The 144179-nt window shown below is 45.4% G+C and overlaps 2 protein-coding genes across 5 annotated transcripts; one reads left to right on the top strand and one right to left on the bottom strand.

Moving 5' to 3' along the window:
• The first annotated feature begins 35365 nt into the window (after positions 1-35365).
• CHD2 (chromodomain helicase DNA binding protein 2) lies at positions 35366-102396 on the top strand. Of its 4 annotated transcripts, XM_082198237.1 has the most exons (40): positions 35366-36107; positions 36458-36596; positions 52522-52741; positions 53898-53984; positions 54647-54712; positions 60374-60435; positions 63130-63255; positions 64239-64388; positions 65806-65939; positions 66644-66869; positions 68309-68409; positions 68665-68709; positions 68846-69021; positions 69641-69765; positions 71179-71395; positions 72397-72486; positions 73717-73907; positions 74763-74951; positions 76073-76235; positions 77325-77477; positions 79373-79444; positions 80214-80363; positions 81326-81474; positions 81621-81717; positions 85175-85267; positions 85790-85963; positions 87046-87221; positions 87620-87661; positions 89503-89642; positions 89779-89917; positions 90761-90911; positions 91793-91915; positions 92408-92536; positions 93402-93542; positions 93763-93897; positions 94404-94582; positions 96116-96215; positions 97676-97889; positions 98919-99168; positions 100688-102396. In XM_082198237.1, the coding sequence occupies exons 2-40, from the start codon at positions 36535-36537 to the stop codon at positions 101019-101021; spliced, it is 5571 nt and encodes a 1856-aa protein (XP_082054363.1). In that variant the 5' UTR covers positions 35366-36107; positions 36458-36534; the 3' UTR covers positions 101022-102396. The 4 variants fall into 4 exon arrangements, with proteins under 4 accessions (XP_082054363.1, XP_082054364.1, XP_082054365.1 ...); XM_082198238.1 differs by lacking the exon at positions 54647-54712 and having other exon boundaries at positions 35367-36107; XM_082198239.1 differs by lacking the exons at positions 53898-53984; positions 54647-54712 and having other exon boundaries at positions 35367-36107.
• A 3480-nt stretch (positions 102397-105876) lies between these two features.
• On the bottom strand, positions 105877-140667 carry RGMA (repulsive guidance molecule BMP co-receptor a). The gene is made up of 4 exons (XM_082198665.1): positions 140468-140667; positions 130800-130915; positions 112220-112731; positions 105877-110919 (listed from the first exon to the last, which is right to left on the bottom strand). Exons 1-4 carry the CDS (start codon positions 140479-140481, stop codon positions 110209-110211), a joined length of 1353 nt encoding a protein of 450 aa, XP_082054791.1. The 5' UTR covers positions 140482-140667; the 3' UTR covers positions 105877-110208.
• Between the last annotated feature and the right edge of the window lie 3512 nt (positions 140668-144179).

Genomic DNA, 144179 nt, shown 5'->3' with positions numbered 1-144179 from the left:
GAGACAAGGGGGTAGAAACCTATGACAACTGTCCAATGAGGAAAGGTTGCAGTATTGGGGAGGGGGTTAATTTAGGGGAAATGTGCGTAAGAGGAGACATGACAGAAGTTTGTAAAATTATGCATGGCATGGAGAGAGTGGGGAGAGAGATTTTTTCCCCCTCTCTCATAATGCTAGAATTTGGGAACATCCAGTGAAACTGATTGTTGGAAGATTCAGGACAGAGAAAAGAACGTTCTTCCTGCAGAGTATCGTTATACTGTGGAACTCACTCCCACATGAGGTGCTGATGACCACCAACTTGAATGGCTTTAAAAGAGGATATTGATGAAACGGATGTCCTGCTTGACCACTTCAGTACGGTAACCTCATTAGCTTCTTTAGAGAAATCAAAGTTGTTTAGGGCAGATGCCGAAAAGCCAAGGAGCTGATGTGCCGCCCAGAAACTCCACTGCCACCCAGAATCCCAACTTCCGATGCTCAGCAGCCACCGTGATGCACTAAAGACTCCTGTGCCGCCCTACAGACCCCATGGCACACAAATGAACTTGCTTCATGCAGTACATAATCTCTGGAACTTGCTCCCACAGGAGCTTCTGAATACAGTGGTACCTCGGGTTACAGACGCTTCAGGTTACAGACTCCGCTAACCCAGAAATAGTACCTCAGGTTAAGAACTTTGCTTCAGGATGAGAACAGAAATCGTGCTCCAGCGGCGCAGCAGCAGCAGGAGGCCCCATTAGCTAAAGTGGTGCCTCAGGTTAAGAACAGTTTCAGGTTAAGAACAGACCTCCGGAACGAAATAAGTACTTAACCCGAGGTACCACTGTACCAGTTGCTGGAATGGGAGAATGCTCTTGTGCTCAGGTCCCGCTTGCAAGTTTCCAGCAGGCATCTGGTTGGCCACTGTGAGAACAGGATACTGGACTAAAGGAGTCATTGGCCTGATCCAGCAAGCTCTTATGTTCTTAATAAAGGTCCATCTGGATGGGTTCTAAATGTTTGGGGGTGGGCGGATTGTTGCATTAGCAGCAGTAACATGGTAGCATGGCAGAGCACAGGAAAGTAGAATAAATCCACCACTATTGCACTATTCTTGCATCAAGAACATGCAGCAGAATACATCTGCAATAATGCACTATTCTGGAGGGCCTCCTGTTTATTAAGCCCTTTGCTGATCTTGCAGTTGTGTTTCACATTTTTATTGTAGCAAAAGAAACAGCCGAAATGTATTGTGGGGATCATCAAGGAAGCATCTGTTCAGCTACGCAAAGTTTGCCATGCACTGAAAGGAAAAGATGCATGGGTTTTCTTGCAGAACAGTGTTTGCAAAATGTTTTTCGCGTTAGGAAACTTGAATAAGGGTGATGCTGGCCCTTTAAGGAAAAAGTGTGTAGTAAATTTCCACTCTCTTGCCTACGTGGCAGGAATCATTTGCAAGGCATGCTGCAGTGCATGATGGGAGGGGCCCAGGCCCAGATCCCCTTTCGCCAGTTGCCTAGCAACGCCTTTTGGTATGCAGGCTGCGTGCCAGGTTCCTCCTGGGAGGTGCTCCTGGCGTCTGGTGTGGGCAAGGAAAACAGCAAAAAAGAAATCCATGATAGAGAGCTCTTTCCAGATAACATTCTTAAGCTTGGAAAAAGGGAAGGCTGCCATGAAACCTGTGTGAACTCCTTAGCTGCAGCAACTGAGTGTCTTTATTAGGACCCCCTAAAATGTCACAAAGTCGAGGAAATCTATGCTTGGGAAAGAAAGAAAGAAAGAAAGAAAGAAAGAAAGAAAGAAAGAAAGAAAGAAAGAAAGAAAGATTGTGACTGTGTGCACACCATACATTTAAAGCACATGACTCCCCCCCCCCGAAGGATTCTGGGAACTCATTAACCATCCACAATGCTACAATTCCCATCATCCTTGGCAAACTACAGTTCCCTTCTTGCAAACTCTAGGCTTTGGGGACTGAGGCACTGCATTTATTAATTAAATAGCTGCACCCCTTCTTGTAAAGAAGGCTGCGGAAGTATACACACTTTCCCCCTTCCGCTATATCTCCAAAACAACCCTGCAAGGTATATTAAAATGTCCACTGTTTATTGACAATTCTTTCTTTACAGGGAGGTTGTAGGACATTGCAATCAGGAAATTATCCCACTCTTCCTAGTTACTTTCCTTCCAGCAAACCACCTAGGGGTTTTGTAACTAGATTCGTTGCGCAAGATTGCCCAATTCGCTGTAGTTTTGCAACCTGAAGTAAGACAACCTAGCCACTGAACCACAACGGAGTTCACACTATTCCACCCCCCACCCTGATTTGTTTTAACATTCAACATGGGGGAGACTTTGGGAGAACTCAAAAAGCTTGTTCTCTACTTTGGTTTTTTAATGGGTCCTAATGCTTAGAGACGCAGGTGGTGCTGTAGTCTAACCCAATGAGCCTAGGGCTTGCTGATTGGAAGGTCAGTGGTTCGAATCCCCGTGACTGGGTGAGCTCCCGTCGCTCAGTCCCAGCTCCTGCCAACCTAGTAGTTTGAAAGCATGCCAAAAAGTGCAAGTAGATAAATAGGTACTGCTCTGATGGGAAGGTAAATGGCGTTTCCATGGTTTCGCCAGAAGCGGCTTAGTCATGCTGGCCACATGACCCAGGGAGATGAGCGCCGCAACCCCAGAGTCGTTCATGACTGCACTTAACTGCAAGGGGTCCTTTCCCTTTACCTTTTTAATGCTTACTTATTTATTGAAATATTTATAAATAACACTTCCATTAAAAAAAACAACCACCAAAAACCCACCACAGAAATATACTGTTGTGCATCACACACAATTACAGTAAGAACAGTAAAAACATGAATAAATGCTAGCTGGCACAAATGTTTGTCTGAGTAACACAGTTTTTAGGAGACTTCTAAAAGAAGGCGGAGACGGTTCATGCTGAGCCTCTTCTGGCAAGGAGTTGCACAAGGCAGGGCCTGCCACACTCTCCAAGCAGAGGCCAACTGAACCTCAGGGGTGTGGAGAGAAGCACAAGAAATGACCTAACAAAGCACCTTGGGGATCAAGTTGGTGCGCAATAAATCAGATGGTCCTTAGCCAGGCTTTCTTCAAAAACTCTGATCTACTGCAAATTTCCCGGAGGTCCTGATCTGCCTGCCCCTAAGTGTGTATTGTGCTTTATAAAGAACAAGTTTGACAGGTCTCTCCCTCCAAGGCACTAGAAATCTAAAAATTAGACGTAAGGGGGGAAATGAGGAAGGGCAAGGAGCCGACATGTAAGTTTGCTTAGTTACAAAGTTACAAAGGTAGCTCCACGTAGAGCACATTGCAGTAGTCCAAGCGGGAGATAACTAGAGCATGCACCACTCTGGCAAGACAGTCCGCAGGTAGGTAGGGTCTCAGCCTGCGTACCAGGTGGAGCTGGCAGACAGCCGCCCTGGACACAGAATTAACCTTCGCCTCCATGGACAGCTGTGAGTCCAAAATGATATATAGAGTCCTGTATAGAGTCCTTAAGTGGGTTCCCTATCGGTAGGGGAAAATAACAGAGGCCAGCCAGAGAATACTGAGAGTAGCTAGTAAGCCTGAACATGAACTGTTGCAACAGGGTCCTCACTCACCATATGCAGGAGAGAGGAGGAACCCAGAACAATGGTGCACAAGCCCTTACAGTGGTGCCCCACAAGACGAATGCCTCGCAAGACGGAAAACCCGCTAGACGAAAGGGTTTTCCGGTTTGGAGGTGCTTCGCAAAACAAATTTCCTATGGGCTTGCTTCGCAAGACGAAAATGTCTTGCGAGTTCCTGCGGGGTTTTTTTTCCTTTCCCCCCCTTTTTCCCAAGCCGCTAAGCCGCTTATCAGCTGTTCCTAAGACGCTAAGACGCTTAACAGCTGATCCGCTAAGCCGCTTATCAGCTGATCCGCTAAGCCGCTTAACAGCTGATCCGCTAAGCCGCTTATCAGCTGATCCGCTAAGCCGCTAAGCCGCTTATCAGCTGATCCGCTAAGCCTGCTAAGACGCTAATAGCGCTAATCTGCTAAGCCGCTAATGGGTTTGCTTCGCAAGACGAAAAAACCGCAAGACGAAGAGACTCGCGGAACGGATTCTTTTCGTCTTGCGAGGCACCACTGTATATAGACTTCATACATATATCACAGAAGGAGGCAGTCTACAGCAGAAATCCTGTCTGCCAGGACACATAATAATGGTCACTGATTGTTTTACCTGTGCAGCCTGGCCATTCTTTTGTGATGGTAAATACTTTAATTCCTGAATCCAGGTCACAGGCTCACCCTATTCATACACAAGTACGCCCTTAAGACAGGTAAGCAAAAGACAATGGAGAGGCAGAGGCGGATGAAGGGGTGTGTGGTGGGGGCGGTTCACCCCGGGTTTCACTACGGAGAGGGGTGACAAAATGTTGGGCGGCATTCACCACGGGGCCTGCAGTGCGCCTGAGCCATGCTTCTCTCCTGGGAGTGACGCGGTGGCTTGGGCGCCTGCAGGCTCCGTCATGCTGCCCCAAACGGTCCGCCCACCGCCTCCCCCTCAGCTGTTTATATACTTATGTATGTGTTTGCCTTGTACATTTATGAACACTTATTTTATATTTGGGGCCTTAGACTTCTTATAACATTATATAGAGGGGGTTCTGAGGAGGGAGGGAGCAAGGATGGAGAAGCAGTAACAGAAAAAGAAAAGAGTAAAGAGCTTAGGCTAAGACAGTAGTGTAGTGGCAAATTCAGATGTCCCTTCATGGGTGTGACAGCCATGCCCCTTCTGAGTTTATAAATGATCTTATAATTATGCAATAATAATAAATAGGGATATCTTGCAAAATGCAGATCTCCATGTGTTGCCTTTTAGCCAAGCTACTGTTTTCTGTGCACGCACATGGGCAAATGATTTGGAGTGCTCCGGCATCCTTTTTCAGATTGATTTAAATGAAGTTCCTTTGCACATAGCAGAACTTGCACACTGTTCTCTTTAAACTGAAGCCCCTTGTGTTTTCAGTTCTCCTAGATGCTTTACTTCAGGGCATAATGTGGCTAAAAAGCTGCCTTTTCAGGTGGCTGTAGGACACTGGAGACAGGGACCCTGCTGCAGAAATAGTTCCTGGTCTTTGGCACCCTGCAACTCCACACTACTACACACCAATCCTTTCCACCGTGTTTTAGAATTCAATGTAGGAGGAAGGAAAAGGCAGCCCTCCTGAGGCTAGCTACCCCAGTGGTAAGCAGGGAGAGAAAGGATTAACTAGAGGAAGGGAGCGATTTATGGGATGATGGAGGGATTAATGGGGGAGCAAGGCTGTTTAAGTAAACACATCTCAGAAGGGTGGAGGCCCACGAGGTAGTTTCTGAAGGCAAGAGAGCCCCTGTGGCTCTGAAACCTGTGGGCTCTATAATGGGGAGGGTAAAAGCTCTCACAGCCTGCATGGGAGCATGTCTGGAGCCCACCATACTTTTCACTACCAGGGGGACATGCAAATGTATTTTTCCTCAATCAAGATTCCCCCCCCCAAAGCTAATATTTGTCCTGTTTGCAAAATGCATGAATACAAGATGTTGTTGTTTAGTCATTTAGTCGTGTCCGACTCTTCGTGACCCCATGGACCAGAGCACGCCAGTCACTTCTGTCTTCCACTGCCTCCCGCAGTTTGGTCAAACTCATGCTGGTAGCTTCGAGAACACTGTCAAACCATCTCGTCCTCTGTCGTCCCCTTCTCCTTGTGCCCTCCATCTTTCCCAACATCAGGTCTTTTCCAGGGAGTCTTCTCTTCTCATGAGGTGGCCAAAGTATTGGAGACTCAGCTTCAGGATCTGTCCTTCCAGTGAGCACTCAGGGCTGATTTCCTTAAGAATGGAGAGATTTGATCTTCTTGCAGTCCATGGGACTCTCAAGAGTCTCCTCCAGCACCATAATTCAAAAGCATCAATTCTTTGGTGATCAGCCTTCTTGATGGTCCAGATCTCACTTCCATACATCACTACTGGGAAAACCATAGCTTTAACTATACGGACCTTTGTTGGCAAGGTGATCTCTGCTTTTTAAGATGCTGTCTAGGTTTGTCAACAGTATATATAATCTCTACTTGACAGAGCAGATTTGTGTGATTCGGATTAGGGAATACGTTCTGAGATGAATTTTGTGGAATTTGACTCTTAGCTGGATTACTTCAGATATGCTTTAGTGCATGGATAATTCCCTGCACACAGAAAATTAGTTATCAGGGCAGTCTTCCCCCTGAAACACTCGATTTCTAATTGGAACGTTTTTATTTTGGTGTGAAGCATTAGCATTAACCTCTCCTGCAGCCCAGAAACAAGTTTATCAGTCTTTATTGCAGGGAAGCTGTATTTTCTTAGTGCTCAGCTGGCTGTATTTTTTCAACAAGGAAAAAAAGCAGCTCTTTTCCTGCCCAGCTAGGCCAGCCATTGATTGCTGCACATTTCTCCTCTGCAGATCATGCAAGTTTCATGATAGCACTTCCATGCTCCCAGTTAAGGAAGCATTGAATAGGGCTGCGTAGAACATATGAGCACACTTTATTTAGTTCAACAGTAACAGCTGCAGTCAAATGCAGGACATAGTAGTCTTGAAGATCATTTTGCTATGCAGCAGCCAAACCTGTTCATTGAGTGAAGCAGACAGAAGGACAAGATCCAAGTAGAGCTTTCGTTCTGGCTTTCGGGAGGAACAGAAGATCAACAGCCTTCCTTCCAAAAGGAAGGAAAACCAACCTGAATTAAGTTGTTCTTCTTTATTACTCTTTTATGGTGTCTTAGGATTGCTACAGCCCTTCCCTATTACATCAAAATCAGGTGCCCATGTGACAGACAATCCAAGTGTCCCTATTTTCCAAAGACAGTCCCAGATTTACAAAAGCCATCCCATCTGATTTAATCCCGGAATGTCCCGCTTTTCCTTAGGACATGGGTAGGCAAACTAAGGCCCGGGGGCCGGATCCAGCCCAATCACCTTCTAAATCTGGCCTGTGGACGGTCCAGGAATCAGCATGTTTTTACATGAGTAGAATGTGTGCTTTTATTTAAAATGCATCTGGGTTATTTGTGGGGCATAGGAATTTGTTCACCCCCCAAAAAAATATAGTCCAGCCCCCCACAAGGTCTGAGGGACAGTGGACCGGCCTCCTGCTGAAAAGTTTTGCTGACCCCTACCTTAGGATCTTTCTATTTTCATCAGGCTTCCTCAACCTCAGCCCTCCAGATGTTTTGAAACTACAATTCCCATCATCCCTGACCACTGGTCCTGCTAGCTAGGGATCATGGGAGTTGTAGGCCAAAAACATATGGAGGGCTGAGGTTGAGGAAGCCTGAGATAAATGATGGAGGGTATGGAGTTATGCCACCCCCCCCCCGAGCCAAGAAGAGTAACTATACAACCTCCACCCCTGTTATTTAAAAATGCCTTGTCATATAGCTCTACAGCTGGTAGCTAGTGGTGAGACCCAGACTGTTCTGACTTCTCAAATCGCTGAAATCACATCCCTTAGAATCAAGAGAACCTCTTCAGATTAAGATTCAGGTCAGATAAAAACAAGTACTTCTTTACACAGTGCGTACTATGTACTATGGAGCTCAGTGTCACAAGAAACAGCGATGGCAACCAACTTGGATGTCTTTGAAATATGATTCCAGGGGCAGATTCATGGGGAAGGCTGTCAATAGCTACTAACACTGATAGCTATGTTCTTCCTCCCCTCTTAGAGACAGTAATGCTTCTGAATACCAGTGGCTGGAAGCAACAGGAGGGGAGAGGGCTCTTGTGGTCATGTCCTGCTTGTGGGCTTTCCACTGGCATCTGGTTGGCCACTGTGAGAACAGGATGCTGGACTAAATGGGTCATTGGCCTGTTCCAGCAGGCTCGTCTTGTGTTCTTAAAGCCTTACGTGGCTCAGAATCCCAAGACTTGATGGAATGCTTCTTCTAACATGAAGCTACCTAGAGTTTGAGGTCTTCATCCAAGGTCCTCCTGCAAGAGATGTTTGGATGGTGGCAAAAGGAGATTTTTTTGGGGGTCATTCCCAATGGGTCCAGCTTGTCACCACCAACCTATGCTATCTATTTAGCTCCAGCTTTTAAGTGTTTCCTTTATGCTAAGGCATTCCTTTGTATCTGGTGAGCTGTGAACTATTGATCACCTTCTATTTATTGACATCTGTGCTGGTAATAATTTAGGCCAGTGGTTCTCAATTAGCTAGTTATTGAGGACCCCCTATTTGTCAAAAGCCAAGCCACGTACCCCCTAGTTTTGACAGTTTTGATAACTCTACGTTGGTTACCTCTGCAAAGCAATTTTTTGAACAAAATGTGGGGTAGCCCCTAATAAGCAAAGGATTTTAGGTATACTAAAAAACCAGACACGGGCTGAGCGATAACTGGTTTTCAATATCATGCTATATCAGGAGCTAAACACTGCAATATTCCGATATATCACAATGTCTGAAATTGGAGATCAGGTGTGGGGATGAGGGAAGAAACAGTCATGGAGATCTCACGGGTGGGGTGAAGCAGCAGTATTGGCTGAGATCACCGTGCGATATAGGGGGTGCCTTGAAATCATTCGCTCTGTTCTCCCTCTCGTGAGGAGCAATATATTGCTGCTTATTGTCAGGTCAAAATCATTACCGCAGTGTGATTTCAAAACTGATTTTGGCCAATATATTTTACAGAGTGCTAAAAAAGACCATAAAATTTGAGGTAATATCATGCAAAAATGACAAAAAAATAGTTGGGGGTGAGGCTGTGAACCCCCATGGGAACCGCGGACCTGTAACTGGGAACCACTGATTTATGCTGTAATCCTAACCCCATTTACCTAGCTCCATTGAATTCTATAAGGCTTCCTTCTGAGTAGCCATGGTTAGACTTGTGCTGTTTGGTATTTTAATGGGATGGTGTGCTTTTTTTGTATGCTTAAAATTGTTGTTTGTTTTTGTTACGTTTTTAGATTCTCTGTTTTTTATCACTTGTACAATGCCTTGAAACCACTTTGTAGTCTCAGCCAAGACTACGCCTGGCAATCCCAAGATTGTTGGGTGGATGGATGTTTTTAACTGTAGCTGCTTTTAAATGTTTTGAATTGTAATTGTTTCTAGAATGCTGTGACCTGGTTTATACTGCTCTTGCTTTTAAATTGTGTATCTGTTTGCCACCCTGGGTTCCTCAGGGAGGAAGGGCAGTATAAAATTTCAATAATTATTCATAATAATTACTTGTAGAAGCTGTTCAACAAATTGTATTGTGCTACTTGTACCAGTCTTCGAGACACTGGTAATTGAGCATAGATAAATTCTCAAAATAAAATAAAAAGGCAATAAATAACAATTAATAACCACGTCCCAATTTCTGCTGCTGCTGAATGTGTGACACAAGGGAGCATTCCCCCCTTGTGCTGTGCATGGAATCTATGCAGAATACATTTTCACTTGATTCTGATGGATCCATGTTTCTTAAGAGGAGGCTGTTTGCTTTTCGCCTCTGTAACTAGGGCACGGTAGTAGTTCTCTCCTTAGAGAGTGGGTGGAGGGAGGACGCTGTTTGCAAAGACTTTATTGGCTAGGGAAAAGGGCAGAGAGAAACCCGTGGCTCTTTTACACAGGCTATATTTAGTGAAGGCAGCAGCAGCGGAAACAAGAAGGTGCTTGTTATTTGGTCTGTAGAGCTTTCTATTGCTCCTAAATGGGAGTGGTTCAGTTTCTTCCTGTAATGCTGGGTTGTCTGCCCTAGCACACCCTCCCCCGTTTTTTGGGTGCGTGGAGGTGGGTGAATTTAAAGTTGCAGCTTGATACTAGTGGAACTTCTGATGGATCTCAGAAATTTATTGTTAGGAGGTCCTCACGTCCTTAAGCGAGGCATTCCAGGGGCAGTACTCTCTTGAAGATTTGTGGTGGTCTTGTATTTTTTTATATTTAAGAAAGATACAAGCAGTGATTTTTTTCTTAAACTGTTTAGGAGTACTCAGGGCTGGATTTAGATTTGATGAGGCCCTAAACTACTGAAGGTAATGGGGCCCTTTATATGTCCATCTGTCCTTGTCAACAACAAATTGTCACTGTTTTTTGTGTTGAATATATGCTATATGGTAATTTATGGACCTAATAGGTATCTAAAGCCATTTATACATGCAGAATGTAGGCACCCTATATATAGAAATGAGCAAACCAGTGATATTTTAGGGAGCAGGCTAGCAGGCGGGGCCCATTGCTTACATCATAGAAGTAATGCCTACACAACACAAAACACTGTTGCTGTACGTAGGTTTTTATTTTATTTGTTTTTTATCTCATATTTTGGAAATGTACATCCACGGGGGGGGGGGGGTTCTTTAATTTTTTGTGGGGCCCTAAGCTATAGCTTGTTTAGCTTAATGTAAATCCGGCACAGGGGTATTCTCATTTTGACATCAGAAAATCACCATTTTATAGTTCAAATCTGGAAAAATAAATACAGTAAATGGACAAAAGTACAAAGATGCACAAAATGTTTATGTGTACCCCTGCATCCCCCCAGGAAAAAAGCACTGAATACAAGTAAAATGCACATGGTGCCAAACAGTGTTGCATTCCTTGAAGGTGTTAGATTCACTGTCCTACATTAGGTTTATAGAGATACCGGCAGCCCAGGATGCCTCCTCCTCAAAGCTCAGACTTTTTTCTCTTTCTTGGAGCAGGTCCCTAGCAAAGTAGGAGAGCATCCCCTTTGCATGCAGAAGGTCCCAGATTCAATCCCCAGCTCTGCAGAACTGCTGCCAGTCAATGCAGATAATACTGAACTAAACAGTCTGACTTGGTTTAAGGCAGCTTCCTATGATTTCTGGATCAAGAAACCATTTTCTGAAAGATCCCATAGAGAGACATCGCTTGCCCATTAAGGAATATTAACCAGTCACTCTATCCCATTAACTCTCTTTAAACTAGGAATGGGGAACCTTCCAGATATTGTTCTACTCCCAACTCACAGCAGCCACAGCCAAGATAATGGAAGCTGGAGTCCAGCAACATCTGGAGAGGCAGAAGGAGAGAGAGCATGTGCACCCACAATCCCCCCTTTTTTACAGATTTCGCTGGGTAAAAGTCAGTTGCAGTAAAGTTAAAGAGAGCCTTGAAAAGCCCATCATGAAGAGATGGGAAAGAGTTCTACACTTCCAACTTCTTCCTCCATCTCTATAATTTTCAAGGAAGAAAACAGTAGCTACCATTTCATGGCCAATGGGGCAGTGAGGTGAAGGGGGCCTTCAGAAGCTTTGTGGGCACCGGGAGAACCAAAGGGCACAATTATGCCCACAGACACCACATTGGTGCCCCTGCTGCAGGGAACTAAAAACTTGTATGGATGCATGTTTGCAGTAAAGATGCTCCAGCAGTGATCCTAAATAGGCATGGATGGGGTGCACAGATGCAATAGTGCAAGGTGATTAATTGGGCCCAACCAAGGCATTTATTTGGGGGCAGTGGTGGTGAGGGGCTACAGATGGGTATGGAGTAGGAGGCCACAGAGGAGGCGGATGTGGCAGTGGCAAGGAAGCAGGTACAAAGGAGGCAGGGTGGCATTTTCTGCATGAAGCAGCAAAACATCCTGGGCTTAAGAGGCAACCAAAGATGCTCTTAAAGATGATTGTTGCAGATGGCTAGTCTAGCTGCTAACCTAAGCTTTGCCAAAGGAGCCAGCTATGACTTGGTTTTTTCCCATTCTGGGTGTGACGTCCCGGTTTGACTGGTTTATGGCAATTGGGTAAGAGTGTGGAGTAATGCAGAGAAACTAGCTTCTGTATTTGGTTTCATAATATCAGCATGGTTTGTTCACTCAGTTTTTACAGGGCATCTTCATGATGTGGGGTGCTTCCACACGAGGGGTGCTTTCTGACAGTTGTGTGATGGGTGCTACTCTTTGCCCACCCCCACATTTAATCCAGATTTATCGTTTACAAGGTTGAAATCCAATAAGTTAAAGAACAACACCCTGTTGTCAACAACCCATTTATGATACCTCAATGACCCACTTTACAATATTAAGCCCTTGTCTGGAAGCATTCTAGGGATGCTTCCAGGCTGTTGCTATCACATACTTGCTAATTAAGTTTTCACATTTAGTTGATTGGGACATCTTGCACGATGAACCTGCTTCCCCATAAATATCAGACTTTTCGCAATAGGGAAAATGGGACTAGAAAGTGTAGATCAACATGTGCTTTGATGCAACATAATATAACCTCTCTACAAGCAAATCAGAATGAATCCTCAATAATGAGGTTGGCTGGTAGCACCCTACTTGTTTATTGTGCGATAGCCATGCTTTGTTAATTCACTTTATATGAGGATATACATTACATCTTTATCAAGTTGTTCTCTTCCTTTGGTTTTCCAGTGCTTCATTCATCTTATTTCAGATGTCTGTAAGTGTTTTTATTGTGTCTTTATTTATTACTGTTTTCTTTGATTCCATGTTCAAAATCCAAGCTTTCCAGAAGCTGAATAGTTAAATCAAATACGAACTTGTCCCTGCAGAGCTCCAGTCTTCTGAGACAGATTATTGACACAAGAGCCACTTCCTTTCCCATCCCCCATCCTTGCAAATACATATCCTCTGTTGAGAAACTGAATACTTTGTGACGCAGTGCAGCTAGAACATTTCAGTAGCATCATGGCACAATATTTAGCACACATGCAGGTCCTTTTATATCTCAGAACTAGAGGATAAGATTATTTTTTTTAACATCCCTATGCATTGCACAACAGCCCCATGCATGCCCTTCATTAAATTATGTGAAAAACTAGTGGGTGTGGAAGTCTGCAGTTGACAGCTGACACACTGTACGGTATGAGTGATGTGGGAAAGGCCAGGCGGCTAATAATGTAGACAGCACTCAGCAGCACATAATTTTTTCAGTTCTCTGTTCAGGGGCTTCCTGTTTCAATTTCAATATGAAAATAAGGACAGTGAAGTCAGTGCAAATAAGAATACAGTGGTACTTCAGGTTACATACGCTTCAGGTTACATACGCTACAGGTTACAGACTCCGCTAACCCAGAAATAGTACCTCGGGTTAAGAACTTTGCTTCAGGATGAGAACAGAAATCGTGCTTCAGCGGTGCGGCGGCAGCAGGAGGCCCCATTAGCTAAAGTGGTGCTTCAGGTTAAGAACAGTTTCAGGTTAAGAACGGACCTCCATAATGAATTAAGTACTTAACCCGAGGTACCACTGTACTACTTTTGTTGTGCTTTTAAGACTGAAAGCTGCAGAAACACCACATTGACCATGCAAATGAACAATAATCTGGAGAGGTTTTGAAGGGCAGTATGGGTAATGCATGTGCAAATTTATATGTGAGAGGTGAGGTATGAGGAATTGGTCCATCTAGCTCAGTATTTTCCACAACAGGGATGGGAAAGCTCAGGCCTGGGTGCTAAATGTGCCCCTTCAGGTCTGTTTGTCTAGGGCTTGGGACTATCCTCAGACCACACGCCTTTCCCAGACTGCATCCCTGCCCTGCTTTGCACTCTCCTTTACTGTTTTTGCCGGGCTGGACTGCACCCTTGAATGCTGATAATGCCTCTTGCTTGCCTGGATGGAGGATAAAGAGGACAGAGGATCTTTCTCCACCTCATGTCTAAAACTACTGGCAGTGGCTTTCCAGAGATTCAGGCAAGGAACTTTCCTAGGCCCATCTATAAATGCTGGGGATTTAAGCTGGGAGCTTCTGCATGCAAAGCAAATGCTCTACCACTGATCTATGGTCTTTCCTAATAGGTTTTCCATTACGTGCTTGGTTCAGTACATTCTATGGGTGTGAGACCTCATAGGCAGATGATCCTGGTTTGAGGTTATTATCAGAGTTGCTGTCAGAAGAGTATCAGAGCCAAGTCAGAATAACAAGGGAGAATCAGTGTAAATTGTGCATAATTACACTTTGGGTAATTGTAGCATATAGAGAAAACAGAAGCAAAACAGTTACACCTGCAAGGATCAGGGGACTAGAATGACAAGGGAAAAACTCCAGAGAAACAATGTGAATGTAAAAACTCCATAGATTCGTCTATCAATACATTACAAAGAAAATATTGAGGAGAGAGTATAATAGCCAACTACCAGTTTTCTACAGTACTATGGGTGCCTCCAGACCATCAGCATCTTGTGAGAGGGATTCAAGTGCATACCCAAACTTTGGGATTGCACTCTGTGATCCTAGCACAACAAATCCTCTTTTTAAAATAACAGACTTTTTTTAGTTTGGAAAGTAAATGTAAAATGCATTGAAAAGTGTGGGGTGAATGAATGATTACGAGGAAGACATGTAAACACTTCACAAGAAAATCAAATGAATGCTCATTGTCATATAACCTCACCATAAATAAATGCTCAATAAAGACCAGACATAGCCTAACTATGTTGTAAGCTTTATGTATGCAAATCAGGATGAATAAACAGGTTATCTAGAGGAGTCCTATGTGACCATCCTTCTTTGTCTAAAAGGTAGTCAGCCTTTTTATACCTACTGCCCACTAATGCTTCTTTCTTGATGGTAAAATTTTCTTACCACCCACCAGTGCTCGATGGAAGGAGGATTCAATAACTCTGATATAATGAGTGCCTTAGGTTCTTTGGTTGAGGCAGTTACCACAGACCAGGTCATTTTCTTGAAGCTTTTTCTATGTGTCTAAACTTGCAGATACTGTATTTATCAAAGTCCAAATTCAGAAAGCACCCAGTCTGTGGGCTTCTAAGTGATCTACTGTCAGGTATTGGTTCAATGGACAAACTAATCAAAATTTTACTGGCAAACTAATATTTAGAATCAGAGAAGCTGAACTTTCACATTTGGTTTCCTCATTATCCTCTGGTGTTTGTTCTTAACATCCTCCTTGGGTCACAGGGCAGCCCCACTATTAGAGTGAATAAACTTTTTCAGCTGGCTGGGCGTGAAACGTCAACAAGATGATCGTGCTGCTGTCTACTGTTAGTTCACCATCTTTGTTGCAAAGGCTTAAGGCAAGATCATCAGGAGCTCATGAGGCTTTGCAGCAGCTAAGTTAAAGTGCTGAAGAAACCTTGGTTAAGTAGCGATTTTCTGTGAAGAATAGTAATGATTTATAAAATCACAGTCTCTGGTTCTCCCTTGCTCCCTCCCCAATTGTGCAATGACCTCACTGGCAAGTTGGCATTGTCATTTGACATCTATATCCCCAGGCATTTGGACATCATCATTTAAGAAACCATGATCATATATGTGAAATTAAGGTGGAGGGGGGAGGTTTGGGCGAAGATGCATCACTTTACACTTGTTTACACTGAATCGTATTTGCCATTTTACTGCCCATTCACTCTGTTTGGAGAGGTTATTTTTGGAGCTCTTCACGATCCAGTTTTGTTTTTAACTACTTTATTGAATTTATATACCGCCTTGTACCCAGAGGTCTCAGGGAGGTTCACAGAAAAGAATCAAAATATAAAACCACAAAATATATAATCAAAATACCCCCCCCCAAAAAAAACCCCACATAGGATGTTGATCAAAGTATCATAAGCAAAGTTGGCCACCTGGTCACTGGCTCCCAACTAACTCTAGCTTATTTGTCAACAAGTAAAATAGCACAGACACCAATACTGTAGTTTCACTTTGCACCTCATCTTGCCCTGAGGGGTCTGAAGGAAGGAGCTTGAGGGACTGTTACCATCCAGTGCCCATAGTGGGCCTCCCCTCAGCTGCCACCATTGGGACGACCTTGCCCAGAGGGGGAGTGCTTTTCTAAACAACTTGTCTTTTCCATTCTGTTCTCACTTTTTAAAATTATAAATCTATGTTCATTGTAACAATCTCAGGTAAACCGCTTTATGAGGTCCCCCTGAAAAGAGGCATATAAATACTACAGATAAATAAAACACTCCATTCGGAATACTTTTCATGGATTCCTACTTTCTGATATTAACTTTGATTGTACAGGGATTTTATCGGCCCACCAAACACACACAAAAATTCATGTGAAGCAATGCATAAATTGTTTATTTAGTCGAATTTACATTGTGATGCGGCATCTGTGGGAGCGACATACACCGCGCTTGACAGATGGAGGGAGCGTGGGGGAAGGGCGAGTGATGACCCTGCGCGCACGCGCAATAACCGCGCCAACCCCCTCCCCCCACCCCATCAGCAGCTTCGGCAGCTTTCCCTCCCTTCGCGTATTTTCTGTAGCTCTGCAAGAAGCGTGAGAGGGTGGGGGGGGGACGGTGAGGTGTTTCGCCATCGAAGGGGCCGGGCGAAGGGTACAGAGAAAACCGTTGCAAAGATGCAAGGAGAGAGCGAGGGGCAGGGGGGCGGCGCGGGAGCAACCCTATACCCGCCAATCAAGAAGAAGAGGCAGCTGAGGGACTCGCGTCTCAGCCAGTTATAGTTCGTGGAGGGTGGTGAGGAGGAGGCGGGAGCAGCAGCTGTCGGAGAGAAGATGACAACAAGGCGGTGGCGAAAAAACGAAGCAATAGGAATCCCACAGCCCCGTGACAGGCGAATGCCAAAGCAGAGCGACCAATGGGCGTGAGGAGGAAGGAAGGCCAATAGAAAAGTGGCTTGCCCGCATGCGCAGCTGGATGGAGGGGAGGCGGGTGGAGAGCTGCGTCGTGCGCGGGCCCCGCCTCCCTCCCTTCTCCCCCCTCCCCCTGCCGCAGAGCCGTTGCTGAGGGAGCGGAGGGCGGCCATTTTGTGATGCTGGGTAGGGGCGCGGGTGGGGGAGGGGGAGGAGAGGAAGGCTTCGCTGAGAGGCAATGAAGACGGGTACAGACTTCACTTCCCTCGCTCCCTCACACACACGCACATACGGCACAAGATGGCCGGGGAGACAGGAGCCTCCGCTGGTCGCTGCTGCCGTTTCCCTCCCTGTCCCGGGCGCCTGTTCCTCCGGCCACCCCCCTGGCCCGAGGCGGCCGCTCGCTTGAGGAGTGGGGAGGCTCTCCGGCTGGGCCCAGGCTCCTGAAATGGGGGGTGGCCTGTCCGACCCCCAACCCCTCAGAAAAAACAACCGCAAAGAGAGGCGCCTATGCGGCAGGGCTGGCTCGGCTTGTCCTCGGGGCGGCGGCGAGAGCGGCGGCGGCTGCGCCCGGCGAGCCCCTTTCGGTTTGCCCGCCTCGTCTCTCCCGCTTTGGGAGGTAAGTATCGTCCGCCCTTTCAGCCCTCCATATCCTCTTTCTCCGCCATTGTCTCTTTGTCCTTGAGAAAGGAGAGCCGCCTGGGAGAGGCAGGTGGTGGTTTGTCGGGAAAGAACCGCCGGCCATCACTTTTAGCCGTCCCTCGACGCCTTTTTTCACTCGGGGCAAAGGCGGATTTAGGGTCCTCTCCTTCCAGTTGGGGGTCCTGTCTCCCCACCTCCCAATTAAAATCGGTGGTGGGGGGGGAAGGTGCTGAGGGTTAAGGCTTCCTGGGACAGGACATGAGAACCGAGGCAAGAAAGACACAATTCACTCCTTCGCCTGGGATTTTTTATGATTATGGGAAGGGAAAGGGAAAGACCTAACCCCCCCCTTCCTAATTTTCCCCATTTCGGGGCATCTTGGCAGCTGGAGTTGGGCGAGGGGGGTGCCACGTAAAAAGAGCGGCAGAGGAAGGAAAAAGACCCGGTTCCTCGGACTTTACCTGTCAAGTCTTGGGTATGTATTAAAACTCACACTTTGATGTGTGGTTTCTTAATTGGAATTAGGGGTGCCCAGGAGGGGCTTCTGGGGGCAAGGGCAAAACCTGATAATCAAGGCTGGGGTGGAAAGAAGCCAACACCCTGGCTTCTTTCTCGCTTTATTTACTGAGCATGTTCTTGTTTGTAATTTAAAGGGGTGTTAAAGTACCCCTTCTCCATTTTGAAGGAGTTCTTAAATTGAATTAGGGGTTCTGTCTCTATAGACTCCCGATCTAGGTGCAGAATCTGATCTTCAAGGATGTTGGTGTCAAACCAGAGCCGCCATTTGAGCCAGAGTTTTTCTTCTCTCTTCTCTGTTGCCTCCCCCCATCTTATGCACCATTTCTTTTTTTTGCCGGGGGGGGGGCTAATTAATCCTCAACATTAAGGACTTGATGCACTTTCCCCTTAATATTGATTGAAAAAGGTCTGTGTGGGTTTTTTTTTGCAAACTATTTTCTTGCTATAATTAATCCTGAAGGGCAGATATTTTGTAATGCAGCTTGTTGTTGCCCCAATGCAGCATTTGTGTAGGGCATCATAGGGTGGGGGTCTGCAGCAAATGTAGACTGCACCCCTTTACAGTATTTGGAGGAGGGAAATCAAAGGTGCCTTATATGTCTTCTGCAAACTCCTAAGTACTTTGAAAGGGAGCTGTTGTTCACCATTGCTTCTGAAAAGGGGAAACAATCCATTTCTATTTTGGTAAGAACAAAAGACGCCATGTCTGTTCTTTCTCTCAAATATAAAACTTGTTTTTCTGTATGTAGGGTGTTGGCTTTTAACTCTTTCTAAACTACCAGTAGAAAAACCGGCTGTGGAAAAAACTTTACTTTGAAATGATATGTTGAAAATATATATACACAGACAATTTATTTGTGTGTGTGTTTTAACCTGAAAGTGCCAGTGATGCCTTTTTATGCTTTGGGCTTAAGATGAAATATTTAGTGAGCTTATTTAAATGCATAAGGATTTTTGGTATGTGCCAATTGTACAGTTGAGTGAACTTCTAAATTAGAACTGGAAAACATAAGTGGAAAGTGCAGCTTAGTAAAATGGGATGCAGTAGGATAAAAATAAGAAATTAGGAGTTTAAAAGTCATAGAGAGGGGTTTTTATTTTAAGTATGTCAATATGTCTCAGAAGCATCAAATTTTCTGTTGTTCTTAATGGAGTAAATTTAATTTTAAAATCCATTTCCTTTTACCTGAATTAATAGTAAATGCTTAAAATGGAATATTGAGCAATTGCTTTTCCTTAGCTTCCTGGAGTCTTTTAATACTTGGATGCTATGCCTTAACATTTGGGGTTTCTGTTTGTAGAAGAACTGCAATTATATTTTGTTCAGGTGTTGTGTTAACTACTTTGTCCTTGTTCTAGAATCTTCCTGTTAAGGCTTACCATTTAGGTGGCTTGGACACTGTGTGACATAAGAAATTTATCAGAGAATAAAGTTCTACCAATGAAACGAGTAGTTGGTATATCTTTAGCATGTTAGCAAATTTATTTTATATTTTTGAGGCTTATTAGTTTAAACTGATGATAGAACCACTGTTTGCCATGCAGATAACTCATTTTATTTTTTAGGTATGTATATATATTAAAGAATCAATATCAGTGGTTAATTTAATGTATCTTCTGAAATTGTGATCTTCTAAAAAAGAGGAAATTTATAGTGTGCTCTTATGAATAAAGTTAAGTGTGACCAAGTTACATAAAGACTTCTACATCAATGCAAGAAAACAGATGAATTCAAGTGCAAACATGAAGGTTGTAGAATTTAGATACTTCACGGGACTAATAAAGATGAAAACTTCACAGAGACTCAAAAACAACACTTAGAAGATTATCAGTTTAGGTTGTCTACTTTGGAGTTTCAAAGTGGTAAAATATTAAGTGTGTTGCTGTTTGATGTAACTACTCAGAATTTTGAGATTAAATACTGTATAAAGGGCAAACATTTTTGAGAGTAAATGCAAAGGGTAAGCACTTTTGACTAATACTTTTACCTTCAGATATACTCACACTAGCTTGAACAGTCGTTTAGGGATAAACATCCATAACGATGCTGTTACTATTTTGTATATGAAAGTGCAAATTGAACAAAAAGCCTGCTATGCCTTTATTAGTTATGTTATGCTAAGTTAGAAAATTGCTTAGCTTTAGAAATGCACCTAGCACAGAAAACCCTTCCAATACATAATATGCCGCTACGACAAATACGAAACACTTTTAGATAAACCTAAACATGCTTTTCCTTGTTTAGGTATTCGTGAATGTTTACTACTTCTGTAACAACTGTGTTTCAGATGACCTGTACAGACTTACTGTTTGTTAAGGTAAGAATGGTTTTGAACTTCATTTTTTGTTCTGTACACTGTTTTCAGTATACTGATTAGTTGTATATAATTTCCCCTAATAAGAATGAAATAATGAATTCTGTTAAAATTGAATGCAGTGTGGTTGTTTCTATTTATCTTCTTAATTTTTAATTGAATAAAGAATAAATCTAAGATTTCTGACTAATAAAACGAATAGTGAGAATACCTAATTGGAAATATTTTCAATTGAAAAATCAACAGGACTTTTTCTAAGTAAGTGGCTTATGGTCGCCATCGAAGGTAGCAATAGGATATGCTTCAGGAAGCCAGTGATAAATAAGTGGCATTTACTTCTAAATTTAGACATATTTAGAATTAGATTGCAACTTTAGGAAGTGAATATGCAGTGGGCAAGAAAATGAATCTCAACATTGAGAAGAAAAGGATGGGCGACCTTGAATACCCAATGTAACTTTAGAGAAGACAACATATATTTACTTAAAGTATATTCCAATAAACACCTCAGTAGAATGTTATTGGAATGTAGGACCTATCTGTAACTGTTTAAAAAGTTTTTAAATTTTGTTATTCTTTGGAACAAAACACTCATTCTCAACAGCGCAGTTGGCTGTGTTGTGTGTTCCTATTTTAACACAAATTTGTATGTTTCCTTAAAGATCGCATCAGGATTCTGGTAACTGGGAAGATTCAGATGGCATCAGAAGAAAACATGTTATGCCCTTCAGGTATGTTAGTTTACCCAACTTCTAATAATAGCTATTTTGTATCTCCTGCGGTTTGCAGCTTGCAAGTTTTTTTTTACAGAGTTCTTGCTTCTGTTTAAATTAAATACTTATAACTTCAAAGGCCCTGGGTAGTATTGCCCATGTCATCTTCTAAACAAGGCATCAACCATACATACGTCTTTTTAAACAACTGGGGTACTAGAAAATACGAATATTGTTTTAGCATTACAAATGAAAGTAGCTTGGAATAAATGCGTAGCTTTATATAGCACTTAAGTTCTCAAAATGACTTGCATATATTAGTTCAATCATTCAACAAGTCATAGGGCAGATTATGGGGCCTAATGCCACCCGTAACGTGTTAAGGTTGAGCAGAGATTTTAACCAGACACCCCAGCCTATACTTTAAGCCATGACATGATCCCATTTTCTGATGCTGATTTCCAGTAATCCCATTTCTTAATGCATTGCGTCATATACAAAACTGAAGACCACCACAGTAAAGTACATCCTGTTACTGTACTTTTGGATATCTGCACTTTGGTAATCTCAACTATGTTCTGTCTTGCTCAGTCACTGATTTTTGAATGCGTTGTTTTAAGGTAGTTAATATATTAAGTAAATGTACATATTTGTAAGCTACTGTGGAGCCTTTTCAACTGAAGAGCACAGTAAAACGCTACAAATCAAATGCAAGACAAATTTGGAATCCCAAGTCTGATGGTTGACACAATTTTCAAACTAAATTTATTTCTTTAAAGGCTTTTCATGTTTTGACTGAACAATAGCAAAAAGCAGTGCTGCTTTGTTTAGAAATAATTATTTAATATTCAAAAATATTTCTTATTAAAATGCACCAACATCCTTAGTGCAATTTAAACCTGTAATGCAGTCTTCCCCAACGTGGTGCCTTACAGATGTTGCTGGAGTAGAGTTCTCATCTCTTACTTAGCATTGCCTGTGTTGCCAGAGACTGATGGGAGTAAGGGTCAAAACATCTGAAGGTCACCAAATTGGATTAAGTAAACATATAATGCTAATGTAAAACACACAATGGAATTGGATGCATGTTTGCACGTAAGTAATTTCTACTGAGTTCAGTCGTGACTTGGACTCTTGAATGTGCATTGGATTGCAATCGTAATTAAATAAAATGGACTTAAATTGGGAACCCTTAGCTGAAAACTGTCACATCTTTTGTAGAAGAGTTCTTCCTGGTACGTATGTGACTTTACATTCAACTGAACAGCTTGATCATAAATATTATTTACTTTATAGAAGTCCCATATTTTTTCTTCTAATTTCCCCCGCAGAGCTCAATTTGGTGTCAGTATCCACATCTCATCCTCATAGTTGCCCTGTAAAGCAAAATGGTAACTGGCCCAAGGTGACCTAGTAAGCTTTGTGACCCAGGTCTCCAAGGTTTTTAAGTCAGTACTGTATTATGTCCAGTACACCTGACTGGAATGATATACTGTAAACTAAATAGTAGTTTTAATAGTAATACAGGAATTCCACCTTTTAAAAACAACAATAATAATTTTATTATTTATACCCTGCCCATCTGACTGGGTTTCCTCAGCCACTCTGGGCGGCTTACAGAATACCTAAAAACATTCATTGATTTAAAACTCACTCACAAATCTGGTTTTAATTAAAAGATAAATTTATACTTCCTGTGCCACTCTGGTGAATATCATAGAACACAGACCATGATATTTTAGTGTTGAAAGTTCAGAGGGAAATGCACAAAGTTTATTTGATTCAGTCTGTGCTCTGGATTCAACTGCAAAAACCTTACATAAATCCCTTTAGTATTCTAGATTAATTCCCATGGCATGTGACAGGACATTGAAAAACACCTGTGCTCTCTTGAGCTGTGGTGCAACTGGAAGATAAGTGCTTGTATATGTAATTCAGAGATTGAGTTGAGGAGCTATTTGGATATTTAAATACCTGGCCCAAAGCAGGGGCTCCCCCCATTTCTAAGTTTTATAGTTTTTCTTGTTGGAAATTACCTGGCTGTGGTAATTAAATAGTTCTGAACGAAGTAGCAAGTTATTAACATCTGAAAATTTTAAAATTATGTTACCTTAAGTTATCTTGTCCTTTGAATGTATTTAGTGTCATGTGTTTTATACCACACTTTATTCCTGAATTTGTGAATGAAATAATCTAAGTAGCTTGTTTGGTCTGAATACAATAACTTCTCCAGAAATTAAAAATCCCCAGCACAGCCAAACCTCGAATGTATATTTTTGGAAATGTTCTACTTTTATATATTGAAATTAAGGTTTGCCAGGGGATCTCATTGTGGTCTGCTACATGGTGAGATCATACTATTAATTTTTTATGATGTCTTGAACTTCTTGCTCATTCATCTTATTCCTGTTCCAGTCTCTAAAACTAAAGCCTTTTCAACAATGGCAGATAAGAGAAAAACCTAAATCGTCAAGTGATTTAATAATGTATATGCCAAAATTGTTTTTTAAGCACAGCTGTCTGAAAATGAGTTCTGTGAATTTGTGGGACTTGTGTTGAAAAAGTACTCTGGGACAGGACACTCATACTTGAGGTTGATTTCTAACTGAACTCAACTCGCTAAGAAGCCTGGTGTTTTCTTTGGCGCACAGCAAAACAAATGGATTCTGCTGTATTATATTTTAGCTACAAATTGGCAACATACTTACAAAACCTGTGCTAATTCCCATACTGTTTTTAGATTTACATTTGGGTAAAGATGTTTTAACAGTATTGTATGTTGGAAACAGTTTATCTGGCCCAAATCTTGGCTAAATGTGTTTGTGTGTGTGTGAGAGAGAGAGAGAGAGTGTGTGTGTGTGTGTGTGTGTGTGTATAATATAGCCAGAATAGATTGTGGAATGAGATCCCATGAAGGAAGAACGTGAGTCAAGTGTTGAATATTTTAATTACCAACAACTTTGACTGTTTAGAAAACAGATGACAAACAATAGTTTATTTCACCTTTGAAATGAGGTTTTAAGCGTGGTAGGGAACCTCTTGGCCCTCCAAATATTGTTGGCTTCCAAATCCCCTCAGCTCAAGCTAGCATGGTCAATGGTCAGGAGTGATAGACGCTGGAGTCCCAGCAACTTCTGGAGGGCAAATTTGCAACTTGAAATTGCTTCACCTCTTCCTCCTAAAAAAAAAAAAAAAGGGGGGGGGGAGACTGGCTGTAAAGGCAATGCAATCACAAGGTCACTTTGTATCTTAAGCAGTTCTGCACACAGGGCAAATTCTGGTAATGTTGTACCCTGAGCGAGGGCAAAATGTGCTGCCCCACAAAATATTTCTTATTTTTACAACAATTCCTTTTCGTACAGCTGTTTTTAATGGAGATTGTATTATTATTATTATTATTATTATTATTATTATTATTATTATTATTATGCCCTTTGGCTCAGTGTCCTGTGCAAGGGAACTGTCCGTATCACCCTAACTCCAGTGCTGCTGCACGTCATAATAGTACAGTGGTGGTTCCTCTGTTTTGCTTCCAGAAATTCTTCAGCTTCATTCTGTTGTATTATGCTTCAGGTTTGGCTATGGAACAATAGGACAGGGAAATAAGCTTGCAGGATAAATTCTATATTGTGGTGGTGTCAATTTGATGATAATTTTTGACAGAGGAAGCTTATTATGATGTGAAAATTGTGGGCTGCTATTCAAAACCTGATACATACTGGGGTGTACAATTTTGGGGATCAGATGATGGGATTTAGCTTGGGGTGCAGTTTTGAACTTCATTTAAAGGGAAAGAATACTCACTAAACAAATAGCTTGACTTCTTTGTAGATGTTGACAGAATCATGTTGCTGATGTATTTAAAATCCATTCAATGAATCTAGTGTGTTAAAACATGTCTTTCCAGGTATGTTGAAGATCTGGATGTGTAAAATATCTGATACTGATTGAAGCACTGGTAAGTCGCTTTCTTGTGATTTAAAAAGTTTGTTTAATCATATATGTTGGATATTTTTATGGAAATGTCTTAAATTATGGATCTCTGGATCTATAATTTTAATCTTGATTAAAATAGCCATTCAACAATGATAATTAGTAGAATCAACTGGTAAAACTTATATAGCTACAGCAACCAACACGGTGCTCTTCAGATGTTCACAGAATGATAAAATTGTAGAGTTGGAAGGGACCCAGATGGTCATTTGTTCAACAGCCTTCAATGCAGGAATCTCAACTAAAGCATCCATGACAGATGGCCATCCAATGTCTGCTTAAAAACCTCCAAGGAAGGAAATTCAACCACCTGAGGGAGTCAGTTCCACTGTTGGACAGCTCTTAATGTCAGAAAGTTCTTCCTGTTGTTTCGCCGGAATCTCCTTTTTTCTTGTAACTTGAATCCATTGGTTCAGGTCCTATCCTCCAAAGCAGGAGAAAATGAGGTTGCTCAATCTTCCGTGTAACAGCCCTTTAGATATTTGAAGATGGCTGTCATTTCTTCTCAAGTCTTCTCTCTATCAGGCTAAACATCATACCCAACTTCCTCAACCGTTTCTCATAAAGCTTAGTTTCCAGACTCTTGATCATCTTGTTTGCCCTCCTCTGCACATGTTGCAGCCTGCCAACATCGTTTTTAAACAGTGGCACCCAGAATTGGAGACAGGATAGAGTGGTATTATTGCTTCCTTTGATCTGGACACTGTACTTCTGTTAATGCAGCCTAGAAGAGCATTAGCTTTTTTTTGGTGCTGCATCACATTTTAACTCATGATATCCTTGTGGTTTCATGCTAAGCTAGGACCCCTCAATCCTTTTCATATGTGCTACTGGTAAGCCTGGTGTTGCCCATCTTATATTTGTGTAGCTGGTTATTACTGCTTAAGTGTAGAACCTTACATTTGTTCCTATTGAAATTTATTTCACTAGTTTTGGCCCCGTTCTCCCAATTCTATATTCTATGGCACTAGCTATCTTTCCTAATTGATTTTATATGCAAACTTGATGAGCATCCCTTCAATTCCTTCATTCAAGTCGTTTATAAAGATGTTGAACAGCAGGCCCAGGACAGAACTCTGTGGCACCCCACTCGTTACTTTTTTCCAGGATGAAGAGGAATCATTAGTTAGCACTCTGGGTTTGTCAGTCAACCAGCTACGATTCTACCTAAGTTTCCTCATTCAACCCACATTTTACCAGCTTCCTCACAAGAATATCGTGGGGGACTTTGTCAAAAGCCTTACTAAAATCAAGATTCAGTACATCCACAGCATTCTCCTGATCCACCAAGCTTGTAACTCCTATCAAAAAAAGATTCATCTGGCATAACTAGTTTTTGAGATACCCGTGCTGGGTCTTGGTAATCACAGCATCTTTTTCCAAGAGCTCGCAGACCAAATGTTGAATTATCTGTTCTAGGATCTTTCCTGGTATCTACGTCAAGCTGACTGGTCAGTAGTTATCTGGGTCTTCTTTTTTCCTCTTTTTGAAGATGGGGACAACATTTGTCTGCCTCCAATCTGAAGGGACCTTACCTGTTCTCCAAGGATTCTCAAATAGTATAGACAGAGGCTCTGAGATTACATCTACAAGATCCTTTAGTACCCTTGGATGCAGTTTATCAGGCCCTGGAGATTTTAATTCATTAAAGTAGCTAGGTGTTCCCTTACTACCTATTCCTATCTTGGGCTGCAACTCCCTCTTACATCTGTTATCACCAGGTTGAGCACTGCTTTCCTTTTTGATGAAAACTGAGGCTAAATAGTTGCTGAGTGGTTCCGCCTTCTTTCTGTTACCTAATAGCATTTCCCTGTCTTTTCCACACAAAGGACCTACCACCTGTTTTTCCTCTTCAAACATAGCCAAAGAAAACTTAGTTATTATTTTTAACCTCTCTTGCAAGCCTGAGCTTTAGTCCACCTGACCTTCTCCTTGCAAGTGTTGGCTATTCATTTATACTCTTCCTTTGATATTTATCCTTCCATTTATTATACATGTCCTCCTTAAATCTCAGCTCATCTGTTAGCTCCTTATGCAGCCACACTGGCTTCTTTTGATACCTCCCATTTTTGTTTCTTGTTGGAATTGTCTGCACTTGTGCCCTCAGTATTTCACCTTTAAGAAACTCAAGCCCATCTTGGACTTCTCGTTGAGTAGTTGACTATATCTCATCCAGTAGTTCCTTAAGCTTTTTGAAATAAGCCTTCTTAGAAGCCCGCAGTACATGTTGGACTACACTCAACTTTCCCTTGTCTCTTCATCATGAAACCCACAAGGACATGGTCACTCCCCCCCCCCCAAGGTTTCCACTATTTCCACCTCATCGAGCAGTTCTTGAGGATCAGGTCCAAGATAGATGAGCCCCTTGTTGCTGCTTCCACCGTCTGGGAAGGGAATTTGTCAGTGAGACCTTAAATTCTTGGTAGAGTTCGAGTTCCAACATATTAGGGTAGTTGAAGTCTCCCATGACTACTATATAGCTCTCCTTTTTGAATGTTTGGTAATCCATTGGACATCCAAGTCTTCAGGCTACCTTGGAGGTGGCAGACACCCACAGTAAGGTCACTATTGTTTCCCCTCCTACAGTCTTTGCCCATTTACTCTCAATCTGTCTTCCATGCTCCAGGTTGTGGATTTCTTCACTGGTGTACACATTATTTATATATAATGCTATTCACCATTCCTTCCTGTTTAATCTATTCCTTTTAAACTAGTTACACCCCTCAATTTCTACATTCCAGTCATGAGTCTCATCCACTGGGTTTCAGTAATGCCTATTGAATCATATTTGCCATTCTGTATAGAGCTCAAAGTCGTCTTCCTTGTTTCCCATCCTCTGCATTAGTATACAGACAACTGAAACCGTTCCCTCCAGCTGCTTCCTTCTTGTTGTTTCATTCCCTTTAGCAGGTTTCTGTAGTACCACCTCAGGTTCCTGTGCATCAATGACACTATTATCCCCAGTACCAGGTGTTCCCCTGACATATGTAATATTGTTTCCCACCCCTTCAGGATTTAGTTTAAAGCTCTCCTGATGAGGTTTGTGAGATTCTTAGCAAACACAGTCTTATCAACCACTGTGAGGTGCAATTTATCTCTTGCCAGAGGTCCTTCCTCAAGGAAGCAGAAACCATGGTCCTAGAGCCAAACCTTTCCTGATGACACCACCCACGCAGCCATTGGTTTACTTCCAGTATTTTCCTCTCTTCAAATGGAAGGAGTGATGAAAAAACCACCTTTGCTCACCTTTCAGTTACTGCCCAGAGTCTCATAGTCCCTTGTTATACATCAAAGGCTGTGTTTGGCAGTAATGTTTGTACCCACATGAATCAGAAGGAAGGGGTTGTGGTCAGTGGGCTTTATAAGACTCAGCAACTTTTCTGTCACATTGTGAATCTTTGTACCTGGAAGACAGCACACCTCCCATCTGTTGAACTGTTCTTGAACTAAAACTTCCATCATCCCTTCCCATCAGCTATGCTGGCTGGGACTGACAGATTCTGTAGTCCAGCAACATCTGGAGGGTACTACATAGGCTATTCCTGTTCTGGAGTGAACCACTGTAGGCTGCAGGGAGAGAAATTACACATTTGTATACTTATATAGAAATTACTAAGGACAACCTAGCACTCTGGGCTAGTCTGTAATATGTGCTGGTGTTTTTTACATGGGAGATGTTCAAATGCAAGATTCCCCTACTTGCAGCCCAAATTAGTTTACTCCAGGAAAAGCTTTACGCTTCTTAATTCTGTCAGTGTTCAGTTTTGTGGGCTGGTTTATATGATTAACATGTGTGTTGATATGCAAGTTCAAATCCGTTGAGCATGTAGAGTACTAAAATTGTTGCCTGTTCCAGACTACTCTGGATTGTGTGGTTAAATCAGTTAGCCGCTCTACCTTATGGGACTGAAAGTGAGTCTTAATGAGAGATATAGTACATAAATTTCTTAATTTTCAAGTATGCTATGGTATTTGCAGTCCTGTAAGCATTCTAGAATACTTTCTGTCACTTTATGTCTGTTAAATTGAACCTTTTGAATGTGCATACTGGCTTGTGTACGTCTTAAGATTTTTTTCAGTCATCTTTTTGTTCAGTAAGCAGAAACAAGGGTATGCTAGACACTCCTTTAAGTTTAGGAAGTCCAGGCTTTATTTCCCTTATTGTTCCTCTAGTCACAAAGGTTGGTGATCAAAAATGTATGCTACTGTCCCAGGGTACCAACTTGTTAAATTAATTTGAGAGTGGTGGGAAACCTTTCAGTCTTTGGAGAAGAAAAAATGATTTTGCTTAAAAGAAAAAAATGCTCTCATACTGAACACAAGTAGCACTTGTGTGGGAGAGCCACTTTAAATAGCATGCAGTGGATGTTGCCTTCATATGGATAGCCATTCTTCTAAAGTGACCCACTATATATAGAGAAGGCTAGTGTTAGATCAGTATATGGTAGCTCCGCCATGGAGTGGGTTGCTTCACAGATGCCACTTATGTGGTGTGATTTAAAATAGTTGCTAATGTGTGAGGTGTTGTGTGGCTTTGCTCAGAGCAGAGATTGGGAACCTGTGACCCTCCAGATGTTGTCGGACTTCAACTCTTATCACTATGCCAATGGTCAGGAACTATGGGAGCTGTATTCCAACAGCATTTGGAGGGTTGCAGATTAGCCACCCCACCAGAACTTAAGTTTCATTTGCTCAACAACCTCATGCCACTTTTTAGGACATTCAAGTTTGTTTGGTACTTCCTTGTGTTGACTCTTGCATCTATTAGGTTCCTAATTCCTAAGCATGACTCTCTTAGCATATTGCCATATTCTTAAGCATACTGCAGTATTCTTCAAACAGGTATATTTGAAATTCCACTTTAGCAGTAGATTTTAGATTCATAATTGGAAACTATATGTCATTGGGTGAAAGTTGCTTCCTGTATTAAAGTGCTATTATTCAGCATTTTTTATGCTACCAAGCTATTCTTAACTCCAAAACTATGACATTTATCCAGAATTGGTTTCTTTGAATTGAGTGCCGTATTTCAGTAACCTTCTGTCAAGACCAGTGCCTTCAAACCTTCTGTCTTCAGGGAAGGCTTTCCACATCATGTCTGCTGAGCAACCAATAAGTTGCATGGGATTCTGAGCATGTTCTAGGGTAGACAAACACCAAACATGGTCAATGATGAAGCCTGTTAACACACATTAACTGAATGACACAGAGATCTATGTATTAGAACCTGCCCAACATTCCTTTATGCCTGTTGCATTGGAGAGAGTTTGGTATTGGCATCCAAAGTGAGGCAGTCCAAGACATTTTGGTGTTTTAGAAAATCCAGAGCCCCTCCCCCCCCGTAAAAATATTCGTAGTTTTCTGCCATATGATATCAATAATTTGCTATCTTTCTTCACCTACCAGTCCTCCTTTCAATTAGCTTGCCCACCATTTTGGATCTTGTTGTGCTTCTGAGGAAACACAGGATTCCTTGGAACATTGCTCTAAGTCAGCCTTTAATTTGTGGTCTCCTGCTGACTGTTCTTTACATTATTCACCCCACGAGTCTTTCTGTTGCTAACAAGTTCAAAAGTGTTTCTTAGAGATTTCTGTTCACCATCGGTCTCTACTCTTCTCCTTTTCCATGTTCTGTATCTACCATGGATTTCCAGTAGCAATTAGTAATAACCCAAATGTGTGTTTATCTTGGCACTTTGCAAAGTATCAACATGCGAGTCAAACCTGAAGCTTAACATTATATTTAGACAAAAATGTAAATGTTTGTTAAACACTGCTAATTAGTTCTCTTGACCTCTACATGCTACTTTCAACTGTCAGTCTTCTTATAGGAAGCAAAGTATTGAATATTCTGCATAGCTTCCTAAAATATCTGTGCACACACTTAAAATGCTGCTGAGCTTATTTTGCATCCTTCAGTTTACAATGTTGCTGATTTTAAGAGCACCTTTGTAGAGGTATATCCTTCTGAAAGTACTAAATAATAAAATGTGGAAGAAGGTCAATACTTCAATATTAGTGTACCTTGATCCAAAACACTTTTTTTTAGTTTTCTCTTAAGACAGGGAACCTATGGCCTTGCTCTTGTTGGGACTTGCAGCTCGCATCATCCCTGACCATTGGCCATGCTGTTTAGAGCTGATAGGAGTTGGTAGTCCACAACATCTGGAAGGCCATAGGTTCTTCATCTCTGCTCTCCTAGTGCAGGTCAGTAATTACTAAATACTTGGTTATGACTTGGCTGAATTTATATTTGACCAGTTTTTTGTTGCAATGACCCAATGAAAAATGGATACAAAGGATTGGTAAGCTGCTCTGTATGCCATAATTGTAGAGTATATTGGAGGATAGGATCACTAAATGAAGAAAGCAGATAGTAGTGTCTAGAAATAGCTTTCCTATAACCTATTTTGAGACAAGTGATGCCCTGAGTTTTTGTGGATGTACCATAAGTCTGGCTATGGTCTTCTACTATGCTGATGCATCTACAGAACATTGTGGTAATGGTAGATCAAAATAATTTTTCTGGGGCTGAAAAACACTTGAAATGTTTTTATATCTGGGCAAACCAGTCAAGTGTTCCATGAGTCCTAGCTTCACTACTCACTTTTATTATTAGACTTTTTCCTCGTTAAATTTTGAATAGTTCCATGTTTCAGGTTTGGCTGCAGCAGGGTTTCTATGCTATAACCTGAAGTAAGGAAATCTCTGGTCTTGATAATTTTACCGTTTGTACATTAATAATATTTGGACAATGATTTTGTGAGAAGTGCCAACATGATTTCATGAATTAGCTTAAATTTGAAGTTTTCTTCAAAACTGAATTTGTAATTTCAAGAAAATGTGTTGCCTGAGAGCCAAAATATTATTACAACATTCTGTTGTATTGACAAATCTGCTGCAAGTTTAAAATCATCCTTTTTTATTTTATTTCATAAAATTTATACACTGCTTGATGGTAAAAACACCACATACTTCAAAGCGGTTTAAACCCTGAAGATCTCTCCACCATAATTGGTGCTGTCTCATTCATTAAAGGCTATTCCTTGAGACTACAGTCACACCCAGTGTAACAGATGGGTACAGTTAAGAACTACACAGGAAGGAGGTGGCAAATGTGAAAGGGCTACAAAACCAGACCATCCAGAACACCCGGTTGCCCTTGGGTGTCAATATAGAATTGAACCTAGTGAATAATCATTCTTAAATCAGGAGAATTAATTTGAAGGGAATACTTACTCCTCTTGGAATTTGTAGCAGGATTATAAATTTTTGCTGTTCTGTTTATTCTATGTTAATAGGGATCAAAATGAAACAAATCCATTTTTCATTTGGATCTTGGGGCCAGTCATATAACCAAAGACCAAGCTGAGATAAATTAGTATTTAGCCAGTCCTACCTTCTAGTCATGTTCTCTGCCCCCACCTTCCCATGACTTCTTCAGTCCTTATTAAATCTGTAAGGACAGCAGAACTTGTTTAGTCCCCTAGTAGTACTGTATTGCTTATGTTTTAAGCTATTTGAAATCTTCATTTTGTTGCATCTATTACAGCCTATATAACACCCAGGTGTAGTGCCCATTGGTGTGGGAGTTCACTAAACTGAACTACATATAACCAGGCCTTTGGCTGATTAACATTTTATGGCCTTTAAATGTGTTCGTGGGAGAATATTATGTATTTTGTGTTCTAAATTTGTATTTCTATGTTGTGAACTGCTCTTCAGATGAAGGGCAGCACACAAATTCAACAAATTAAATAATATTTAGGGCTGTGTCCCATGCTAGTTCTACTCAGAGCAGGCACATTGAAATGGATAAAAATAAGATAGCCATAGGTCTACTCAGTTTTTCCCCCGACTGGCATGTAGCCTAACACATAGTCTTAAAAGTTTGGGAAGTGATGTATTCACCAGCTGTGCACCTTATGAATTAAATGTGTAACCACACAGAATTGTACGAAATTGAACAAAACTTTATGAATTCAGAACAAAATGTTTCTTCTTTCATAGATTTTTTTTTAAAAAATAATATATTCCCTATAGTATGTTTGTTGTGAATCTCATGATCATAAAGACTGTGTCTAGAACCAGTACATTTCCTTTCTTGTTTTAGTGGTTTAAAGTAAAAAATTCTGCCTACGTCCTTCTCTATAGCAATCTTGAAAAATGGCCGGTATTTTCTCAATACCTTTTAAATGCTCCTCTGACATCACATTCATTCATTGACATCACTAATTTTCACATTTTTTGTTATTTGAAAATACATTAAAATGTGTTCAGATATGATAATTCAATGTTGGTTGTTTAGTTTAAGGATAAAATTACCTGTATTCCAACAGAATTTTTCTTTTAATTTTTTTATAAAGAGTCCAGACAAAGGAAGAATCTCAAAGGGAGACAACGAGTTCCAAATCAAGATGGCAGTTCCACAGATTGAGAGGTTGAGGAATGAACTATTGCATGATTGCTGATTATGTCCAACCAAGAGGGGCACTTTAGGATGAACTTCAGTGTAATCTAAACCAGAGAAGATTTGGGCTAATGATCATCTGATAAATGGATTTTTAAAAAAATCAAATGATTTCTGACCCTTCCAATATAACTTATTTGGCATTGGGGATGGAATGGGCTGACTGAATTTTCAAACCAGGAATGTATGCATACTTTTCTCCCCTGTTGGCAGAAGTGCTGTGCTACTTTAAATGGCTTAAATAAAAGTGGTTTTTTTACATTTTTATCTTGTTTGTCGTCTTTCAGGCTTAAAGGTTCTTAATGTATTGATCTTTCCTGTCACTGGTTGCGTTGACAAGAACTGTTTGATTACAGAAAGAATTTAATATTTTGTGAAATGATATTTCAAATACTTGCTAACTTTTCAGATTGCTGTCTGTTTTTAGTAGGATCTTATTCTTGGTTGGGGCTTTATATTCTGTGTTTTCTGGCTAGGTGGAAAAGGTTGTATCCTCCTATGGGTTTTATGTCTGCCTGATCTAGGATAAATGATGGTAGATGTCAGCAAGACATTTTCGGAACAGTGCGACTATCTTAGAATGGTACAAATATGTGTAGTCACCTCACCATCACACTATGACCTAGAGTTTCCTATGACAGCTCTAGAGTTGGATAATATACACATATTGAAAAACCAACACTTTTTCTTAACATTTAATTATAGTTTTATTTCCTTATGGTGTGGTATGTGGGTCTGATTTTCTTGATCATACTTAACAGTATTTTAAATGAATTGCTGTTTGTACAAATCTGTAATGTTTTGATTCTACCATGTTGGTTAATCAACCCTAGCTAGATAAAGAAGTTAGGTTGAATAATTGCCTAAGCACACCATTACAGTTAACCGTATGCATTTTATTGTATTACTGAATACCTATTGCCACTTCATGTCTACCAAGTAACTCAGATCTGGTAGCTTAGTAACTTGATACATAATTTTGGGGTTAGAAGGTACATTTTCTTTCTGACATACTGCTGTGAATAATTATTAAGGGGAAACTGGATCTAAACTGCCAGATTGCTGTTCAAGATTTTTATTGATGGGTATGATGTTCATGTTTCTGATATTAATGTTGTAAAGATGGGAGTTGCGCAATTACCCATTCTTAATGTGTATTCTGTATGGCTTGCCTAGTGATGGTTTGGGTTTAGGCAAGACACCTGAGATTCTGACTAGTGTGATTCCTTGGATATTTAATTCTGCTTGAGGTACTAGTAAGAATCTCAGGTGGCCACTAACTTTGACCCAAAGGTGTTCATCAGTTTGAAGACTTGGAACCTACCTTCAAGAATAGCCTTCTTCCATTGTAGAGAATTCTCAACTAAATTCTTCAAATTGCTCGCTTGAAATTGTGTATTGTATACTAGCTTTGTTGGGCTGAAATAATGTGGGGAAGTGGCAACAGATTGGTTCTAGTGATGGAACTTGTCATTTGCTTGGACCTTCTGCTCTGTCACTGGAGGATAGACATTTGTCCATCCATGGTATTTTTCAATGGTATAACATGCTTTCCATATGTTTGGGGTTATGAGAAATACCCAATATCCCAATCAGGAAGGGAATGGTCACTGGACAAGCAACTCTTGTGCCACCTTTTCCATAGGAGTTCCAAATAGTTTTGTTAATTGTTGATGTTTGAGACGTAAGCTTTTGTCATTGGAGTGTGGCTGAAATGAAGAGCTCAGGAAATGGGTCATAAAACCATGGCTATGTTAGAATTATTTTACACCCTCTTGGTAACCAGCAAATTGGAATTCCAGCACAACAATTTTGTCCTTTTCAAATAGAACCACTAGGGTGGCGCTATTGAGTCAAAAGGGCTAATAGACAACTCTTTTTGTGCCCATTGGAATTACTTTTATACGATTAATGGCATTGGGCTATTTGTGTCTCGGTGCCTATCAGAAATAAGCTACTTGATGAATTACTTTTAAAATTACCCTTTGGGGGTATTAGCCTTCCCATGTGAACCACTGGTGCCAACCCACTGGATACCAGTCTTGCTTCCATTCCTTCAAAATGGCTTGCTACACCACAACTTCCTGTCCAAAGAGGAAGTAATTTTAGCCCAAGGGCAGTGATCTAAGGCAATCCTCTCCAACAAAAGCAACCAATAATATCTCTTTTGGCTTGGAAAGGGTGTCTGAACCAGATGGGGTTAAGTTGCCTCCTCCACAGATTGGAGTTGGGTATGAAGATGCCAGTGTTGGGGGGTATGCACCCTTGAGGTGGAGGCTCCCCCTCTCTTTTTGGGTGGAAATGAAGGGGTGGGTCTATGGTACATCACCTGAGTTGTGGGGTAAATGTAGAGAGTGTCAATCAAAGGCAGAGCTCAGAGCTGGGAAGAAAGCTCTAGATGGCGGCTGTGCCTTGGAGAGCGCATTGAGCCTCCCTGCTTTTTTCCCCCTCCTCCGCCACTTTTGCGCAACTTTGCCCAACTTTTTGGCTACCTCAGGGGGCTCCTGCGGCCCCTAGCCTCTCGCGGGGACTGTCGTAGGGGGCATCGAGCGTTTTTCGGGCAGAAAAGCAGCTTTTTGGGGCGCTCTCCCTTCGCCTTGTTGGAAAGAAGCAGCCGTGGAGGCAGCCCAGGTCGTTGTTTTTCCTAGCTGGGAAGCCATGGCGTACCTCCATTTTTGTGCGCTCTCTTAATGAGCTTTTTTCTCCGGATCTTTTTTACCCCATCTTTTGGCTCTAATTATCGCCTCTGGCAATTGAACGAATGCAGATCGTTTGGGATTAAACGCCTTATTTTATTGTTTTTCAAAAGAAATCCGGCTTTTTTCTTTCGTTCTCCGTGTTGCCGTTGAGATATTTTGGAGCTAATGTTTTCCCACGACCCGAAACTAATATCGGGTTGGACCTGGCGCCGGTGCCTGAATCAGGTAGGTGGGCGATTATTAATTACCATTTTGAAGGTTTTTTGTCCTTTTTGAATACTTTTGATTTTTTTCCCCTCGACCGGTTTGAACGACCCTGGAATGACGCAATAAAATACCGAGAATACTTGCTTCCAGGGTTACTTTAGGAAAGTTTGTAGGATGCTCCCCAGGGCTGTGTACCCTCGTGGTATTTTTTTTTTTTTTTTAAAAAGTATAATATTCTCCGTTTTCCCCGTGTTGATCAGCGTTCTGCATTATTGTAACAAATACCATTGCAGCGTCAGGACTTTGTTCTTGGTATTGAAAGCCATAGGCACAAACTGGGACCTTACCTTTCTTTCAACTTTTGACAGTAAATACCTGGGCACAGGACTTCAAAGCAAACACAGCCACCTCTCTACCTTTCCCTTAAATATTTAAGAATAAAAAGATGATGAGAGATACGGATAAAAGCCAAGGAGAGGAGGGTTCAGTCCACAGCAATGCTTCGAGGTATGATCTCTCAACTTTATTATTTTTTTATTAACCTGATTTCATTGTTTATCTTTTGACACCCTTGGGTTACCAGCAGGAGAGAAACAAAATATATATTTCAATGCTTTTGATTTTTTTTTCTAAGGAGTGACCTTGAGCTTGCTAATATGCCACACCCTGATTTTCTTTTTTTTTTGGGTTGCAATTTCTGGAAGTTGTGGTGTGATTGAAAGGCCCCATGCCATAGTTAAAAGGTAAAGCACCTTTCTACAGATGGAACCTTTTCCTGTATATTATGCAAGTTTTAGCTTCTGAATTTTGTGGTTTTGAGGGGTTTTGTGCTGTGAAAAATGACCTTGCCTATATAGGCACTGCTGCATTGCACCATTTTACATATAAGGGATTTTTTTTCCTTTGAAGAATTTGTGAAGTCTAAACTTTAGTTGAAGGCCAGACAGAAGCCTGATGGTATTGTAAATAAGAAACTACACAAAGTTTTATGAATGAAAAAAAATTCATTTTATAATAAAAACCAGAATGCGTGTGTGTGGTTGACACCCTTTGCTTCATATTCAATTTGGCTTTACAGAACTTTGATACTGTTTTAGGTATTTTAATATATTTTGATACACTTTAACCAGATTTCCCCATTGATAGTAGATTCTTCCATTTAAAAGAGAAATGAACTAAGTGGGACACCTTGGAATCTTGTCTATTTTCCTTTTAACTTGGAGTAAATTTTAATGTTTGGGATTTTTTGTGGGTTTTTTTTTTGCAGGTGTTGGGATGGCAAGTCTAATAAAAATATTTTTAATTTGAATCTGTCACTTTTTTGCTTAGCTCTGTAGCAAGGGAATTCTAGCTGTGTGTCCCTGATAATTCTGATAATAATTTTCTGCAACATATTTACTGACCCTAGCTTGTTTTGTTACTTAAAATCCCATTTTCAGCTTTTTGTGTTTATAATCCTGAAAATAATTTGTGTACCAACCTGTTCCTTGTTTTAAGTGTATGAATGATATATTGTGATGTTTAGATTTTAATTCAATAGATTATTAGAATTTGAATTAATACCATGTGGTAGAAAAACCCTAGGGGTTGTGGGTGTTTTCCTACAGTATGTTATGCACTAAGAGATTCAAAGTTTAAGCAATGTAAAATATTTCAGTGGATGTGGATATATTTATTTGAAGATTAAAACTGAAGGCAGCTGCAATTTTTGATAGGGGTGAAAAAGCCATTTGATTCCCACACCTAGGTACAAGAAAGCATGGATCTCTTTTTAGGAATGCATAATTTTCAACTCTATGAAACTCACAATTCAGACATGCAGTTGTGAAAGTCAAATTGCTGACTTGGTAACAACATTGTTTTTGAAATTAGCTGGTTAATCGGTTAATCCACGTTGATAGAAACCCTCTGCATTTTAGGAATAAATAAATGTGATAAACTGAACAAAGGGGTTTAGTATCGTGAGGGGCAGCAAACTAAACCTTTAAAAAGCTGTGAAATGTGAATTGAATTAGAAAATTAGATTAACCACCCCTTTGACATTCCCCCCTTTTTTTCTTCCCCATGGGTATATTATTTGCATAACCTCCACACATGAACTTTTGCTTTCCTGGTAAGCATTATGTTAACACCTTTTGTATTGAAATAAAGATCCCTATTCTCCCCCCTCCCCTTTCAGTTCTTCAAAGGAAGATATTTACTACTAGCAATACTTTCTCACGGGGACTAATGGAAAAAACAATATTTACTGTAAACAATTCCTCCTTGGAGTTCATTTTCTGAGCTGTTGGTTGTCTCAATGTTGTAGAAGGTGTATCTGTGGGGAAAGTACTTTTATGAAGGCCACCTTAAAATTGTACACACACATCCTACTTGCAACTTCCTTTCTGTATCTGATTGGGGTAGAGAAACGTGTCATAGATGGTTTACATCAAGGCCTCTCTTGATTGGGAGATAAGTGATAAGATTGGGGTGCTGGTTGAAGGGTGGGTAAATGTGTATATGAGACAGAGAGATGGGACTAGTCCCATGCTCCTTATATTGTTTTTAGGAGAAAGAAGTAACTTACCTTCCTTTGCTTCCCCCACCCTGCAAAAATTGGCTCAAGATTTCTTTCCCCTAAGTGTTTCCTATGCTTTGGTCTACAATAATACATTGTGCAGAGAACACAATTCCTACTGGGAAATGTTTTGAGAACACATTTTATTCTTGCAGGAAGTTTTGCTTTTTAATACTTGCTCCACAGTTTTGGAATAGGGATTCTATGTGGCTCATGATCTTTAGGGTCACTTGTAGGTGATCCTAGGTCTCTTCTTCTTCTTCCATATGCCGTTATATTGGATGGGATAAAACTCCCAAATAATATACAACTCAAGTCCATGTTCTGATGCAGCTTGTCACTGCACAGTGGTTGCCTACTATAGTTTCTCTGGTTTTATAATCTTTAATCCTATTCATAATTATAATGTTTCACACTTCTTAGCTAACAGGTGGATGCTGTGAGTGAACAGTGAATATTCTCATGTGGTTATGGGCAAGTATGTAGAATGAAAAAGCTGTGGTGGCATATTCTGCAACAAAACCTGTTATGGTTTAAGTTTGGTGGAGAACCTGTGGCTTTCCACATGCTGTTGACCTACAATTGCCATTATCCCTGACAATGGGCCACACTGACTGGGCCAAAGGGATTTTTTAGTCCAACATCTGGAGGACCACAGGTTGCCCACCTTTTTTTTAGATTATAAATAGCTTGGAACACTTCCAGTCCTTTGGAAAAAGATTTCGTTCCAAGCCCAAGCTATTAAGAACTTCACACAAGGTTTGTCATGGAACCATGTTATTCCCAATATGCTCATGAACCAATAATTTTAAATTCCCATACCACTTCATGTCAAAATGTTCTGCAATGCTTACAATAAACACAGAAAATCAAAACACAATGCAATATTTTAAAAAGAATAAAGAAACACAGTCCCTCTTAAAACCTGGCTTAAGTCACAGTCTGATGCATGTTATGCGGAACTAAGTCCTGTTGAACACAGTTGGGCGTCTTGTGTTAATGAAAAGCACTTTTCAGCGATGAAAATGTTTCCTGTTGCTGCCTGAAAGCTAGGGAAGGAAGATACCAGGTTAATCTTCCTAGCAAGGGAATTTGCTAACTGGGGTGCCACCCCCAAGTAGGCTGTTGATTGGGATGGGCCACCAGTGCCTCTCCAGCTGTTGCTGTTCTGTACTTTCCACCATCTTTGGTCCTTGGTCATGCTACCGGGGCTGCTGTGAGTTGGGAGTCCCAACAATTTCTGGATGGTCACAGGTTAGTTGCACCTCCTGTAAGATCCTTAGCTACGCCATATTCAAGATGGGAGCACCTGCAACAAATCCTACATATATTCGGGAACCCCCTATACATAAGAAGTTCCATGAGGCTGCACAACCTGACCCTAAGCATAAGTTAAACAAGACTTGCTTCCAAGTAAACATAGTTGGGATTGGGCTGTTACTTGCAAGTAAGCTCCGCTGTACCCAATGGAGTCCTGGTAAACAGTACACAGGATTGGGGTATTTGATAACACATGAGAGGAGTCTGCATAAAGTTACGATTTCTTACAAATAGCTGTTTGAGACTTGTCTTTTGTGCTGTTCGAAATGCATGCTCACATCGCAAATCCTTCAGTATGTCAACATTTATATTTGCCTCCGTGCACCACAATCTATAAACTAGTTAAGACTACACAGAGTTAATATAGCATTTTTGTTGTGCCCGCTAACACTCTCCCTGCAAGCTGGGGGCTTTATTTCCAGAGCAATTTCTCATTAAAGCTGTAAGCAGTAACTGTAAGCTGCATCATGCAGATTTCTGTTAACAAGCACATTCAGCTAGTGGCGGCCATTTTATGAAGCACCACTCGTATTTAAAATGAGGATTTTTAGCTGGGGACAATGAGCAATGAGGGTGGAGGGGAGAGAGGGAGAGAATTACTGGTGGGGGAGGGGGGCTTTAATATCTCTTGTGGTGTGAGGCACGAAGCATTTATTTTGGGGGAGAATAAATGGGCTAGGTGGGTCGGAGCAAAATAAGAAAACGCTAAGCATTTTACTGCAGGTCTGTCACAAAATGGCTGTTCCTTTGTGCCGCATAGCTGACAGACATACTGCATTGCACTATGTACTCTTTTTTTTTTTAGCACAGCAGGAAGTTGCTGGTGGATAGTTCAAAGGCCATCTTGGGCTGGACAAGAGCTCTGGTTGGCTGCCGGCTCACTTGGAAACAGGAGGGTCAACAACGGCAGAGCTCTGTGTCAGCCGGAGCCCTGCCTTCCTGGTGACATCACAGTCCTCTCATTTCTCACAGCCAGACAGCTTTCTGCCTGCTCCAGCCAACCAGGGCGGATTAGAAAGAAGCCTTTTGCATGCAGCGTGCTCACTTCTTCCGCGATGCTGGAAAGCAAGAGGCTGAGAGCAATGCAGCGCTTAAAAAGCATGAAGCTTTTTTAAAAAACGAAACAAAAACTGATGGCAAAATAAAAAAAGGATGTGTGTCTTCATAGCCAGTGGCAACATGACCAATAAACCAGAATATGCCGCTAAAAAACGCTGGGTTTTCCCTTGAGTAATCTACTTCCCCTTATGCTCAAGCCATTTTTGGAAGAATAGCAAGAGAACAGCTTTTCAGGCAACATATTTTTTGAGGAACAAGCTTTTTTTCAGGCTAGAGCACACTTCGTCGGCAGTCTCGTCAGATATTGGGGAGAACCCAACCATTTCTCCCTAAGCTATTTTGCTTTAATGGGTACAGAACGTGTGTGTGTGTTTAACTATGTCTAATCGGGCTGCAATTTAACAAAGGAGAACACAGTCCTTTATACTGGAAGAAGACTGCTCTTTGGGGCAGCCTCACACATTCGATCAAATTTAAACAGGGATTTCACAACAGGAAGGTTATGTTAATACCCTATAATCCCCGGCACCTGGCCAGGTGTGGAATAATTCAGGTGAAGCACTTTTACAAACTTGTGCTGAAATGTTTCAAATTGAGATTTAATAATGACATAGGTGTCTGCATTCACAGCTGCTGAAAAGCCACATCACCTTTCCTGGAAAGCTCATAGTTTTGGAGGTGGTGTTCCCTCATGTGTTTAGGGAAATGCACTCTATATATTTTACACATATTTCCTCAAAATAGGTGATGTTCTCTTAACAATTCAAGCCAGCTGGTAGTGCTTTGGCAACCTTTGAACTGAAAAGTTTGTGTTTCCTGTACTGTGAACTCTTGCTACTTAATCCCAAACTCTTTTGTTTTGGATCCTGTCTGGTGCTCCATTGAACTTTCTGAATCATTGCAAAACTTACCCTGATCTCTCCTCTACACCAGAGGTTTACCTTGTGAAGAGCATAGGTCAGAAGAGTGCCTGTAAAGAACATATTTAATGCAGTTAAAGATGTAAGAGATCTGGAATGTCACAAGACTAGTGTTTGTCTTCTGCCTTCCTCTGACTTCCCCATTGTTTGAGATGTGAGTCACAGATGGCCTCATTCTTGCTGTTTGCAAGCTAGCAATTGCTGCTAATTAATGTAGAAGCAGCCCAAGTAACTGGATCTGGTTTAATGAAGAGAAGAGGAATGGCCTCATTCTGCATAACTTTAAAGTGCCATTGTCTCTTATGCCAATGAACACAAGTACAGGAAAACAAAAAAGCCCTTGCTCTATGTACACAAATAACCTGATTGCAGGCTGGCAGATTTTCAACTTGGGTGCCCTGTAACCCTGCCTCAATTTGTAATTGTTCGGTCATCAAAACTGTTACCAACCCAAAATGGCAAAATATAGATCCGAGTTTTTAATTGCTCTGTGAATTTTCATCCGTCTTGTGGGCACTTCGCACATGAAGTGGTAAATGCCAGTGGCTGATATTCAGTAGGTTTGTCTACTCTTATCAAGACTATTTTGATGTATTGGTACATGTGCACCTTAAATCCGGTAGGCTGCTCGTCTACAAATGATACATTGCTTTCCAGGCACATTTGCCTAGGCACCTGGGTAGTTTCCATCTTTTTGAGGTTTAATTATCTTTAGCAGACCATGCCCACAGCGGCTCACAATAAATATTTTTTTAAGAATCAACAATTAATCATCAGGCATGCTGACAGTTTCAAATAGGACAGAGTCAAAAAGTCAACTTCAACACTACAGTGAATAGAGAGAAAATGCAAATTTCAAAGGGAATTTGCATCTGATGGACTCTAGTTGTGAAAGCTTGTGCCACAATAAATATGTTAAGCCTTTAAGATGCCACTTTTAAACTTTTAATGAAGTGCAAAAGCAAGATAAAAAACAGCAGTGAAAACAAAAAGATTACCTAACCAAACTCCCAATTCCAGTGCTGGTATTGCTGAACTCCAGGGGAGCACAGAAGAGTTCAGTCTGAATTCAGGTAAGATATTGTCAATTTGGAGGGAAGATAGGCTGTATGCCCGAGTCCCTTCTAATCCCTGGATCCAGCAAGGGTTAAAATCTAAGCAAGGATTAATTTGTTGGAATAGCCAGGCCAGCTTCTTTGTAATGGCTCCCTAAGTATGGGTCATTAAGGTAACAAAGGAAGTGGCTTTGTGCCAGAGGCGAAATAGGTGCCCCCCCCCTCAACTGGCTGGTAGTTAGAAATACAAAGTCCAGAGTAGAAGCTAGAAGCACGCCAAAGCTTGAGAGACATGCTTGATTTCTGCTTGAATCCAACTCTCTGGCTATGGGAGAAGCAAGACCACCTTGGGGTGTTAATGTTTTCAGCACCTCAAGCATAGTTTTAGGTTGTATATGTGTGTAAATAAGCCATATATCCTAAATCAGGCATAGGGCAACTTGGCCCTCCAGATGTTTTGGGACTGCAACTCCCATCATCCCTAGCTAACGACCAGTGGTCAGGGGTGATGGGAACTGTAGTCTTAAAACATCTGGTGGTCCGAGTTGGCCTATGCCTGTCCTAAATACACCACAGTCTCCTCTGTTCCTCGTTCTGAGGAAACTGAACCCTGGGTAGGCACTTGAAATCACCCACTACTCAGAGATTGGGTTGGCATGCAACAATACATTGGGTATGGGTAGTGAGCTAGCTTGTTTTCACTTCCCTTGTGGCATCTGCAAAGCGGGCAGCCTGGGAACATAGGGAGCTGCTCTATGCTGACTTTGGTTCCTCTAGTTTAGTATTGTCACTCTGATCATAGGGCGTAGAATGATTGGTAGCAGCCCTCTGGCTTTCCTGGCTGCGGTCTCTCCCAGCCCTATCTGGTGATGCTGGAAATTGAACCCAGGACCTTCTGCATTCAGAGCAGGTGTTCTACCACTGAGCTACAACCCTTTCCCAGGTTTATGGACAATGGTTTAGGGCAGGGGTTGGCAAGGCTTACCGACCATGGGCTGGATCACTCCCGCAGAGATTGTCCGTGGGGCAGCGCGATGCCTGAAATCGCGTCTGCGGTGCTGGAAATCACTTATGCGCATGCCCAGACACCAAAAGTTGTGCCTGCGCAGAAGCGATTTTCGGCGTCTGGGCATGCGCAGAAGTGATTTCCGGTATCTGTGCATGTGCAGGTGTGATTTCCGGAGCCACTTGGTGAGTCCCCGTGCCATGCTGTGCCAGTTTAGCGCAGCGCGCGGGGGACTCGTCGAGTGGGCGGCTCGGTTCAGAGGTAGCTCGGTAAAACGGTCTTTGTGGGCTGGATCCGGCCCATGGGCTGCACGTTGCCGACCCCTGGTTTAAGGTTAGGCTTAATACTACAGCGAACCTGGTGATGGGGGTTTAATGGAAAATTATGAATTGGAAAATTGTCCTATGCAGATTAGTCTAATTTGATTAGGCTATGTTGCGTCGGGAATTTTCCAGCTTATATTGGAAACATTTTTGATGCTTCAGAAAGTGATCCAATTTAGCAGGTTTATTTGTGTTTGGCAAAACTTCCAAGTTTGTTTAGTGTTGTATTTGCAATCACTGTATATTTATTGTTCTTAAAAAGAATACTTGCACCACATGCATGAAAACAGGAAGCATCCAATGAAAATGGCAAAAAAGGCAGATCTGTCTCAAGGATGCTGAATAGCAATGCTTTTTATTAGTGGACATTCATAAAAAGTATTACTCTTTAGCTTCTTTGAGATTGATTTGCCTTTTTTGTCACTAATTAACTTGTGAAATGAGTCCCCCCCCCCCGCCCATTCCATACTATCTGACCCTGCTTCCAGTAGAAGTGCTTGATTGTGGGCTGTGACCCACACCAGTGTTGCTTCCTAAAGGTGGTTAGAGGTGTGTGTGTGTGTGTGTGTGTGTGTAGAGATGGCTCACATTTCAGAAATTATGCTTAACCCTACTCAATTTGGTTTCCCTTCCTGTTCAAGAAGACAAGAGTTTGCAAGATTCTTGTGAAGCATTGTGGTTTGCGGGTAGGTCAGAGTCTTGACAGGGCCAGTGATGCCACAGACCAAAAACTTCAAGAAGTGATAAGACTTCTTTAATTAGGATTATAGTTGCTCAAGATTTTGGCCGTGAGTTTCTCCAGTCATTGAAAGCAAGATTATTATTATTAATTTATTTTAAAAGCTGAATTTCCTTGGTTTGGGTTCGAAGAACACAAAGTTCTACCAAGTTAACATTTTCCATGAATTTGAGTGTGTGCAACTTTGAGCCCGGGTTTTATCCACCTTCAACGTGCATTCAAAGCAAATTTTCACCCTCAAAGAATTCTGGGCAATGTAGTTCACCCCTCACAGAGTTACGATTCCTAGCAGCCCTTAAACAAACCACGGTGTCCAGAATTCTTTGAGGAAAAGATTGTGTTTTTAAAATGTCGTGTGTACCCAATTTATGTCACACCCAGAAATCGGTTGCATTCAGTTACGTTATACTCAAAAGTAGGCCACTGAAATAAATGGGCCTAAGTTAATAATGGCCGTTAATTTCAATTGGATGCAACCCTGTATCTCCCCCTCCCCATGCTTATGCCTGAAAAAAGTATTGTGTTACTTGAAAGTAAGCTCTCATCTGTTGGGATGCTCCCCACCCCCATCACATTGCTGGAAGAATTACTTCATCTTTTGAGTCTAAAGGAGCCTTTGGTTTATCCTCTCTCTTCCTTGAGTGTGAACTGGGAAGAAGCTTCCTATTGAAGTTGTCAGAGATGCTCTTTAATCATGGGTGGTGGTGATGGGCCATTATGCTTGATCTCTTTCTTTGCTGCACTTTTTGTTCACTCAGTAAAACATCCGTATCCCTGGCAACCTATTATTCCCTGATGGAGGCCACATTCACAGGGTTAAATCCAAGCAACTCCCCCTCTGGATGTTGAAACTCCAGATGTCACAGAACAACGGAAATCTTGTGGCCTTGCAGCAAAAGCGGCCAGTGGGGGCGTATGCCCGGGAGTCAGGCTCCTCCAGTTTGCATTCAGTGGCTGTCTGGGAACGGGCCTGTGTGATGTATTAGGAAACTGAAAAAGAAGGGTGAATATGAGGATCCTAGAGGGGTTTTTTTGGGGTGGGCGGGCACAAAGAGGAAAACAGTTATGAGAAAGTTTCCTAAAAGCGATGCAAACCATGAGAAAAAGTGTTCTGTGACAGTGTGTTGCATGGGGAAGAAAAGGAACTTCCTGAAAGGTTATGCCATAGTAAGTTTTTTAGTGTTCAAGGTTCCGCAAGAAATCTCTTTTTTTTGCTGCATGACGCTAAGGCCACATTCATACATTTAAAGCACCGTGATACCGCTTTGAGCAGCCAGTTGCTTTTCCTGGGGTACTCTGGGAATCATAGCTCTCTGATCTACACCCTTCATGATACACAGTTTCCAGAATTCTTTGGGGGAACCCATGGCTATTTAAAGTCGCGTCATGGTGCTTTAAATGTATGAAGTGAATGTGCCCTTGCTCTGACGATAGGACTGGACTAAGGGACCCCTGATCAGTCCAGTCGTGGCTGACTCTGGGGTTGCGGCGCTCATCTCACTTTACTGGCCGAGGGAGCCGGCGTACAGCTTCTGGGTCATGTGGCCAGCATGACTAAGCTGCTTCTGGTGAACCAGAGCAGCGCACGGAAACACTGTTTACCTTCCCTTTACCTATTTATCTACTTACATTTGATGTGCTTTGGAACTGCTAGGTTGGCAGGAGCAGGGACCGAGCAACGGGAGCTCACCCCGTCACGGGGATTCGAACCGTCGACATTCTGATTGGCAAGTCCTAGGCTCTGTGGTTTAAGCCACAGCGCCACCCGCGTCCCTCCAAGGACTGAACTAGATGGGGGCAATATGGCAAAGGAAGGGTCTTTTGAAGAAGCCAGGCTTCAACTCTTTGGAAGCACATCTCGCTGGAAGGGATAATCTGTGGAATAAGATGGCCATTTTGAGAGAGCCTTCAGGTATCCTAGGAGGAGAGAAGGGCCATCATCACTGTCCTCTGCAGATAGCAGCTTAGCAGGAGGTGAATTCACACAATATAGGAACCAGGCCTTGAGCTTTGTGGTACTTGATCCTTGGAAATTCCCTCAGGTTAATTATCAGACAGAAGCTGTATCTGTTACCTTTTCTGTACCTTCTGAAGACAAACCTTTCAAGTCAGGGGTCAGCAACCTTTTTCAGCCATGGGCCGGTCCACCGTCCCTCAGACCACACTATATTTTGAAAAAAAATATGAACAAATTCCTATGCCCCACAAATAACCCAGAGATGTATTTTAAATAAAAGCGCACATTCTACTCATGTAAAAACACACTGATTCCCGGACCATCCGTGGGCCGGATTGAGAAGGTGATTGGGCCGCATCCTGCCCACGGGCCTTAGGATGCCTACCTCTGTTTTAAATGGAGATGTTTATCCCAGTCTACGTCTGCTTTGGAATTGTCATTAGTACGTTTTATGTTTTTGTTTCATCAGTTATGAATCTGCAGCCCTGGCCTCCTCGATGATGATGATGATGAAAATAATAATAATAAATAATCCTCATCGTTTAAGCTGGCTGAGGCCAATGAGTCAAACAAAATATGGAGGGCACCACTTTGGCTACCCCTACAAACCAAAGTTTGAGTTTAGTACTGTGCTACATTTTCAGATGAGTATACATAAACAGAGCAACTTTATTGTGGATGAAATTGCTCGAGAGGCGTGTTTATGAAATGCACTCAAAGATCAGGCATGTGCCCCACCACTTTTAAGTTTGTTAATAGCAGCTTCCTGCAGTTGAAGGGGAAATCCCCTTTTCTACCAAAAGATGCATCACAGAATTTGTTGTGTGGCTAATTTTGCAGGTCCTTTGACTGCTCGGTATGTGGTTTGTGTTAGGAAGCTGAAAACCCTTTAGATTTCTCTGGGGAGGAAAAGTAGCTTCATTGTCCCATTTAAATCTTGCCTGTGGCTCTTGTGTTTGGCAGAGGCTGAGACTTTTCAAATGCTGTCTGTTTTCCTGTATTTACTTTAAAAATGTGTTGGTCCTTAAGAAAAATTCTAAAACATTTATTAGTGCAATATCTTTATTAGATCAACCAAAGGATCACAAAATACTCAAAATATTTGCACACTATTTTTGTGACATTTTTGGTTTGTCTAATAAAGGTATTGCCCTAATAACTATTTTGGCTTATTTAGGGTTTCCCTATTTCAAAAATTAAAAACCAGGGCATTCTGAAAGTTGTTGGAAACCCCCCAAAATTTTGTAGCACCACCTTTCGGAAATTCCCCCCGAACGTCAATTTCGCCTTTGAAATCCCGGTAATGTGTGGAAAAATCCGGACCTATCCAGCCCTAGATTATTTATTTTAGGTAGCCCATTGAGATACTTATCTACCACAAAATAGTCCATGTATATTCTAATTATGTTTACCCCACTTCTCCCTAACATGGGTTGCCACTGACCCAGAAAGCACACACTCTGGTCTGCTCTTATGCCTTTAGTATCAGATTGATTTGTAGAAATTGGGAAATGAGGATATTAATGTCTGTGCCATGAAAAAGTCCTGGTAATTCTTACAGATCAGTTCACAGCTAAAGGCATAGGAGGGGGCTAGCTGAAACTTTGGTTACTCTACTTTTTGCTTGGCAGCACCAACTGATCTCTGAGCTAGCATTCCCAGACCCTCTTCAGCAGAGGCATAGCTAGGGGAGGAAGGGGGCACTGGGCACTACACTGCGGAGGGTGGCACTTACCACAGGGCCTGTAGCACGCCCTAGCCGCACGTTTCTCATGTGAGTGATGCAGTGGCTCGGGTGGCATGGGGCCTACGTCTGCCCACTGCCTCCCTGCAGGCTCCACGCTGCTTGAAAAAGCAACACAGGCCTGCAGGACGCTGGTGCGGAATGTGGTTCGGGCACTGGGATTCTGGTGTGCCCTCCCCTGTCCCAATTTGGAACATCACAAATGTGCTGAAGAAGAATCACCAGAAAAGTGCCTCTAGGCACATGCAGAGTGCATTTCCATCGCGCTTGAGCAACCACAGCTTCCTGCACTGCAGCTAGGATTAGGAAGAAAGGCCTGAGGATGAAATTCAAGCTCCAGGGTGCTCTATGTGGCCCTCAGAACTTTCACCAGGCGGCCCCCAGCACTGGCTCGTTTTTTCACACTCTTGGTGACTGCTTCTGTCTGGTTGGAAAATGTATTTGAACTCTGATAATGCCTCTTGCTTGCCTGGATTGAAGACAAAGAGGGATGTCTTTGTGTAGAAACCAGCCTCTGCCCAACCCACCACTGGCGTGGGGCCCCTGAAAGGTTGCCCAGAAGGTAATATGGCCCTCAGGCTGAAAATAGTTGTCCCACTCCTGTTGTAGGTAAACAAACAATGACTGGGCACATGCTACTTCTCAAAATTTAGGCCTAGCCTCTTCTCCCTTGTGAAATGGAACAGTTGTGTTTTGATAGGCTTTTAAGGTGTGGCATAGCTAAGGTGGTGACCTTCAGATGCTTCAGTGTCCATCATCCCTGGCAATTGGCCAAGCTGCCCAGGGTTGGTGGAAGATGGAGTCCTATAGTATCTGGGCATGGAAGTCCAATAGTAGGCTGGGATCATTCACTGTGCACCTTAAAGGGTTACTTCTGTTAATTTGTCAACTAGCCAAGGGGTGGCAGCAGAGGTGTTGCTTAGCAACCAGGTAGAGTTGCATGAGCTTCACTGTGGTAGCATGTGCCCTGATTGGTTGTGTAGCTTTGAGGGAGTTTTACCTCTGTACATTTGGTTGAGTACTTTCCTTCTATGTAAAATACCTGAACTAAGAAAGAAAATCTCTTATTCCTTTCTCCTCGGATTGTACTGTTTTGTTCATTTTCCTCAGTTATCAGGTTTTCTTCTCTATTTAAGTGCTAACATTCTGGCGCTCACTGTATGGGCTGCCCCTGACCTAGTTTTATTTGCTGCCAGTTTTGATATGTAACATCCTTTAGCCTTGCTGCCTGCGTCCATGACTCCTGCTCCTGTTTCATCCTCACAGTAACCCTGTGAAGTAGGTTAGATGTAAGTGTTACCCATGGATCTTTTTGGAGAGTTTGAACATGGCTCGCTTTGCTCCTTGTTCCACATTGCCTCAACCACATTGTTTCTTTTACTCTTTCCTTCCGAAGACCTAGAGTCTTCATGTCAAACTCAGCAGCCTTACATATGGAGAGTTTGGGGGACCTGGGGTAGCTCAGTGTAAAGAGCACGAGAGCCCCATTGGGCAAAAGATTCCTGCATCACAGAGGGTTGGACTAGATGACCCCTGTGGTCCCTCTACAATTCTGTGATTCTCTGTCTCAACTGAATCAGTCAAGACGCTGAGGATTAAGCAACTAAACATGTGAGCGACTCCCCTGGTTAGTTCAGAACACTTGATGATCACAATAAAGCCAGGAAATGGGATTTTATTCCTTTCACTCTTTGGGAGGAGGGCTCGTGAACATATATTTGTTGCAGTTTAAATATCCCCTTCTCTAGGTCCCCCAAAGAGGTAACAGAGGGAAGGACCAGTTCATTGGTAGAGCAGCTGCTCTGCATGCCGAAGCCCAGGCTTGCACACCCTCTTGTCTGAAACCCTGGAGAGCTGCTGCCAGTCTGTGTGGGCAATATTGAGTTGATGGACCAACGATCTGACTCGATATAAGGCAGCTTCCTCTGTCTAGGAAAGGGCTGCAGTTCACTGGTGGGACATCTGCTCTGAGTGCAGAAAGTTGCAGGTCCAATTCTAGCATCTCCAGGTAGACTAGGAAAAACTCCCACCCACCCAGCCTCTGTTTAAACAGCTGGAGTCAGGACTCCTGGCACTCTGAAGAGCCTCTGTTGGTCAGTGTAGACAACCCTGAGCTAGATGGACAAAGTATGAGGCAGCTTCCTTGTTCCATGATCCAAAACAGGCAGTGAATAAGTAGCTGCTGTCCAGTTCAGCAACTAGTGTGATGCAGGCAGTTGCCTGAATCCTCTGCACATTTTTCTGGAGACCACCCTCTTCTTAAATTTGCCTTCTGTCCTCTCAAGTGTTTTTCAAAGGCCTTTCTGCTTGTGCTTTTCACAACACACTTCCCTTTGGGTTATCGGCGAAGAAAACAACGCAGGGAGATCTGTAAGATGGTGGAGAGAGGAGTAGAGAATATTTTAAAATGGCTTCTGGCTCTCTGCCTCTGGAGCTGTTTGTGTCTGTTCTCCCCGCCACCTCTCTGTCTGAGTACCTCTATATTGCCCTCTGCCAGCTTCCCAAAGAAATGCATTTTGTGTTTTTGACCTTTTCCCTCTCATATTAAAATAATTCAACTTGTATTTTATTTTTTTAATATTGTCTTAAACCTTGCTGGAATAACATTCCAACCTCTGTGCCAGATATCAGTTTAAAGCCATTTCGTATTTTAGCCACAAATCTTTGGATTTGAAGTATTTCTTAGTTTATAACCTCCCCCTCCCCCTTGCTTAAAAAAACATACAAAAAATGCAGTTGGCAGTAGTTCTTGAACTTTCTTTCTCTTTGGGCCACACTTTCAGGAGAAAAAAATTGCTTGCACCACAACAATTTTTTATTGATGAGAAATACATTGGAAAGAAACAACTCATAGCAGTGTTGGATTTTGAAAAGATATCTATTCGTATTCTGCAAATAAAAACTATATTTTGATGCTATACTACCACGTACCCACTTTAGCAAAACAAAAACAAAACAAGGCCACCTAGAGCAGTTCAGGCTTACAATCTGAAACTGCCTTTCCCTTGGAAAACGAGCGAGGTCCGAACCAAAGAAGAATGGCAACTTAAATTGATATAATATGCGCAGCTTGCGGACCTAACTCATAGAATAAGAGAACAAGAAGAACATGTTTAAAGAAGATTGGAAAATGTTTATTGACTATATGGGGGGAAACTGTGTACATTCGAAAACGTTGGCAACATTAAGATAAATTCAACAGTGTAAATAAGTTTTGATGGATGTAATAATGGAATACTGAATGGTTTAATTTATATAAAATATGCAGGGATTTATGTTACGCAAAATGAACCATGGAAAGAGAAGAAGGGAAGTCATTGATATTTTATGGTAATCCAACAGCATCTGAAGCGCACTAGGTGACTCACATCTGCTTAAGAATAATACAGTGGTACCTCGGGTTAAGTACTTAATTTGTTCCGGAGGTCCGTTCTTAACCTGAAGCACCACTTTAGCTAATGGGGCCTCCTGCTGCCGCCGCGCCGCTGGAACACAATTTCTGTTCTCATCCTGAAGCAAAGTTCTTAACCTGAGGTACTATTTCTGGGTTAGCGGAGTCTGTAACCTGAAGCGTATGTAACCTGAAGTGTCTGCAACCCAAGGTACCACTGTAACAACAACTTTATTATTTATACCCTGCCCATATGACCGGGTTGCCCCAACCACTCTGGGCAGCTTCAACAGATCATAAGTGTGTGAACTTGCAAGATGGTTGACACTGATGAAACCCTCTCTTCTTCCTCCACAAGTCACTCAGCATCAGAAGAGGCCTCGGGGTCTGATTCGGCCAGCCAGTCTGACAGCGAGCAAGGAAGCGAGCATGGGAGCGAATCCAACAGCAGCTCGGAGACTTCCGAAAGCCAATCTGAATCCGAAAGTGGCTCAACGGGCTCAAAATCTCAGCAGACGCCTCTGGAAGCCAAGGAGAAACCAACTTCCAAGAAAGAAAGGCTAGCTGATGTCAAAAAAGTAAGTTGTTCCCTTGCTGGTGGGTATGCCTAACTCAGCTGAGTGGCCTTTGGCGGAGGTGGCAAAGCACAGCCTGGTTTCTTGCCATCTACTACAAGGTCTTCTGTTTCCGGGGTTTCAGGTTTTGGTTTGATATCCTGATATTCATCTGCCTTTGCCAACCTGCTGGCTGTGGCTGATGGGAGTTGTAGTCCAAAAGGTCTGGAGGGCAATGACTTGGCAAAGCCTGAATTGTGTACCCTTCTGGATTCTTTTGTGTGTCGTTGGAATTTGGCTGAGTTGCCTCTTCGGTACTGTGAACCGCTGAAGGAAATTCTGAAAAGAAGGGACAAATTGATTGGAAGGTTTGCAAAGAGCTAGTCATGATGTGTTAAAATAAAATTTAAAAAGTGGCAGGGAAAAGACATAGAATGAGGAATGTATTAAAGGTCTGCAGAATTAGAAAGAGTTTGTAGGAAATTCTGTCTTGAAGGAGAGGTGGGCTTGCAAAATCCACACACTCCATGCTATTCCTACGTTTGTTAGATAAGAATTTAAGGATTTATTTGCTGGATCAGGCCAAAGGCCTATCTAATCCAGCATCCTCTTCTGACAGCAGCCAAGCATTTGCCACTTTTGGAAGCCACAAGCCATCCTTGAGTGCCGGCGTTGCACCAATATAGGGGCAGAGGCAAGGAGCTTGTAATCAGTCTGTGGAACTCACTGCCACAAGATAATTTTGTTTACTCATTATTTATTTAGCATATGAGTGATGGCAGGTGACAACAACATGGCTTTAAAAGCAGATTGGGCAAAATCACAAAGCCTTGGTATGTTAGCTGTTACTGGCCGTGATGGTGGAGTTGAACCTCCATGTTGTTGTTTTTATTTTGATTATGTACTTTGTGATTTTATATTCTGATTTAATCCTGTGAACTGCCCTGAGACCTGTGGGCAGAGGGCGGTATATAAATTCAGTAAATAATAATAATAATAAAGTTCTTTTGAGTACTGATCCCTGGTTGTAAGTGACAAGAAGAAACCATTGGTGTCTTGCCATTCTCGCTTCTAGCCTTGCAGAGTTCTTGGGAGCATAAGAAAGAGGGAACATCTGTCGACTGCCCTGAATCCATGGATGAAGGATGCAGTACAAATGTGATTATGATTTATTTTGCAGATGTGGGAAGAATATCCAGATGTTTATGGGGTGAGGAGGTCGAACCGAAGCAGGCAGGAGCCCTCGCGCTTTAATATAAATGAAGAGGTAAGGGGAGGGAGGATAAAGAGGAGGGGAAAGACATTATTGGGAATGGCCAAGCCATTCTGTTCAGTGTTACCTTTGAAACACAGAGGTGGCGCCATGGCAGCTGCATTTTTCCATTGGACGTGCCATGCGCCATTCCTGCAGTCTGACCTGAGCAAGCAGCGCCCGTGGAACGCCCCTGAACTTTCAATGTTATGGTTAAAAAGTTCCAGTTGCACAATCCGAATTGGAAGTCTGATGTGGTTGTGATGTAAACGCTGGGAAAATGATTGCAGGAACGGCTGTGCTTGGAACCTCAGAGGGGCACCATTGAGATGAATTCATTTTGTGTGTATGTAGGGGTGTGTGTTTGCATGATGTTTCATTTCACTAAACCATTTCCCTCCCTTTCGCACCTGTAGATAATTAGTCATCTCTCGAATTCAGTGCATGAAATGAACTCAGTTTGGGGTTTTAATCATCTGTTGGCTGAGACATTTCTCTCCTTCCCTGCCTTCCATCAAATTCTGCTAAGAACAATGTGGTTCTGGAACTTGCGACCTTTTATTTGCTGTCCATTTTGTGAGTTGCTTTTCCTCCCCCCCACCTCCCTTCAATATTCCCCCACAGCCTACCAATTTGTAAGGAGGGTAAGCAGTGGTTTCGCCTTCTGTTTTTTACAGATGGAGAAAATGAGGCTCAGGAAAGTTCAGAGTCACACTGAAAATGTCCAAGTTGGAAACCCAAAGGTAGGCACCTAAATTTATATTCAAGCACCTGAAAATATAAGCGGCACCCGCACCTCCCATTCGGGAGTCCTCTAAAAATGGGTCCATTTATGCTTGGGTGCCTATATATGGATTTAGGTGCCTAGCATCAGGCACCCACGGTTGAGCATTTTGTCTCAAAATGCATATTAATTGTTCTTGGCCACTTACGGCCAACTTGGAGTTGAGTTTTGATTAGATTTGGTTTTCCTCAGTGTGCAACTTGATAGCACACTGACTTGTCTTGCATATCCAGGGTCAAAGCTGGTATGCATCTAAGGACCAGTTGCTGGGGTGCACAAGCGAGGGAAAGTGCTGTGGCATTTATATCCTGCTTGCAGGCTTCTCAGATGCATCTGAAAGCATGTTGCAGGACTAGATAGCCTGTTGGTCTGATCCAGCTGCCAGGCTGTTCTTACATTCATAAAAAAGGTGGTGCCAGAGATTGTCTTGTTTCCTACCTTTTTATCCAGTCTACCTGTGAAAACCCTCGAGGCAGTTTACATTTTTATAATAAGCACTTCTGGATTTAAGATCTGTCCATCAAGACAAACTCACATACTAACACATAAGGTGGTCAAACACACACTTGTCTGTTCAGATGAGGGATAGGGAGCCTGTGGCTCTCCATATACTCCTGGACTACAACTCCCAGCAACCCTGACTATTGGCCATGCAAATTGGGGCTGATGGGTGTTGGAGTACAGGCAATTCCCTGTTTGCGTGGGAGTTGCGTTCCAGGTCATGGTTCGTGTTGGCGGTTTCGCGTCAATCGGACGCACACAAAATAGCCTCTACCTGTATATCAGCATCTCGAGGGCCACAGGTTCTCTATCCCTAAAGTATATATCTGCATTGTGCAATGTTTCTCCCGCTTGACTGCCCAACCCTTTCCATAAATACCAGTTGTGTTTTACTCTGTAAAAGCAGTATGCATGGGGTGTGTGTGTGTGTGTGGACGCAAGGAAGGTGCTTAAGCAAATGCTCCCCTCTATTGTCCACCCAACTTCCCCTCCTTTTTCTGCTGCTCTGGGGAGACCTCCCCCCCAGTCCCAGATGTGGGTGGTCCAACATCCCTTCCTCTTACTGCCTCACAACAGTAATTAAGCAACCAAGAGTCCTTTACAATGGTGCTGCCTGCCGAGTGCAAAGCCTTAGAGCTGCCTCCGTGTTTTGTTTTATAACTTTCACAATAATGGTAAGCCCGTATTCTCATTTCCCATATTACAGATGAGGGAAAACAGACTTGCTCACTGAGTGAGTTAATGGTGGAGGCAGAATTTGAATCTCGGTTTCCTAACCATCACACTGAGCCAGCTCTCAAGATGCCGGCAAAGAGATGCACCCCGTTTCCATACTACTCAACCATGGAACCCATTTTTCTGCAGTACTCTGTGGCCAGATTGTTGCTCCCTTCTTGTCCTATGATACTTAGTGATCCCACTATCATAGATGGCGTCCCCCCCACCCCACTTCAACTCCTCCACCTCCCAAGCTTCATAGTTTCCATGGGAAATGAGAAAGCCAGGAGATACTTTGCAGACCATTGTAGTTTGCTTTAGGGGTGATCAGGCTGCCAGACTTCCAGCCATGCACACAGGACAAAAATGAACAATGAGATTTGCTAGCACAGGAGATAGTGAGGGCCACCAACTTGGATGGCTTCAAAAGAGGATTAATTGAGGAACTGGCTATCATTGGTTACTGGCCAGGATGCCACACTATGCCTCTGAATACCAGTTACTGAGAATTTCAAGTGTGGAGAGGGCTGTTCCACCCAGGTCCTGCTTGTGTGCTTCTGAAAGGCATCTGATAGGTCACTGTCAGAACAGCATGCTGGTCTAGATGGGCCTTTGGCCTATCCTCCAGGGTTCTTCTTATCTTCTTAACTCTTATCAACCCTGACCCTCATCCACATCGCTGGGGGCTACTGGGAGGCAGATTCCAAGAAAGTCTGGAGGGTGCCAGGTTCCCCATTATTGACAGAGATCCACAGATCCTCCCTCCCCGTCCCCCAAGAAAGGTCAGGTCCAGTGGGCTGTTAGCATGCCATTTATGCCAGCTTTTGTTTTCCTTTTTCCCAAGTTCTGCCAATACTAGGCTCTCTCTGTAACGATGGCCCAGCATGCACTGTGCTGGTGATGTCACACCCACCTCAGATCTCCGCTGCAGACGAAAGCAGCTCCCTCTAGGGGCTCAGGTAAGTCCTGTCCTTTTTTTTGTTTTACAATATTATGTGGTCTCATAACTATTGGGCCCATTTCCTCCATTGCCATTGGCTATGCTGTAAGATAAAGAGTTGAAAACAAAAACAAAAAAGTACACACATATGTGTCATTCAGTAGGAAACTTTTGCTTATACCACACAATATTGTAAAACCCAAAAAAGAACGCTCCTCTTCCCTTCTGAAATGGAGGTGGAAACGCAGAGGAGGCCCATAGCTCACCACATGGAACAGAGGCTTCCTTCCATGGAACAAGGAATGGGGAAGTTGTGCTGGCGCACAGTTGGAAAGCTGTGGGAGATTCACTGCTCCCTCGCTCCTGCCACCAAGTGATGGTTTGGCTTGGTGTTGTGTCCCAACCTGGGTTCATGATGGGTCTCACTTCAAAGGAATCGCAAGCAGTAAGCTGAGAACAAATCTTGGCTGCAGCTCGTGGTTTGTTTGGAGCGACACAAAGCCCAGTGCCGGGTTGGGACATAGTGCTAAGCCCGACCTGTGCAAGTAGCGAAGCGGCTGCAGTTTTGTCACTGTGCGCCAGCATGCTTGCTCGCTTGCCTTAAGCCATAGTTTGCCCCAGCACTGTGCGGGAACCAGGCCAATATGTTACACCAGCCTCCTTCAGCCATGGATGGAATTCAGATCAGTTAAACCGAGCTGATGCAAAATTTCTGCATGCGGACACTGTGGTTGCTAAACAAGAGGCATTTCTTAGGCTGTTCTGGGATTTCTGTCTCACTTTATGTTTTTTAACCAACACCATTCAGTGAAGGAACACCTTCACCTGTGTCAGTTTGCAAATAATCCCAGAAAACATGAAACATGTTTCTAACTGGGACATAGATGAGATGGGAAATACATATTCAGTCTTCTCTTAGCTGTCTCCCACCCTCAAGTTCGGTATCAGGATAGTTTCCTTATCTGATTGCAACAGGACAAAAAGGGGCACTTAAACCCCCCCCTTGGGCAACTTTCTAATTGAAATTGTTCCTCCCAGTCCATTTCCCGCTGTTGTTTTGCCCATGTAATCCTAGAAGATCCCTTGCTGTCTTACCTCGTTTGTCTTTCATTTAAAAAAGGTGCTCTTTTCTTCATTTTCATGTACACAAAATAAAAATGAAGGAGACAACATCTACAAGCACTTGAGGAATCGTATGGGTGGAAACGAGGTCTCTTGTTTTGGCCTGAAAAAGTCTGAAATAGACACAATGGGTGTGTAGGCAAATGTTGGGGAAGGTGGGGCAGGACCCCTCTCCAAAATAAGCCACAGAATGAAACTAAGCTCTTCCATGTCCACTAGCAGTGGTTTAATTTTGCTGGTATGTTGTGGATTAGATCTCAAGACCTCTAAGGTTTTCAGGTCCACACCAGCCACATGGCTGACACTTTATTCTCATCTCCTCTTCTGCCCCACCCATAGTGATGTGACCCTCCACTTTTGTGTGGGTATAGGCGGTTGGGAGGATTCTGCGAGTTCCATCTTAGGACAGGCCGGGCACGAGATGCCCTACTAGGCTTCTTGCCTGATGACAAAGCTCTGAGTTCAGCCTCTGGCCTCCAGATACTGTATTTTGGGTGACAGCTCCATGATAGGAGTTGCCTTAGACAGCCAGGACCTGAAGCTAACCTTGTCCTGAGACCGGCTTTTGTTGGCGAGGCTCTTATCTGCAGCAGAGAGTGCCAATGAAGGGTGAGACATGCCCAGCAGGACAACACAGAAGCTTTGTGATGATCAGTAGCTGGCAGGTGGGACTGCCTTGTGTTTTGGGGCAGGGAGCATTGAAGTTGACAAGCCTGGGCCTGTATGTTGGTGCATGTTGGTGCTTGCAAAAGAGGGCTTGCTTAGGGTTGGCTGACATGTCAAGCATTAGGGGTTCTTGGGAGGTGAAGGTTGCTTAAAGTAAGCAAATGGTTCACATCACAGAGCCATAGAACTGTAAGGTTGGAAAGGACTCCAAGGGTCCAGCAGCTCAGCGCCCAAATAGAGGATGTAAGTGACAGCGAATAAGAATGTTCCCTCGCCTTTGAACTCGGCAAAGCCCTTTTTCATTCTGTTTTGGTTTTTTTTTTGCCCCCGATGCTCCTGCCTCAAACCCCGGAGATTTGCTGCCTATCCGTGGAGACAACACTGAGCTCTCACACCCCCTTCTCGACCATCTCCCTATCCCCTGTCATATGACTCTTGCTTCTGCCCTTCTTCAGCCCCCCCCATGGTTGTTGATTGCTTTCTCAAGGATCTTGCCGGTACTGGGGCAGCTAGGGGTGTTTTCTTGCCATGGTGCTGTGTGGTTGTCCATTGTTGAGAAGCTACTTCTCTTTGCCTTTTAATTGCAAATCGCACTTGTATGTAACGCATGCCCCCTTCTTTGAGGCCCTGCAGAACAATGGATGGAATTTTCTGTAGAGGGGTGGCTGACCCTCTTCTTCCCAAGGGACAAAATTCAGCCTTGGAAAAGCCTTTGGGGGCTACATGCTAGTGATGGATGTGACCTCACACACAAGAAACCCAGCTACCCTCCTCATCTTTGTGGATCAGCTGAGGAGGGTTTTTCCTTTTCGCTCTTGCTCATCAAATGATTCATCTCATGACGGGGGAGGGGGCATAATCAGGGTGGAGATATTTCTGCCTACCCTAGCACTCTTTTTGCATTTGTTTTTATTTTTATTTTTGCTGCCACTGACAGAATGGTGTGTTCTTACTGGAGAAGAGAGGAGATGCAATGGAAACAAATTGCTTGGGAGGCTGAATCGGGCCAACTCTGATCTAGAGCCTAGCCTGTCACAAACTTTTTTAGACATGGAAACCCATGCCCGTTAGAGAGGTTGTCAGAGTCACACATGGGGAAAGGCTGTAGCTCAGTGGTAGATCATCTGCTTCGTATGCATAAGGTTCAAAGTTCAGTCCCCAGTATCTCCAGATAGGGCTGGAAATGCTTCCTGCCTCAAACCTGTGGAGAGCTGCTGCCAGTCAGTGTAGACAATACTGAATGAGATGGACCAAGGGTCTGACTCGGTACAAGACAGCTTTGTATGTCCCCACTCTATCCCTTTCTGACAGCCATAGCAGTGGCAGGCATTTCATGAAGGTTATTGATAGATTGCCTTGTGCACTTGGTTCTGGTTTGTTACTCATTTTAGTCTCCTTGCCTTTTGGGGTTTTTATTCCTTGCTGTGTACTCCCTTCTTCACCCATTTGTGCACCTGTAGCAGAATGGCCTTCTTTTTGGGTCAGGGCTGCAGGCGTTAAGGTGCTTGCCCAAATGGCAGATTTTTTATTTTTTTGCTTAAGCAAGGAGAGCTATCTTACTAGTGTTTTGTCCTGAGTAGTTTGGTGTTGCTGCTTTTGCAGTTAGCAGCAAGGTTGGCCTCCTGTGACCAGCCTCGTTCATGGTTCCCCTTCCTCTCTCCTTTTTCGTTTAAGGGAAATAGCGAGTCTGAGAGCGAAAGCCCCAAAAGAAGAGGCCAAAAGCAAATGAAGAGAACGTAAGTTTTGAGGGCCCTGTAAAACTCTGCATCCTTATTTCTATGATTGATTGATTGATTAATCACATTCTAAACCCACCACCTCAAGGTGACTTACACATAAGAATATTAAAAACAGCTAAGAACACAAAAACAACAAATGCGTTTATAACAAGACTAAAACCCTAACAAATTGATCCACATTGCAAAGGCCCATTTGTCCAGCTGTGAAAACCTGTTGGAACAAAAATGCCATCCATTGATTCCAGAAAGTACAGTAGGCGGGGAGTGGGCTGTCATATCTCAACAGGAATGCTGTTCCACAAAACATGGGCAGTCACACTAAACACCGTGCTCGCTGAGTTCCTTTTTCAGGAGGGTTCTTGCCAACCTTTTATGCTTGAAATGTTAATGCCTCTTGAACATAGTAGAATCATAGAATCATAGAGTTGGGAGAGACCACAAGGGTCATCTAGTCCAACCCCCTGCAATTCAGGAATCGTTTGCCCAACATGGGGCTCAAACCCACAACCCTGAGATTAATACAGCCACCCCGAAACTGGTAACCACCAGATATTGCTGGACTCCAACTCCCATGAGCCCCAACCAACATGGCCAGTGGTCAGGGGTGATGGACATTGTAGTCCAGCAACATCCAGAGGGCATTGCAATGCACATGGCAGTATTCTTCGTGCAGCCCACATATGAATTGTGTGTCAGAGCACCATTTGGGGCATTCTGGAGCAGAGGTAGCCAATGCCACGTCCTCCAGATGTTGCAGACTACAGCTACCATCATCCCTGACTAATGGCAATGCAGGCTGACACCACTTTGGCTATGCCTGCTCTAGAGCAAAGGTGGCTAGCCTGTGTTCTTCCAGATCAGGGTTTCCCAAACTTAGGTCTCCTCTCCAGCAGTTGTGGGACTACAACTCCCATCATCCCAAGCTAGCAGGACCAGTGGTCAGGGATGATGGGAATCATAGTCCCAAAACAGCTAGAAACCCCAATTTGGGAAGCCCTGTTCCAGATGTTAGACTCCAGCTCCCTTCATCCCTGACCATTGAATGTGCTGACTGTGGCTGATGTGAATTAGGGTTCAGAAACATCTGGAGGACCACAGGTTAGTCACCCCTGTTCTGCAGGGAAGCCAGTCAAGCATTTTTAGGTGTGATAGCCTATAACATGGGGTATAATGTTTTTAATGTTTTGACCTTATATGCCTGTCTCTCCTTCTCTAGGACAGGGGGAACATATAGCCCTCCAGATGTTTTCAGGCTACAGCTCCCACTATCCTTTAATCCATTGGCTATGCTAAAGTCTAACAATATCTGGAAGGCTACAGGTCTCCATTTATGCTCTAGATGCAAAAGGGGACATCTTCTGTGTAACAGTTGCACAGAAGAGAGAATTTTGGATGATGCAACTTTTTCCTCACTCCTTTGGGGCAAGCTGCATCTGCTTAACCCCCCCCCCCCCGTACACAAGTATTAAAAGCAAAGGGCCCTCCTTCTTGTTGTTGTTGTTGTTTTTTAAAAAAGGAAAAAAAGGCAGGGGTAAAGTTCTAGCCAAAGGAGTGGTGGTAATGTTTTTCAGTGCAGTCTTCCACCCAGGCCAAGCTGTGACCCGCTTTGGAGTCCTGAGCCTCTGGCTGAAGACCAGTAACTCTACATCAGTGGTATTTCTTAGTGTAATGATCAAGAGGCACATAGAGCACATTATCCTAATGTGTATTAATAGAGTAAGGTAAAGGTAAAGGGGCCCCTGACCATTAGGTCCAGTCGTGGCCGACTCTGGGGTTGCGGCGCTCATCTCGCTCTAAAGGCTGAGGAAGCCGGCGTTTGTCTGTAGACAGCTTCTGGGTCATGTGACCAGCATGACTAAGCCACTTTTGGCAAACCAGAGCAGCGCATGGAAACGCCGTTTACCTTCCCGCCGGAGTGGTACCTATTTATCTACTTGCACTTTGATGTGCTTTCAAACTGCTAGGTTGGCAGGAGCTGGGCCTGAACAACGGGAGCTCACCCCGTCGCGGGGATTCGAACCGCCGACCTTCTGATTGGCAAGCCCTAGGCTCTGTGGTTTAACCCACAGTGCCACCCGCATCCCTATTAATAGAGTAAAAAGAGTAAAATTAAGTACAGTTGTACCTCCGGTTACGTATCCTTCTGGTTACGTAAACTTCAGGGTATGTAAGCAGCAAACTGGATGTATATTTCCGGGTTTTTGCCGTGCACACGCAGAAGCGGTCCCTCCGATTGCGGAAACCCGGAGCTCCGGAATGGATCCCACCCGCAACCGGAGGTACCACTGTGCATAAAAACACCATAGAATGAAATAAAATGAGTGTCAACATTTTGCTCTGTACACATCACAAACTCCAAAGAGGAAAAATGGCAAAATGTCTGGGGTCAGTTCCTGGTGGGTTTTCCCTTTCTGCAGCTTAGTACTTGGCCACACAGAGAGCGATAGATGCCTTTTGGGAGCGAAAGGACGTAAAACGCATCCGACCATCCTGGCAGATTTGACGAGAGGGGCTCTGCAAATGTTTGGTTGTACATCTCAGTAAAAAGGAGCAAAGCAAGGAGGACCTTGGGTCACCGACTCAACTTCTCTAGAGCTGCAGAGATGCTTCTGCTCCTGGCATGTTGTGTGTTCCCTCCAGAACCGGACATGATAATGATAACCCTTGTTGGCATTTTGCTTATAAATCTAGGGAACGATGGAAGAGGGAGGGCTCTGAGGACGATGGTGAGGAAGAGGACGGGCAGGAACAAGGTACCAGCGCAGAAAGCGAACCAGAGCAGAAGAAAATAAAAGCTCGGAGACCTGTCCTGAGGAGGTAAGAAGGGGTTGGGGGGGGTGCTGCCTTCCTTGGGTTTGCCATGCTTCCCTCACCCACCCATAGACTCTGCTTCTGGTCCCTTTTAACAAGCAGCCTGACCTACAGTGGTGCCCCGCAAGACGAATGCCTCGAAAGACGGAAAACTCGCTAGACGAAAGAGTTTTCCGTTTTGGAGGTGCTTCGCAAAACAAATTTCCTATGGGCTTGCTTCACAAGACGACAATGTCTTGCGAGTTCCTGCTGGTTTTTTTCCATCCCCCCTTTTTCTAAGCCGCTAAGCCGCTTATCAGCTGATCCGATCAGCAGATAAGCCGCTAAAAGCCGCTAATAGCGCTAATCCGCTAATCCTTCAATGGGCTTGCTTCGCAAGACGAAAAAACCACTAGATGAAGAGAATCACAGAACAGATTCTTTTCGTCTTGCGAGGCACCACTGTACATATCTTCAGGAAATGAAACATTTCCTGCCCTTCCCTGGCTGGGCTTGAGGCTCCCAGGGGAGACTGGGCTTACCTCCCCCTATCCTCAACTGCTTCAGTTGGGCCCCCTTGCTCTCCCCAGCTCCTCTCCTCCTTGACACACCTCCCCTCAATAGGAACCACCACCGACAACAACAACAACAATAATCCCCCACAAATATAAAATGGCTGAAACAATTGTTGGACTCCCATTCGCTCCAGACAGCACAGTTAATACCCAGGGATGATAGGTGTTGTAGTCCCAACAGCATCTAGAGCAAACATAGGCAAACTCTGGCCCTCCAGATGTTTGGGACTACAATTCCCATCATCCCTGACCACTGGTCCTGTTAGCTAGAGATGATGGGAGTTGTAGTCCCAAACATCTGGAGGGCTGGAGTTTGCCTGTGCCTTATCTAGAGGGCACCAAGGTTGGGAAAGGTTGTCCTTGCTCAGCTGCTCCCTTTGTATCCCACCGTCTGTATAATACACACCGTGATCTGTTTTCATGCTCGTTTTTTAGAGCAGCGAGCAAAGCCATTGCGAAAAAGGTCCACAAGCCCCAGCGTGGGAAGAGGCGGAGGAAAACAGAGTCGTCTGAGGACGAAGATGATGATGATGATGACGAGGCACCCAAAAGGCAGACCCGGCGCAGAGCAGCCAAAAACGTCAGGTAATGGCGGGCAGGAGCCCTGGTACACGGAGAGCGACTGTTTCTAGATTTATATATGGGCAGAAGCAGACCAGGGTCTGTATGTGAACCCCTGTGTTGTCTTCAGTCCTCTACTAAGAGTGGCCTCTTGAGAAAATTCCCCCAAAATGTTATATTGATGGTATTTGACACCTTGGAAATTATCAAAAATGTACAAAAGTGTCCCAGATAATTGTTGGAGATGTGGGGAACAAAGTTTCAATATGTCCCATATGTGGTGGGTGTGTAAAAAGATTAAAATATTTTGCAGTGATATTTATTCGGAACTAAAAAAAAAAAGTTAAAGGTATCCCTTCTTAAAAAAACCAGAATCATTTCTACTCGGTATAACAGGCCCTGACATTCCTCAGAATGTAAGAAAGGTTTCCCTTTATGCTACAGTAGCTGCAGGGATATTTATTGCTACACACTGGAAAAGAGGTAAAGTCCCCTCCAAATCAGAGTGGCTATTGAAACTTGTAGAATATGCTGAGCTAGATAACCTTTCAGGAAGGATCAAAGATAAGCCAAAGCAGGAGTTCATCTCAAATTGGGAAGTTCTCAAGAAATATCTTGAGAACAGCTGCTGTGACTTAAATTCTGTAATAGCCTTTGAATAACCTCTGTAAGTAATTTGTACAAAAAGAGAATGATATAATTATTTGTACTTTATTACTAAACAAATGGACAAATCTATGCGATAGGTTTCAGTTAGCTAAGTACTGCAGACCCCTGTTTTTCAAAAGCCAAGCCATGGGCCCCCTGCTTTTGAAGATGTTTATATAGTGGTACCTCTGGATGTGAACGGGATCTATTCCGGAGCCCCGTTCGCATCCTGAGTAGAACGTAACACGACTGCCTGGGTCATGTTTCGCCACTTCTGCGCATGCACGTGATGTCATTTTGAGCATCTGCGCATGTGCGAGGCGGCGAAACCTGGAAGTAACACAGCCCGTTACTTCTGCATCGTCGCGGCGTGCAACCCGAAAATGCTTAACCTGAAGCTACTTCAACCCGAGGTATGACTGTAATTTTTGGGCAGTTTTTGTTATGTGAATGGTGCCACCATAACCTCCAACACGTCTCAGCGCAAACCTGGGCCGCACTCCCATGCGAGAGCGTGACACCCCCAAAATGAGTGTTTTTGGCTGCCGCAGTCTCACTTGAAACGTGTGTCCGGCCATGATCTTGCATGTTTTTTGGGTGCCATGCTCTCACGCTAAGTAGGATGGGGGACCCAACATGTCAGCAGCCAAGGGGGTTGAACCCAGCACCGCCTTGTGACCTCATCCCTCCAGGAGAGATTGCAGCTCCACAGCACAGAAGAATATAAACACATTTATTTGTATATAAAGAAAGAAGGAGACTTATGCTGTTGCCTTTTTGGTCCTGCCCAAAGTTACAAGGAAGACGATGACTTTGAGACGGACTCGGACGACCTGATTGAAATGACAGGAGAAGGGACTGAAGAACAGCAGGATAACAGCGAGACCATTGAGAAAGTGATAGACAGCAGGGTGGGCAAGAAAGGAGGTGAGTGTCTATAAGCAGGGGCACCTGCTTGTGCCAGTGGTCTCACTTGGTATATTTAGCTAAGCTTGATCAACTCCCGACAGGGTGATGCACAGGTACAGATAGAAAAAAAAGCCCCCCATGCAATAGCGTTCAGCAATAAAACAGCATAAACACAAAAAACAGCAGTGCCATTTAACCAATTGAATTATAAAACAAAAAACTTAAAGCTGTTCAATGTGCTGGGATGTCTGGCCGAAAAAACACAGGCTTCAGTTGGCTGTGAAAAAGACAGATACCAAACTGGGATAAAGATTTTAGAAGGGGCCGAACAGACAACAGAGAAGGCGCCCGCCTGGTATTTAATGGGAGGGAGTTCCCAAGCATTTTGGCAGGTTTTAAGTTTTCTCACTGCAAAACTCGCTTCCACAGGAGGCCGTGATGGCCACCAACTTGGACGGCTTTGAAAGTGGATTGGGCAAATGCGCAGAGGACAAGGCTTTCTGTGGTTACTAGCCAACGGCTACGCTCTGGTTGGAGCCAGATGCTGCAAACCAAGGGGGTTGGTGGGGGAAGAGTGCTCTGGTGCTGCATCCTGCTTGCTGGTGTCCCACAGGGATCTGAGTTGACTCCTGAGAAAACAGGATGCAGGACAAAGATGGGCCGTTGCCCTGAGCTGGCGGGCTCTTCCTAACGTTGATTAACTTCTGCTGTCTCTTTGACAGCCACTGGCGCTTCCACCACTGTCTACGCGACAGAAGCGAACGGGGACCCTTGTGCCGACTTTGATCCTGAGAAAGAGGAAGGGGAGCTCCAGTACCTGATTAAGTGGAAAGGCTGGTCGTACATCCACAGCACATGGGAGAGTGAAGATTCCCTGCAGCAGCAGAAGGTCAAAGGGCTGAAGAAGCTGGAGAACTTCAAGAAGAAAGAGGATGAGATCAAGCAGTGGTACGTCTCCTCTGTATAAAGGGGCCATCTTCCCTAGGAAGGACACTTGCACGAAGCAGGATGCAGGCCTAGCCACGTTGAGCTAGCTCCCACACCACTTCCATGTTGGTGTAGTGGTTAGAATGTTTGACTAGGACCTGGGAGACCAGGGTTCAAATCCCCACTTGGCTGTGAAGCTATCTGAGTGACCTTGGCCCAGTCACGATCCCTTAGTTTAGTTTAGCTTCACAGAGGTAAAGTAAAGGGACCCCTGACCATTAGGTCCAGTCATGACCGACTCTGGGGTTGCAGCACTCATCTCGCTTTATTGGCCGAGGTAGCTGGCGTACAGCTTCCGGGTCATGTGGCCAGCATGACTAAGTCGCTTCTGGCGAACCAGAGCAGCCCACGGAAACGCTGTTTACCTTCCTGCCGGAGCAGTACCTATTTATCTACTTGCACTTTGATGTGCTTTCGAACTGCTAGGTTGGCAGTAGCAGGGACCGAGCAACGGGAGCTCACCCCATCACGGGGATTCGAACCACCGACCTGATCGGCAAGTCCTAGGCTCTGTGGTTTAACCCACAGCGCCACCCGCATCCCTTCTCACAGGGGTGTTACTTGAGGATAAAATGGAGGGCAAGGGAGCCTGCATGTCACTGTGAGCTCCCTTGGAGGAATTGTGGGATCAGCTCATTATCACGCCTGAAGTGGGTGTCATATTCCTCCCGCTTCCAGATATGAAATTCAGGCTCTGAACGGTGCTCTTGATTGAAACCTGCTTCAGCTCTTCAAGTGGCTTTAAAATCTACAGGGAATAGTTTGGGCAGGATAGCGCTCGGATGCTCTGGCTCTCAAGGGTTGCCAACCTTTTGGGGCCAATGTCCACATTTGGAGTTTTAAGGAAGTGCCATGGGCGCCAGTCACAAGATGGCAGCCACGGGGTGTGTGGCATAACACAAAATGGCTGTCGTTGAGGGCATGGCACAATGCAAGGTGGCTTCCGTAGGGGTGTGGCATAACGCAACATGTCTCCTTTGGAGCCGTGGCATAACACAAGATGGCTGCCACATCTGAAAGAGCAGAAAAAGAGAAGGATACAAAATGGTGCAAGACTACCAAATCAAACACACTCATCGGTGAGGAGGAAAGGCACCTATTGTCAGCCACTGCTCTTACTGAAAGAAACTCCTCTTCTCTGTTTAGAATAGAAAAGAGGGTGTACATTCAGTTTTGGCACCCAGTAGAAACACAGTCACGTTGAAGAGTGTGTGTTCAATGTAAGAGAGACTTGAGCCAGTGCAAACAGGAACTGAGCAGGAAGAGCAAACAGTCTCTTTCACATTGTGGATTTTTGAGGAGTTTTGTTTGGAGACCTTTTGTGGGCACCTCGGGGCAGCCCCCTGCTTTTACCTGCACTCACTCTGCAAAGGGCCTTTATCTGTCTCTTTCCTGCACAGGCTGGCAAAGGTGACTCCCGAAGATGTGGAATACTATAACTGCCAGCAAGAGCTGGCTTCCGAGTTGAACAAACAGTACCAGATAGTGGAGAGAGTGATTGGTGAGTCCAGAGCTCTGTGTTCGCCCCAAGTATGCCACTGAATTCTAGTTACCAGAGTCGCAGGTGGGGAGAGAGTGCTCTTGCACTAGAGTCCTGCTTCTGAGCATCCAGTGGATGCCTTTAGCCACTGTGAGGACAGGGTGCTGGGCCTCCTTTGGCCTGATCCATCTTCAGGGCCCTTCTTACATTCTTTTGATGGTCTTCACAGTTCTACATCGCTGTATTTATTGGTGCTGTTCTGTTCTTGATATGCAGCTGTGAAGACGAGCAAATCGGCAATCCCTGGGTCTGAATTTCCAGGTAACTTTTAACGCTTTTAATGGCTTCACTGAAACAACGGCGCCAGTTTTTTCAGAAGGGGCCTCGTGTAGGGTAGCACCTGTCGAAGATGACACCAGGCCTTTCCTGTTTTGTTGTTTTGTTTCAACACCTGTAGCTCACAACCGCAAATCCTCCTCCACCGATCCCGAATACCTTTGCAAGTGGATGGGGCTTTCGTACGCAGATTGCAGCTGGGAGGATGAGGGCTTGATAAGCAAAAAATTCCAGCACTGCATTGACAGCTTCAACAGCAGGAACAACTCCAAAACAATGCCCACCCGGGATTGCAAGGTACGTCTGCTTTTCCTTTACCTGTCTGGTCTTTGATTTCTCTCCAGTGGACAGTTGCCAGCTGGAAAAACCACATGCTTTCCTTCGTAAATTTTGGTGAACCTTTAAACTATGTGATGCACTCTTTGCGGCAGCAACAACAACAATAATTTATTATTTATACTCCACTCATCTGGCTGGGTTTCACCAGCCACTCTGGGCGGCTTCCAACAAAATATTAAAATACAATAATTCATTGAATATTAAAAGCTTCCCTAAACAGGGCTGCCTTCAGATGTCTTCTAAAAGTCATATAGTTGTTAATTTCTTTGACAACTGATGGGAGGGCGTTCCACAGGGGGGCACCACTACCAAGAAGGCCCTCTGCCTGGTTCCCTGTAACTTCACTTTTCGCAGTGAGGGAACTGCCAGAAGGCCATCGGCGCTGGACCTCAGTGTCCGGGCAGAACAATGGGGGTGGAGACGTTCCTTCAGGTATACTGGACCGAGGCCATTTAGGGCTTTAAAGGTCAGCACCAAGACTTGGAGAACCTGCACAGAGAACCTGATTGCCCTTTCCAACTTTCAAACCCTTCAGTTTTGTTCAGTTGACCAAGAGTCGATGATCTTGCCTTCCCAGGTGCTGAAGCAGAGGCCTCGATTCGTTGCCTTGAAGAAACAGCCATCGTACATTGGTGGTGAGAACCTGGAGCTCCGAGACTACCAGCTGGAAGGCCTCAATTGGCTGGCTCACTCATGGTGCAAGTAGGTGAAAGGAAGTTGGCTGGAGGGATGATCGGGTTTGAACTTGAGAGTGAAGTCAAGCTTTTTGGGAACCCTTTTCCTTGGCTTTCCCCAGTGTTGTTCAACCTGGGCTGCTGGTGGTGGTTCACCTGCAAATCACAGGCATCCTCTGTTGTCATCAGAACAGAGGGGGGCTGCTTTATCCTAAGTCAGACCTTTGGTCCATTTAGCTCAACATTGTCTACACTGACTGGCAACATCTCTCTGGGTTTCAGAACAGTGTGTGTATGTCTTTCCCAGCCATTATCTGAAAATGCCATGGATTGAACTTGCAACATTCTGCATGCAGAACAAATGCTTTGTCACGGAGCTACAGCCCGAAGCCCAGATTTGGAATGTGTTCATATCCATGCCTTTGGTCCACTTAACTTCACCTTTTGTTGTGCCCCTGGCATGCGGCCCCTGGGAGGTTAGCTATGAAGGAATGTGGCCCTCCAGATAAAAAAGACCCCCCCACCCCTGGTGTAGACAAATGCTGAGCTAGATAGAGTCAGCTTCCTTTGCGATTACTCTTCTGAAGCATGTACATTTCTGAAAAATCTACTGCTTCTGTATATTCAGTAATTGGGGCCCATTTTTATTTTTTTTTAATAGTTGCCCACTGAGCAGAGTTGATGTTTTTTGGATATAATCGTTGTGGATGGGAAGTGTCTGCCGTTTCCTGAGCTCTTTGCAGGATGGTTTGGATAAAAAAAGCAATTAATAAACGAACTAGAAGGAGATTTTGACCTGTGCTGACAACATTATATAGTTGTTAAAAGGTTTTTTTTAAAAAAAGTAAGCATGAGACATGCTCTTAAAGGGAGATGCCCTCTTCCCCCAAATCTGTAATACTAATGTACTGTTTCTACTATTTTGATCTAATGAGAAACTCAGACTATTCCCAAAAGAATGTTCTTAAGGTACTTTGCATTTTTGCAATGCAATCTTTAATATAACTTTGTGGAGGTCTTGAAGCCTCACCAGGACCCTGCTAAAATCTCTTCCCTCCCACTTTCCCTTTCCTGGAAAGCAAGAAATGGCTCCTTTGGCTATTGGCTTGGTCAATAGGAATCAGTTGGTGGATTTATTGTGGATTCTTTTATGCTGCTACTCACATGTGCAAGATTCTTGTGGTATCCACACAATGTTGTCCTCATCAAAATGTTTCTGCAGAGTTGGGTTAAAACAAAACAAAAACCCTTTCTGTATTTTCCACAAAAACGGTAAATCTGAATTAAAAGAGAAAAATAAGTAGGACAATGTTTTGATTAGGATGACATGCATGTAGAAGCAGCATAAACTTTCTGGCTTATACCAGAAATGTGTTGGAAATGTGAGCTGACCAGTGAATCATGGGCATTGATCGTTTCCTCCTCTCCTGTGTCCTTTCAGGAGCAACAGCGTCATCCTGGCAGATGAGATGGGCTTAGGGAAGACCATCCAGACCATCTCTTTCCTCTCCTACCTCTTCCATCAGCACCAGCTGTATGGCCCCTTCGTGATTGTGGTGCCCTTGTCGACGCTGACCTCATGGCAGAGGGAGTTTGAGATCTGGGCCCCGGAGATCAATGTGGTCGTCTATATCGGAGATCAGATGAGCAGGAACGCTGTAAGCTACAGCCCAAGAAGCTGGGTTAACAGAGAACGTGCAAATGGGATCGTATCTTGGGGTGGGTTTTGCAAACACAGGGTCAAAAAAACTCAGCATTCCTGAAGGACTGGGCTGCCAGTGCATTGAACAGTTACAATTACTTTTGTAAAAACTGTTTCATGTCAATGTGTTTGGCTTTTCTAAAGAAGTAGTAATGCAAAGTGAATGTTGAATCTTCCTTCCCAAGGCAAGCCTATATTGACTGTGCAATCATTATTTCTCTTTTCTCCTTATTTGTAAGAAAGTGCTGAAACCCCACTAGAAATCTTGGCGTGCATTCAAATGTGGGGAATATTGCATTAGTTTTCCTCACTACCGTATTGGCCTGAATATAAGCCACACCCGCAAATAAGCTGCACCTTTAAAATTCATGGGGGAAAAAGAAAAAAAAGACAACAACCTGAATATAAGCCGCTCCCTTAAAATTGGGTTACAGGCTGAAAATTGCTGTGGTTGGTAGAATTGTAACTCCGAGCCAATTTTAAGCCTTTGATCTTGCAAACCCGCAAAGGCTATCGTACAATCTCTAAAATCGCAAATCGCTATTCAATTGCTACAATTCCACAGGCACTCACACCTGTAAATGGCAAATGTAGAAGAAAACCCTACGGGTTAATTGCACAACAGTCTCAAGCTCGCAAACCGGCAGTAAAACATTTTTTTTCTTCCGTTTTACCGTATATCTGCTTCAGGAGTGATATCATAAAAGCCCGTTTTTGTAAGGTCACGGATTTAAGCTTCACGATTGGAATTTGGAAGGAAAAAAGTGTGTCTTATATTCGGACCAATTCGGTATCAGGCTAGCACTGCTTTCCTTTCACACGGATGGAGCAGCTGCTTTGCATGTAGAAGGTCCCAGGTCCAATTCTTGGCCTCTCTGGGTAGAGCTAGGAAAGACCCCCATCTAAGAACGTGCCTTGCAGATGAAGCTCATGCCTGAACTTTTGCCTCCTCCTCAGATCCGTGAGTATGAGTGGATCCACGCTCAGACCAAGCGGTTGAAGTTCAACGTGCTCATCACAACATACGAGATTCTCCTGAAGGACAAGGTGATTGCGTAGGCGAGGGCAGGGCTGTTGTCTTTCTCTTTGGAAATGGGCACTCCTTCAGACCACTGGTGACAAGAACCTTCTCCTTGTTTTCATTGGCTCTCCTCTTGCAAAACGTCTGGGTTCAATGGTACATCTTCAGCTTAAAAACAGGGCATGTTAAATGAATTGCGGAGCAAGGATTTTAACCTGGGTCTTCCGGGCCACAAGGGACTCTGATTTGTTAGCACAGCCTCCTTCTCTCCATGCAGCTCCTTCCTGGGTTGCAATACTTGGGGGGGGGCAAGTACCCTCTGTAAAAAGTGGCTTGCTTGCTTGCTTGCTTTGTGTCCCTCAAGGCACCATGAGGTAGCTATAGATCTCCTCCTTGCTCCCAGAGACACAGCACTTAAGTTTTGCCCTGCTCTGAAGTTGCCATTCAGACATGGAGGATAAGGCAGCTAGCCACAATGGCTCGGCTCTGCTCTGCTGCTACCGTCAGAGGCAGTACAGTTCTGAATATGCTGGAAGGGGAGAGAGTTCTCATGTGCTTGAGGGTATCCAGCTTTCCTGTAATAGGAAGGGGGCCAGGTCTCAGCAGCACAGCAGATGAGTTACGTGCAGAAAACCCCCTGTTCAATTCCTGGTATTTCCAGTTAAAAATACAAGCTGGTTGCCAGGGATGGGAAAGTTCTCCTTCTGCCCAAGACTACAAGGAGCTGCTACCAGTCAGAGTAGATAATTCAGAGCAAGATAGAACTGCTGTTGGTATGTGGGCAGAGTGTGTAGCCTAGAACTTTCCCCAGAATCCTCTGCAACACACTCTGGCCCCACCTGCATTATAAAGCAGTATCCTATCCCTTTAAACATTCAGGACTCCCCCCCCCAAAGCACCCTGGGAACTGTAGTCTGTTAAGGGTGCTGAGAGTTGTTAGGAGACCCCTGGTCCTCTCAGAGCTACAGTTCTCAAGAGTTTCCTGGGAAGAGTGACTGATGGTTAAACCGTTCTGGGAATTGTAGCTCTGTGAGGATAGTAGGGGTTGCCTAACAATTCTCAGCACGAACTACAGCTCCCATGATTCTTTGGGGGAAGCTGTGGCTGTTTAAAGTGGTATCATAGTGCTTTAAATGGAGACGGGGCCTGCGATTTTCTGGGGGGCCAGTGTGCAGAGTTCCTTTGGCAGATGTAGAAAAGAGCTTGCTGGAAGAGCTAGCAGGTTTGAAAAAGACCTTGTTGATGTGTTGCTCTAGACCGTTCTGGGGAGCATTAACTGGGCCTTCTTGGGTGTGGACGAAGCGCATCGCTTGAAGAACGACGACTCCTTGCTGTACAAGACGCTGATCGACTTCAAGTCGAACCACCGGCTGCTCATCACTGGGACGCCCCTTCAGAATTCTCTCAAAGAGCTCTGGTCCCTGCTGCATTTTATCATGCCAGAGAAGTAAGCCTCCTTACTATGCATCAGAAGTTACACCTGCCTCCAGGGCAAATGGAGCACAAAGGGCGCAGAGCGGTGGGAGCATGAGAGTTTGGAAGAAGCTGTGGGGGTATGTGTGTGTTATGAGATACTGCAGAGGGAGCCACCAAAAGTGCAAGGATGGGTTTTCTGAGCAGTCTCTTAAGCCTTCCTTCCTTTGTTCCTTTTTTGGAAAGGGCTCCTAGACCCTAAGGTCAAAAGTGAACTTGCATGCTTCTAATCCTTAATGCAGCAAAAGTTGGCTTGAAAGGACATTGCCAGTGGCAGCTTTTAACGTGGCTGGGCAGAGAGCTCCGTACCGGGCAGGGGGCTCTGTACAGAGTTCCTTGCCCCCTGCCCCCCATGTTTAGCAGCAGAAGAAAAATAGAGAATAAGATAAAAAAGAGAGAGATGCAAGTGTACTCAACAGAGCTCCAGTTCATCCAAGCACAGAAAATGGCAAAGGGGTTTGTGGCTGAGTGTGAGTGCATGCATGGACCTGGGTGTGTGTGTGAGCATGTGCCCAAGTGAGTGTGAATCCAAGTGTGTGTGCCTGTGAGTATGAGCGTGCACATATGTGAGTGTGCAGACTCTGGGAGAATGCCCAGCACCTGCCACTTTCATCTCCACCCTGCAGTCTCTTTCCTTCCTTGCCAACACAAAGTGAGAATCTGCTAGAGATGGTTTTGAAAGCAATTCTGTTCTGAACCTGCAAACTAGCGCAGAATTTGGGTAGCCTTTGATATTTTTTGAGGGTGGGTGGGTCAGAAAGAGGAGGAAGAGGGAGTCCTGCCAGCTCATCTCCACCGTCCCTTTTTTGTGCCCTGTTCTCACTGTCAGGTTTGAGTTGTGGGAAGATTTTGAAGACGACCATGGGAAAGGGCGCGAGAATGGCTACCAGAGCCTCCACAAAGTATTGGAGCCGTTCCTCCTGCGCAGAGTGAAGAAGGACGTGGAGAAGTCCCTCCCTGCCAAAGTGGAACAGATCCTGCGGGTGGAGATGTCTGCCTTGCAGAAACAGTATTACAAGTAGGTGTCTGGTGTCATGGCCAGGACTTCCCAGAGGCTGTGCTGCAAGAAAGATTCTCAGTACACCTCAGTGCACCATGGGGAATAAGATTATTAGATAAAGGCCCCTGTGAACCCCAATATCACCCCACAACCTGAAGAGGTTGCCTGATGTATCTCTGTGTGATTTATCCTTTCCCCATCTTTGCATGTGATTTGGAGTATTTGTTTCCCTCCTGATGAAAAGATAGAGTAACATTAGCTACCCACAGGAGGTTCTCTCTTGCATCTCTGCATGAGTCACTGCCAGAGTCCTATCCAGGCCAGTGACTCGTATAAGAGCCCAGGAGCCAGGTTCCTCCAATAGTAGTAGTAGTTTTTGCTCCTGGCATCAGCCTGGTCACCCTCCAGATGTTTGGGCCACAAGTTCCACCAGCTTCAGCCACCTGTGGTTCAAACTGTCTGTAGGGCAGCAGGTTGACAGAAACACAAACACCCTTTCAGCTTTACAAGTGGCCTCCAAGTTTTAATTCAGAACCAATGAGTCCCTCCGCTTTCTGGAAGACACGGGGTTTGTGTAACGTCAGGCTGTTTAAATTGCAAGTGGCAAAAGCTGCATTGTGGATGTCCTTAAATTCCAGGACCATTAGGAAGCAGGGAACACCTTTCATAGTTATAAGTGAAATCTGCAGCAAAATGTTGCAGTATGGAGTTTGCCCGGTCAGCCACACCCTCTTCCAGGATACTCCATTCCCTTCTCCCCTGCCCCCTTTTTATCCTCCCAACAGCTCATCAAATTTCTGTGCTCGTGGCACTTTCTCTGTTTTCATAGTTCTCATTTGGAGGGTCCCTCCCCCCACCTCAAATACCTTGAGGGTTTGCCTCCTAAATATTATCTTTTGTACTTTTGCAAACGTCCTGGTGATACCTTTGCTTTGAGCATGATTGCTACAATTGCGGCTGGATTCAGGACCCATGCTCACATATGGATTCCTTACTTCCCTTGTGCTCGGTCTCTGTGAACTCGCAGCACGTCCACTTGGTTAGGACCGTCTCCCCAAGTCCCCTTGCTGGCCAGCCTTGGAACTAACACAACTGGGAGTTCATGTCTCCTGACGCCCCGTTCCCGGCTTGCTCTGCAGGTGGATTTTAACACGCAACTACAGAGCGCTCTCTAAAGGCACTCGCGGGAGCACGTCCGGCTTCCTGAACATCGTGATGGAGCTGAAGAAGTGTTGCAACCACTGCTATCTGATCAAGGCCCCCGAGGAGAATGAGAGGGAGAACAGGCAGGAGCTGCTGCTGGTGGGTAATGTGGAGGGAGGGAGGGGGACAGCAAGGAGGGAGCACATTGGCCCATGTGCTGGCTACATAAGCCTGTGGTGCGGCTGCATTCAGAATGCTGCGCAGCTGCTTCACTTCAGCAAGGTCTTGCAGAGTTGGAGAAGGGTCAGAAAAGGGCAAACCAAACGGTCAAGAGTATGGAGCAGCTTTCCACCATGAGGAAAGATTGCCACATTTGAGACTTTTTTCCCTCCAGCTTAAAGACAAGTAAGAGGCAACATGATAGACGTTTATACAATATGCAGCATATAGTTAAACTCTGGAACTCCCTCCCATAGGATGGTCACCAACTTGGATGGCTTTAAAAGAGGACTGGGCAAATCCATGGAGGAGTAGACTTATTAGTGGTACTAGCCATAGCGGCTATGCTCGGAAGTCATGCTTCTTACCGGGGGGGGGGGGGGGAGAGTGCTCCTGTGCTTGAATCCTGGTTGACTGTTTCCCACAGGCAATCTGAAAACAGGATGCTGGACTAAGTGGCCCATTGGCCTGATCCAGTAGGCCCTTTTTATGCTCCCTGTTGCACACTGCTTCTGGACATCTTCTGTGTTAAATGTGTACAGATGTGTAACATCTGTATAGCAGTTTTAAGTGTTTGAAATCCTTCACATGCATAGTCTAGCTGTAATCCATGGGAGAGCTCCGTAAGGCTCTGTTTTAGGCTACATTCCAGTAGCCCCACACGACCCAGAGGTTTCCTCACACCTAATTTCTTCACCCAGGCAAGCAGAATCACAATGCAAGAATTCTTTCCGGCCATGCAGAAGTACTTGAGCAGGATATGTGAGGTCTGTGGCCTGGGGCGAGTCCTAAGGGCCATACTTGGCTCCTGGCTCTTAAGTTCTCCACCCCTGCTGTAAGCTAAGCCAGCAGCATTGTCACCCATATTACAGATGGAGACACTGAGGCTAAGACAGATCGGCTTGCCTGAATCCCCCCATGTTAGTTCATGGCTGACTAGGCGAGATTCAAATGAGGGATCTTCCTGATTTGTAGGGTTCAGTCCAGGTTGGAAGCGCCATTTGCAAATGACCACCATGTCCCCTTCAGTCTTTAATCAGGAGCAGCGGGAAGCTCATCCTCCTGGACAAACTGCTGAGCAGGCTGCGTGAGAGGGGCAATCGAGTCCTCATCTTCTCCCAGATGGTGAGAATGCTGGACATCTTGGCAGAGTATCTGGCCATCAAGCACTACCCTTTCCAGGTGAGGCTGCCATGGGGCTGCTGGCTTGGTTGGTTCAAAGGGGATGGTCTCAGGTAAGCTTCAGATGTGGAAACCAAAGGTGCCTGGGAAGAAAAGGAGGGGATGATGCATTTTGTATTTTTATTATTGAATTTATACCCCACCCTTCCTCCCCAAAGAACCCATGTACTCCTTATGCATCACACATAGGTCTGCAGAGGACTTCCCTCTGATGTTAAGATACTGTGGGCATACAGAGACAGTGTACCGTATTTTGCGCCCCATAGGACGCACCGGCCCATAAGGTGCACCTAGTTTTTTTGGGGGGAAATAAAGAAAAATATTTTTATTCCCCCCCCCCCCACGCGCAGGGCTGGGGCGGGGGAAGCCCGAGCTTCCCCCGACCCCAGCCCCCAGAAAAGGCAGCTCCGCGCAAGCCGCGGGAGACCTCCCCTGGCTTGCGTGGAGCTATCCGAAGCCCCGGCGCGACTGCTGAGTGCGCCGGGGCTTCGGCATAAGAGGCAGCTCCGCACAAGCCGCGGGAGACCTCCCCTGGCTTGCGTGGAGCTATCCGAAGCCCCGGCGCGACTGCTGAGCGCGCCGGGGCTTCGGGATAAGAGGCAGCTCCGCGCAAGCCGGGGGAGGGCTCCCGCGGCTTGCGCAGAGCTTCCTGAAGCCTGGAGAGCGAGAGGGGTCGGTGCGCACCAACGCCTCTCGCTCTCCAGGCTTCAGCGAAAGCCTGCATTCGCCCCATAGGACGCACACACATTTCCCCTTCATTTTTGGAGGGAGAAAAGTGCGTCCTATAGGGCGAAAAATACGGTAGTTCGGTTTCCTGAGAATCTCTGCTTTTATTTCGAAGCAAGCAAGTTTCTAGTCCTTATGGTGTTCAGGGGGCACATCTCAGCCCGGCAAAAGTACTTTTTAACTGGAGACATTTGCTGGTTTGGCCTGGGACTTCATCCAGTGAAGCTGAATGTTGGAATATTCAGGGTGCATAGAAGAAAGTCATTCTTCATGCAGCGCATCGTTAAACTATGGAACTCACTCCCACTGGAGGCAGTGATCAGATGGCTTTAAAAGAGGATTGGACAAATGCATGGAGGAGAAGGCTATCAATGACTACTAATCGCAAGTTACAGATAGGTAGCTGTGTTGGTCTGCCATAGTCAAAATAAAAAAATTCCTTTCAGTAGCACCTTAAAGACCAACTAAGTTAGTTCTTGGTATGAGCTTTCGTGTGCATGCATCTGAAGAAGTGTGCATGCACACGAAAGCTCATACCAAGAACTAACTTAGTTGGTCTTTAAGGTGCTACTGGAAGGAATTTTTTTACTAATCGCAAGGGCTGTGCTCTGCTTCCATGGTCAGAGGCAGGAATGCTTCTGAATACCAGAAGCCACAGGGCGGAGAGTTCTCTTGGCCTTGGGTCCTGCTTCCCACAGCCACCTGGTTGGCCGCTGTGAGAACAGGATGCTGGACTAGATGGGCCACTGGCCTGATCCACCAGGCTCTTCTTACATCCTTATGGGACCCTCTGCATGGAAATCTGCCGCTGAGCTTTGCTCTTTCCACGTGGCCTCTTGTGTCTCATGCCTCCTCATGTATTTTTTTTTAAATAAGCGCTTCCACAAGCAGTTCCTGGCTCAGGGCTTGTAATGGGAGCTGTGGAGTCACCTGGTGCCTATTGAGGCTTCCCGGGCACCGTCCCCTGTGGCAACAAGGTTATTTTTAATCAGTGTTATTTTTAAAGTGTTGCCTTGCTCCAAGCTGGTAGAAGCTGGACAGGGATTTGAGTTTCTGAACCATCCGCTGCAGCAATACCCAGGGTATTGTTTTTGTGTGAGTGTGTGTAGGTGTGTAAAAGCAGTGATTCCACCAGTGTCCTTTGATTCAATCACTGTTGTTCTTTGCAGCGCCTGGACGGCTCAATCAAAGGCGAGATCCGAAAGCAGGCGCTGGATCACTTCAATGCTGACGGCTCAGAGGTAATGATCATTGTGACCTGCCCATTCAGAGGGAGGGCAGCAGCTGGCGGGGTCTTCTGAGGGGAGGCAGCGAGTACCACAAGAAAGGGGATATCATATTTATCATCTTTATCAGCCATTCGTCGCTGATAAAGATGGTGGATTACACCAAAATGGCGAAAATGACCGGGAATATCAGAAACCAGGAAGACAGAAACTTTAACAAGGAATGGGGACAATTTATAAGTTATCAAAGAAAACACTGTAAATGACTAAAAACTTTGGCAGGATTATAGTAACACTTGTAATGTATGAAAAACTAAGGTAAAAATGGATTTTTAAGATAAATGGAGAAACTATAAGATGCAATAAAAAAAAGTTTGACAATGGAAACCATGGAGACGCGTGTGGAGGGAAGCCTAAGAGTTCAGGGACTACTATGTGATTATGATTAATGTTTAAATTCAAATGTATATTGTAAAACTGAATAAAAAAAATTAAAAGGAAGAAAAAAAGAAAGGGGATATTGTTGCAAACATTCTGCAAAGATTTTTTGGGGGGATTGAAACTTTTCCTTTCTATCCAAGCTTTGTCCCTTGCTAGCCAGCCAGATCTCTTTTTCAGAAACATCTCTGTGCATAAATCTGCCCTCTAGTTCCCCAAAGGTTTTCTCTCCAAACGAATATGTGTGTCTATGTGTGTGGTTATTGTATTGCAAATCACTTCTTTGGAATGCTTCAGAGAAGCAATTCATGTGCTTAGCACTGAGGCCCTTTTCCCTCCTCCTCAGGACTTCTGTTTCCTCCTGTCCACGCGAGCTGGTGGCCTGGGGATTAACTTGGCCTCTGCCGACACGGTGGTCATTTTCGACTCGGACTGGAACCCTCAGAATGACTTGCAGGCTCAGGCCCGGGCTCACCGGATAGGGCAGAAGAAGCAGGTCAGAGAAAGAGCCGAAGCTCTCATGTTGCAGCCATGGATGGGTGGCAGCAGCCCCTAAGATTCTGGAACGCCCACAAAGTTCCTGCAGGCCGTTTTCCTGGGTTGTTTTTCTTCGGACATGACAGTTACCTCTTAGTTCTGTGCCAGTTGCTTTCTTCGTTCCGTAGGTGGAGAGGGAGACGGAAAGATAGGATTTGAGGTAACACCAGGAGAAAGGGGTATTTTCTGCCCTTTTCAGTCATGGAATCCTATTTGCTATTTTTCTTAGAGGCTTAATAAGATGCTGTTATTCATTGTTATTATTGAATTTCTGTCCTGTCCTTTCTCCCAACGGTGCCCAGGGCGGCAAACATCTAAAAGTTTAAAAGAGGATCGGACAGATTCATGGAGGAGAAGTTTTTTATTGATTTTTAAAAACAACATGAAGACCAATTAAAAAATTGTTAGGTAGGGATGATGGTAGTTGTAGTCCCAAAACAGCTGGAGGGCCAAGTTTGGCCATGCCTGGAATAGGGGGTCTCCCAACTACTCTCGGCACCCTTACCAAATACTTTGAGGGAAGCCATGACCATTTAAAGTGGTATCATAGTGGTTTAAATGTATGGTGCAGATGGGAGCCTTTGTAGAGAGGTAATTCCACAGTTCAGACCTCTACTTTAGAAGCAGCCACAGTCATATAGAGCTCTAAGGCATTAAGTGGAAACAAAACCTCTAAGCTGTTTAGCTGTGGCACCTCCTTCAAGCTCCTCTGGCTTGCAGGGCAGGAGTCGGGGGCAAAGTAGTAGCTCATCAAACAGAAGGACCCCTCAGGTTCAGTCTTTGTCATCTTCAGTTAAAAAGATGCTGCGTTTACGGGAGAAAGAAAAGCTTTTGGCTTTCATGCTCTGGGGTAAGAGAGGAACCGTGATCTGACTCTCTGGAAAATGGAGCTTTTATCTGTACCCTTTCCTCCCCCTGCAGGTGAATATTTATCGATTGGTTACGAAGGGGACGGTGGAAGAAGAGATTATCGAAAGAGCCAAGAAGAAGATGGTATTAGACCATCTGGTGATACAGCGCATGGACACCACTGGTCGAACTGTTCTGGACAACAACTCTGGCAGATCCAAGTAAGGGAGATGAGGAAGGATGGGGACAGGTTCTCTTGAGGACTATAGATCTAAACTAACTAGTCTCTCTTGGGTGTATATCAGCCTTCCTTGAGACACTGCCCTCCAGTAGGTCCAACGTCCACTTCCTTCTTGTTCCCTTGCAGCACAAACCCTTTCAACAAAGAGGAGCTGACGGCCATCTTGAAGTTCGGTGCGGAAGACCTATTCAAAGAGCTGGAAGGGGAAGAGTCTGAGCCACAGGTGAGCCGAGCTGGAAGGGTTTTTTGGTTGGCACACTTTGTTAGAGATGGTTCCCCCTCTGAAGGTTGTATTCAAAGCTACAGTGGTACCTTGGTTTTCGAATGTCTTTGTCAACGAACATTTCGGTTTTCGAACACCGTAAACCCAGAAGTAAATGCTTCGGTTTTTAGACGTGCCTCAGAAGTTGAACTGGAAATGCTGCTTCCGTATTGAGTTTTCTGTTTTGAGGCTTCCATACTGAGTTTCGGTTTTGGAACTCGAATGGTCTTCTGGAACGGATTACGTTCAAAAACCGAGGTGCCACTGTAGTCCTACCCAGACCAGGCCCACAAATCAAATCAAATCTTTATTGTTACAGGCAATGACCAGTATTCAATAGACTCATGAAAGTTATTAGAGCTAAGATAGTTGCGTTAATTAATTTCAGTGGGTTTACTCTGAGCAGGACCATCCCAATGAAAAGGAAATGCAAGAAAGCAAAGTGGCTGTCCAACGAGGCCTTACAAATGGCGGGGGAGAGAAGGCAAGCAAAATGTGAGGGAGATAGTGAAAGATACAGGAAATTGAATGCAGATTTCCAAAAAATAGCAAGGAGAGACAAGAAGGCCTTCTTAAACGAGCAATGCAAAGAAATAGAGGAAAACAACAGAATGGGAAGAACCAGAGATCTGTTCAAGAAAATTGGAGATATGAAAGGAACATTTCGTACAAAGATTACCATAATAAAGGACAAAAGTGGTAATGACCTAACAGAAGCAGAAGACATCAAGAAGAGGTGGCAAGAATACACAGAGGAATTATACCAGAAAGATATGGATGGCTCGTACACCCCAGGAAGTGTGGTTGCTGACCTTGAGCCAGATATCCTGGAGAGTGAAGTCAAATGGGCCTTAGAAACCCCTCAGATTACAAGGTCAGTGGAAGTGATGGTATTCCAGCTGAACTATTTAAAATTCTAAAAGATGATGCTGTTAAGGTGCTACACTCAATATGCCAGCAAGCTTGGAAAACTCAGCAGTGGCCAGAGGATTGGAGAAGATCAGTCTACATCCCAATTCCCAAGAAGGGCAGTGCCAAAGAATGCTCCAACTACTGCACAATTGCACTCATTTCACACACTAGCAAGGTTATGCTTAAAATTCTACAAGGAAGGCTCAAGCAGTATGTGGACCGAGAACTCCCAGAAGTGCAAGCTGGATTTAGAAGAGGCAGAGGAACCAGAGACCAAATTGCAAACATGTGCTGGATTGTGGAGAAAGCTAGAGAGTTCCAGAAAGACATCTACTTTTGCTTCATTGACTATGCAAAAGCCTTTGACTGTGTCGACCACAGCAGACTATGGCAAGTTCTTGAAGAAATGGGAGTGCCTGATCACCTCATCTGTCTCCTGAGAAATCTCTATGTGGGACAAGAAGCTACAGTTAGAACTGGATATGGAACAACTGATTGGTTCAAAATTGGGAAAGGAGTACGGCAAGGCTGTATATTGTCTCCCTGCTTATTCAACTTATATGCAGAATTCATCATGCGAAAGGCTGGGCTGGATGAATCCCTAGCCAGAATTAAGATTGCCGGAAGAAATATCAACAACCTCAGATATGCAGATGACGCAACCTTGATGGCAGAAAGTGAGGAGGAATTAAAGAACTTTTTATTGAGGGTGAAAGAGGAGAGCGCAAAATATGGTCTGAAACTCAACATCAAAAAAACGAAGATCATGGCCACTGGTCCCATCACCTCCTGGCAAATAGAAGGGGAAGAGATGGAGGCAGTGAGAGATTTCACTTTCTTGGGCTCCATGATCACTGCAGATGGTGACAGCAGCCACAAAATTAAAAGATGCCTGCTTCTTGGGAGAAAAGCAATGACAAACCTAGACAGCATCTTAAAAAGTAGAGACATCACCTTGCCAACAAAGGTCCGTATAGTAAAAGCTATGGTTTTCCCAGTAGCGATGTATGGAAGTGAAAGCTGGGCCATAAAGAAGGGTGATCGCCGAAGAATTGATGCTTTTGAATTATGGTGTTGGAGGAGACTCTTGAGAGTCCCATGGACTGCAAGAAGATCAAACCTATCCAATCAGCCCTGAGTGCTCACACGAAGGACAGATCGTGAAGCTGAGGCTCAAATATTTTGGTCACCTCATGAGAAGAGAAGACTCCCTGGAATAGACCCTGATGTTGGGAAAGATGGAGGGCACAAGGAGAAGGGGACGACAGAGGATGAGATGGTTGGATAGTGTTCTCGAAGCTACCAGCATGAGTTTGACCAAACTGCGGGAGGCAGTGGAAGACAGAAGTGCCTGGCGTGCTCTGGTCCATGGGGTCACGAAGAGTCAGACACGACTAAATGACTAAACAACTAAACAACAACAACAACCCCCTGAGCAGGATTAATTTTTGATACAAGCTTGTATGTTTCTATGATACCAACAGAGGTGAACAACCCCATACCAGTTCCCAAGCTGGTGTTCCACAAGGAATAAATTTATTTCATTCTTTATTCTTTCATTTATAGGATTCCTTACCTACCCCTTTCACCACAAGGTTCCAGGACAGGTTACGACGATATTCTAATACAGTTATAAAATCAAATAAATCAGTTTATGATTGTAAAACTAGCAAGACCATTATAAATGGAACAGGGGACTTTAAATTCAACAAAAGGAAGTGGATCCCCCAAAACAAAGTACCTTAACTTCCAAGGGGCAGGGTAAAAGAGGTGTGTCTTCAGCACTGGGTGGAAGCTGTGGAACGATGATGTCAGGCATTGTGGGGAGGGAGTTCTAGAACGGAGGGGCCATCACAGAGAAATCCCTCTCCTGGGCTACAACTGCCAACACTTCTGAAGGTGACGGAGCGACACTTAGGTACTCCTCTGCCGGTACCCTGGGAGGGCCTATAGGCAGGGATGGAGACAACTTGTCAGATATTTGGGGCCTTAGTAGTAGTTGCTCTGTGAGCAATGCAGAAAATTATTTGTTGTGAATCTTAATGCGGTGTTGAAAGGGGCACACTCCTCTACAGTCGTACCTTGGTTGCCAAACGCCTTGGAACTCGTACGTTTCGGCTCCCGAACGATCGAAAACTGGAAGTGAGTGTTCTGGTTTTCGAACGATTTTCAGAAACCGAACGTCCGGTGTGGCTTCCAGTTGGCTGCAGGACGCTCCTGCAGCCAATCGGAAGCTGTGCCTTGGTTTTTGAACAGTTCTGGGAGTTCAACGGACTCCCGGAACACATTCTGTTCGAGAACCAAGGTATGACTGTACTTTTGAAAGAAGCAAAAAACCTGGGTGTCTTTGCTTTTAGAAAGTTTGGGAAATGCTGGACTATGCTGTCCGGTCTCCTTCCATCTCTCTGAGCACACTTCTCCCACATCCCCCACCCCACTTTCATTCTTACTCAGTATTCGGTTATTGCAGATTCTGATTCCCTCCTGTCTTCCCCACCCTTTCCAGGAAATGGACATCGAGGAAATTTTGCGCTTAGCCGAAACCCGAGAGAACGAAGCATCCACGAGCGCCACAGATGAACTTCTGTCTCAGTTCAAGGTATGGATCTGTGTGGGTGGAGCATAAAACAACGTTAGCATGTTTTCAGTTATTTTTTATTGAATTTATATCGCAGCCTTCCTCCCCAAGGAACCTAGGGGCAGAGGATAAGACAATTTAAAAATGAAATGAGAGCATTCTCAAATGGGAATATGACCAACCCTGTGAAGATGTGATGGTTTCAGATCTTACAAGAAGTACCAGCACAGATGGCAGATAATTTTGCCAGTGGCTGTAGAGCAATTGTGTCCAAACTTTGTTCCCACCTTACTCCGGAAAAATTCCTGCAGACACTCATGATTGTGACCCGGGTTCAAATTCCTTCACGGTCCTGGTGGCCTTGGAGAAGGCATGCACTTGCAGCCTCAGTTTCCCTTCGTCTTAGCTGGTTCCTTCTCACACGGTGTCATTGTGAGGAGACACACACACACACACACAGAGAGAGAACATGGGATCGGTTTGAAATATTTTTTAACCTGGTGACAAGGAATGAAACCTGGCGGGTGTTTTATCCTTTTGTAGGTGGCCAACTTTGCAACGATGGAGGAGGAGGAAGCCGAGCTTGAGGAGAAGTCTCAGAAGGACTGGGACGATATCATCCCAGAGGAGCAGAGGAAGAAGGTGGAGGAGGAGGAGCGGCAGAAGGAACTAGAGGAGATCTACATGCTTCCCAGAATCCGCAGCTCGGCTAAAAAGGTATGGCCAGGGCAGGGTGTGTCCTCCTCAAGTTGAACCCAGACCAACCACTGCTAAGAATGTAAGAGCCCAACTCATTCAGGCCAAAAGTCCATCTAGTCCTCCTGCGGCCACTTTGGTGCCTTTGGGAATCCCGCGTGCAGGAGCTGAGTGCAGCAACACTCTTCTTTTCTACATTTAAGGCATTCACACAGAGCCTGCTGCTTCAGTGAGGGACATACGGCATTTATTATTTCTCCGTGCCCTCTTCACAATGTGGGGCGCTTGATAGATGTAAGCAAAGGCAGGTGATTGCCCCCAAAGGGTTTACATTGTAAATTTAGGAAGTCGGGGACGTCGGAGGCTGAGCTTAGGAGGTGTGAGAGAGGGCAATGCAGGATTGGAGACTGCAGAGTGGGTTAAACGGGTCCCTTGCAGATTTCAGTTTCCCCTCTTGCAACCTCTGCTTTTTGAAATGCAAAGCAGGGCCCCTCGTTGGGAAGGAACATAGGAGGCTGACTTACATTGAGCTAGACCATCGAGCTCAGTATCACCTACCCTGGCTGGTAGCTGCTCTCCAGGGGTTCAGACTGACCTCTCCGAGCCTTGCCTAGAGATGCTGGGGATTGCACCTGGGGTCTTCTGCCTGCAAAGCAGATGCTTTACCACTGAGCTGTGGTCCCGTGCCTTTAAGGATTAAGTTTCCACTCCTCATGGTTTGGAATAAAGGGCTGATTTGAATAGCAGCAAAGGAAGCTGCCTTAAACCGAGTCAGACTACTAGCTCAGTATTTTCTACACTGGTCCAAGCTCTCCAGGGTTTCAGGCAGGCGGCAGTCCCAGCCCTAGCTGGTCTCAAACCTGGGACCTTCGGCATGCAAGCAGATGCTTACCACTGAACAATGGCCCTTCCTGAACAAGTGGGTCTGTTTTTATAGGCGATAGCTGGCACATCAAAGCTCCAGCAGTACACTGGAAGCCTTTCACCCTCCTCCTCTGCCAAAATATCTGGGGCATCCTGAAGTGATGAGAGCTCAGGGGCTAAGATACCTCCTGCTGCAAGCAAGCAGCCTGGCTGATCTGTTGTCCTTTCTGCCCCCATAGGCACAGGCCAATGACAGCGATTCGGATGTTGAGATGAAGAAAAAGCTGCAGGGGTCGTCCGGCTCGGAGAGCGAGACGGAGGACTCAGACGATGATAAAAGACCCAAACGAAGAGGGCGGCCCCGCAGCGTCCGGAAGGACATGGTGGAAGGCTTCACGGACACAGAAATCAGGAGGTCAGCACTGATGCCTGATGGGGTTTCATCTGCGTTTATTCCTCCCCCTGCCCAGGAGTCTTGAGCAGGCTCCGATACTTCTTAAACTCATTTTCATTTAAGCGAAAAAGCCCTTTTTTTTCAATTCAGAATTACTTTATTTACCTGGTAGCTATCCCCCCCCCCCCCGCCACGCAGCCAGCAAAGCTTTGTGATAACGCTTGGAATTCCAGGGAGATTGTGGTACTCTTGGGATGGTGGCACAATCATGATTTGGGAGGTGGAGTTAGAAGCATCCCTGACTGCCTTTTGCCATAGTTAGGTGACCAGCTCCACAGAACAAGTTTATTCAAGTAAGAATGCACTTGCTGGAACTCTTTTGACAGCTGTTGCCCCATTTTTTTGTTTGAATCCCGCAGGTTTATCAAGGCCTACAAAAAGTTTGGAGTTCCCCTGGAACGGTAAGCGCTGATCTATTTAGTTGGGGGTGCCAGGGATTACACTGAGGGTACTGTTACTATTTTTTATTTTACTGGATTTTTCATCATGGCTTTCCTCCCCGAGAAGCCCAGGATAGCAAACAATACATTTTTAAAACAAAAACATTACAAAACAGATAAAAATATTCTAAAAAACAATTAAAAACGTGTTAAAACAAATAGAAACATTCATATTTTTTTCCTTATACGTCAACTTGATTTTTTTTTTACGATAATAGCATTATATAAATATATTTTATAAATGATAAACAACAGCAATTACAGTTTAAAAACATTCTACCATCCAATGATCTTGAGGCTGCCACAACATTTGTGGGCCACCAAATTTCTGGGTAGACTGGAATGTTTTCCAATTCTGCCTGAGAGTTGATAATGATGGAGGCAGACATACCACGCTAAGGAGGGTAATTCCCAAAGTTCCCTGGGAAGAAGGATTGATTCTTTAAACCACTCTGGGAATTGTCATACTGTGATGACAATGGGGGTTTCCTCACAATCCTCCGCACCCTTAACAAACTACAGCTCCCAGGATTCTTTGGGGGAAGGCTGTAGGATGTGGCATTTCATTTCATCATTTCATTTTTATTGATTTAACAATAGACATGTGGTACAGACTAACACATGATACAAACCATAACAGAACGATACACAGAGCATATTCAGTATATAAGTCAAATTAAAGAGATGCAATTAAATATAGCCAGTTTCTTAAGATGTGTCTACATAGCCCAGGAGTGAGTCATAGGAGGAGTACATCTATGGCTCTCCCTAGTTTTATATATATATATATATATATATATGCAGGTTTTGGTGTCTTCGGGTGTCTTCCCGTGTAAGAGTCGGGGTGTCTGGGCGACGTTTCGACGAGGTCTCACTCGTCATCTTCAGGCTGGTGCTTTCGGCTTCTTGTTACTGGAACAGAGCAGAGTCTGGTGTTTGAGTTCTCTGCTCAGAGTGTTTGAGACTCTGCTCTGTTCCAGTAACAAGAAGCCGAAAGCACCAGCCTGAAGATGACGAGTGAGACCTCGTCGAAACGTCGCCCAGACACCCCGACTCTTACACGGGAAGACACCCGAAGACACCAAAACCTGCATTCCTGTACCCGTGAAAATCTACGAAAGCATATATATATATATATATATATATATAAGACGCGTGCGGGTGACTCACGCTTCGACGGGGCGGGAGGGAACGGAAGCCGCTCGCCGCCCGCTCCTCATCCCCTTGTGACTGCGGTGGGGAAAGGGTGCCATGGGGCAAAGTAACAAGAAGCCGAAAGCACCAGCCTGAAGATATATATATATATATATATATATGCTTTCGTAGATTTTCACGGGTACAGGAATGCAGGTTTTGGTGTCTTCGGGTGTCTTCCCGTGTAAGAGTCGGGGTGTCTGTGCGACGTTTCGACGAGGTCTGAAGATGCCTGAAGATGACGAGTGAGACCTCGTCGAAACGTCGCACAGACACCCCGACTCTTACACGGGAAGACACCCGAAGACACCAAAACCTGCATATCTATCTATCTATCTATCTATCTATCTATCTATCTATCTATCTATGAGTGTGTGTGGGGGGGGAGACCTATCTGCATCAAAACCGTCTGATTTGGCTCTGCCCCAGACTACACGTCTATGTCTGACCAGATGTTCAGATAAAATCACATCCCATACATTGATAAACGATGCCTCTGGCAGAGGAACTGTTGATGAGTTCCAGTGTGGCACTGGGTTATGAACTATCTGCTGCCACGAGGGAGCTGCGTTTCCATTCACTTCATTGTTCTCTTCTCCCCCCTCCAGGCTGGAGTGCATTGCCCGAGATGCGGAGCTGGTAGACAAATCGGTGGCCGACCTCAAACGCCTTGGGGAGCTTCTTCACAACAGCTGTGTTTCGGCCATGCAGGAGTACGAAGAACACCTGAAAGAGAACCCTGCAGAAAGTAAGTGGAGAAGAGTCTTGTGCCCAGGAAAAAGAGATTGGTTAAAGCACTTGGATCCTCATTCTTTTCAGATAAGCAACTCACCCCTTCCCCCCTGTTGCTTGTAGCTGAAGCATCTGTGGCTCTTTTTTTCCAGACAAAGGACCAGGGAAGAGAAGAGGCCCCACCATTAAGATTTCTGGTGTCCAGGTGAACGTGAAAGCCATCATTCAGCACGAAGAGGAGTTTGCAATGCTGCACAAGACCATCCCAATGGACCTGGAGGAGAGGGCAAGGTGAGTCTGAAGCTTCCTGGGGACGCAGGGAAGAAGAGCGCAAGGAGGTGAGAGTTGGCGTAGAGCAGTGGCAAGAGAGGCCTGACTTTCAGCTGCTTTCCAGATTGCAGCTTTGGTTTATCTGTAAATTAATGGGACTCACTGAGCTTCTGGCTCACCCCTTCATCTTCAGACTCCCAGCTGACTTTCCTTTCTTTAATGAGATAGGCAGAAGAGAATATTCACAGGGGAGCCCTCGGTGGGTCCAGAATGAAGTCCTGCCTCTCAGAATGGGTGTTCATCGCATGTTACATTCAAACCAGTGTACGCATCTGGACACATCTAGTTGGGGTGCACAGACAGTTGAGCTGTGGACTCATGGTTATCTGCATGTAACACTCAATGTATCTAGCTGTGTACACACCATAGTGCAGCTGTGCTCAACAGGTGTACACTCTTTTCACACACCAACACTTGTACATGTGTAGAGAAAGCTTGCACCTCAGTGTAATGGGTGAAGAAGCCTAAAACACTGGAAAGTTTAGGTGAGAAAGACACAAATTTGTGCCTTTACTCTCTCTCCCAGTCCCCCTTCCGTTGCGGACCTTTAGAGGCAGAGAAAAAGAACTCTGATGTAAAAAGTGAAGAGAGACAGTGTCGTTCAGGGGTTATAGTGTTGGACTTAGACCTGGCAGGCCTGTGTTCAAATCCTTACTCGGCCATGGGTGACCATAGGCCAGTCACCCTTAGCCTAGCTTACCTCACAGAGTTGTTGTGAAGATAAAATGGGGAAGGAGGAAAACCATATATACCATCTTGAGCCAAACAACAAAACCTCTTCCCTGCTCTCCCATTAAATTGCAGGTTCTGCCTGACTTGCCGTGTGAAAGCTGCCCATTTTGATGTGGACTGGAGTTTGGAAGATGACTCTCACTTGCTGGTGGGAGTATATGAACATGGCTACGGGAACTGGGAGCTCATCAAATCAGACCCAGAGCTGAAATTAACCAACAAGGTACAAGAAACCTCACATGCAGAGGCCTGGTTTGCATGTATAACACTAAGCCATGGTTAGTTTGGCCAAAGAGTGGTTTGTTTGGCTGTGCAAACTCAGCCAACAGACTAACTGAGGTTTATTTTCTCCCAGCCAAACCACAACGTGAAGCCACAATTTGCTGTTGGCTTACAAACTGTGACATGTTATGGCTATGGTTTAGTGTTATGTTTGAAACCATAGCCTTGCTTAACCATGGTTTGTTAGGCCACTCCACCCTAGATCCTCACTAAGCTGTTGAGGCAAAGCTAGTTGGAAAATGAAAGCTTCGGAGAAACAAGATGCGCCTTGTTTGCAGGTCTGTGAACATGGTTTGTTGAACGAGCCATAGCTAGAACAAACCATGGCATACTATCATGTGTGAATGCAGGCAGTGCGTGTGTGTCTGCTGCCAAGTGTTTGGCTTCCTCCAAAGATAATTTCAACCCTCCACTGAGCAACCAGCCTTAAATCAAAACAAGTAATGGCAATAATGGGGCAAAACAACATCTCTGGAAGTCTGTTGTGCTCAGGGAAACTGGGTATAAGTTCTGTGGTTCAACTGGCAATGTATTTTGCTGTTGACTACACCCTGCAAGGCTCATGGAAAAGCTGGGCAGAAGAAAAAGAAACATTTATTTATACTCTTAAAGAATGCTGCCTCTTAGAGCAGAAAACACTGCTCTAGTGTTTGGATTACTGATGGATGTCCAATTCCCCCCACTTTGAATTCTTAATCCACTTCCCCATTTTCTTAGTTGTAGCTTTCTGTATCTTATATTTGGAAAGCAGTATATGTGTGGGGGCTCTTGTTATCAGACCTTTGATGCCCATGTCCTTAAAAACATTCTCCCCCCCCCCAGATCCTTCCTGTTGAGACAGACAAGAAGCCTCAGGGGAAGCAGCTCCAGGCACGAGTCGACTACTTGCTGAAACTACTCAAGAAAGACATGGAGAAAAAGGATGGAACGAAAGAGGTGGAAGAGGTCAGTTCCACCATGGATGAATCGCAGCAGGAAAGGCAGAGTCACTAGACCAGGCCTTGTGCATTTCACACATCTGACTTGGCACTGCAGTAGTGCACAGGTCAGCTTTCTAGTCTCTGTGGAGGCAAATGCATGCTTTGGAAACATACGGATGGAGCTTTGCAAAATCTCTCAAACCAGAGTGAAGGCTGAATAGGACCCCCAGGTCTTTTAAAGCAGCATATGCCAAGCCTGGTGCCCCCAAGTTTGGACCACAGGTCATCAGCCCCATCCAGCACAAGTGTGTTTCTGTTAACATCAGCATCATGCCGCCTAGGGCTGATGTGAGTCGTAGCCGGTCCAGAACTCACAAAGAGGGGGCACCATGTTAGCAGAATGCGCTGTGCGCTACAAGGCTGTACATCTCGGTCTGTGTGTCATCTGGGAGGGAAGCTTTCCTTGGGAAGTTGCAGTTCTCCTGCTCGTGACTGACTTCTTCTTCTCTCAACTTAGACCAAGGCGAAAAAGAGGAAGCCCCGCGCAAAGAAGGAAAACAAGTCTCTCAAAGGGAGAGATGAGCATGGGAATGAGGTCTCCTCTCCTCGACAGTCAGACAACCCCTCAGAAGAAGGAGAGGTCAAGGTAAGCCCAGTTTGGCAGGTCTCCTGTGATTCCACATGCCCACCTGCGCAATATCTGATGTGCAGATTCTATTGTGTTGAATAATATATACAGCTGGCAGATGAAGAATCGGAAGTTCTCTTTTTTCTGTCCTTCCTTCCTTCCTTCCTTCCTTCCTTCCTTCCTTCCTTCCTTCCTTCCTTCTTTCCTTCCTCTCTTTCCCTCTTTCTCTCTTTCTCTCTTTCTCTCCTTTTCTGGTCTATGTTTTTATTTAGATCAGCTTTTTAGCTTTGATAAAGCAAGTATTTGATATTTTTGTATTCCTTTTAAAATTTATTTCCCCCCCTCCCCCCAAAAAAATCCACCAGGAGCTGGTGGCTAAGATTTTGTTTCCCAGATGCCTCACCTCAGGCACAGCCAGCAGAGCCCCTTCCCCTGTTCAGCTTCTGTAGTCTTTCTCCGCTCCCCACAATGATAGCTTTGAAAATCAGGTTTGTTTTTTGTTTTTTAAAAAAAACAAACCCATAATAGCTGTGCACATTAGCCTCATGTGGATGATCCATGCCATTGCTGTTCCATTCAGATTATGGCTTGTGTAGACTATAACTTGGCCCTTCAGATGTCTCGGACTACAACTTCCATCATCCACAGGCAGAGGTGTTATCACAGTTCAAGGATTCATTCCAGCTAGGTAGAAGCACTTAAGGGCTGGTGAGGAAGAGAAGGTGGGGTAGAGGAGGGGCCTGGATAGAGTCACTAGGGCCCGATACAGAGGCGCAGGGGACAAATTCACCACCACCTAACCTGCAATCCCTCAGCCCTGAAATAAATGAAATAGGTTTGATTTTTTTCCCCTCCCCTTCCTGCTTTTCCCCTTTCCTTGCAGGAGGATGGCTTAGATGGCAGCCCTGTGAGAAAGAAGCAGAAGAAGAAAGAGGACAAAGAAAACAAGATAAAACAGACGGCAAGCAAGAAAGAAAAGGAAGAGGAGAAAGAGAGGAGGAAGACAAAGGGCAAAAGAGAAAAGGTAACGGAGGTTGGCTTGCTCCACAAGGAAAAGTCACATAGGGATCAGTTTAGCAACCCTGGGTGAGATACTGAGTAATAATTTCTCACGCAGAACTGTATCAGGAACTCCCTTCTCTGGCTTCAGCCTGGCCTCATCTCTCTCGTTTCTCTGTGTGAAATTACTGCAAATGCCGTGCTTTGTTTTTATGTTTGCCATGCCTCGTTTTGTCTTTTTACAGGCCAAAGGCAGCGATGCCAAATCTGCAGGCAAAGGGAAGCGATCTCAGGGCCCCGTCCACATTACAGCTGGGAGTGAGCCCATCCCCATTGGAGAAGAGGAAGAGGATGACTTGGACCAGGAAACATTCAGCATAGTAAGTATTTCCTGCTGGGGTTCAGAGAGAAAGTGGTCCCATTCATCATTCCAGCCCCATGAGGTTTAAACTAGTTGATCTCATCTTTGCGCTTCAGAATTTTTGCAAGCTACTTGATTCAAGTCAGCAGCATGTACCTTTTCATTCATTTATTTAGAAGCATTTTATATACGGCTTTGTATTTCAAGAAACCCTTAAGCAAGGCACAGTAGGCAGTGGTATGAGCAGGTTGGGTTTATGGCGGGTGGTTTGGACTACAACTCCCAGCATGCATTGGCCAGGGCTGATGGGAGCTGTAGTTCAAAACACCTGGAGCGCACCAGCTGTGGAAAATGTTGAAAAGGCAGAATGAATGTTGGAGGTTCTGTCCCATATGTGGTGGCATGAGCACAAATAATCCCGAATTCACAATTTTCAAAAGATGGCTAGGGCTGCCCCCTGTAGGAAGGCGGTAAATAAATCCTCAATAACGTGTAGCTTTGCTCTCTCTGCTGCTCCCCTCCCAGTGCAAAGAGCGGATGAGGCCTGTCAAAAAGGCTTTGAAGCAGCTGGACAAGCCAGACAAGGGACTGACGGTGCAGGAGCAGCTGGAGCACACGCGCAGCTGCCTGCTGAAGATCGGCGACCGCATCTCGGAGTGCCTGAAAGCCTACTCAGACCAGGAGCTCATCAAGCTCTGGAGAAGGTAACCAGCTCCACCTGCCCGCCTGTCTTCCTGCCTGTCAGGCCTTCCACTGCGCTCTGACGCTGGTTAGCTACTGAGGTCAGGTTTAAGGAAGTTGGTTTACAACCTTGGCCCACCTAGCTGTGTATTGTCTACCTTGACTGGCAGCGGGTCTTCAAGGAACAGCTGCTCCTCATGCAGGAGGTCCCAGGTTTGATCCATGTTTGATCCATGTTTGATGTAGTACAGTATTTTAATATATTTTTTGGAAGCCGCCCAGAGTGGCTGGGGAAGCCCAGCCAGATGGGCGGGGTATAAATAAATTATTATTATTATTATTATTATTATTATTATTATTATTATTATTATTATTATCCCTTGGAGATCTGCCGGTCTGTATGGACCTTAGTGGACCATAGATCTGACTTGGTACGAGGTAGTTTCTTCAGTCCCTATACCTTTGGGGGAAAGAGCATCCCACTTTGTGTGCAGAAATCCCCAAGTTCAATCCCCAGCTATTCCTGGTAGGGCTTGGAAAGGCTGCCTCTCTAAAGCCCTGGAGAGCTGCTGCTGGTCAGTGTGAACAACATTCAGGTAGAAGGATCAGTGGTCTGCTTCTTTTATAAAGAAGCTTCCTAGTCATTTCATTTATTAGACTTACTAGTTGCTCGTCACCTGAAGGTCTCCAAGCAACTTAACAGTAAGGACAAGGTACACAACGCACCCTGTGCTGTAAGCTACCCTGGCAGAAATGCAATATAGTGAGTGCAAAATGTAGGAAGTCGCCTTATACCGAGTAAGATCATTGGTCCATCTAGCTCAGCAGCATCATCTCTGATTGGCAGCAGCTCTCCAGGGTTTCAGGCAGGGGGCATCGTGTCCCTAGGTAGAGATGCTGGGCATTGAATCTGGGACCGTCTGCTTGCAAAACAGATGCTCTCCCACTGAGCTTTTACATTTCAAAATATTTTGCTAAATATTGGTTGCTTTGGCTTAGAATTTAGATTTAGGGGTTTTTTTAAATGAAGGAATTAACGATACCTGAGTTTAGATAGTAAAAACATGTGTTGTAAAACGGCTAATAAAATGGAGTAAAAAAACCAAACATCAGGGAAGGGCAGGGTAGGAAGTCAAGAAGAAACAGCTTTAAAAATGTATAACGTTCTGGAATATTTTTGGAGGTTTAATAAAAATGATTGGGGAGGGGGCGGGAAGAATTTAGATTTGTAAGAATAAAAACTATAACATTATTGCCACACACAGCACAGCAGGCCTGGATTTCTTGGGTTATATTTGATTTGAGGTTCTGCATGGCTCAGGCCTTGAATGTACAAAGTCATCCCAAAGAGAAGAGATGCCTCCTGAGCATATGCAGAGTGTGCCTCTCCAGTCTCAGCTGGGTGATCTCCAGATAGACTGCATTCAGGTGGAATCAGGGGATGGGGGCCTCATCCGGGCTAGACTGATAGAGGAAAGGGGTAAGCAAATTGCTGTTCTGTCAGTTCACTAAAGGGGGAAAATGAAAAAAAATGAAATCCATTCGCCTCCTTCCAGGAACCTGTGGATATTTGTGTCCAAGTTCACAGAATTTGACGCGAGAAAGTTGCACAAGTTGTACAAGATGGCTCACAAGAAGCGGTCGCAGGATGAGGAGGTGAGTCTGAAAAACTGAGAGAGGGGTGGGGGGGGGGAGAGAGAGCGCTTGGCTCTTGTCACTGAAAGGCAGGATACAAATCTAATTTTAAAAAAATAAGCAAAGGAGATTTGTCCTGTAGAACAGGCTTCGCCAAGCTGGTGTTTTCAAGACGTTTTGGAGCACAACTCTGGACAGCTAGCTTTGTGATGCTGGGGCTGATGGGAGTTGTGGTCTAAAACATCTGGAGGGGGCACCAGGTTGGTGAAGGCTGCTGTAGAAAATAGGCGGTGCCCTTGGGATCCCTTCCACCTCTGTCATTCTGTGATTCTGTGATGCACCCTTAGAAACCAGAAGGAGCCTGGGCAAAGCTTTCTTGATTTGGTCTGCAGATGTACAGTATTCTCTTTTGCTCCCAGACACTCTCTGCATCTTTTGCATGGGCTAGCTGGGAGTCAGAAGGCTCAGTAAGGAGACTATAGAGCCAGAAGAGGGTTGGAGCAACGGTCCTGCAAGGAAAAGTTGCGGTTTTGGGGAGGTCATTTGTTTGCTTTGAAAAATAAGGGGAGATATGCTGGATAAGAGGTACATAAAGCTATGTGTGGTTTAGGGCAGTGGGTCCACAAGTGAGTCTCAAGGCTGTGTAGACTTTAACAGCGAACACAGATGGCGTGCTTACCTGCCCATGAATAAAAACTCTGAATAACTTTGTTTAGTACTATAACAATTTCAGTGAAGTCCAGATTGATAGGGACGTTAAGTAAACTTTTTGCTTGGAGGCCTCAAGTAATGGCAAAAAAATAGGCAAACCAGCAGTTAAAATGCACCAGATTGATGGATGCTGAAGATGCAAAGTTCAAAATTCACATGACAATCGAATCAATGGGTCGCCATTCTGAGTAAATTTGGACCAGCAGCTCACCGTACTAAAAAAAAGGTTGGGATCCTCTGGTGTGGAGAGATAGTGAGCAGAGGGAGGTTTTTCATTTTTTCTCGTAATACTAGAGCTCCACTGAAGCTGAATGTTGGGAGTTTCAGGACAGACATAAGAAAGGACTTCCTCATTCAGCAGCATAGTTAAACTGTGGAACTCACTCCCACAGGAGGCAGATTGGCCACCATCTTGGATGGATTGGGCAAATGTGTGGGTTATCAATAGCTACCAGCAACAATGGCTATGCCTATGCTCTGCCTCCGCAGTCAGGCCTTATGCCTCAATACTAGTCTCTGGCGCTCACAGGAGGGGAGATCTACTATTGCACTGAAGTCCAGCTTTGGGAGTTCCCATGGAGGCCTCTGGTTGGCTGCTGTGAGAACTGGATGCTGTGCTAGAAGAGTCCCTGGCCTGATCCAGTTCTTCCTATGTTCTCACGACAAGATTTGTGTGGGAAGGGCCCATTCGCGCTGTCCTCAGGTGACTCAGTCAATGCCAGGAGCCTTTTATTGTGAATTAACTGTCCCCCTCCCCTCGTCATCCTCAGCAGGAACAGAGGAAAAGGGAGGAGGCCCTGGGAGGCAAGAAACCGTTTCGGTCGGAGGCATCTGGGTCCGGCCGAGATTCTGTGATGTCTCAGATACCTCATGGACCTCATGCTCAGAAGCTCCACCAGCCTCCGACGTCGCATCCTTCCCAAATGCACGGGCACCAGCGGGAGAACTACAACAACCCAAACAAGAGGCATTTCAGCAGTGCAGGTCAGAGACCAAGCAGGAGCCCACAAAGAGCCTTCTCTCCTTACTCCTCTGGGTAGAACTTCTCCCTCCCTCCAGATTGAGTGGATGGCCATTGCTCCCCAACCTGGCTTCTTCCAGATGTTGCTCAAGTCCTGTCAGCCCAAGCCAGTATGGCCAGTTAACAGGGAGGATCCATCAGCCTCCAGGGGTGGACTACTATAATTCACTCTATGTGGGTCAGCCCTTGAAGACAGCCTGGAAATTGCAACTAGTGCAAAATACCATGGCAAGAATGCTGGTAGGGGCAGGAGGCTCTGAGCTTATTATTGTCCTTTAAAAATTTTTTGCCTCAAGATGCCTTCAGGAATCTTTTATTGTAAAAAAATGCCATTTCAGAAGTTGTGTTTATTTATCTGTAAAGGGAGCGGGAGGCGCTGTGGTCTTAACCACTGAGCCTCTTGGGCTTGCTGATCAAAAGGTCGGCAGTTTGAATCTGTGTGATGGGGTGAGCTCCTCTTGCTCTGTCCTAGCTCCTGCCAACCTAGCAGTTCAAAAGCACACCAGTGCAAGTAGATAAATAGGCACCACTGCGGCGAGAAAGTAAACAGCATTTCCGTGCGCTCTGGTTTCTGTCATGGTGTTCCGTTGCACCAGATGCGTTTTAGCCATGCTGGACACGTGACCTGGAAAGGTGTCTGTGGACAAATGCCAGCTCCCTCGGCCTGAAAGTGAGATGAGCGGCGCAACCCCATAGTCGCCTTTGACTGGACTTAACTGTCCAGGGGTCCTTTACCTGTAACCTTATACTGCTCATTCCAAAACAAGGCTTATAAGTGCTTCACAAAGTATAAAAGCCTATTATACATTTTGGCTTAAGGGTTTGTACGGAGGGACAGGCAGGCTTTGTACAGTCCATTGTGACTGATCTGATCGTGGAGAACCCCCATCGCACGCATCAGCTTCCAGGGACCCCTAGGGATCCTGTCCTTGCCCATTCAGGGGCGTTTCGTGAAACCGAGTCGAGCCTTCCCCTCCCTTCTGTTTGTGCAGAGAGAGGTGACTGGCAGAGAGACCGCAAATTCAGCTACGGCGGCAACAGCAACCAAGTGTGGGGCGGAGAACGGCATCATCAGTATGAACCGCATTGGTACAAAGAGCACCACTATGGAGACCGCCGGCCGCGTGGCGAGCCTCGTGGTGAACCTCGCAACTACCGGCTGAACAACCCAAGCCGCAAGCGGCCATATGAACAGTACAACAGTGACCGAGATCACCGGGGCCACAGGGACTATTACGACAGGTGAGCCGCCAGCAGCAGAACTTGGGTAGCCGATTCCCTGCACTCAGCAACCAGGCCTCTCCAGCTCTGCCCTGAGCTGTTTCATGTCCTCCTCGCCCCCAGCACTGGCCACTAGGTGGAGGCCTGGCTTTGTTGAATGAGGTGACAACTTAATTTCTAGCCAGGCCCCAGCATTGAGCAGCGACATCAGAGTATTCCAACAAAAATGGGAGAAGCGGGAGTGGAGATGCCCAGTGTTCACTTATTCATCCCACATTCAGGACTGAAATCAGTCCAGTAAATGCAATCTGTATTCACTGTTGTTTTTGTTTTCAGTTCACAAACCATACGCAGTTGATTAGTAGTAGTAGGAACAGTTTTGTTTAGCTGTAAGCCAAAACAGAGAAAAAAGACTTGAGCCACAAGTTTGGCTCTTAATTTCCTGTCAGCCAGTGCAGTAGAGAAACATACAGTGGTGCCTCGCAAGACGAAATTAATTCGTTCTGCGAGTTTTTTCGTTTTGCGAATTTTTCGTCTTGTGAAGCACGGTTTCCCATAGGAATGCATTGAAACGGTTTCCCATAGGAAAAAGGAAACAAACTTGCAAGACGTTTTCGTCTTGTGAAGCAAGCCCATAGGGAAATTCGTCTTGCGAAGCAACTCAAAAAACGAAAAACTCTTTTGTCTTGCAAGCTTTTCGTCTTGCGAGGCATTCGTCTTGCGAGGTACCACTGTACAAGGTAACATCGTTTTCCTTGTCCGTCTGCAAAAAGCACATGCGCTCACTTGGTGGAACAACCGCCCCCTCCCCCCGGTCGCTAAAGACAAACATTAGATCACTCCCCCCCCCCTTATGCACTGAATTTCCTTTGCATTGAAACGAGCAGGGTAGAATAACGTCATGACGATGGAATGCATTTACATAATTATTTACGTAAGTTGCGTAATTTCACCACAGTCAGACAAATAACATGGTTCTGGGCAGAAGACGACTTGCAGTGGACTGGAAGCAGTGCCACGTGTAGACTAGCAATAGGATGATCTCCTGCTCTCAGCCACCTCCTGTCAATTACTGTGTCTTGAGGAACTCGGGGGGGGGGGGCGCAGTCAGAACACCGTTACAGAGTGAGGCCAACTGAGATCAGGGGAAGGCAACTTCCCTTTACCACTGGCTGGAACGCGAAATGTTTTCTTGATTATTTGAATGGGTTGGACATGGTCTTGTTTCGGTAGACATGGAGCCCTCATTTGGACTGTGTCCCTTTTTCTCCCTGCACTTCCCAAAAGATGCGAGGGGGGAGCTAGTTGGGGACTGCTTTCTCCCATACAAACTGCCCCAGGTCACTATGGTCTGCAGGTGGGTCATTGCATGCGGACATGGGCCTGTGATTTACTTCTCTCCAAACAAACCATGTTGAGAAACCAACCTGGTGCCCTATGGACTATGGCTCCCACCATCTGGGCCCGGCCATCTGGGAATGGGATGTTTCCTCAGTCCCCACTTCTGAGCCAACTGCTCTCTGTGCTTGCTTCTGCCTAGGCATCACCATGATTCGAAGCGACGGAGATCAGACGAGTTCCGGTCTCAGAATTACCACCAACAGGACTTCAGGAGGATGCCTGACCATAGGCCTTCCATGGGCTACCATGGCCAGGGCCCCTCAGACCATTACCGGCCTTTCCACCTGGACAAATCGCCGGATTACAAACAGCTTCTCCCCCCTCCTCACTCCCAAGTCTCGGACCCTCGCTCCCCACCCTCACAGAAATCCCCACACGACACCAAGTCCCCTCTAGATCACCGGTCACCCCTAGACAGGTCATTAGAACAAAAGAACAATCCAGATTATAACTGGAGCAGCCGGAAAACTTAGATTTCATGGTTGGGAGATCAGGCTAGGACCTCATCTGAGGTAATTTGGCCTGAGGTAAAATGGCAGCTGCTGTGGTTCGTAACCAGAGACTCTGAACCTGCTGCTGTTGGGTCCTACATTTGCAGAAGGATCATAAGAGCTGGACCAATCGTGGGGGGGTTGCCTGGATTTCTGCCCCAATCTCTCCTCACATAATCCTGCTGGCCAAATGTTTGGGGAGTTGACTTCCCTTCACTCGAGTGACCTGTTGCGGGGAAAAGGCCAGGCCCACCCTGGGTTTTTGTTTTGTTTTCTGTATCTTGAGGCCTAAGTGGTCTCCCATGGACATTTCATGGAACTTGAATCGATGGCTGCCTGAGGCACAGACGGAGGAAAGAGACCTATATGGCCTCGCTATGGAGATCCAAGTCGTTGGCTGGGATGGAGAATGGGAACGGAGGTGCTGGACTGTGTGGGTTTGCCCCTCTTGAACAGTGGAGGTTTGGCATAGGGATGAGGGGTGGGTGGTGGGGAACAAGTCCCGAGGTGGCTGGCGCAGCCTTTCAGTAACAGGACCTGAACATCTCCAACTGTAGGTGCCTGAGACTTGCACACATATATATATGCAAGTCTCGGGCGCCTACAGTTGGAGATGTTCAGGTCCTGTTACTGAAAGGCTGCACCATTCATCTCAGGACTTGCTCCTCCCCACTCCTCCCTCACCCCTATGCCAAACCTCCACTGTTCAACAGAGGCAAACCCACAGGTGCCAAGCCTTGCAGGACTTGAGCATCTCCACCTGTAGGTGCCCGAGACTTGCATATAGTCTCAGGCACCTACAGTTGGAGATGTTCAGGTCCTGTTACTGAAACACCAGGGCTTGGGGGGGAAATGCACTCCCCCACTGTAGGTTGATTCTCATTTCTCGTTTTCCCAGGAAAGAACATTAACTGCATATGTTAGAATCTGTATTGTCTGCTGTGTGCCAGGATTGAGGAAGTAGCGCTGGGTTTGGATCCCAGTTTGGATGAATTCTTGATGGATTTGGGAATGGGGGAGGAAGATTATTTCTGGGGCCCATTCCCGACATCTGCATGGCAGTATTGTCCCCCACCCATTTTCTCCAATATCTACAGACCGGAAGGACTAAGCTGTGGATTTCTGAGGGGGAGGGAGAAACAGAACATTACCCCACCGGCTAAAAGAAAAACAACAACAGCCGCAACCAGTTATTGATAATTAATTTATATTTGTGACAAAAAGAATTGCCACTGTCCCAGTGATTTCTGATGTAAATATGTTTGTTTATAGAGTATGTATTAAAAAAAATTTCCTACATTGTAGGCTGTACTTTGGATTCTTGTATATTAAAATGTGACATGGACATTTTCAGAAATTGGACTGACTGCTTGTTTTCTGTTTGCTACCGCCGCGCGATGAGTTCCTTGTGTCAGTTTGTTGGACGGTTTTGAGGTTTGGCTTACCTGGACTGATTCCAGGCTACAGCAGACATGTCCAAACACACTCTCACATGCAGGACTGCATGTACGGGCACACGTTCTCACACACATACTTTCTCTCACCCATGAAGCACTCGGCGAGGGGGAGAATGCTCTGTTTCCTCGAGTTTCTTGGATGAAAGGCAGGATATAAATCTTGGTCTTCCCTACTTCCTGTGCAGAAAATGCAGGACATTTTTCTGGATGAACCCACCGTGTAGGCACACGTTTTCCAAAATGAGGCTCACCACTTCATTGAAAACCTCATTTTATGTGCACATGTAACAGCGGGATGATGAGCGAGGGGTATCCTGCCTGCCAGAATCTTAAAAAATGCTCCTTAAATCGTTTGTCAGATGCTCAAGCTCCCAAGTTTCAGAATATTCTTGAATCTGACCTTTTCATCATGATCCTGCACCAACTCACCATTTGTGTTGCAAGCACTACGTCTGTATAAAGCTTGCCTGACAAATGACCTTTCATGGGTGTTGTCTCCTGGCTAGTATCTGAGCAAACTGGCCCAATTCCCAGATATTGAAGAGGCCTGTACATAAATACACTGCAATTCAATAGATCAGGATGGAGAACCTCGTCTGAATGGGCAACATTAGGCCTCAAGTGTGGCCTCCAAGTCTATCTCTATATGGCCCTCAGGACTCTGAAGCACACACACACACACAAAAATTCACCCTGCTTTGCACTTCCCTGGGTTTGTTTTTTTTTTTTGCCTGGCTGGCCTGTGTGCTTGAATTCTAACACTGCTTTTTGCCTGCCTGGATTGAGGCTAGAGAATTGTGGCCCTCAGACTGAAAAACAGCTCGGATGACTTCATGGGGTCAGCCAAAAATGTGATAAATGAATCCGTTGACATAGAAGACGACAGTTATAACATGATGGCATGTTGTATGTCTACTTATGGCAATATTTTAGAATCTTGAGTTTTAGTTTCCATATTTGTAGGCATTGGCTACCAGGCTTCCATTAAACTGGAAGGTAGTGGACTCTTTCACTGAAGGTTTTCAAGCAGAGGTTGGATAGCCTTCTGTCAGGGATCCTTGAGTTGAGATTCCTGCATTGCAAGGGGTTGGACTCGATGACCTTTGAGGTCCTTTCCAACTCTGTAATTCTGTGATTCTATGGCATTAGCTTTCATGCACCAATCATTTCTTCAGATAACATGAAATGTCACCCTGCATTGACAAGTATATGTAGGTTTAGAAAGGGGCAGACATTAGCAGCTTGGAGGGGGAGGGAATACCTTAGGAGCTGGCTCTTTCTGGCTAGAGCTGTCTTTCCACATCACTTTTTGTAACAGACTTTAAAGTTTAGTGACAGGATATTGGACAAGATGGGTCTTTGGCCTGCTCCAACAGGACTCCTTCTTAAGTGACAGTGGAGCAGCGCTCAGCAGCGGAATAGGATGCCTTGAGTATATCCTGGCAGCCCTGGTCTTTAATCCTCTGCCTTACTTAGCCTTTCCAGGCCAGCGCATTTTACGGAACACACACCTCTGACTTCTGTCCCTTGGGCAGTTGTACATAGCGCATCAGATGGGGGAAGTCCACCCCCAACTAACTGGCTTCCTGCCTTCAGAAACAGTTTTGTTTGGTTGTTGGTTGGGCTTGTTTTCTTGGAAACCTGGCTTTGTTGAGACCAAAAGGGATTTACTGGCCTTGCCCTGTTGCTCAACTCACACAGGTGCTTAACTTGCCTGGCTGCTTCCCATCTTCCGTGAAGCTTCCTCCACTGGGGCTCTGCCTTACACCCTGGGATTCCTCAGAGTTGAGTAAGAGCAGAAATAAAAGCATTTTCATGCAGCAGGTCATTCATAGCGAGAGGACAGGAGGAGAGAGCCTAACAAAAGATTTTCCACACCTGTAAGCACTGGAACCAGGAGTGAAATTTCACAGCTGAGACGTGTTCCCCATAGAGACAGATTTTATAATGGAAACACTGACTCAGCCATTTATTCCAAGAGTCTTGGCAAGGGCGAGCAGTCTGGTTTCGCAAGGAGGCCCAGAACTGTAAGAGAAGGGGGGTATTCAAGGAGGGAGAGTTCATCTGAAACCTGTTGGGTCTGTGGGAGGTATTAAACCCCTGTGTGTACTCCTGTCATCCCAGTAGTTATTATTAGTCTGGATCGCACCCTTTTAGTTCCATAAATGCTCTATCTAGAAGTTTGGTCGTCTTATTCTTGGGATAAATCTCCAAAGGTATACAATGGACACATTTCTCTAGAAACCCAGCATATACATAAGGCCAGTTTTCTGGAATTCTGAAGTTTGTGGATGTTTATCGGAGGTGGCAGGGACGCAGGTGGCGCTGTGGGTTAAACCACAGAGCCTAGGGCTTGCCGATCAGAAGGTCGGCGGTTCGAATCCCTGCGACCGGGTGAGCTCCCGTTGCTCGGTCCCTGTTCCTGCCAACCTAGCAGTTCGAAAGCACGTCAAAAAGTGCAAGTAGATAAATAGGTACCACTCTGGCGGGAAGGTAAACAGCGTTTCCGTGCACTGCTCTGGTTCGCCAGAAGCGGCTTAGTCATGCTGGCCACATGACCTGGAAGCTGTACACCGGCTCCCTCGGCCAGTAAAGCGAGATGAGCGTCGCAACCCCAGAGTCTGTCATGACTGGACCTAATGGTAAGGGGTCCCTTTGCCTTTACCTATCGGAGGTGGCAGGCCTCTGCACACCAGTTGCCGAGAACTGTAAGTGGGCAGAGTGTTGTTGTGTTCATGTCTTCTTTCAGGGATTCCCAGAGGCATCTGGGGCTGGTCACTGTGAGAAGACAATGGACTGAAGGGGCTGCTGGCTTGAGCCAACGGGGCGCTTGTATTTTTACAGTTCCTAGATCACACTTCAGCTGAAACATACTTGGCAAAAGTTCTAGAAATTTGATGGCCGCAACTCTAAAAACTCACTCAAAAGGAACGGCTATGGGGTGGTTTTGTTTTGTACAAAGGGGTGGGGGGTGGGGTGGGGAGGAATCAACGTTAGTTCCTTACTAATTTAGCTGGAAGTTTCAGTAAGCTGATTCACACAGAACACAGGTACAAGCTGCCTCTACATATACACACTGGTGGGGAAGAGTGTATGTTTGTTGATCCGCACAGACCAGCTAGTAAGTACACAGGTACACAAACTGTACAGGTATGAGCATCCCTAGGGTTAGGACAGATTGGGAACACGTTTCAGTTCTTTGAGAGACCTCACACTGCCTGGGGCTGATGGGAGCAGTAGCATAAAACATCCAAAGACCACTGGGTTGGGGGAAGGCAGGCTAAGCACTTAATGAAAAGGCAGGGAAGGCACATGGTTTGCGACTTTTCTCACTCCTACAAAAAACTGCATCACAAGAAAGGAATTCACTGTCCATATGGTTGGGAAGAAAATGTTTTACTTGCACTTTTCATCAATAAATAATTTACAGTATTTACAGACAAAATTCTACACACAAACACAAAAGAAGCTGGGAAGGAAAAGGGTCAGTGAGGCTGGAATTGTGTCTCCCCTCCCCCTTGTGTTTTTGTTTTTTAAAAAATCCATTGCGTTTTTATCGGCTTCACTTCACCTGTAAGCCAGAATGAGCCCTATAATGTAAACCAAAATAAAGTGCTTTAAATTATTATTTTTTAACATTAGAGATATTCCTATAGTTGGAAAACCTTGTTGAACTTTTTGGATTGTGAGGTCAACAGGAGGGGAGGAGGAGGAGGAGGAGGAGGAGGAGGAGGAGGAGGAGGAGCGGCTATGAAGAAGGGCCATCACTACCTAATTTGAAGACCTTACAAAAGCCACATACATTTAAAGCACTATGGTACCACTTTGGTCAGTCATGGCTTAACCCCAAGAATTTGGGGAGCTGTGGTCTGTTAAGAGGTGTGAGGAGACACCCTAATTCCCTACCAGAGCTACCATTCTCAAATTGTTAAACCAATCAATCCCTCTTCCCAGGAACTCTGGGAATTGTAGCTCTGTGAGGGAATGTGTGTTGAGGTCTCCTAACAACTCTGAGAACCCTTAACAAAATATGGCTTCCAGGATTCTCTGGGGGAAGCCACAACTTTTTTAACATGGTCACCACAGTGCTTTAAATGTGTGCTGTGAACGTGGCCTCCATTTTTCCAAGGAAGACAATTTTAAACTAAATATGGCGAAATGAAGCTTATGAGCCTTGTCTCCAATATTGCTCCTATTCAGAGTATGCCTGCTGAAATTAATGGACATGGCCAACTTTGGTCTATGAATTTCATTGAGTCTACTCTGAGTAGCACCCACAATTTTGAAACACAAGCAGCATTAGCTGTTGCGAGTTGCCGGTGGATTAGAATGAACCGCCAAGGTGGTGAGCTCAACTTGCACACCAAGGACAGAGAAGCTGTGGCCCTCCAGAGATTGTTGGGACTCCAACTCCCATTAGCCCTGACAGTTGACCATACTGGCTTGCAGGCTGATGGGACTTGAAGTCCAGCAACATCTGGAGGAGAAATACTTTGTAGCCCCTCTGGCTACAGTGAGCGCTTCTAGAGTACATGAAGGCCAAGTCCCAGTTTTCAGCCTCAGCATCTCCCAATCTCCTCGTTAATTCCATATGACTCCCGAGTTTGCACACTTCACAGCTCAAGTTGAGAGCTCCCAATTTCAAGATCAATGATGAAAGGAGGAGGAAAGGGCCATCAGTGAACAAACCATAGAATGAAACAGTCAACATGTATTTTTCTTTAAACCGTTCAGGAAGGAAAAGAAAACTAGACCCCTGTACAGTCACCAATGTGAGGGCACTCTATATATTAGAAGACACAATCCTATACATCAAATGGCTACTAAATTGTGTTCCTCTGCTGCTTTTTCAGTGTGGGTGGCAGAGATGCTGGTTGGTGGAAGTTTGACTGCCGGGCAAATTTCAATCGATCTCAGAGTATTATGGGGGTAGCACCTTCCATGTGAGCTGGTTCCTCAAAGATGCTGCTCTTTGATAGCTTAGTCCTCTGGTCCACTACAAGGGTCTCCTTGGGGCAGAGGAGATGATGCAGCAAACAAATGAAAAAACTTGGGGTTATGAGCTCCATCTCTTTCCCACAGAGAAAAAGCTTCTGTATAGGAAACAGCACAACACCCACACAAAGGTTGCCACATGTGACATTTTGCATATATGCAAGTCACTGCGTGTACAAATAATGAAATATACAGGTGTGCAGTCACTGTGGAGCAATGTCAATGGCTGTGTTTTATGGGTGTGCATCTTCTGGGCTTTGGGATGGTCCAAGGAGCACCTCAAGCTTGTCTTCCGTGGTTGACCTGCTGGCTGGACACATCTGGGAATTTCCACCACAAAACTGGCACGGCTGGTGCACAGATTGCGTTTGACACGTACAATGTGGCCCTATGTGAGGATGGGAAAAGTGGAAGAGGCTTGAAATGTCACACGGTGAGTTGCCAAAGAGAATGAGGGGCCAGGGGATCCAAGCTGAAGATGCCATTTGCCTGAAATCTCTATCCAGGGTCAGTAAGAGTTTTCCTAGACACTCCCTGGCTTGGAAGCTTCTATGCAGGAAGACAAGGTGATGAGACGCAAAGGAGAACAGGCACGCCAAACTGATTAAGACTTTTCCAAAATATTGAGGCTTACTTCCCCTGCCACCACCCACAAAAAAATTAAAATATAGGTATGGTTTGCTCTCAAACCTGAAAAGGTCAATATTTTGAATAGTGCTGTGCTGGAAAAAAAAACATTACTGCATTTTATTTGACCCTTTTCTACCAATTAATGAGAAAGGGGGGGGGAAATCAAAAATTATCACAGGGAAGAAATACTTCTGATTAAATTCTCACGAGTTGGGTGCAGGGTTTTTTGTTGGGCTTCCCCTATTTTGGAGATGGTTAAGGGTGCTTGTGAGTGACCTTTCTTTCATTCCACAAATCATCTCACTGGTGGTCTGTGCTCTGCAGCCTTCCTGGGTGCCTGCATGTCAATCAAAGCCCAGGGGAAGACATCAAGAGGCAACTCCTCCCTTGGGCTTTTTTTCAGATCAGGAAGCCCAGGCAGCTGGGGAGGCTGCATAAAGGCTGGAGAATATTACTGGAAATAAAACAAAGACTACTCTTGGCCACTTTGCAACCATAAGTCCCAAACCTTGCACACATGCACTACTGAAGCACCCTGAGAATGAGGTATAAAAACTGAAGCACTTATAGTAGGGGAAGAAAACAAAGAAAGCAAACTGGAGGACTGGTATCAGCACAGCACTAGTTTAAAGTGAGCAACGGTAAGACTTTACCCATTTTCTAAGGAATCTACTTCCTGAATTTCTGCAAACCCAGAGCAGGAATGCAGAGATCCAGCAGGTAGCCTCCTCAGAGGGCTTCTCTTCAGCAGGAAGGATGGATCATCTGATCACCACACCTGTGCTTCATGCATAAAAGAGGATTTCAGGGGGCAACTGCAACCTTCAAACATATGCTTGGGAATCAAACTGGAGTGTAGGGAAAACAAGCAAGCCTTTTTGGAACTCTGAAGCGTCTCCCCAGGTCTCCCGATGGCTTGGTGTGATTTGTTCTCTCTACAGCACAAAAACCCCAAGGAGGATTTTGGGTCACCTAAGCAAAGGACTTTGAAAGGAAGCAAGTTCTTGATGCCCATTTCTTGGACACCACGGTAGCCTTGGTTGTACCAAAAAGGAAGTGGCACTTTGGGCCACCGAAATACTGGCCTTGTTTTACCCCTCTGAAAGCACCAGAGGAGGATAGGAGGAAAGAGGAATTAGCAAACAGACAGCAATCCTTGAAGAAAAACAATGCCTTCCCTATTGGAATTCTGTTCTTTCCGTTAAAAGGGACTACCATCCCCTTAGGGTACCCCCATTGCTGGATGCTGAGAAGGCGGGAAGAAGCACGTTCCTTGGGTCTCCTGTACACCGTCCCTCTGGGGCCAGAGGAGGCGAAGGCCTAATGCTCATCCTTTTCCCCACCCACCTGTGCAAAGGCAGCTGCCAGCAGCTGCACACAAACAAGATCACAGAAACTGGGTGTGCACCCACAGCTGTTTGCACGTGCAATGGCAAGTCTCACATGTGTGAGGGTGTGAGCACGCGAGAGCCAGTTTGCCAAGAGCGTTCGGCACACCCCGGGAAAAGCAGGTACATTGAACTAGAAGCCAGCTGTGGAGGAGAGAACACGACGCTTCTGCTGCCATTGCCTGACTAAGCTCTGCTCGCATATAACCCTTTGAACGGATCTTTCTTTCTTTCTTTCTTTCTTTCTTTCTTCTTTCACCTCTGTTCAGTCATGATCCTGCAGTTCATTTCTGGAACTGGCAACTTGCCACTGCCTGTCTAAAAAAAAGAAGCAGCCTACTTTGACTTTTACACAAACGCCAATGTCACAACCACCACAACCATTTGTAGTACAGCAAACATGGAGGGATCGGGGTGGGGGGACAGTGAGAAGCCTCCCATTATCCTTTCCTATCAGAGGAGGAAGGGAACAAGAACAGGGGTCAACCACAAGTTCAGAACTCTTTAACATGAAAGGAGGCCTTCACTTGGAAAGAAGGTTCAATCCTATTCGATCAATTGCTTTTTCTGGAGGTTTTCCCCCCTGGAGAAAAAGCAGTCACTAAAACTGTTCGCTCTCAGCTGGCTCAGCCTCTTAGTTACCCAGTACAATTGTTCTCTTGTTTTTCCTGACTAGGGAGGTCTGCCACAGATGACGGCCTATAGGAAAACAGCTGTCCACTGGCTCAAGCATGCCAACACCCCCAGAAAAAGGAGAAGCGTGGGAGGCTCCAAGGGGGCCGTATTGCCTGTCTCCAAGTCTCGTGTCCGTTCATAGAGGTGCAATTTGTCTTTGTTGGAGTGCAGCATTTTGACGTCTTCAAAAGCATAGTAAGCAGCAAGAGTAAAGTTGACGTCGCCCGTCGTCAAGAGGTCGAAGACACAGGACTGGAAGTATAAGTCCTCCACCGGAAGCTTCTCCCGGCACTTTGCTGTGGCTGTCTCATAGGTGAAATGCTCTGGCGGAGACGGAGAGCTGGCCCCTTTCTGGCGAGCCCGGTTCTCTGTGGTCTGCGCGGTCGAACGGAAGGCCTGGAAGTCTATCTGCTGGTTGAGTGGGCAACCCCAGAGACAGAGGTAGAGGCCCTGGTTGTCTCCATCTTCAACTGCTTTCACCACCTCTTCGGGCATCCTCACAGCAAATGTGAGGTAGCGGCCCACCTGCCTCACCACAATGGTAGTGCCAATATACTTGGCCTGGATCTCAATGTGTTGGCCGGACACCTTCTCAGTGATCTTCAGGCTGTTGGCGCCATGCTTGTCGCCCCCGTTCTTGGAGCCATCGGCAAAGGCCGCTGGGAGTTCATCCGTTTCGGCCTGGTAGACTTTCTGCTCCACGCATTCTTGGAAGCTCTTGAAAATTATGGTGAGCTAAATAGGGAAGAAAGGTTGGAGGGTGGGGAGAGATGGTATGAAAAGAGAGAGTTACTGAGACTGGTAAGAGCTCATTGATCCAACCATAGCCACTCATATACGTCTGTCCCTTCAGTGGAGGGCTAGCTAACTTGCCTCCCAGTCCCAGCCAGCATGGCCAATGGCTGGGGATGATGGACCTGTAGTCCCAAAACTCCCTGGGGAAAGGGGAATTATTGTTAAACCACTCTAGGAATTGTAGCTCGGCGGGGGAGGGGAGAGGACAGCTCTCAGCACCCTTAGCAAACCACAGCTCCCAGAATCCCTTGCAGGGATAAAGTGATATCCCAGTGCTTTAAATACATGGTGTGACCAGCGTTAGAAACTCAGATACATAAGCTAATCGCCAAATGGCACCTTAAATCTAGGTTGCACAATGGAATGCCTAGGAACCATTTTCCCCCCTGCAGAATTTTTAAAAATTACTATTATTATTCATTTCATATCTAATCTGCTTTATGTTTGGGGGGAAAAATCTCTAAGTGGTTTACAATATATTGAATATATTGAATACAACAATCCAGAATAAATCAAATTCAAGGGAAATGTTTTGGATCCTTCTCTAAGTGACATTTTGCTTTCCCTGTATTTTTTTACCTGCTTAATTTATAGAGTTAGCAGAAGTACTCTAGGAAGCCAGTGTGGTGTGGTGGTTAGGACTAGGATGTGGGAGATCAGGGTTCAAATCTGTTAAGTTGTGGGTGAACATATCAAATGACACAGCGATTCTCCAAACAGCTCTTGTTTATTCACAGGTCAGAACAGAACTGAATTGAAGGGTTCAGCCAGCCTGCTTATATAGAGCTCCAGTACAACATAACTGTAACAACTTTCTGTAACTATTCAATCACTGAACGTCACTTTCGATCCCTTATTTGCATATGTGGACCTGAACTACCTACAGTATCCCCCTGCTGGTCCAGGGTGAGAACTCCAGTACATAACGAAATCCCCACTCAGTAAGGAAGCTCACTGGGTGACCTTGGGTCAGTCACAGCCTCTTAGCCTACCTCATAGGGCTATTGTAGGGATTAACTGGGGAGGGGGTAAACCATGTACTCCTTGGAGAAAAAGGTGGGATATCAATGAAAGAAATAAGCTCTTCTGGACCCATGCCAGTTGCAAAAAAATGCAAATGGGGAAATTTCAAACACAGGGTGTGAATGTGGACCTAGAGATGTGCCTACTTTATTCAGCTATGTGAGACACAGAAGTGGCCATCTTGAAATAATAGGCACCGAATAAGTCATGCCTTTACCTTGCTAGTAGCTGTTGCCGTGGAACCGGGTAAGACAGGTGTGTTGGTGACCTGCACATTCAGGTAGTTGTTGTTGATGAGCGGCCACGCCCCTTGGACTATGCAAGTCTGGAAACTGTCAGAAAAAGTCCTCAGGTGGGGGTCTCCAAACAGCCCACAGTGCGTGTAGTTGGGAGGAGGAGAGTGTTTGTGGAAGCTCTTCTCATAATGGCAGATTTCCGGGCTGTCTGAGCGCTCCTGGCTGTCGCCTCGGGGCAGAGGGCGGACCCGCGGCTGGGAAGTGGGGCCGTCTTTGGAGCAGTTGTGCTGGGCCATCAGGTCGTCGATGCCGTGGACGGCGGAGTGGTAAGCCAGGTCTCCGCGGCAGGTGCGGGCGGTGCGGTGAGTGCAGTGAGCGTAGGCCCGGAGGGCCGTGCAGAACTCAGGGGTGTCTTCTGCCCCCACGTGGTGGGGCCCCGACGTGGCCGCCAAGAACTCAGAATTGCACTTCATGATTTTGCACTGAGACGTCACTGTGGGGGAAAGGAAACAAGGCAGACACCTTTAAAACACGGAGAGATTTTGAGAAGTATTATATGGGGGAAAGAGAGGGAAGAAACTGTTCAAGGCCGGTAGGGGGAGATGTTTTCCTAAAGGTTTTATGTAGTTTTAAGTTCTGGAGAAAACAGCTCGATGTGTTGTTTCACATACACGACTCCATATAAGGCCAAATTTCCAAAGCCAGGTGTCATACATAAACTTTCAATAAGACGTGTGTGTATTAGAGAGAGAGAGAGAGAGAGAGAGAGAGAGAGAGAAAAGAAATGCAAAAGCCATACTTTCCCCCAACCTCTCAGACTGTCACTATTTTGCAGGACAGATTCAAATGCAGACTAGAACTTTAGGTTTGTGCTTTTAAAGTGAATTGAAGCACTTGTGTCAACCTAACACAACAAATCCTCTTTAAACACACACACACACACACACACACACACACACACACACTTTTTGCATATTGGACACTGACAGGGGAATGCTCCGAAAAGTGTGGAATAAGAAAAAGCAATGGGACAATGCATTGGAAAAGTTCGGGGTGACCCTTGCTTTGATGCAAAGTTGTCTAACCTCTCCACAAGCAGATCAGAATGTGTGCTCACTGAACAGCCAATGTCATCTAATCTCCCTACGAACCAGGATGAGGACTCAATAAGAAGGTCATCTTGGAAGTAGCCCCTTCAGCTGTAGAAGGGAATAGCGGCATCTTCTCTGGTGACTGACAGGCAGCATGAAGCTGCCAAGCCTGCTATAAATTCCAGGAGTCAGTCCTGTGTGCTCTTTCCTCATCAAGAGAACCTTCTCCCTGGAGCATCAGGAGCTGTCTAAAATACTGAATCAGGTCATTGGTCCAGCTAGTTCAGTTCTGGGTCTACATTGACCAGCAATGGCTCTCCAGGATATTGGACGGGTCTGTGTCATCAAACCCGCCCCCCCATCTGAACAAACTCTCATTAATGCACCTGATCTGAGAGCCAGAAGCAGCCCCTCCTCACTCATCTCCTCCCTCCTGCTTGAAGGAGATAAAGGCTTTTACTGAGAACTGAGCATCGCTGGGCCACTCAAGCTCTGCTGCAGCTGGTTGGCCACCCTAATTGGTTGACAAAGGGCCGCCTTCAGCACCTCTGCTCAGTGCCAATGCCTTCAGATTGCAAAACACCAGCGTGACTCAACCCCCTTGGCCCGCTGGTGCAGAGGAGTCAAGATCCCTCAATTTGCTGTGTGTGCAGAGGGAGGGAGACATGTGGAATGGGTAGCACAAAAAAGAAGAGGAGAAATCTATTACAGCAACTATGCTGACACCCCACAATACCACAAGGGAAATCCAGACTGGATAGTGGTGTGAGAGGTGGTGATATTTATCTTAGCCGAGAGCCTGAGGTGCAAATCCAGAATTCTCTGCTCTGAAATCCCCAGCTGGGCAGGATTGTAGGTGTACAAAGCACACAGTTCACATTATCTCAATCATCCTTGAAGCAGAATTTAAGGACCTGTGTAGGACATACATAGTATAAAAGGGGAGGCCCCTGCCCCAACCAGCTTACAGTCCAAGGATTGTTGTAAGGATTACTGTAGGAGTGAGGAACTTCAGCCTTGTGACGTAACTACCTCCTCCCAGGCCGACCCTTGGGAGTCTCCACAAACCATTCCCTTAACCTCTCGATGCCTGACATCTCCCCCATCTAGCAGTGAATGCCTGGGGATCATGAATACCACATCCTGTTGCATTCTATCAGTTGTATTTTATCTGCACAGTCAGAATGAATTTCAGGAACCCAAATGCTTTTTCTGTGCAGCCTGAGCAGGACCAGTGAACAATGTTATGGTGAATTATTGTCACATGTCTTCACTTACCCACCTGCCCTGCTCACAGCTGTGAAAAATATTATTATATTTTATGAATGGTCCATGTCACCATTAAGAAAGAGGTAGGGATAGGCCTATATAGATATGGACTGTCCCTGGATCAAGTGACTTTTCTTCTTTTACGTTCTCAACGTTCTTAACCTAGCTCAACCATGCCATCTGAACAGAATCAACCACAGTCAGTCCATCGTTTGAAAAGCAAGGCTTTCGGGCAGCCTTGCCCCAAAATGGCAACTAGACATTCAGTTTGGGTGACTGTAACCTTGGTTGAAGGAACTATTTGGCGCCTGGCTTAAATATCTGAGTTTCTAACACTGGCCACTGCAGCTGCCCCCAATTGCTCTGAGTCAAGAACCCTGATGGATCAGGCCAATGGCCTATCTAGTGTAGCATCCTGTTCTCACTGTGGCCAATCATTATGCCTGTGGGAACCACACAAGCAGGACCAGAGCACTCTCCCTGCCTGTGGCTTCCAGCAACATTCAGAAGCATTTATAGTGGTACCTCGGGTTAAGAACTTAATTCATCCTGGAGGTCCATTCTTAACCTGAAACTGTTCTTAACCTGAGGTACCACTTTAGCTAATGGGGCCTCCTACTGCCGTCGTGCGATTTCTGTTCTCATCCCGAAGCAAAGTTCTTAATCCAAGGTACTATTTCTGGGTTTGCAGAGTCTGTAACCTGAAGCGTCTGTAGCCTGAAGCGTCTGTAACCTGAAGCGTCTGTAACCTGAGGTACCACTGTACTGTCTCTGGCTGTGCAGGCAGAGCAGAGCCATCATGGCTAGTGAATCAGTGCAGTCTAGATTGTGGGGATCCTGTCTTCCTTGTCTTCCCACCGCTCCTCCAGTCTCCCATCTGGAATCTGGGAGAGCCAAGACAGAGCCAATGCCTGCTTGCCGTAACTCCATCTCCTCCCCTCCTTTCCACCCACCCTCAGGGCAACACGCTCCGTACAGCCAGCAGCATTGGCGCAGCTCTGGACAAACGGATTTGATCCAAAGCCAAGAAAACCCTGTTTGTTCAATTTCACATAATCCATTTTCCATCGACTCACAATACATCTGCGTTTCGGCTGCGGATGACTTAGCACAGGAGCGGGCCTCGCTGGCTCCAAATGCTCAGGGAGAAGGAAAAACTGAACCACAGGACCTGGGGGTGCAGTGGGGGGGCGGGTGAGCGAAACGAGAGGCTGCCCTGCGCAAAAGCAAATCCAGTATTATCTGGCTGTGTGTACGGTTTGAGTCCGCACGGGCACAGAGGATAAATAAATGCAGGATGTTGCTGCAGGCTTTAATCCCGGGATGTTTGTGTTTGCTTTTCAAACGGCCACGTAACCATTACACACATCGAAGATAGGCTTCCCCAATCTGGTGCCCCACAGATAGAATCACATAATTGTAGAGTTGGAGGGGACCATAAGGATCATCTACTCCAACCCCCCGCAAGGCAGGAATCTTTCACCCGTGGGGCTTGAACCCACAACCCTGTGGTTAAGGGTCTCATGCTCTGCCGATGGAACTATGCTGCCTGATGCTTGGGGGAGTCGTAGTCCAAAACATCCGATGTGCAGCAGGTCGGAGAAGGGAGCTCTAAGCTTTAGTCTGCACATTGCTTTTGCATTTCATTTCCTTCTAACCCAGTGATGGAAGAACTTGGCCCTCCAGCTGTTTTGGGACTACAACTCCCATCACCCCTAGCTAACAGGATGGTGGGAGTTGTAGTCCCCAAACAGCTGGAGGGCCAAGTTTGGCCATCACTGCTCTAACTTCACTGCTTGCCCTGTGCAAGATAAACCCATGTGCTAATCTGCCAATGAAGTGAACTTTAGTCTATCTGCCATAATGCATTAGTTGGTCCAAAATACATACATCAGCTCCAAGGTTGGCACATATTTTTTCCAGGTTTGGGGGTGTGAATACCAGTTGCTGAGAATCACAAGTGGGGAGAGGAGCTGTTGCACCCAGAGGCTGTGAGAACAGGATGCAAGGCATAAAAAGGCAGAGAACATCAGGCCACCCACACCATACATTTAAAGCAGCCTTTTAAGCAGCCATGGCTTCACCTAAAGAATTCATAGAATTGGAAGGGAGCCCAAAAGTCATCTAGTCCAGGTATCCCCAACTTGCGGCCCTCCAGATGTTTTGGCCTACAACTCCCATGATCCCTAGCTAACGGGACCAGTGGTCAGGGATGATGGGAATTGTAGTCCAAAACATCTGGAGGGCCGAAGGTTGGAGATGCCTGATCTAGTCCAACTCCCTGCAATGCAGGAATCTTTTGCCCAAGATGGGGCTCAAACTCACAACCCTGTGGTTAAGAGCCTCATGCTCTACTGACTGAGCTATTCCAACTGCTGCGTATTATATGAGAGGGAGACAACCTCTTCTCTAGGCACTTTATCCCATTGCCCGGAGCCTCCCTTGCCCCAGCCCTCCTGTCCTGGTGGAGGCGTGATTGATGCCTGCTTTCAACAGCGCCCCTCCATAGGCATGGCAGGGCTGAAAGGGACCCACAGGAGGCAGGCCGGTCCTGCCAATGACCAGAGCAGGAATGAATGGGGTTTGTGGGCCGGCCCTGACAGGCCATTAAGCTTCTGAGCCTTTGAACTGCTAATCATTGAGCTGAAGACCTTTGCCAAAGAATAGGGCGATTATCACAGGCTTGTTTGCATGACAAAAAAATCAGGGAGCAGGGGGAAAGGGTCCCATAAAACTGATTTGAAGGGGGGGGAAGGGACTGGGGGAAGGGTGGGAAGACCCCCAGAGACCCTAGCTAAGGGGTTGGCTGAAGGAAGAGAGACAATGAAATCTGCAAAATCTTTTGGGTGAAAAAGAAAAGGAGGACTCAATACAGGCCAATAAAGTTACCACCACGTGCAAAGGAATCAGATTTCAGATTTCAAGAGCAGAGGGAGAGGCGTGAAAGTAGAGGAGGGGGTGAAAACAGAGCCAACATTCCTTACATGGTGATTTTTATTGTGTAATGGAGCAGAGGTTGCAGGGTGCAGAGAGGAGAGAATCTTTTTCGGAGGCGGGGGGGGGGGCACCTGGAAGATTTTAGGGCTGGGATTCTACGATGTTCTTGACATTTGCATCCTTCCTGCCTTTCCTCTTAAAGCAGGGCTGGTTTTTCCAACCTGAGTGACACATTCCCATATGGACAACTGGGCATCATGGACCAGAAGCAAAAGTAGGCAGAGGGCTGGTAAGGAATATGGTCTGATGAGAGTCTCAAGACCTGGCTCCAGAGAGTGCCTCACCTGTGCTCTAAGGAGCTGAATATCCCTCCTCACTTAAACCCCAGTTAGTTAGATTTTTTAAAAATTCCTTTAAAAACTAAAGAGATGTTCCGCAAGGATGTGATCTACGGGGAGCCAGCTTCAGGGATCAGGCCCGTTAAACAGTATGCAAATTTGAGAAGAAGGTTGGCAACATCAACCTCGCCCTGTGGTTGCAGACAAGAGAGACAGTCAGGTTGTGCATCCATAGCAATGACCAGAGAAGGAATGATGGTTGGGAGGAGTGCAGAGAGAAGAAACACCGTAGTGCCTCTGTAGCAGCACAACTGGATGTCTGCCCCAGCTGAAACTAAACATGTCTCTCCTGCATCGGTCTCCACAACCACAGCAGGCTCTGTAACCTTCGAACAGTCTGACTTCACCCCCAAAGGCCCAGCCCCCTCAAATACTTTATTGTGGGGGCCGAAGCCCCCCATGGCCCCTAGGAGATGGTGCCTAAGGACCAGAACACAGCATCTCACTTCCAACTTTTCCTCACTCTGTTTTGGGACTACAATTCCTATCATCCCTGACCACTGTTCCTGCTTGCTAGGGATGATGGGAGTTGCAGTCCAAAGTTTGAAGCTGCAGTCCAAAATCTGAAGAACACACACACAAAATCTTCCCTTAGCAGCTAGAAAGCAACAAGGGGCACTTCAAGACAGTCCCAATTTTCAAGCAAGATTCAATCACATACCAGCAACTTCAGGTTGCACAATTACAGCTGAATGGGAGGTCTTGCACAATGAATTTGCTTCCCTCCAAAGACTGGATTTTTTTTGCGATAAGGAAAGTTACCAGAAAGTTTGGGGCAACACCTTCATTGATGCAATGTCATCTAATCTCTGTGCAAACAAATCAGGATGCGTGCTTGCTATAAAGCCATTGTTTTCTATTCTTCCCCGAAAACAAATCAGAGCAGATAAAAAGGCCACTTGGAAATGCCCCAGGCCTGGCAAAGATTGGTTTATGTGCTGCCTGGGGCTGATCGGAGCTCTAGTCCAAAACATCTGGAGCAAACTTGGAGAAACAGCTGCTGTGATGGCAAAACCTTTCACAGTAAGACCCCTTTTTTCTCACAGCGGTGCCCACCCTGTGCCAACCCAGGTATATCAGGAGGACCCACCAATATAGTATTTTAGGCAAACTAGTAAAGGCAAGGGTTTTTCATTTTCTGTTCCTATGTTTTAATCCCGATTGCCCTTTTTGGAATTGCTACTATAGTTTTGGCTTTGTTTTTTTAAAGTTGATTCTTTGATGTCATGACAGGGTTTGGAAGCAGGGATTGCAATATATATTTTAATATTGTTATGATGTCTGGATTTGTTAGATGCCTTGAGTTTCTTCTGAAAATCAGGTGGGATGCAAGTTAAAATATATATTTTTTAAAAAACCTTGTTCTCTACTCTGGGCGCCTCCATGTGTAGATACACAGTGCAGATTCTATTGGATTCTTGCAGTAAACAATCTTGCATTATGGCGGGGATTTTGCATATAAATAACACCTGCATATTTCACTCCAGCTCCAGGGACTTCGAGAAGCTTCAGCTTGCCTCCACCATGAAATTATTGGCAGGAAGATGCTTCATTGTGGGAATTCATACTTTTGGATTGTTCAGCTCAACTCAATGCGCGCGCGCGCACACACACACACACACACACACACACGTTTGCTCTGCCTTGCACACATGCAATCCCAAAGGAGTACAGGAAAAGAGCCCCAGGCACATAACTCTCAACAAAAACAAATGCATACAACAGATCACTGCCAAAACATTGCAGCATTCTCAGGCGGAGGTGTTGATTCCAGTGAAGGGTGGGGTATAAAGGATCAAGAGCTGAAGATTAAAAAAGAAGAATAAAAATGGGTGTCTGGCAGAGCACAACAACTTGGGCTTCTCAGCAAAATCAAGAGGCAAATCGTTTGCGGGAAATGGGTTTCTGCTGATGTCCCCGCTCCGCAAAACTCCCTTCCTGTCCCCACTCCCTTAGAAACTCACTGGAACATCTTTCAGAAGTGCTGAAGTATTACTGCAAGATCTAGCTGTCTAAGCAGGAGCTCATCTGGAAGCGGAGAGGTTGGGGTGCGAAAAAGTGCCCTTTTAAGGAGGGCTTCACGTGTTAAAGATGATGTATCAGCAGCATTCATCAGCCAAATATCGACGCCAATAACCTACGCAAGTTACTAGGCCACAGTTTTTAGCCGATCATCACACCTGCCCAGATGCTGTGACCAAGAAAGGAGGAGAACTGGACACCTTCAGAGCTGATTCTTAAATAGAATCAGCAACTGGCGATTTACAACCTTGATTTAAAGATGGTTTTCCTTTCAAGTGCACATCCAAAGCTTGCGTCTAGGACCATGTCTGGGTCCCCTCTCTGTCCCCCTGTTCCTCTCATAGCCCTTCCCTTCTCCTCCTCTCCTGACACCACCTATTAGTCAAGCTGGCTACGTTCTACCTCCACTGTTGGAGACGTTATTGCCTCTGAATGCTGGTTGCTGGGAATCCCAGGTGGGCAGAGGGCGGTTGTCCGTGGGCTTAACCACAGGTCAGCTAGCGGGAGAACAGGATGCTGAGCTAGGTGGGTCATTGGTCTGATCCTGCAAGGCTTGTCTCGTGTTCTTATCTGTGGCTATCACTGACAGGGAAGCCGTGAGTAGGAGGACAGCAAGCCAGGCAGCTGTTACTACATCAGATCAGATCAGATCAGATCATCCAGCATCGCCCAGAGTCCTGTTCTCACACAAAGCCCTCCTTAGTAGGGAGGGGAAAATCTGCCCATGTTGGTTTCTCTCGCTTTCTCATTTTTCCCGTTCACCTCTTCATCAGTTTGTAACATTTTTTTTTAATGAAAAGGCATACTTTCCCCTCTGCATTCCCAATGCACACATTTTGTCGCCCCTAATATCGTGTATTTTTACAGTGCATTAGTTGGGCAAAAGATTCCTGCATCGCAGGGAATTGGACTAGATGCAATCCCTTCCAACTCTACGATTCTGTGATTTTAAGACTCTACTATTCTCTAATATAATGCACGTTATTTTCACAAACATGCATATTCTCCCGTGTACACCTTCCCATAACATGTGCTTTTTTGCACCCCCTTTTTTTGCTTGAAAGTGGCATTGCAACATTTAGAGAAGCAGACTTTTCCAAGGATAGCTGCGTTTCAGTTTTATGTGGACTGAGGTTGTGATTTGGCAGTTGAATGCAAACCTATCTACCCAGCCACCCAGGGCCATCCTCACTCCTGAGGCATTCTGCTGGTGCGCAGAGTTGTAGTTCTGGGAACAAGCGCACTAGCTCTGCCTGCTGGCCTCCTGTACCTGCGGAGGTTCACGTTCCCCTGGCAGAGAAGGCTCCAACCTTCAGACTGCCACTCTCCAATTGGCGGAGAACAGTGAGAATGGCAACTGGGGTTGCTGAGGTAGAGCAAGTGAGCTTCTCCACCCAGTCACCCCTTGCAGGCTGGCTTAACACACTGGACCACAACAAGCCAGGCCACAGTGCTCCATGCGCTGGTAACCCCTCTGCTGCATTGCTTGCCTATTTGCTACCAGGCCGGTTCTTGGGTTCATTCACAAAGGCCTGAACAACTTGGGCCCACAGCACCTTAAAGACCATCTGATCCTTCAAGCTCCACCTTGATCACCGAGACTCTCCAATGGGGCACTGGATAGCTCACTTGGATAGAGCGTGGTGCTGATAACGCCAAGGTTGCAGGTTTGATACCCATATGGGACAACTGCTTATCCCTGAATTGCAGGACATTGGACTTGAATCTCAGGGTCACTTAGAACTCTACGATTGTAGGATATCTAGGATAACTTCTGGAGATCCCCATGAGGCCCCTGAGGTTTGGTTGACCTTGGGAGTGAGTTTTTATTGTGGCAAGCACTGCCCTGTGCAGACCTTCAGCAGCTTCTCCCTGCCTTCTTTTAGATGTCTTCTGAAAACTGTATTATTTAGACAGGCCTTCACAGTGCTTTGTTTCTTTTCTTTTCAACTAACCAGTGCTCACTGGTGTTTTACTGACGTTTTACTGATTTTATTATAATCCTGCATGTTGCTTACCACTTTGCTGTGCCTTTATGAAAATGTGGGTTATAAACACACGCAAGCAGCATGCATTGAAGAGGGCTCGGGTGCTTCTACGAAGCCTAAAAACAGATGAAGACAAAGATCCTCTTCCATGTGGTTGCCAGGGGTATACTGCATCTGAAACTGGAGGTTTGACTAATAGTCACTGATAGGTCAAGTCTTTTCCCTGCATTTGAGAATCCCCTACCAAAGTCATCTCAGCCAGAGGCCATCATCAAAACTCCTGGCAGTGACTTCCATAAGTAATGTAATGAAGTCCTTCCTTTTCTCCTCCCTGAATTTATTTACCGGTATACACTCCCCCTTGCCCTCACCATGCATAATCTGTTGGGGTAGAGGACCTTGACCCAGGACCCCCGTTTTGCTGGCAGCCCTGGGTTTCTTACGCTATATCCTTGCACCCTTATGCCACATCAGAGAGCACACTGCCCAGAAGGAGCCTTTTCTCTGGGACAAAAGCAGAACCCTTTTTCTGGTGACTCTATGCCTTGGAAGTGCTCTCCCCAAGGAGACTTCCTTGCTATCACTTTAGGTCAGTGGTGAGGAACTGGAATGCGCCCTTGAACCCTGATAATGCCCCTCACTTGCCCGGATGAGGGGTGTGTGAGCATGTGTGGAAAATAGCCCTACTGTACAAAGGTAAGATTCATGTTTGTGGCCCCACCCACCGCTGGCACGTGCCCCCCCCAAGATTGCCCCAGAGGACAATACAGCCCTCAGGCTGAGAAATGTAAGCTCCTCCACACCTAACTGAGGAGCCAGGCAAAAAACACTTCCGTTTTCCCAGGCTTATAAGAAAAGCTAACGTAAGCATTTAATTATTTTTTTAACTCTTAAGAGCAATTTGATTTTGCCATCCATTTGAATGGGCTGTTGTTGCTTTAGTTTAGTTTAGTTTTCTTCGTTGGCTGTGTTAAGTCAGAATGCATCCAACTGTACCAGGATTGCTGTATTGCAGTGTTAGTTTCGATGCACCCTGTTCCTGGGACTGTGGTTGGTTTTAGCTCAGCGGCTCTCAAACTACGGACCACTCAAAAATCACGGAGGATCTTGGTGGACCACGTAATGATTTGTCTACCTGTTGTAGCAACTGTTATGTGCTGTGTTAGATACTGTACGCTTTTTAATTGTGGCTTTTACAGACACACACACACACACCGTGGACCACATGAATAAAGAACTAATTGTGAACCACAACTTGCTTTAGAGACTGCTTCAGTATTGCATCTTAAATTGCTGTAACCCACATTGGGACCTTACAGCAGAGGGTGGGTAACAAAGTGAATAAATCACCACCATCATTGTATTTTATTTATTTATTTATTTATATTTATTGTTGCTGTTGTTAAATAACAATAAATTATTATTATTATTTCTTACTGCTCTGTTAGGTGTTCTGGGAGCATAACTGTAATTTGAAATTTGGGGTATAAATTATAAGTGTGTGAACTAGCGGTTAACAAGGGACAAGGGAGGCTATAATGGCTGTCTTTATGCACAACTTTGTAGCCGTCATCTGCCAGGCTTTTCTGTTTTGAAACCACAGTGGGCATCAGGTATGACAGGATCATAGAATTGTAGAGTTGGAAGGGACCCTGAGGACCATGCAGTCCAACCCCCCTGCAAGGCAAGAATATAAAGCTGTCCCTTTTCCTTTGATCTCATTCAGCATGGCAGCCCTTATCGCTATTAATACTAGCAGCAAATGTTAAATAGAAGCTCGGTTACTTGAGGCACTAGCCTTTGGCTACCTGCTCTGGCTTGCAAGCTTTCCAAAAGGCTAGAAACAGTAGGAGACAGAACAGGTAGGGAGGTCCTTTGGCATATTCCACCTGTGCAATCCTGAGGTTCACTCCCCACTGCCAAATTACCCCCATCAAATTTTACTGCCTGGCAGTACGGAAGGGCCATAGCTCAGTGGTAGAGCTTCTGCCTTTGAAGCAGAAGGTCCCAGGTTCAATCCCCACCATCTCCAGGGAGGGCTGGGAGAGAACCTTGCTTGAAACCCTGGAGAGCTGCTGAACTAGAAGGACCAATTGTCTGACTCCCTACATCCCTATACAGTGGTACCTCGGGTTAATAACTTAATTTGTTCTGGAGGTCCGTTCTTAACCTGAAACTTTCTTAACCTGAAGCACCACTTTAGCTAATGGGGCCTCCTGCTGCTGCTGTGCAATTTCTGTTCTCATCCTGAAGCAAAGTTCTTAACCCGAGGTACTATTTCTGGGTTAGGGGAGTCTGTAATTATTATTATTATTATTATTATTATTATTATTATTATTATTATGTAACCTGAAGCGTCTGTAACCTGAAGCATCTGTAACCCGAGGTACCACTGTATAGCTCCCATGCTTGTGGTTGTGAGGAGAGAGTCAGTCCCACACGCAACTTCCTCCCCATTGCAATCACATGTGTGTGTATATGTGGATGCATACAGGCGAATGAGCCTTCGTAGTTATGTAGCCCTCTGGCAAGCGGCCCCTGACTTCCCAACCATTGCTGCATGTGGCCCTCAGGCACATAAAGGTTGCTTGCCACTGCTCTATAAGAATAGCCAACTAGCATTTTATGTGCTAACAACCCTGTGGCATCACCCAAGAAAATGCATCTGCCTTGGAATTCAATTCCATCGCAATGATACCAACACGCCCTGTGGAAGCACTGGTTAAACGAACAGTACCTTCCTGGATGTGATCATAGGAAGCTGACTTCTACCGAGTCAGATCATCGGTCCATCTAGCTCAGTACTGTCTACACTGACTGGCAGCAGCCAAGGAATCATGCAAGGGGTCTCTTCCATTCCTACCCAGAGATGCCAAGGAGAGTCTAGCAGGGGTCAGCAAACTTTTTCAGCAGGGCAGGGAGCCAGTCCACTGTCCCTCAGACTGGGGGGGGGGCGGACTATATATATATATATATATATATATATATATATATATATATGGGGAATGAACTAATTGCTATGCCCCACAAATAACCCAGAGATCCTTTTTAATTAAAAGCACGCATTCTACTCATGTAAAAACACCAGGCAGGCCCCACAAATAACCCAGAGATGTGTTTCAAATAAAAGGGCACATTCTACTCATGTAAAAACATGCTGATTCCTGGACCATCCGCGGGCTAGATTTAGAAGGCAATTGGGCCGCATCCGGCCCCCGGGCCTTAGTTTGCCTACCCATGGTCTATAGTTCTCTTCTGTCCTTTTCTGTTCGAAATGGATGCAAAGCTGTGCTAACATTTACTCTAGGCTGGGTTGTTCTTTTTTATTATCATTTTTTTTTAAATATGGCACTGTTACGGGATTTCCATTCTTAATTACGATATTTGACAATTGCAGGTTGCAGAGCCTTTAAAACTATTTTACGAGCAAATCTGAGTTCCAGTGAAAGGAGCAAGGGCCCGGCGCTCATTAAGCTGACGAGTGAGAGCAAATCCAGCTCCTCCGAGCCAAGCAAGCTGCGCCAGGGCCTCAGTCCCGCTTCCAGCCTCTCGCCTTCATGTACCACAACCCCAATTTTGCAGCACCCTCCTGTGGTTTTTGGCTCCTACGTCTCCCTTCCCAAAACCCTGCCCACGCAGCTCATCCAAGGCAACAGATGCTCTCCAGGTTCCTGCCACCTCTCCTCCACAACCTGTCCGTCCTCCAGGCCAGTAAATCCAGTCTCAGTGACATGCACACACACACATACTCAAGGATGAAGACCTCCCCAGGATCACGTCCCTGCAAAAAGGTTTACGCTGCATGGGTTGCAGTTTTGCTGCCAGGCCAGTCTTAATATTCTTTTGTTAATTCACAAAGCTCTAAACAGCACAGGCTCAAAGCACCCTAATAATTGCCTGGTTTCTTATCCTTCACCTCCACCACTGACGGGGCACTTCCAGTGGTAAATTCTTTATTTCTTATTCCTTCGGTTTGTATCTTGCCCTTCCTCCCAAAGGAGCCCTGGACGGCAAACGGATACACGATTCATAAACAAAACCCTTCAAAAACAGCTTAAACCTTCCAAAAACAATGACCCACTAAAAACATCTAAGAGCAGTTACAATTTGAAACATTCTGAAGCCAGTTAAAAACATTCTTTCATCCAATCTTAGGGTTGCCAAGAACGGTATTCTTCAGCCACTTGGATAAACAGGAACGTTTTCAAATTCCTTCTGAAAGTTACTAATGATGGAGACAGGTGCAACTTAGAAGGGAGAGCATTCCACAACCAGGGAACCACCACCAAAAAGGCCCTGCCACAGGTCAGCGCCAACTTAACAGCCCCTAGTGGCGGCATCACCAACATGACCTGCCAATCACAGGGTTGATATTGAAGAAGGTGCTCCTTTAGGTACTTGGATCCCAAACTATATAGGACTTTCTATGACACTACTAACATCTTGAACTGGGCCCAGTAGTTCACTTGCAATTTATAGTGTGGCAAGTACTGCTGTGTGGAACTCCTTACCAATACAAGTTTGGAAGGAGCCATCCCTGCTCGCTTTTAGACATCTTCTAAAGACAGGTAACTCACAACTTACATGCATTTAACAAGCACAATTTCAGGTTTACGCATTTGGTGGGCGGCCAGCTGAAATCACACAAATTAAACACACACACACAGCAGAAAGCTTAAAAGCTTTTCACTTTGCATGGGAAAGCTAGGGATGGTTGCACCAGGGCGGGGGACGGGATAGAAGTTCTGGTGTTGTTCCGGCTATACGTGATTTCGGCTTTTATGCACAGTGCCCGGAATATAACTCCCATGCAATCTGTGAGTCATTTGTATTATTCAAACATGCCTTTCGAATTGGAGAGTCTGCGCCAATCAGGTCTCACAGAAGCGTCTGACATTTTTATTGAAATACTGTGTCTGCATAACTGCCTTGTGGTATTGTACAGGAAAGTGTGATTTGTAAATGTTTAAATAAATCAACAAAAATCAATCAACAAGTAAGGGCTGTGCGTCATGCGCTGGCCAAGTCAGATTGCAGATCCATCAAGGCCACCACTGATACTCTATGGACCAGCCTCCCCCAACCTGCTGCCCTCCCATCATCCTCAGCCCAGCAGTCTCAAATCATCAGGAGAGTACTTGGAAGCAGAAGGGCTCAGTATGGCCACATTCACACCACACATATAGATGTGGACAGGGACCTAAAGAATAAAGAACCCATTTCACACCTGTTAACGTCAGCAAGAGGTTAAGTGGCAAAACCCTGGAAGACATTTGATTCAGATAACTTACGATTACCAGTATTCAAAAGTCTGGCAAACTGCTCTTCTAGAAAACCTCTACCTAAAAGTTGAAAGTAGCTAGAGCATATGCTGTAAGAGACTGGTGTTTTGGTTTTTTGGTCATAGGACATGACTTTTTATTTTATCTACCAATAAAGAAGTCTGTAGCCATATGGCCTCTCCTGCTTATTCCAAGGGGTGGATTTTGTGAAAATATGTTCAGGTACATATCTGTTGGACGACTACTAATTGGGAACGAAGGGAAATAATGATGTTAGCTCTTCGTTCCTTCATTTTTTTCCCATTTGGCAAGTCTGTATGTAAACTCCTTAGTTTAAGGAAGTGCCAACTTGCACGGAAAACACTGTAATTGTTTTGTCTTCTGCTGGATCTTATATTACATATGATTTTGGCACTTTGTTTTCTTGTTATTTCTTTTATGTAAAAGTTTCCCCTTTTTTTGCTATAATTTACAATTTTTAAAATAAAAGTATGCCCACATTCACAACATACATTATAAACATTGTGGTGCTACTTTAAACAACCATCACTTCCCTCAAAGAATTCTGGGAGCTGTAGCTTAAGAGTCCAGAGAGTTGTCAGGAGGTCCCTATTCCTGTAAAAACTGCTCTACTAATTGTAGCTCTATGAGAGGAATAGCGACTTTCTAACAACTCTCAGCACCCTTAGCAAACTACAACTCCCATAATTATTGGAGGCGTATTAGAAGCCATGGTGTGTTATCATAGCTCTTTAAATATATGGCATGAATGCCTCACAAAAGTGTTTACAATTCTTTGTTGTGCCCAACAGACTCCTTTGAGAAATGATTTTAGAGTCACCGAGAAAATCTCTCTCTCTCTCTGTGTGTGTTTAAAAGCTTTCTTCTTCCTGATGTGCTCTCAAAGCAGGAGCAGAACAGGGGCAGCTCTCCACTCTCATCCTTTTAGAGATGTGACAGAACTGGGCCAACAACACTCCCCACTTTCCTTTCTCCTTTTATATCTTCTGAGAAGGGAAGCACAGCAGAGGCCGTTTTTACCAAAAGGAAGGCCTGCATAAAACTTCCCTCACTAAACAACCGTGCCCAAGCTGGGAATGGAGCCTGGCCACTTAAGTGAACGCCTAACTAAGCAGGATTTGAACCCAGACCAACCACTGCCAAGCACAACACTCTGCCAGCTAGGAATATAAGGAGAGTCTGGCTGCTGGATCAGGTGGGCAGCCCATCTAGTCCTGTTCTTACAGTGGCCAGCCAGACACCCCAAAGAGAAGACTGCAAGAAGGACTCAGTCTGCAATAGCAATGCTCCCCATTGACAAGTCCATGGTTAGAACATAACCATGATGGCTAGAAGCCTTTTCCTCCATGAATTTGGCTAATTCTCTTTTGAAGCCAGTGCAACTATTAAGAAGCTGTGTGTATGTGTCAGTCAGTAGGAGCAAGACAACTAAATCCTACACCATCCTTGCAGGGTAACACAAACCCCCTAGTCATTCCCACCCCAACTCCCAACCAACACAGACTACTGACAAAGGGAGGCCCCAGAGCCAATCGTGATTAATACAGCTTAATTGCCGCAGGGGTGAATAATAACGAATCGCACACAATCTGCTGCACATCCCAGATCGAAGATCAAGTTCCTTCTTGCAAGGTGATCTCCGGCTCCAGCACGTTTCTCGGGGAAAGAATTCAATAATATCTCAGATCAGATAGCACCTTCCCAGCAAATCTGCATGAAGGAGAGGGCTGGCTTGTGCACACACTTGGAAAGGCAATTTCAAGGCTGCGGAACGGAGCTCTCTCGAGTTTTTCCAAAGCATTTCATCGGAATTGCTTCAATGTGTGAAGGCTTGGAATGGATTTGAAGTGGGGGGGGGAGAGAGAGGAGAGATTTTTTTGCTACATGATCAACCAAGACAAACACCAAATAGTCAGGGTGTTGCTTGTGTGTGTGTGTGTTTTAAAGGATACTTCCCTCCCCCCCAATCCAATCATTTCACACTTTGCAAAGAAGAGTTTTGCAATAAATCAATATACGCACAAATGGCAGTTATATCAGGAGCTCCAAGCCCTAGAGCAATTAATAATTCCTTCTGCTCTCTGCGCCCCCTACCACTTGCCTCAACGAAAGGGGGGGGACCTTCGAGGTAAAGAAACTGGAGAGTTTTTGGAAGGGAACAACTCTCCCTGTGTGAAGTTACTTTCCCCTCCCCCAACAAAAACAAGCCTTCATAGCTTGAAGGAATTTGCAAGCAAGAATCCGGCAGAAACACGGTGGAAAAGCCAATGGGGGGATTCATTGGAAACAGATGGCGTTTTCAGCTGTGATTCTGAAAACCCGCTCCTTTTTCTGACACCGTAAAAACAAACCATGGGATTAAAGGGGGGGGGGACACCGATGGAGAGGAGGGGAGCGAAGGAGGTAGACCCAAATGTTAGCAGAGAAAAGCTTAACTCTGGCTACTAGAGAAAACAAGCAAATTTGCAACAGCAAATAAGGAAGGCTACAGGTCAATAATAATAATAAAGAGGCGATAAAAAACCTGCCAGTGTATCCCCCTCACAGCAGGCACCCCCCTCTTTTTTTTCTTGCTTTGAAATATTGAGTAGATATTTGCATTCAGCAAAGGTTTCCAACTTAGCAACAAGTGGCAGGTTTGAGCAAGATCAATGCATCTGCCAACATGTCCCAGAAAGAAAGAGAGGAAGAAAAATGTGTCAAGAGGTTCATTCCTTGCCTATCTTGGACCCCAGTCTTGGATCTGGTTTATTCTACATCACAGGTATAACACAGCTGAGCAACACCATCAAATTTAGGTACACACATATATTCCAGACATGCACATGTAAACATTTGGTTCAAGAACTTTCCCAACAAAAATCACCTGAAAATATCCTTCTCACCATCCCCCTTGGCTCTTAAAAGTCTATAAGTCAACATTTGCAAAACAAACAAACATAAGAAACAAGGTGCCAAATGGTGTGTTTTTTTGATCTTTCACTTATGAGGAAGAGTACAAATGCTTTCTCTCGATCTCACAGCCATCGCTAAAGCCTTTAACGGAAGAGTAAGGTAGTAGTCAGGGATCCCCTTCTGCTTCTCCGTCGCAGAGACGCGCAATTCTCACATGGGCACACAAGTAAAATGCTCTGGGGACGGAGAACCTATGGGACGGGGAAACTTTCTCGGTGCCTTTTGTTAGCTCTGAAGCCCCGCTGCAAACCACCCTGATCCATCTGCCCTCTCAGTTATGCTGAGCAAAAAAGGCATCTTGATGAGGCGGACAAAAGTCTCTAGGCTAACCGATGCGAAGCGAAAGAAATTTGCGAAGAGGTGGGTCTGGTGTGCCTCTGATCGATTCAGGCTGGGTGCCTGAACACCACCAGGTTTTCCAACATGTGGCTAAGTGCTGTGAAATGAGAGCAAATGGGAGGCCCACAGATTGGGGGCTTGAGGGAGGGTGGGAGAGAAACCGAAAAGGCAGTTATTGGAAGGCTGGTCCCCCCCACACACAAAGATTATTTTTTTTAAAGCAAAACAGAAAAAAAGCGGGGGAGCTGGTGCTCCTTACCTGTTGGGAAGACGCAGAGAGAGAGAAAGAGGGTCTGGATCAGTCCAAGGGCTTGGCCGCTTGCCCCTTTCCCCATACCCATCCATCCAGCTTCAGCTCTAACCACTAGCCTCTCCCTAGAAGAAGAGTTTTGGTTTGCAAAAGGAGAGAGGGAAAAAGAAAGAGAAAGGTAAGAAGGAGGGAGGAGCGGGGAAAGAACTCAACTGAACAGGAGAGGAGGCATGGAGGGGAAAATAAAAAATAAAACACCAGCACCAGCAGGACACAGAGGGGAGGGGGAAACCGGAGCCTGGCTCTGAGCGGGGAGCTCCGGGCAAGAAGTGAGCAGCGCGCACCGAATTCCACCCGCCTCGTTCTCCCTGGAAAACAGCCCCAGCCATCAATCACCGCGCGCTCCCTTCCAATGCGTAAAGTCTTGCTCCTTGCTGGCAGGGCCTGGCCACTCAGAGGCCTGGTCCCGCCCGCGTAGTCAAGGCACGTATCCGGTTACAGAGCCAACGTGAAGAAGGGGGGTTGGGAGAGAGGAGAGATGTGTTACAGCTGGATTCCAGCACTCCATCTAGAGACAGAGAAGGCTCTCTTCCCCCCCCCCCCGCCTCTCTCTCCAACACCCCTTCCAAAGGAAGCAAGAGGAGAAGGAGGGCAGCTCTGGGGAAGGGCTGTGGCGCAGCAGGGGTAGAGCATCTGCTTTGCATGGAGAAGGTTTCAGGTTGGATCCCCAGCGTCTATCTGGGTAGGGCTGCGAGTGGCTGGAGATCTGCTGCCAGTCTGTGCAGGCAGTACTGAGCTAGATAGACCAATGGTCTGATTCAGTCCAAGGCAGATTAATTGGCACAGGGTTGCAGCAGATGGAGAGAGCATCTGCTTTGCATGCCGAAGGTCCCAGATTCCATCCCTGGCATCTCCAGGTAGTCCTAGGAATGCCCCCAGCCTGAAGCTCTGGAGAGCAGCTGCCAGTCACTGTAGATGGCATTGACCTAGCTGGACTAAGTCACCAGTGGGGAAACCTTTGGCCCTACAGGTATTGCTAAACTACAACTCCCATCAGCTCTAGCAAGCATGGCTAATGCTCAGGGGTGATGGGGAGTTGTAGTTTGATGACATCTGGAGGGTCAAAGGTTTCCCCAAGAGCTGGGCTGAGTAGAAGGCAGCTTCCTAGGTTCCTGTGCAGAGGCCTCCGAGCCAAATCTAGCCATGGCTGTTTGGTTTCATCAGCATTGCCAGCACACACACCTAGGACCAAGAGGGAGGAGGTGGCTGCAAGATTTGCCAGAAGTCTGCTTTCCCCAGAAGTCTGCTTCAGTCAAACTAGTTGCTGAAAGGGGACATGTTAATCAGTGGCGTAGCGTGGGTTGTCAGCACCCGGGGCAAGACACGTAATTTGCGCCCCCTAATCCATGGATTTGCGCCCCCTAACCCCCAGATGTTGCGCCCGGTGCAGCCGGCCCCCCCCTGCACCCCCCACACTACGCCACTGATGTTAATATGTCAACATGGGGAAAAGAGATATTGGGGGATCAGTCTAAATGTCCATCCAGTCCTCTGCTTCCAACAGAGGACAGCTGTGTTCCTCTGAGAAACTCTTAAGGCAGGGCATTGGAAGTGTCAGTCATCTCTAGGAGTTTATTCTCAGCACTGGATATTCGGGAGGGTGCATTGCCTCAACTGGGTGGATCATAACAGCCTAATGCCATTAAAAATGGGGCAGAAGAAAGTTTTGTCACCGACGCCTTACTTTTATCATCCTTGTGTTGGAAAACAAATGCAAGGTTCAAGGTGCCATTAACAGCCAGGGGGCCTGTGTGGCTTGTTTTACAAAGGGAAGTCCTCTGTTTGAAAGGCTGTCAGAGGACAGTCCTCTATCTGAAGGCGTTGTCTGTCCAAGTCCAGTTTACAGATAAGGAATAATGAAGAGTGAAGGGGGCTGTGCAGTTGTCCATCAACAGCCTGTGCCTGGATAGCAAGCCAAGCTGGCTGATCCAGGTCACCCAACCATAGCCTTCCCTACTGTTTTGCCATGTATTGCCATGCCAAGTATTGCCATGCTTTTTAAAATCACAGTAATTGAGTGGTATTAATGTGGCACAGATGCGGGGGGGGGGGGGCGGCGGCGCTGTGGTCTAAACCACAGAACCTAGGGTTTGCCAATCAGAAGGTCAGCAGTTGGAATCACCATGACAGGGTGAGCTCCCGTTGTTGGTTCCCTGCTCCTGCCCAACTAGCAGTTCGAAAACACGTCAAAGTGCAAGCAGATCAATAGGTACCACTCCAGTGGGAAGGTAAATGGCATTTCCGTGCACTGCTCTGGTTCACCAGAAGCAGCTAGTCATGCTGGCCACATGACCCAGAAGCTGTTCACGGACAAAACACCATCTCCCTCGGCCACTAGAGCGAGATGAGCACAGCAAACCCAGAGTCATCGGCGACTGGACTTAACGGTCAGGGGTCCCTTTACCTTTACCTTTTAACGTGGCACAATATACAGACTGGCAACTCTTGGGGCAACAATGCCTTTACAAAGAGGGTTAGACAAGCTCATGGAGGATAAGGCTGCCAGTGGCTACTAGCCACGATGGCTAGGCCATAACCCTGTGTGGTTGAAGGCAGCATGCCTCTGAATATCAGTTGGTGGGAATCGCCAGGGGGAGACTTGCTGTTGCTCTCAGGCTCTGCTTGGAGCTTCCCATAGGCTTCTACCTGACTGGCCACTGCAAGGACACCATGTTTGGCTACATCAAACTTGGGTCTCCAGCTGTTGTTGGACTACGACTCCCATCATCCCTAGCTAGCAGGACCAGTGGTCAGGGTTGGTGGGAACTGTAGTCCAAAATCAGCTGGAAACCCAGCTTTGGGTTAGATGGACCATTGGCCTGATCCATTAGTGCTCTGAAATATACTCAGAGTCGAGTGTGGATTTCATGCTCTTTATTCAGCTCATAGTAATGAGGAATGGGGATGTTTCCCCAAACTGTCTGCTTTATATACATTATTTACACAATGGGCCCCACGTGATTGGCTAATTCCGGGTTTCTCCTGTAGGCCAATCAGGTTGCGGATTCACTTCCACCCGGAGTTGGATTGGGTGGCTCCTGAGGACCAATCAGACTGCTGCATTCTGAATCCTATTGTTCTAGGACCAATCAGACTGCTGCAATTTGGATCCTATTCAGCTCAGTACATAACAGGCTCCTTTTATGATCTTAAGCCTTTCCTTGCCCACACCTCCTCAGCAAGACCCAACCACACACAAAAGGGCAGGAGGAGAGCCTGCTGGATCGAGGCCGATCTAGTCCAGCAATGCCTTTGGGAAGTCTGCAAGCAGGACAACAGCAAGCAACAGCAACTCTCCCCTCCTGCTACTCCCAAGCAAATGTTATGCTGATCGTAGAGGCAGAGCATGCCGTCCTGGCCAGTAGCCGAGGGACAGTGGCCCCTTCACCAACCTCCTCCCTGACAGGGCAGAGAGATATTTGCAACAGAACAAAGCTTTCCTTGTCAACACAGCTTGGCGGCGGGCACTGCACTTGCCTTCTGCAGGAGACCCGCCGTTACAAAACGAGATATAAACTTCACACATCGCAGGCTTTATTCTAAACCGTTCATCAGAGGGTTGGCTGGGATTCTCCCTCTGTATATTTTGTTCTCTGTAGGGAGCAGTCTGCCGTGCACCCCCCCTCTCTACCATTCCCCCCTCAGAGCCAGTCCTAAACAATACCCTCCCCTTTGCACACATTTCACATCTCAGCAAACCTCTAATAAACAACTGGGCATCATTGGTGCGTGGAACCGGAAAGGGAGGCTATGAAGAAAATGTATCCCACTGTGTTACAAACCTGGAGGATTTTTGAGCTGTAAAACAACCCAGAAAACCCAAAGATTTAAAGCGTGGCAGTTGAAAAAGCCTCTTCTTACAGAATCAATCATATGGGTGGAATGATGAGAAATGAACACTGCTCTCCAGGGCCAAATGGTCAGATTCCAGTTTTGGGGTTTCCCAAAACTCCCCCAGAAAAATGGCAAAAGCTCTCTCACAAAGAGGAAAGGCAGGATAATTTCATGGGACAAACATTCAGTGTGCTTTGAGACTCCTTAGAGTAGTGATAAAGCGGGATATCAATCCAAACTCTTCTCCTCCTCCAAGGATTTTAAATGGCAACTCAAAGGTCTGCATGCTCCATTAAGACACGCAGAGCTTGACACTACAACCAAAGTGTATTTAGGATCTGGGTGTTGAGGCAACGAGGTCTGGAAGTAGGAACTCTCGTTCAAAATTCTTATTTATTTATTTGATCTGCATCAAAAGATCTCAGGGCGGTTCACAAAATAAAATTTATGGTTCTCAACTGACTAGAAAAAATGCAGCCTGGCCTGCTCCCATGCCTTTAGCATCAGCTTTGATTTGCTGAAATCAACCAGCGAACTTTTTCATGGTGTAGAGATAAGCACCACCACTGGCTAATTCATTCAATGCAAAGTAAGGAAACATACATGGTCTTCAATTTTATCCTCACAACAACCCTGTGAGGTAGGTTAGGCTAAGAAACAGTGATTGGCCAATGGTCACCCAGTGAGTTTCATGGCTGGCTGGGGATTTGAACCCAGGTTTCCCAGGTCCCCATCAGACACTGGTTTGTCTGTATTTTTTTCTGAACAAAGAGTTGATGTGACTTCTGGTCAAACACAGTCCTCACCCCACAAAAAAAGCCCCAGCATGTTGACTACATTTGAAGAGAAGTCAAATCAATTATGTGGCTTGTTCGTTGTTTTAAAATTACAAGTGGTTGCTTTCTTCTTAAGCTTAAATACAGTTTGAGGTTCATTGGTTCCCAGTAGATGGCACTGCTCTCCCTGGTCTGCTTGCGGGGGTGGGGGTTGGGGGCAAGGAAAAGACCTGCGCCTTGAATAAATGCAACCCTAAGCCTCCTTAAACCACATGACATAACAGCAGTTTGTGAGCTTCCCATTAAAATCTCAATTTGGGGAAATTGATTCCACCTCGAAGCAATTGCAATGCAATTACTCCTACAGGCAGCAATCAAGAATCACATCTAAACAACACCAAACTTTCATCTCTTGCCTGAGTAACACAAGCAAGAACATCATACTCTACCAGACACACGCCTTTGCAAGCACAAAATAATGCAGATTTATTTAAGAAACTAATAAATATTGCTATAAAAGGAGGGGGGAGATCACTGCCACTGTGACTCCTTATTAAATGTCTCACTATAAATTCTTATTAAATGCCACTAACATCTGACACGATAGATTGTGTGATGGTTGTATCAGCTCCAATTACCTGTGACAGCTACACTGAACCTCCATAGATAGGTGCAATATATCTTTAAGTACCAGGTGCAGGAGGTAGTTAATGTGTTCATTCTTCACCTCCATGTGTTGTTTATGAGCTTCAATCTGGTGCCCTCCAGATGTTTTGAATGGAGGACAACAGAATGGAAAGCTGCTCTAGGTGGATCTTTGGTTGTGGCCCATAGAATTATACAATTGTAGAGTTGGAAGGGACCCCAACGATCATCTAGTCCAACCCCCTTGCAATGCAGGAATATGCAGTTGTCCCATACAGGGATCAAACCTGCAACCTTGGCATTATCAGCACCATGCTCTTACCAACTGAGCTATCCATCTTATACTATCCTTACTGCTTTGCTCTTACAAGCTGCTTGATCTGCACATATTTGTAAAGAGCTGCTTGCTTCTGCTCATCAGGTTGCCATTAATGGCAGAAAAGCACATCAGGCTGCCTGCCCTCCATAAGTTGGCAACCCTATTTGACATCTGGACTTCCTGCAACCAGTGGGCAGCTAGCATGCATTTATCAGTTAATAACTGTCTAGGAAATTGAGCTTTACTCATCTGATTTCCACCCTTCCACCACCTGGGACTGTCCATCATGCTGTTTAACTTTGCACTGCATTTAACCCCCCCTACAATTAGTCATATAAATCAGGAACAATGAACCTGACAGTAACTGTATTCTGCCTCCTGCCCAGTGCCATTTGTAAATGTACACATTTCTATATATTTTTATATGTTGCTGCTTCTTTTAATGTGAAAGCTTTTTTTTTTTGGGGGGGCAAGTCTTTCCTGCAGGGGCAGCTAACCTGTGGCTCTCCAAATGTTGTTAAGACTGCAGTCAGGATTTCCAAAACTTGAGTTGCTAGCTGTTTTGGACTATAATTCCCATCATCCCTGACCACTGGTCCTGCTAGTGATGGATGATGGGAGTTGTAGTCCAAAAAACAGCTGGAATCCCAAGTTTGGGAAACCCTGGACTACAGTCCCCATCATCTCTGACCATTGGCCAAATTGGCTGAGTCTCAGTCAGAAAACATCTGGATGACACCAGGTGCCCCAAAGAGTACAGTATTCATTAATGGTTCCGTGTTATCCTGGGAAAAAGTGACCAGTGGGGTGCCTCAGGGTTCTCTCCTGGGCCCATTGTTGTTCAACGTCTTTATGAATGACTTGGATGAAGGAATTGAGGGGATGCTCATTAAATTTGCAGATGAAACCAAACTGAGAAGGATAACCAATGCCGCAGAAGACAGAATCATAATTCAAAATGACCTTAAGGGATTGGAGAACTGGGCCTAAGCTAACAAAATGAATTTTATTAGTGACAAATGTAAGGTTCTGCACTTAAGCCAGAAGAACCAGATGCACAAATATAAGATAGGGGACATCTGCCTAACTAGCAGCACATGTAAAAGGATCTTTGGGTCACAGTGCACCACAAGCTTAACATAAGTCAACAATGTGATGCAACAGCAAAACAGGCTAATGCCATTCTAGGCTGCATCAGAGGCACACAGCTGTCCTCTGTTGGAAGCAGATGGCTAGGCTAGGTGGACATTTAACCTGATCCCTCAATATATCTTTCCCCTTCTTCGCCACTAGTTTGACTTCGGGGAAAGTGGTCACATGGAAGAAGAAAGAAACTTGTTTTCTTCTGCTCTGGAGGGTAGGACTTGAACCAATGGCTTCAAGTTACAAGAAAGGAGATTCTGACTAAGCATACAGAAAAACTTTCTGACAGTAAGAGCTGTTGAACAGTGGAAAGGTCTTCCTTGTGAGGTTGTGGACAGTCCTTCCTTGGAAGTTTTTAAACAGGGTCCCTTCCAACTCTACAATTCTGTTGCACCTGGGAAGGCCTTTTCCATCCTGCACGCCCCCCCCCCCAAGTCTCCAAGCTAACCTCATGGCTACAACACCAACCTAATTTCTAGATTTGCCCCCCTCACTTTCATCCCAATCTCTCCCTGCTTTGCGCAACATCTTGTCTGGTTAAGAGGCCCAGAGAATTCAAATGCTTGCCCCACGGCTGTGACATTGTGGTTTGTCCCAATGGAGCAGAGGTGGCTCACCAGATGTTGCTGGACTGCAACATCATCCTTGACCAGAGGCTATGCTTGGTGGGGTTGATGGGAGTTGGAGTCCCACAACACCTGAAGGGCCAGAAGATACCCTATCCCTGCTATAAGGGGAGCCCACTGTGAATTTGTGAGGGGGGGGCAAGTCTTTCCTGCTGGGGCAGCTGTTCCATTCAAGGGGTGTCAACTTGAATAAAATATTTTTTTTGGGGGGGAAGGTAAGCCCAGTCCCACATAATCACATGATGTGGTGCACACAGACCATTTGAACGGCAATGGCCATCAACTTTGTGGGGGCGGCCCCCTCAAATATTTTATTTGAGGGGCTGAAGACCCCTAGGAGTTGAATCCTATGGACCAGTCTTTGCAACTGCAGCCATGTGCATGTTGAATTGCAAGACAATCCTATTATTATTATTATTAATTGAATTTATATACTGCCCTATACTATTGAGAAGGGACGCAGGTGGCGCTGTGGGTTAAACCACAGAGCCTAGGACTTGCTGATCAGAAGGTTGGTGGTTTGAATCCCCGCGATGGGGTGAGCTCCCATTGCTCAGTCCCAGCTCCTGCCAACCTAGCAGTTCGAAAGCACGTCAAAGTGCAAGTAGATAAATAGGTACTGCTCTGGTGGGAAGGTAAACGGCATTTCCGTGTGCTGCTCTGGTTCGCCAGAAGCGGCTTAGTCATGCTGGCCACATGACCCGGAAGCTGTACGCCGGCTCCCTCGGCCAATAAAGCGAGATGAGTGCTGCAACCCCAGAGTCGGTCACAACTGGACCTAATGGTCAGGGGTCCCTTTACCTTTATACTATTGAGTTTGATGAGTAAGTTGCACAGGCCTGCAAGTTTTAGAATGTCTGCCCTCCCCAATTTGGGGCCCTCCAAATGTGGTTGGACTACAGTGCCCATCAGCCCTGACCATGGCCATGCTGACTGGAGGGAGTGGGACTTCAACAACCTCTGGAATACCTCTGGTTTGGAAGCTGAGAGCAATTTCCCCCAATGCTGCTAAATCTTACACTTGCAGCGTAGCAAGCAAGTATTAAAGAGGGAATGGGGAATAATACTTCGGGAGGAGGACTTAATATTGTACAAATAGGTATTATGTTATTGCAGATGAATCAATGGCAACATGTTTTTGTTTTTAAACACCACTTGTGAGATCCCCCTTCCCACCCCCAAAGGGCAAATCCAGAGGGGAATCTGTTTTGAATTCTAAATCGGTGATTGCACAGTCACTCAGGACTCATTTGGTACCCGGCACATGGAAAATGGCAGTGGAGTAATGCATGTCTAATGTGCCCTAAAATACATGCCTGCAGTAAAATGTCATCAGTGTCAATGGGGCAGGTTTGTTTGGAAATAGGAGTAGGATGGAAGATTTGAGAGGTATGTGAGAGAGATGCATTTAGTATAGGAACACAGGCAGTGTCAATTTAGGTGGCGGGAATAGAGAGTGGAAGATCAAGGAAGATATCTGAGCGGGTGGGGGAAAGGGAGGAATACCTGTCTTTTTCTTCTCTTTTCTTAGGAAAAGAGAGTTGTATTAGTTTGCATGCAGGCTCCAGCATGACTAAATTTGGAAATGGCAGAGGGCAGGGGGAAATAGGGAAAAAGATATTTTCAACAGGAATTGCGCTTCAATTCGAATCGCTGTGCTGACATTTCCTTAGGAGCAAGGAATGGGAGCAAAAAAAGAGGGGGGGCTGGGATACGGAGTTTTAAAGCACGGATCTGTGCCTGGAGAGAGCGAGGCAAAAGGTAAGTGTGGATCAGCTCCAACAAGGAAGATGTCCAGCTAACTGCGCAATCCTATGCCTACTCAGAAGTCAAGTCCTATTGCATTCAACGGGACCTAGTCCCAGACACATCTGTTCATATCACTGCAAAAAAACTGACTATATTAAAAAAAGAGAGTGAAACTCAATTCCAGCGGAATGCAAACACCAGAGTGATCCTCAACAGGTTCCGCGTGCAAATCGGATTAGGGGAGAGGGAGGAGGCTTTGCATCGGAGAGATCAAGTGTCGAAAAGGGAGATGGAAAAACGGAAAGTATGCAATTCAGCATGAGAAGCAGGAAGCAACGGAAAAGGGAATTTTCCTTGGGGTGGTGGTGGTGGAGAGAGATGCAATTAGAAAAGGTGCAAAGAGGACATTACCTCTTTTTTTTTGTTTGTTTTCCCTTCATACCCCCCATTAGACCTTGCATGCCGGAAATTCCCCAGTCCCCCCTCCCGCTCGCCCATCATTATCACCCACCCACCGCCGCTTACCTTAGCCGCTGCATGAGCCTTGCACCTGGAAGGGAGGAGAGGGCTGGAGCCAGCTGCAAACGCCCCTCGGATGCACGAGACCTGGAGAGGGAGGGGGCAGATGTGCAGGATGGTCCACGGGAGAGCGAGCCCCTCCTCCTCTGCAGAACCTGCTGCGCCCCTCTCTTCCCTGTAGAGATTGCTACCTACGCGATGCCCCTCTGCACCCCACCCCACCCCTTTAGCAACCGCAGGAGCGAGCAAGGAGGTCTGGCATCTTCTGTTGTTGCACCAGCTGCATCTCTCTGCAAAAAAGAGAGAGCGAGGAGAGAGGGAATCGCAGAGCGATTCTCAATGCAGATCACTCGCTGAGGCTGGGAGCCCAGATTAGGCAGGCAGGCAAGCAAGCGAGGACGATGCGCCTCTCTTGTGGCTCTCCGTGGGTTAGGGTGAGGAGGGGAGCTATTTGCAGAACAGGCAGCAGAGGGGAGGTTGGGGAGGGCAGGAGGGCTGCAGGCAGGGCAAGGGAGAGAAAGGTGGGGAGTGGGGCCACGGCCACCAACTTAGATGGCTTTAGAAGAGGATGTGGTGACTCCATTGGGGGATAAGGCTAACAGTGGCTAGTACAGTGGTACCTCGGGTTACAGACGCTTCAGGTTACAGACTCCGCTAACCCAGAAATAGTACCTCGGGTTAAGAACTTTGCTTCAGGATGAGAACAGAAATTGTGCTCCGGCGGCGCGGCGGCAGCAGGAGGCCCCATTAGCTAAAGTGGTGCTTCGGGTTAAGAACAGGCCTCCGGAACGAATTAAGTACTTAACCCGAGGTACCACTACGGCTGTGTTCCACATCCACAAATGCATGTAGGATCAGGATGCTGGGAATCGCAGGCGGGCAGAGTGCTGTTGTTGCACTCAGGTCCCTATTTCCGGTTGGGGTGCCTGGTTGACTGAACTCGGCAGGCCCCTGGCCTGATCCAGATGCAGGGGGTGTTTATTGCACTCTGAGGAGAGAGCGTCCAACCTTATAAAGATCTGCCTTGGAACCTGCTGCCCCTGTGGATTCTGCTGCCTGAGGCAGTCCCCTCACTTTGCCGCATGGTTGGGCTGGTCCTGGCCCTGACAGTAATCCAGTGATCAGCATCATCTGCACCTTAGTTTTCAAAGGCCTTTCTGAAGAGGAAGGTCTTAACCTGCCAGCAGAAGGATAACAGAGAGGGAGTTGGACCTTTTTTGGGGAGGGAATTCAAGCACATGGGAGCAGCCACAGAAGAGGCTTTTTCTTGCCTGGCTTCTGATGTTGATGGGAATGAGACAAGGTGCTCATCAGAGGATTCTAGCACCTGGGCAGATTCATCTAGGGAGATACGATCTTTCACATAACTTGGACCCAAGCCATTTAGCATTGTTGGCATCAACCACCTTCCCCAAATTTAATCTTAATTTACTGGGTTGTTTTTTTTTTTGGGGGGGGGGAAATTCCATGAAGGAAAACAAAAGTCCTGCTGCCAGCAACCTGTTTTTGATATTTTAACAACCCATTTACAATTGTAAGACCCCAATGGGACATGCCCAGAGAGAGACCAAGATTGTAAGGGTTTTCCTTCACTTTCAAATCAATAAAAGCCAATCTGTTTCTAACAACAGATAGTTTACTTAACCTGTGCTAATATTCTGAATGCGTGGAGGCAAACACACATGACTGCTATTGCTATATTTATTTATATCTTGCCTTTCCCCCTGGTAGGGCCACATAAAGGCAGTCAGTACACACCCTTATCTATAGACACCCAACAAGGGTTCTTTTTGGCAAGCGCTATGAATGATCCCACATGCTCTCATTGTGATTAGGTATGCACATACTGCAAACAACTCACTAGTTAAAGCACATAGATTGAACGTGTTCAGACACGTCGTTTTTCTGTCTTTCTCAGTGCAGGAAACTAAAACCTTAAGCAAGCCAAGCCATACAACTGAATTATTTTGGGGGAGGTGGGGTGGGAGGGAGAAGATACTGGGAGTGCCTGTTTTCTCACATAAGATTCCCCCCCTAGTTGATTCAATCCTTAAAAGAGAAAAGAGAGAGAGGGCCTTCTGGCCTCTCCAGACTGGTGTTTTCTCTGGGTGTATTCAGATGTGGCAAATCTTGATTAGTTTTCCTGATTATAATGCTAGTGCTCTTGTCACATTTTCCAATGTTCTTTTCACACTGCAGTACCTGTTCTGAACAGCTTTTTGACTGAGATACCATCAGGTTATGCTAAATTTCATTCACACCAGTGGGGCAAGGTGTGACTCAACAACAAACTCCCCTGCTCCCCCACCTTTTCTGCAAATGCATGCTTTTGTTTCCTCATGAGTCAGGCATCAAAAAGGCAGGGAAGCACCGTGTACTGGTATGCCACCCCAGATTTCATTACTTTACTCCCATGATTTTCTGGGTTAATGGGTTGCAAGTGGATTATATATGGAACTGATTCACATGGATATGAGCACTATATTTCTCTGATACTCTGCTAGAATGCCAAACTGGCTTTTATGTCATGTGAAAGCTCAAATATAATGCAGAAATTAACAGGAAATGGGATAAATTGCTGCATCTATGCAGCCTCTCACATTTCATTGTACATTAGTCGTGGGTTTATTCCCAACCATCATTCCACTTGATTAGTTGTTAGTACCATCATTCCACTTGATTAGTAGTGCTTCCCCAACATGATTGCGTATCAACATGATATGGAGGGGCACTCTTGTGCTATAGTGCAACACTGGCGTGCTTTCGAATTGTTAGGTTGGCAGGAGCTGGGACAGAGCAACGGGAGCTCACTCTCTTTACCTTTATAGTGCAACAAAAGTGGGATAAAAATAATAATGAAGCAACACATTTGTGGTATAAAATGTTTCGGGGTTTCGGCAGGAAGTTACAGGACAAGCACTGATTGGAAATGAAACACAATGTCAACTCTGAAACCTTTGCAGGCACAAACGGTATTGAAAGCGGGATCATGTATGGCCGGTATATGATGGGCATTCATTAAAGATTTCCCCTGATGTACTTCCCGTGGACTGAGACAAACGAAACTGGGCACAGTTATTAGTCCTTCTCCACATAGCTACCAGCAAGAGTCACACACTTCTCCCATGGCTTTATGCAGCTGTGGAAACCTCCTCTGTAGAAGTCGGCAGGTTGCATCAGAAGCCACAACTTGACTTCAGAAATAAGCATTTCATCGTCTGGAAAAAGCTTGCCCTTCAAAAATAACTTCATGGTTGAAAAGAGGTGGAAGTCTGATGGTGCGAGGTTGGGAGAATAAGGGGGGTGAGGAAGGATTTCATAGCCACAGGACAGTGCTTCCGTCTGAGCAACATGCGAGTTGTGAACCGGGGCATTATCCTGCAGGAGGCGGACACCTTTGGTCATCATACCACACCTCTCGATTTTGATGGCCTTCTGCAATTTCTGCAGCAGTGAAGCATAGTATATCCCAGCAATTGTGGTACCCTTTGCCAGGAAATCCATCATCACTACTCTACGCTGGTCCCAAAAGACCGTGAGCATGACCTTGTCCGTTGGCAGTTGGACACATGCCTACCTTGAAGGTGGTGAGGCAGAGTGCTTCCATTGTTTGGACTGGGATTTAGTCTCTAGGTCATAATGATGGACCCATGTTTTGTCCTGAGTAATTAGTCTGGCGAAGAAGTCATCATGGTTTTCGTGACACATGGCCAAAAGA

This window comes from Podarcis vaucheri, assembly GCF_965113315.1.
Source record: "Podarcis vaucheri genome assembly, chromosome: 14".
Lineage (NCBI taxonomy): Eukaryota > Metazoa > Chordata > Lepidosauria > Squamata > Lacertidae > Podarcis > Podarcis vaucheri.
The sequence above is the reverse complement of the archived record's forward strand: the minus strand, read 5'-3'. Positions and strand labels throughout refer to the sequence as shown.

Excerpts from the sequence above, each read along its gene's own strand:
- CHD2 (XM_082198237.1), top strand. The coding sequence starts at position 36,535 with ATGATGAGAGATACGGATAAAAGCCAAGGAGAGGAGGGTTCAGTCCAC. Across the intron at positions 64,389-65,805 it reads AGAGCAGCCAAAAACGTCAG|TTACAAGGAAGACGATGACT; the intron begins GTAATGGCGGGC and ends TCCTGCCCAAAG. Across the intron at positions 76,236-77,324 it reads ACAGGCAGGAGCTGCTGCTG|TCTTTAATCAGGAGCAGCGG; the intron begins GTGGGTAATGTG and ends TGTCCCCTTCAG.
- RGMA (XM_082198665.1), bottom strand. Across the intron at positions 112,732-130,799 it reads TCTCTGCGTCTTCCCAACAG|TGACGTCTCAGTGCAAAATC; the intron begins GTAAGGAGCACC and ends TTTCCCCCACAG. Across the intron at positions 110,920-112,219 it reads CGGCAACAGCTACTAGCAAG|CTCACCATAATTTTCAAGAG; the intron begins GTAAAGGCATGA and ends TTCCCTATTTAG.